We start from the raw sequence: 144,179 nt of genomic DNA, 5'->3' as shown, positions 1-144,179 counted from the left end.
TACCCTTCACTGATTCAGTGGTGCTTCTGCCTTAGGGAAGCACATAAATCTGTCAAATCTCTAAATCAGATCAACACATTAGATGGTGATACGGACACAATAGGGAGTTACTAGAGCATGCAGTCTTGAAACAAAGGTAGGTGAAAATTCTCTTCAAATATGTATGTGCAAACAGTGACTGAAGTGAACCAAGACACTGTGGTACTCCAGACATGCATCTGTAGCTTTTTCTTTCAGATACCTGTAATTAGGAATTAGCTAATAGGAAAATGCAAGAAGCCTTGGAGTATGTAATGCATAATCCTCAGAAGTCCCAGGATGAAGCCCCTCAGGTCTGAGCTTGATGGATGGAATTTTGTAGTCTTCCTATAGAGTTTGCTCTGTCTTAGTCATCATTTTAGTTCAGGTTAGTAATCCTAAAATTAAACCAGATCTCAGCTGCTGCCTGAGCTGCAGTGAGGTACAAAGAATTGCCAGGGACGCCGCCAATACCCTCATGTGCACCTGAAAACACTGAAATGTGTTTAAATTTATGTGGGAAATTACACAAACTGCTTCAGTCTTAGCAAAAGTGATCCAAGCACTGCAGTACCAGTGAAATACATTGAAATAAATAAAAATATCAAATGAGCTCAGTTTATGTCATATTGTCCGGGGACAACTTGTTTATTTGGGACTGGGAAGGGGGATCTTTCTGTTGATGAAGTAAAAAACTGTATTTGGTATTAATGCATATGGGGCTGTGAGAATGCAACTTAGTAAATATTTAAAGAAGAATCTAACAAATTGATTACAGATTTCATGAAGTCAGTTTCAAAAATGCGGGAGAAACAGCAGGAACAATTTTCACATTGTAGAAGAAACAATTCATCAGCACTCTAATAAAAGAAGTGTCCTGGCTGACTTGAGCTGCTGAAAGTCATTGTTTAGCTGGGAACCTGACAAATGCTCCTCATACACACAGAGTGGAAATATTAAAAAAAAAAAAAAAAAAAAAAAAAAAAAGCTGATAGGCTATTAATCTCTTATGCAAGTAAGGTAAGTCCGTGAGCATAAGAGAATGAAGTTGGGGAGAACTTTGTCACTAAATTCTTGGTAACTGAACTTTTAACACTCTGGTGAAGGGTTTATGCTTATGTGCATTTTATAGCCAGAGTTGAAAGAAGTACAATAAAAATTATTGGCTGGAATGAATATAATCTACCATCAAAGAAAGCCATAGTTTAAAGAAGAACCTTTCATTTAAAAGGAAATGACAGAATGACTCTCTCTAAGTTACAGAAGTTATAGCTGCATATGTGGTATATATGCAAACATTGGAGGTTGTGAGTGAAAAACAGAAAGACCATCTCTGCTCCAGAAACCATTTCTGCTCATACCCAGTAAGTTCCTCATTCCTGTAGGCATAGAGGTCAAACACCTTAGAATCTGGCTATGTGATGGACCAAGAGGCAGCAAGCTCACATGTTTGTCTACTCTCCAGGATCACCTCCCCTCAGGAAGGCCAGCTGGTTTTTACAAATGGTGAGAAAATGGACAGAAATACGTCTGATCAATTTTTAGCTACACATATCCACTATTTATTATTCTGAGATGTGGGGCCATAGTTGATACAAAGTAAAACACACATTTGTAGGCGATGAATATTTATGGACTTGGAATTTCACAGACATCAGGGGAAAAAATTAGGCTAACACTGAAAGCAACTAAAAGTATTTCTCTAATGGAAAGTAGCAGAACAAGTAGGCATCTTATTGTGTTTAATTGCTAGTTCAGTTATTAGTTTCTATTAATAATTTAAACAGTTTGGGAATCATCAGCCATTGACAGCACCCAGTTCTGTAACCACATTCAGTATAAACCAAGGCAGGCAGCCCACACTATTCCAACCAATTAAATTGGAATGCTCTTGGCCGCCAGAACGACATGTGTGAAAAGGCACACACACACAGCTGCGCTGACAAACTCTTAGCACCCAGAAGGCGATAGCTGATACAATATGTCCTTTAGTAACACCACGGAGACGCTGGAGCAGACTGGAAGTGCAAATGACCAGAGATGAAGGCATCCCTGGGGAAGTAGATTTGAGGAAAAGTAGATTCCAGCGCATGGGTACATTTTAGCTACTGCTTAGCGGCGTTTGGTAATTCAGATGTATTGCTACATTTGTAACTTGATGCCCAGTGTGTCACATACACACCCCTGTATGCAAATCTCAATACTTACTGTTGAACACGTCAAGAATTTTCTGTGCGAACTGCCCAGACTCCGGGAGAGGAAGAATTGCTCCTTTATCTAAACAGATACAAATTCATATAGTTCTAAATGTTGTTAACCTACTTCACTCTCACACCCAGATTTTCTTCTGTTCATTTTGTTTCACATTGGCATGAAACTAGGCTGCAGCCTTGGCATAGGTTTCTGCAATGGGATATAGCTGAAATCAGCAATATCCATAAAATGAGAAAAAGTGCAATGGCTGGTTACACAGGATCCTCAGCTAGTGAAAATGCAGAAAAAAAAAAAAAAAAAAAAAAAAAAAAAAAAAAAAAACTTTTCCCAGAACCTGATAAAATTAAATCCTGAAGGAATTTCTGGTCATTTAGCCTGGTCTTTTGCATGGTGCTGACTGTTCTGATTTTGCCAATTACCCCAACACTTATCCAAATAATTTTGATTTGTGGGCATTTGATCATTAAAAAAAAAAAAAAAAAAAAAAAAAAACAACAAAAAACTTTGAAAGTTTGTTCCAATACTCCACACTTTTTTTTGTTCCAGCCCATGCTCAACAACCAGTTTTAATTAGTCTCATTTTAACTTCAAATTCTAATTTACAGCAATTACGCATCTAATTTTTTTTTTTTTAATAGACAAAGAAGAGAGTGTTTAGCTTTAGAATATTCCACAGCTGGAAAATTAAAGGATTATGATAGCTTTTAGAATAATCATCTCTCCCAGTTTTGAATAGCCTTTTAAAATTTTGTGGTGCTTTATTTCACTATACTCATATTTCACTATGTCCATGAAGAGTCATATTCACCAGCAGCTTTGGAGGTATTTTTACATCTGTTCATAAGCATTTAGCAGCTTCTCCTGGTTTACTGCTGGATCATTAAACTACATACCCATTTTAAAAATAAAAATATTCCAAACCATCTTTCTTTTCAAGAAGAATCTGTATTTGGTATATTTTTAACCTTAACAATGGTTTTACCAGTCTTAATATATAATCACTTGCAATTTATATTCACACTAGCTGGATATGATAAATACGTATTTCATACACAACACTTCTCTGAATATTAAAAAAAAAATTATGTTCAGTAACTAATCTGCTTGGAAGAGGTTTTTGGGTCATCTGCAAACTACTGGCCATTTCAGGCAATTTGAAAACAGGTAGACTCAGGGCAAAGCCAAGGGTTTGGCTGCAGTCAGTCAATAATATTTTACACTGCCTCTTCCCATTTTCTTTCCGTGGTAATTTTAGTAGTTGTCATATATGGGTTTGCACCTTTTCTCCCACAATAAACCTTGTTTTGGTCAGAAGAGCTTCTTAGTTTTATTGCACATTATGTGCTACAAATATCTGTGACTACTCATTCCTACCTCATGCCACAGGGCATGACATCTCATTTGGTTTTCACAGCTTAGTAGAATCCACAGATTTAATCACTGACCCACTGAAATTTCCCAGTCTAAAAATGAATAAACAAGGAATAACATTTTGAGGTACACTTAATTTCCATGGCCCAGGGTGCAGCCCAGCTCATTCATTGTGGCTGGTGACAAATTGCAATGTAGAAATAAGAACATGCATCCTGTCCTGATTTTGGCTGGAATAGAGTTAATTTTCTTCCTTCTAACTGGTACAGTGCTGCATTCAGCGTGAGAATAAGGTTGATAACATACTGATGTTTTAGTTGTTGTTAATTTGTTCTTAGTCTAAATTAAGGACCTTTCAGTTTCCCATTCTCTGTCAACAGCAGGTGCACAAAATACTGGGAGCAACCACGGTCAGGAGACCTGATCCAAACTGGCCAAAGGGATGTTCCATAACATAGTCCATCATGCCCAGGATGTAAATTGAGGGAAGGTGGTTAGAAGGATGAGGAATGGGCTGGAAGCTGGTCAGCAGGGATTAAGATCTTGTATTGTGTGACAGTTGGTTCTCTTGGGTTTTATTCCTCTCTCTCAGTCTCCCTTTCTCTTTTTTCACAAGAGTAATTATTGTAACTGTATTGTTATTGTTATCATTACAATTAATATTACTATAGTAATGGCATTTTTCTTCACTTAAATTATCAAACTGTTCTTACTTCAACCCACAAATTTTACTTTTATTTTCCATTTTCCTCCCCACTGGAGGGGAGGCAGGCAGCAGGGGAGGAAGCAAGCAGCTGCATGGTACTCAGGTGTGGGTTAAGCCATGACACATGAGAGGAAGAGTTTTTTTATACCAGTCGGGATGTACTTGCAAACATAACTGCAACTAATGCATTAGTCCAGAGTTTCATGACACACTGAGTCTGCCTTTAGAGTTCCCAGTAGTAGGTCAAAATCAGTACCATCACATGACACAAAGCACTGAACCAGCACAAATTATTGGCAGCTTGAAATATTTTTACACCTTTTGATGGGCTGACTCTGTACCATAAGGCCAGTATTATCTGACCTCTTATATCTGGCTTTTGGCATAAAAGCTGTCATGAATTTCACAGTGTGCTTCAGCTAAAGTAATGTAAACACTGCCATCAACTGCATGCTTGATTTAAATCAATTTCTTATAAATGAGTGATTCAATAATGTGTTTTCTTAGTACTGATGGCTATGAAACTATGGTCTCACTCTAGAGATACCTTTTAAACAACAGTCATTAAAGAAATGTCAATGGTACAGTTATCTCACTATTTTTTAAACTCTGACACCTGATATAAATTTCCAGGAAAAGATGGTAAAATTTCCAATTATACAGAGTTTAGGAGGGAAGGGAGGCAATCGAGTCACATACCACCTTTTCTGCTATATACACATACATATATTTCAGTTCCACTACTTTTTCTACTCAAGTACAGATTTAGTACAATAAACTGGAATCTTTCTCTGATTTAGGGATAGTGTAAGCAGGACAATATTCTGTTCCACTCTTTCACCATTTCTTAGCAAAAGCTCAAATAGCAGATTCTTCATACCCTATCACAAGGAATTCTGTAATCTTTCCAGGAACTATTGTTCACATTATTTGCAAAGGAGCAGTCTAGCACCATGATGAGGGAAGATTTTTGTCCACACAGCTTTCCTGGTCTCAAATCTCTCTTTACAGTCCTCACAGGAAAAGCAGACCAGGGATTCTACTAATCCAATGTCTTACTATAAGGAAAGTACATAAGGTTCCCCCAGTATCTTGCTCCTTTAGTTCAGAAAACAAACACACAAAAAAATTACAGATAGAAATATTAAAAGGAGACTGCCATCCTTGTTTATTCTAATGAAAAGCTTTGGAGTCACACCTCATAGAACACCACTGCAGACTGTATTCTTCCATTTCACACCAAAATGGTAGGAGGTCAGACATGCCTGGGTCTCCACTGACTCATTTCCAAGAAAAAAACTAATGCAGCTGCACTGGGGGAGCACAAAAGGAGTCTGCAATACCAGACACAGTTGGGAAAAAGTTTCCAGTCCATTTCAGGAGCCCTTTTCCACAGAGAATATCCACAAAGGGAAAACAGATATCTTGTTTTGCTGTGATAAAATTATCTTCCATTTGTATAAACTGGTGTTGCCAGACAGCCTGATGGTGTGTTTATGTACCCTCCCTAGCAGTAACAATATGGACTGTTATGCAGAATAGGACATTAGCTGTTCTTTAAAATTTGCTTTTTTGCTGTCATCCTATAATAATGGACTCTATCCCTTCTGTTCACATCCCTTCACATTACATTAATATCTCCCCTCAGATTAATGAGTTCTGTGATTTTTCCCCACATACCTTATATATGCAGGGCCAGGAGTTGCTGTCAATTATCCTGATGGATCCCTTCCAACTCAGTATATTCTTTAATTCTGTAATTCTGTGATCATATAATGATATGTGATTATGCTTGTTTGCTTTTTCCTAGATGGTCACTACAGTTTATTTTATCTATCCAGCCTGGTTTGTTTTTCTGGTTTAAGTTAAAACAGCTTCTAATCAAGTCAGTTGCTCCATAAATAATGAGAGTCTTATTCAGGTATTCTTATAATTAAAGTATATACACATCTGTGTCTTGTTGTGGGGTTTAGTGCAGCAAATTCCACGATTACTCAGTTCTGCAAAGGTCACTGACTGCCAACAAACACATTTTTCTCAAATGTTTATATACTCATGCCATTAATTTAAAGAAAAACTAACCTTCAACAATACAATCTGTACAAATAAAAGTATTATTTCCATTTGTTTTTTGAATGTGATTCACAAAAGGAAACACAAGAATGTCCTTTGCAGTTTCAACTCTGCTATAATAAGAACATTTTGAATGCCAGTCCTCCCTTCTACCCTCCAGAACATTTAAAACCCTCAGTATTCCAGCAATATCTGCAGACTTTCTCAGTATGTTCTGTTTTCCACCATCCAGGACATTAACTAAAATCTTGAACAAAAGCATGCTATAGACAGACTTATGCAATACTGGAATAACTTCCCAGACAGAGAGCTACAATTAAGAAGGGTACAATATTTCCCCACTGGATGACCATTTCATATGGACCATCCTTCCTTAGTTTGCAAATAAGAATGTCAAGCAGGATGATTACTTACTAACACCAGTATCTCACACAATCTGTTATTCCCTTGTACAACCAAAAGCAGAATTACATTTGGTTCCACTATTTGGTATTGAGAAGTCTACTTTGGATAGTTAATTGACATTTATTCTCACAGACACTCACAAAAGTGGGTGTTTGAGAACTTAAAGTTTAAAGTTTTAAAGCTTTAAACCTAAAGTTTTAGAACTTAAACCAACTAACATTAGGCTGAAGAACTTAGAACTCTTCAAGTTCTTTCTTGCTGCTTTTCAAGTTATGCCCCATACATGTTTTATCTCTTCCGCATTTGAAGCAGTAATCTCAATCAGTTTCAAGACTGCTCAGGATTTTTTCAACAAGCAAAACTGAACTTCACCAGCCCTTGCAATCTGTAGTTGTACAGCATATCCACATATTTTATTTTTCTGTATATTATGGTCTGGTTATCATTGTAAAGAAAATTCATTAACCAAGTGGTAATAAACACCTCTTTGTCATCTGTTTTTTTCTTTTCCTGCATCTATGATTATTTAACTATCACTCCCCATTACAGAGCAAGATTCTGTTTCATTCTCTTACAAAATAATGCCTGACTCTCAATGGGAGTTTTTCGTTCTCAGTGGGGACCACTTATTCTCATTGAGCCTATTTAATTTTGACCTCATATGTCTGTTTTTTCTCATCCATTAAATAACAGCACACACAGCCATATTTCCCCCTTTTTGTTACTTTTTTTTCTCCACAGCAGGTCAGTTTGCCATCCTGATTTCAATAAAGTTTCGTTTATACTTATTTTCTCTTACATATTCCTTTAACTGATCATGCTGAGAGGCCCCTGACTAGCTCTTTGCATGCATTCAGATATTCTTTCAGGAACACAAGAACAGCTGAATTCTGTCTTATATCAAAGTAATCCCAATTTCTAGTGCAACTGCATTCTTACCTCTACATTCATGGTTATGACTACAAAATATAGGAATCTAAACAATTTCTGCTTGCTATATAGTAATTCCCCTTCCCTTAGGAATTTTTCTTTCCTTAGGTAATATTATTATTCCAATTGGTTCTCTGATATAACACATTTACAAACACCTCCTACTAGCAAACCGTTGTTGCCCAACTAGCTGATTCCTAATTATCTATTTGTTCCCCCTAGAAAAGACTCCAGCCACAAATTCAGAACAATATCAGATTTGTTCAGGATCACGTGTTGCAGTAAGAAATCTTAGAAAGAGAAGAAATTATGTTATCCATTATCTCAAGAAAATCCAGGTGATTCAAGCCAAAAGGTAATAGTTCTGCAGTTTGTGGGTTACTTATGTATTATGTTATATATTATAGGAACACTCACATGATTGGTAGGTAAGATGCTCTGGTGTGATATTCCACATAGGAAATATTCTCACTAATTTGGTAGGCTAAATTAAAACCATGCTGATTTGTGAGTGGTCAGGTGAATTTGCTTTAGAGCCAGCATTACTGTCAAGGAGCTAGGCAGGAAGGTTAGAGCAGAAAGGTGCTTGGTTTTGCTGTGGCATCATCTCACCACTGCCAAAGGGATCGAGTTGCTTGGGACTACTACACATTCCAGCTATATGGAGACACTAAATTAGGACTTTGCTCAGCAGCAGATTTGCTCAAAAATCCATCCGTATATATCTTCTGCTAGAGGAATCTGCGCATTAGCAACACCCAAGTTTTACCACACTTCCAGGGTAGGCCAGTTGGTGAAAACTTAAAACATTGCTTATCTGTCTCTGACTAATTCTGGGTTCTCCCAGTGCTAAGAGGACAAGTTTTTATAATTATGTGGTTTTTTCCTTATGCTATGTAAGTCATACATGCTCAGTGTAAAAGGGCAGAACAGACACATTTGTGCATTAATATTACAAAAGTAAATATATAATCTTAAGTACCTCATACACATAAGTCTGTACTACACAGAATTTATTTCTCTTCTTGTGGATGATCTTAACCTTTATTACCTATAAAGTTCTCCACTTTACAATTATACACAGCAAATGCTAAAATGCTGCAAATATCAGATGAAGTATTTTATGTTCCTTCTGCTTTGATGCATACCATACTGTGCATGCTAATAGTGACTTACTCTTTTAAGGGCCTAATCTCCATATAAAATATAGCCATAAAGAAGTTTCTATTTCACATTTCTTAAATGAGAATAGAAAAATGACACTCAGAGTTTGTAATTTGTGTGCCTAAAGGTGGTGACTCATTCTTGTTATGCAAAACTTAAAAGCTGTCAGCAATAACTTTCAGAGGCATCCAATCTTTTAGAAAATTCTCTGCAGTATTTACTGATTATAGAAATAATATACAGCTGCATGTCATGCATCATGTGTGGGGAAGGGTCTATTCTTTAACATAGGTTTATTCAGCCACTGTAAAATGGTTTATGCAGTGGAGCTCATCTTTAGTGATGAATTTGTTTCTACTGCATCTGAATGAAATCAATAAAATAATTGGTCAAGACTGAAATATTAGTCAAATAAACCTACTAGGTACAACACCAAAGATGTGTTAGTCTTGTTGTTTCTTGGTATTTTTCTGGCTGAACAAGATACCAGAAAGAATAAGGCAAGTACAGCTTCTCAGAATTATACAGACTTTATACAGCCAGAGATATGGCAACTAGACAGCCAGACACTCAACATTAAAGTAAAACTCTCTTTCCATTAGCAGTCCTCATGCTTGTTGCAAATAAATCTCATTAGCAGGGAAAGAGAAACCCCTTATGTTGTTCCCCTTTCCTTCTCAAAATGTGATCTGTAACATATTTTGACATCCTTCAAAATAGGGCAACCACTGTGTTTCTGTAAGCAGGATCTCAAAGATCATGCTGATGACATAGATGTATTGCCATTAGATCCCTCATAGGTGTTGCACCCAGATGTCTGGTAGGACTCATTCTCTCACAGGTTTTCACTTGTGTTATTAGCATTTTCCCAAGGCCTATTCTCATGTGCTCCAGGTAATCCAAATGGCAAACAATGGCAGTAGGAAGGAATCCTTCCTTTGTGATTAATGTTTGCCAGGTATAAATTCAGAAGGAATCTGTGAATTCTGACATATCTTTATGAGAAATCACAGAATCGCAGAATCACAGAATCACTAGGTTGGGAGAGACCTCCAACATTGTCGAGTTCAACCCATGCCCTAACATCTCAATTAGAACATGGCACCAAGTGTCATATCCAGTCATTTTTTAAAATGTATTCAGAGATAATGACCCCACCACTTCCCCAGGCAAAGCATGCAAATACTTTCTATTCTTTCCATAAAAACCTTTTTCCTAATTTCCAACCTATATTTCCCTTGGTGCAGATTGAGACTGTGTCCTCTTGTTCTGTCAGCTGCTGCCTGGTGAAAGAGACCAACCCCACCTGACTCCAGCCACCTTTCAGAGAGTTGTAGAGAGTGATAAAGTCACCTGTGAATCTCCTTTTCTCCAGGCTGAACAACCCCAGCTCCCTCAGTCCTTCCTCACAGGGCTTGTGTTCCAAGCCCCTCACCAGCCTTGTTGCCTCCTCTGGACATGCTCAAGTGTCTCAAGGTCCTTCCTAAACTGAGGGTCCAGAACTGGACACAGCACTCAAGGTGTGACCTCACCAGTACTGAGTATAAGGGAAATGCAGAGGGAAAAAATCTTGTTATCACAGGTGCTAAGCCTGTGGTTAATCAAACCAGTTAGAACTAAATTATTTAATCTGTGGGAAGATGCTTGCCACTTCTCCCCTGAGGTGCTCTGTTCTCTCATTCTTTTGCCTGTGTCTTTGATGCTGATATTTGCCACACTTGTATGGTGAATTTTATACAATTATAACTCATTAAATGTAATTGACATTGAAATCCCAAACATACTCTCCAGTTTTCTCTTCCATGGTGACCTACACAGGCATATTTGTGGCATAATATTCTAGGAATGAAGCTTTCAGTATTATCTGTGAGAAGTAATTTCATGTCTGCATGCCAATATTTTTCATGTGCTCATCCCCATGAGAATTTCAGGGTCTGCTTTCCCTTTAGTTAAGATAGTTCCTTCTCAATGTTTGCCACTGGATGTGGTGGATTCTGTGCCATCAGCAAATGTTAACAAGTATATTTTTATCCCATCAATACATAACAGTGCAAGGTTTTGCATGAAGATGGCCAGAGATTAAAGTGAAATATATGCAGGAAATATTTTCTCAAAAAAAAAATTTCTGAAAAAGCAGAAACACAGCAAAGGTCACTGAAAGTTGAAAAAATAGAAAATAAAATATTACAATGATGTTATTAAAATAAGCAGTTGCATCTTTTTTGTACACAGTTCACAGCAGTGAAAATAATTTCTTTCTTCCCAAAATAAGGCTTAGTTATAGCCCTAGGAATGAAAATATTGTATACTTTACACTTTTATCTGTATCCACAGTATGAAATTTTGTTCTCCTTTGATCACGTAAGAGTAAACTTTTGTATTAATACAGAATTCTCATATGCATTAACAGAAATGTGATTCTGCATATTTGTCCTTTATTTGATTAAAATTCATGGTGGATACACATTGATGTTTTCCTCACCTCTATTTTTACCAGAGTGATTTCTCCTCTGCGGTTCACTGGCATAGAGTCATAAAATTAGAGACCAAGATTAGGCTGTCCTTTGAAAACAGGTCTTTTGACTTCCCTCCAACTGTAGGAACTTTTCCCTGATGATTTTGTGGTATTTACCACAGTTTTGTTACCTTTAAAGTCCAGTCACCTTTTGATAACTGTCTTTTAAAAAAACCTAAACCAACTTATTCTCCCAAAGGTATTGTTTTATTTTTTTGGTCATAAAGCCTATTAACAAATATAATACAGCACTGATCTTAATGAAGTGGGGACTGGGGGGGTGGGGGGGGGAGGGGGGAATGGGGGTGTATCTTTAATTTGACTCTTTAAACCATTTAGAAAATGAAGAGTCCACGATGTTTTAAAAAAATTAAGTTTTCTGTTTTGGCTTAAGGAAAAATGAAACAAAAATCTGACCTTGGCTGGGTAAAAGCTTGGGTAAAGTTGCACAATCTTCTAGACCCAGCAGATTCTTATCTCATTATAAAAAACAGTTCTTCAATATCCAGGCATCTGTTATGATTCAGGATACCAGGAGTTGTTAAGGGTAACAGCAGCTCCCTGGGAAAGTCTATGGGATGCAATAGTGAAGAAAAGAAGGAAGAAATTAGAAAACCAGAGCGAAGGAATTGCACAAACCAGATATTATTTATACTCTAGAAATACATCCCTCCAAATTTATTATATTCAAATTATGGTACATTTTTTGATGACTGTGAAAAACTCAATCATTTTCTCATTAAGTTCTGTTGATATTTCCCCTTATAAATGTTACTTCAGAAAAAGTAAATAGTATCTGACATTAGGATAAGTCAATTTGACATAAAAATTTTAAAACCAGAAATTAGTCCTTGACAGCTGAATACTAACAAATCCTAGCAGAAAGTTCAGTGTCTCCCAGAGAACTGGGAAATAAAAGAACTCTATTATTGTAATGTTTTATTGTTTTCTTATACTTCAGGTTTCAAATGTACTAGAAAACAGGTTCTCAGTTTTAGACTTGTGAACAGATAATGGAGTATTAAGAGCACCTTTACCTTAATAGCTAGATAAAGATGATGAAACTCAGGAGCCAAGAATACTTGAGAACAAAGCTGTCCTTCCCCAAACCCGCCAAGGCAAGTGCTACGTGCTGACCATGGTAGAAGCCACCACTGGATGGTTGGAGACCTACCCTGTGCCTCATGCCACTGCCCGCAACACCATCCTGGGCCTGGAAAAACAAGTCCTTTGGAGACTTGGTACCCCTGAGAGAATTGAGTCAGACAATGGGACTCATTTCAAGAACAGCCTCATAAGCATCTGGGCCAGAGAATACGGCATCGAGGGGTGTACCACATTCCTTATCACGCACCAGCGGCTGGGAAAGTGGAACGGTGCAATGGGCTGCTTAAAACCACCTTGAAAGCACTGGGTGGGGGGACTTTCAAAAACAGGGAGATTAATCTACCAAAGGCCACATGGTTAGTGAACACCCGAGGTTCCACTAATCGAGCAGGCCCTGCCCAGTCTGAGCCCTTGAGAACACCAGATGGGGACAAGGTTCCAGTGGTGCACATGAGAGGTATGCTAGGAAAAACTGTTTGGGTGGACCCTGCCTCCAGCAAAGACAATCCAATTCGTGGGGTGGTTTTTGCTCAAGGGCCAGGTTGCACCTGGTGGGTGATGCAAAAGGATAGAGTGACCCGATGTGTACCTCAAGGAGACCTAATTTTAAGTGTGCAAGAACTGTGTGTAAGGTTTCATTCTGTATGTATATACATGTATATGTGTGTGTGTATATATATATATATATATATGTATATCTGTAAGAGTGTGTGATGGAGATGGTGATAGAATAAGGGGTGGATTATGTCCTAGATTACAGTCCAGGATGTGCCCAAAATCCATTCAGTCACCACCTTCATGAACTGTTAATGGGCCCATCAATGCCTTGCCATGACTCGTAGATAACTCCCTCCAGGAACTATCTCTGGTCATGGGCAATCAAGAACCTGCTGCAGGACTCACAGAATGATATCAGCCCATTGGGATGTGCTCTGCCCAGAGGGAGGAGCCAAGGATCCTCACCTGGATATAATGTGGGATTTGGGCCCTTACCCACTCGATTTTTCAGAGGACAAAGGCCACCAGACCTTCTTTACGAGATCACTGCTTCAACTAGACTGCTTCATCTGGACCGCTACCACCACCCTAACTAACAGGGTGTCAGGAGGAGTTCATCGTCACCACCGGGCCTGGTCCTGAGGAATCTGCCATCATCTCCTCGTGTTCCTCGGAGCTCCGAGCTGCCTCCTCCTGCCCTGCTGGAGCTGGGCCGGCGCTGTCCCACCGCCGCTGCTTCCTCGGCACTGCTTTGGGGCTTTTCACTACGCTGCGGCCCTGCACCCACCTGCCCGGCCAGGACATTCCTGCTTTTCCACCTGTCACCTACAGAGCTTCTCATCTCACCCACCAGCCCAGGATTTTCCACCGTTCCAGCTTGGTGCTCTCGGAGTTCCGCAGTGGAATGAGACTGTCCCAGGTTTTGTAAAGCAAAGTCCCTCAAGGCCCCTAGTTCTGTTTGCTTTTCATGCTGTAGTTATTATTGTTGTTTGTTTGTCTTGTTATACATATTAGTAAAGAACTGTTACTCCTATCCCCATACCTCTGCCTGAAAGCCCCTTTAATTTTCTAAATTATAATAATTTGGAGGGAGGGGATTCAAATTCTCCATTCCAAAGGGAGGCTCTGCCCTCTCTAGCAGACACCTGTCTTTCAAACCAAGACAAAAGCCCATGATAGGCCGATGAAAGCAGCACTAACACACCTTCCCTGGCCAAACTTTCAGAGATTTCGTGTCTCTATTTTATTCTACTTTAATATTTCCTTTTTATTTTTTATCCTGGAAAGTCCCATTCACAATCTATTGGTTAAGATACTTAACCAATAAAAAGGTATCAAAGGTAGTATCTCCCAAGGGAAAATCTATCTTACAGAAAAATTAATATGATAAAACTGTTTTACAGAAAGCTAGCTTTTACTGGAAGCAAATGTACTAGGTTTGCATGGCCAGGTTTTGGCAGTGGGTGGGCTACAGGGGTGGCTTCTGTGAGAAGCTGCCAGAAGCTTCCTCCATGCCTGACAGAGCCAGGACCAGCTGGGTCCAAATCACACCTACTGCAGGCCAAGGCCAAGCCCATCGGGATAATGTACTTTAGAAAGGAGGAGAAGAGCTTTGTGCAACTGCAGCCAGAGGAAAGGAGTGAGAATAAGTGATAGGAACAGCCCTGCAGCCACCCAGGTCAATGCAGAAGGAAGGGAAGGAGGCAATCCAAGTGCTGGAGCAGGAATTCTCCCACAGCATGTGGTGAAGAACATGGTAAGGCATCCAAGGCCCTGCAGTCCATGGATATCCAGAGGTGTCATGGTTTAGGAATGGCATTCCCCAGCTGAATCCCCCCCAGAAACAAGACCTCCCAAACCAGACGCTGCTTGTTTGCTCCCCCAACTCCTCTAGTGAGAGGGGAAAAAGGCAGTAGTAATGAGTAGAGATAAGAACAATTTACTGGAAACAGCAACTAGACAAATAAACAAACAGTAACAGAAGCAATACTGAAAAATACATAAAAAAGAGGGTGATTTACAAGCAAAACACTCTCTCCAGCTGATCCAGTGTGGATCCACCCTGAGGCAGTTAACCATGGTGGATGGACTCTCTGTCTCCATGCAAGAAATCCCTTTCCTCTGGCCCCAGGAGTGACATGAGGTGGTATAGAATAGCAACCTAGACATGCTCACACTGCTCCAGTCTCTGCCTTCTCAAGGCTACTGCCTTGGCCAAAAGCCAGGACAACAGGGAAGCAGAGTCTGTAAGAATAAGGAAAATATGTGATTTATATGATTTATTGAGTGCAGTCTATTATATCAGCACAGGGATATCTAAATTCTAACTAAACCACCAAATAAGAAGGACAGCATTTTTATTTTGAAAATGTTTTGCTTCTGTATACTTCTGCTAATTAGCCCTAATAAGATTGGATTTCAAAACCAAAGTACAAAACTTATTTACTGGACTTCCATTTTCTGAACCTCTGAAGATGAGAATTTTCACATTTTTATATACCAGTTGCCAAATTACAAAAAGGCCCTTAATGTAGAGACACTTAAATTAGTTGAATACTTTTTTACATCTGTTTTTCAAGAGTAACTTATAGACTCAAGTTAAATCAGACAAAATTACTTCATTTTTTTTAGGCCTTTGAATTGCTCCGTGTAAGCTTCAGTTTGCCCTACTGCAACATTTTGCAAATGCAGAAAACCCAAAAGGATCACAGTTTGTAAAGGCTGCCTGCTGTTCAGCACACAAGGACAAAATGAAGGACTTCTGTAATTGGAATCATCAATGTTGCTACAATTTGAGCTAAGAACTGGCTCAAACTGCAACAGTTTGAAGGGGTAGGCGCGAAGAGGAAACTCAAATATGTATGCAAGCATATAGACAAGCCAGCCAGACAAATATATTGCTATGGACTCTCCCATATGTGGAAAATCTCTAGGGTGCACCAAGCACAGCATTGCTGCAGAGTTGAGGAAGGTTATTTTCCCATTTTGCTCTCCACTGGTACTGGAGACTGACCTTAAGTGCCATCTGTAGTTTTGGGTGCCTCAGTAGAAGGAGGACATAAAGCTATTTAGAAGAGTGTCCAAAGGAGGGCGAAGAAGATGGTGTAGGGCCTTGAGGACAGACTGTTTGAAGAGCAGCTTGAGCAAGACAGCTTGGTCAGTTCAGCCTGGAGCAAAGTGATGAGATACCTCATCACAGTCTATAGCTACCTCAGGGAAGGAAGACAAGTGGCAGGTGCTGATTTCTCCCTGGTGACTAGCGATACAACAAAAGGGAACTGCATGAGGCAGTGTTGGGGTGGTTAGGTTGGCTATTAGAAGAAGTCTTTTCACCTGAAGGGTGGCTGGGCACTGAAACAGGCTCCCCAGGGAAGTGGTCACAGCACCAAGTCTGCCAGGGTTCAAGGAGCATTTAAAAATGTTCCAAGGCACATGGTGATTCTGTGATTCTTGGGGTGTCCTGTGCAGGGCTAGGAGCTGGACTCAATGATTCTTGGAGGTCCTTTCCAACTCAAAATATTCTATGATTCTAAGATTCTCTGACATTATAATAGTCAAGTATAATTTCATAATCATAAATCATAATAAATATTAATAGTATCATTATGTTTACTATAACTACAGACACTTAGTATTAAAATAGTACAAAATAGAAGAAACTGTGTGGTATCAAATTCTTAAGTTCAACTTGAATAAATCAATTATGTTCAAAGTCCAAAGGGCTGTCCACTTTATTGCCTATACCTCTTTACCAGGTGACCAGGTAAAAACTGAAAAAGCAAGAAAAGGAGAAAAACTCCTTTCTCCTGCTTTTCCTATGAGAAAATAATTTGCAATATATACAGAGAAACTTTATCATTTACTCTTTTACACAGAAAAACTATTGATAATTTCTCTTACTCAGACCATATTTAATGTTGGATAGTTGCCATTTTTAGCCAGTTACATCACCAAGAGATCATTCTTCAAATTATTTGTTCCATTCTACAGTGCTTTTTCAGTCCTTCACAGTTATTTTGTCAGAAATCAGCAACATTCATGGAACATTTGAGAAGTTTGAACTCCAGGCCCCACAGCTAATTTTTAAATGTAACAACAAAAAGAATACTTCAGTGTCACTGCAACTGTAAACAAAATGGTGGGAAGGAGTTTCTTTTTTACCTTTATGATTTCCCTTGTAAATTTGACCTTCAAATGAGTTGTTAGGCAAGATAGATAGTTCGGAGCCAAGGCTGCAATACTGATATATTGTTCCAAAAAGTGTCCTCATTAGTGCTCATCTTGTTTTGTGGCCATGATGCAGTGCTTTGTTTTAGTTACTTGAAGGGCTCACTTTAAAAATCAGAAATTGAAAAATAAAAATATCAAAATTCTCATACAAAGCCATAGCTTTGTATATAGTAAATTCAAGAGAGACATCAACATAATACAGTTTCTGCTCTTTATAAGAGCGAACTAACAATTCTTTGGATTCTGCACAGTTGTGTTTTCCAATTTAAAAGGCAAGCAAGAATGTTTACTTTTGTATTCATTAGACTTCTTAGATCACATACAAATTTTGACTCCCATGGATGTCGGTAATAAAAAAGCCATAATGTCAAAACTCAAATCTGTCAAGAGTTCAGTGAAAATTGTCAGTGAGACAAACTTGCCAGTCACTTTATTGTTATTCATAATCCATGTAGCCATATAAAGAAAAAAATATATTTTCCGTATGAAGAAAATAGCATTTGTAACTGTGTACTGACTACATACTGCATTTCCTTTCCTCGTCCATTGTCTTTTCCTTATGTTAATACTAATCTGTTAATACTAAGTTCCTAATCTGGATATTCTAATATTTCTTACTAGTGCTTTGAGCTACTGGTAATCAGTCAGTTTCCTGCTCATCTCTCCAGAGCTATACAAGATACTCCACATGAGAAGAAGAATCAAAAGGCCTCTCCTTATGTTCCAAATCTTTTCTATCTGTGAGTCCAACTACTTTTGCTTTTAGCTTCTCTTCAGGGTGCACTAGTCTGAGAATGATGAAAAGATAAAACTGAGGAGGGATTGCAGGAGCAATTGCATAACAGCACTGGCTGTGTACATTTTCTGAGGTGTTTATTATTTGTGGAATATATGACTTGCAGTCAGAAGAATTGCAATATTTTTGCCTCCCCTTCTGCCAAATTGAAAAGCAAGTAATTGTATTTCACAGGCCTTTCTAATACCTCATCCCTATGCAATTTTAACATGACTTTAATTATAAGGTGGAAGGATGGAAATACATTCAACTTTATTTTTATTTTTAAAAATACTATACAGATTAAAGGCTGATACAGATATTGTCATTGAACAGACACCACACTGATATGCAATCCTCATTCTAGTTTTGTCTATACTTTGTATTGATTACCTTTAGAAAGAAGGAAATAAAATTTTGAAAAAAGTTTGTTCAAATAAATTATCAAACAAATAATCCTTGAAATTACTAAAGTCTTCAAAACAGTTTTCCAGACAAGACAAAGAAATGCTGTTCAGAAATAGTCCCAGATGTTCCCACATTTACGGCAATAAGGTTCCAGCCATTCTTCATTACCTTCATTATTTGGCTCTTTGATTTTTTATTTTTTTTTTAGGTAGAAGCTGAAACACCACAAATGTAGTATATGCCAAGCAGAATACTATGCTATCCGGGAGGAAGAATGATTCTGCTTCAGGATGTAAGAAGGCATCAGGAAAAGGGATAAAGAATGCCTTAAGAATTAACAATTACAATATGAGACTGATGTCTTGAAAAAGGAATTCCACTACTATCATTGACAATGACATAAAATGTTTGAACTACTTATATCAGACTTTTGAAGAATTTATTTAACTTCACAGCTGTGATTAACTTGTAAAACTCTTGCCTTTTATGCTTTTAAGAGTTTCGACACCTTTATATTTAAACACGTAGGAAATTGCCCTTGAGAATATGAGTTAATTATTTTCATTCAGCTACATCACTGTATTACCAATTGGTTTTTAAGTAAAACTAATTCATGTCCCCTAAGTTCCTTGTCAGAGTAGTTTGCACTTTGAGCATCTTTAGTAGTTGACCTAAATTGGATGGGTATGCACAGAACAGGCAGGAACCTGTTTTCTAGCGATATTCAGAAACAGAGTTGGTAAAATGCCTGGTTTATGTCTTTGGGATTTCTCTCTTATACACTTAATGAACTTTCCCGCAATAGCCTATATTGTCTGTGATTTTTAGTGTACATTTGCAGTTGTAGGTTGTTGTTTTCTGCCTAGTTTGAGTGAGAAAAATGCACTAAGGGATGCAATTTAACAAGCAGGATCACTGCTTTCACACTAGTAAATCTTATGACTAAGAGCTGGTAACAAGTTTCTTGTGCCTAAATGAGCTGAGAGGTTTTTTTAAATGAGTATCATCACTTCTGGTTGAGATTTGAGGGAAGGACATAAGAAGATTCGTGTATCAGCTTGTCTTAGGGTGCTCAGACAGATAGCAGGGAGACAGGGTCATTCTGGCTGGCTACTCTGAAAAGAGGAATAAGTGAGCCTTACAAAGCGAAATTGTTACTAGCCCTTCATTATGCCAATGAAAAGAATTATGTAGTCTCTCTTGAGACATTTCATATACTGTAAGTTTAGTTAAATGTGCCTGAGTTATGGTTGCTGACACCAGCTAGGAGAGAACAGCTTACTTCCACACTCCTAAATAATTTTAGCCTATAAAGCATCTTGGGGACATGCAAACTGACAAGTAGAAATGATCCATAACATATCACAAACTGAACTTGGAAATTATTTGGAACAATACAATCTCATGTGGGACAAAAATATGCTAGTGACTTATGCTGTTTTTGGCTAGGGTAAAGTTAATTTTCTTCACAGTGTCTGGAATGGGGATGTGTTTTGGATTTGTGCTGAATGAAGAGTTAAGAATGTAGAGATTTTTTTTAGCACTGAATATCTCTCAAATAGCACCAAACCCTTTTCTGCTTTTCATACTGCCACACTGGTGGAGGATGTTGAGGGTGCCTGGGACATTGGAAGGAGACATGGCCAGGACAGGTAACCCCAACTGACCAAAAGGATATTCCAGACCATGTGACATGCTCAATATATAAAGTGGGCAGAAAAAAGGAGGAAGAGGGGAGACATTTGGAATTTGTCTTCCCAAGTCACTGCTACGTGTGACAAGGCCCTGCTCTCCTGGAGATTCTGAACACCTGCCTGCCCATAGGAAGCAGTGAATTAATTTCTTTGTTTTGCTATGTTTGTGTGCACTACTTTTGCTTTTCCTATTAAGCTTCCTTTATCTCAACCCACAAGTTTTCCAGCTTTTACACTTCCGATTCTGTCCCAGATCCTGCTGGTGTGGAAGTGAGCAGGCTGTGTGGTGCTTTGATTGCTGACTGCTGTTAAACCCCAACAGAACCACAGAAAAAATTTCACAGTACGAATTTCAGTTCTCTGGAGTGGTCCCTGGCACAGCTCAATTTACTGGAAGATTTCAAAAAGACAACTCATAACAGTGATGCCCATTATAACTGTTTTAGGTAAATATAACTATGAACATAATCTAGATAGTGATGCAAATGTCTCTGTGTATAAAGAGTAATGGCTACACTTCATTCCTGTAATAACAATCACTAAGACAAGGGGTGTGTTAGGTAGGTATCACACTGAAAGAGTGAATAACATTTTTGGTTTTTTTCTACAAGAAATTGATAGATAAAATTGCACCCTTGTATGAGCAATTCCCCAAAATTTCTGTGCAGTACCTGCTTACCTACGTGGTAAAGAGTCTCAAGAGTTTTTTTCTAACATTCCTGTTCACACCTGTGCAGAGTGACAGAGAACCAGACAGCCTCTGATGCAGTAACAGTTCTCCAGAATTTTCTCAAAATTTACAGAAGAAAGAAGGAGGGGAAGTCTAGCCTAAATCACCCTGAATTACCATTCTAAGTATTCTAAGCAATAGAAAAGGGCTGATATTAAAGAAGTTCAACTTTTAACTGACCTAAGCATGTCTTTATGATCCTTACCCTTGATGCTTATCAAAAAGTTCAAAGAGTTTGGGATATTACTGCTAAAGCTGCATTTAGAAGGAAAAAGTATCTTGAAGATGAAAAGAATATACTCAGAATGATTTTTTTTATTCCCATCCATTTTCTAGGCCATCTGCTATTTTCATATAAGCCTAAGAATTCCCAAATCAAGAAAAAGTAGAACTAATGAGCTTTGCAGCAGAAACCTTCAATGAGATAGAAAAAGAAATAAAATAATCTTACTTATGATGCTTTCATTAAAAAAATATTGTAAGAGAGATAAATGCCAAATTTTATGAAAATCCTGTTCAACCAAACAGATCGATGGTCCATCTCTTCATTTTTAGTATATCTTAGAATTCTACCTAGCACCTAAACATTCTGGCTTCCTCTTCTGTTATTCACTGGGGTTTTTTCTCCTTTTCTTTTCTTTTCTTTTCTTTTCTTTTCTTTTCTTTTCTTTTCTTTTCTTTTCTTTTCTTTTCTTTTCTTTTCTTTTCTTTTCTTTTCTTTTCTTTTCTTTTCTTTTCTTTTCTTAACTGAAGATGAAAAACTTCTCCATGTTTTCTGAATTTCAAATATTTGTATCAGGACTTCCTTAAATTTTGTGTGCTTAGCAGTCTTGCAGATCAGGCCTTTCAGACTCTATTTCCTCTACCTGCAACTGTGATTGTGGACTTGAAACCTTTGTGTGATCCAAATGACAATGCAGATCAGAGATGGGGAACAAAAGTTCCAAGAAAAGACTTCAAATGGCCCATTTATATCTGAGGTCTTAAGTCTGGAGTCAAATGTAGACATTTGAAATACCAGTACTGTAGATCATATTATATTCAGATGAGAAAAAATTAATCTGAAAGGACATTCTGGGGGGAATGACAAATAATTAGGCCTTGAGGGTGTTATGTCTCACTAAGAATACAATAACCAGCTCCAGAAGTAGAAGAAATGTAGACGTTATACTGGTGTGTTTGCCCAGCGCTGGGGAGTCCTGTCCTCTAGTTAATTATAACACTTAATAGAGGGTAGAAATTGAATAGTTATGTTTTGGATATACTGATTCAAATTTCTTCTACAGACACTGAGATTATGCCACTTGTTTTCAAGAGTTCTGACAGCTAACTCATGCTCATGGAGCAGGATTCTGTGAAAGGCAAGTAGCAAGCACTTCTGAAGAGGTGGAAAACCGCTTCCTTCTGGTCTTGCTCTGCTGTATGAACCTACCTCAAAAATAAGGAATTGTAACTGAAGGTTTGGACAGCACAAAGGACTGAATTGGTCTCTTGTTGCACAGAGGAAAATATTACCTATATGTAGAAGTAACTACATTATGTTGCTGGGCAGCATCTAGAACAAAAGGACCCTACTGAGCCATGATCCCAGTTTCAAAACATAGCCATGGCAAGGTGAAGTATAACCTAAACAAGACACCACTGGGCTCTCATTCCTGTATTTTCTAAATTGTAAATGTGTGTTTACAGCTGATTTCCCTTAATAGTAGATACTTTTGGCCACCCTCTCTTTCAGCACTAGGTGTTACAGTGACTTTTGAGTAACACATTTCCTTGTGGGAAGGGAGACTATTGTCTAGAATTAACACATTAAACTTCTTCCATCCACTGAGGAAGCTCAGTAAGCTCAGTTGAGCAAGTATGAGGCAAATTTCAGCCCAGCTAATTTTATAGCAAGACAGCAGAAAAATTCTTCTTGTCATAGGCTAATAGGGTGGTTAATCTGTTTGCCATCTAGTAAGCAAAAAGGGAGAGAGCAGGTGGTAGATTTATGCTATAGCCCATCCTCTTTTCAGGGGATTTATTACCATATGTGCTTCTTCAATTCTGCCATCCTTCTGTTTTGATTATTGATACTACTCTATTGAAATGCAAGAAAGGTTAGGTCTCAGTGTATTGAATCCAAGACAGGTTCCAAAAGAGCAATAAGCAGTGCACTGATCCCTAACATGAAGATGGTATCCAACCAAAAGTTAAAATTATATTTCAGAAATTATCAAATTGATTTAGTTTTCTAGTCTGTCACATGCTGTGCCCTGGGATTTGGAGTCTCCAAATAAGTGGGGAAAGGCCACCATAAGCTTTTAAAAATATTAATGTTAAATTAGCATTAATTAGCATTAATATTAGCATTTAGCTACACACTCAAATCCATAAAACAGCTGGCAACTTCAAGAAGCCTTCTTGGGTGTACTGTAAGACAAGTGTCTCCTCCGTGCCTCTTTCATTCCAAGGTGCAGTATTATTATTTCTACTCCTCAATGCCCTCATCCCCTTCTTGTTTGTGTTCTTCATTTAGGCAGTTATTTCTACAGGTGAGGGAGAAGCAACGAAAAGGCAAACTCATTCTGCCAAAGATGAAGACAAATATACCTTTATATCCATGAAAAAGTAAGGGCCTTTCATTAGGTTTCAGAATAAGAAAAATAATTGGAATGTCTTAGTGAAAGTCATAAATACTCTTGCAATAAAAGTAGCCTAGAAGAGCTCTGCAATTTCCATATCAATTTTAGAATTTTGAGAAGGGGCTGTATTTGACAACTTATGGCTCAGTGTTTTCCTGCATATCTTCAAAATGAGGAAAAGGATGGCCATTAAAAATCTAGCCCTTAAAAAGCAACTGTGGTTGTGGTGCTTCTTGTTTTGAGCTACGAAGTGCTTTAAGATGAGCTATAAAAACCATCACCCTTCCTGGTAGTCACTTGGTTTAGTTTCATTAAAGAAAAGGGGCACCCATCTTTAGTTTTTTCCCCTCAGCAATAGTCTGGAAGGAAAAAGGTTCATTGCACACTATTGATGTCTCATCATGGTCTTTTTCTATTCACAGAAAAATCTGTGACTTCTGGACAATATTAAAGGGCTAATAATCAAATAATTACATGTTGATTTGCTCTGTTTTTTTAGTGTGATGTAAATTCTAAAGTTATGGCAGACATGCTGAAGAAGTCAATCATAGTGCACCCAGATCCATATACACTTTAAACAGGAAAATAGTAAAATTAGTAAGTACACACATGGAGCATCCTGTACCAAGACACATTAGAGTTTGTACATAAAGAGTTTGTACACACTAGATATTTAGAGGTGTCCAAAGAAGAGTTATTCTTCAAGTTTTTTATGTGTTTGATGTCTAACCTTTGAAAGCACTTTTCATGACATAGGGTAAACTCTGACAATTAGTTGAAAATAGAGCCTCACTTGAATGCTGTAGATAAATTGAATGCGTTATTTCCTATCAATGCACTTTATAAATAATGATAGTTTTTAAACTAATTAAAATAAACATAAACCACAATTCAGAGTGGAATCCTACTGCAATGGTGCTTGGGAGCCCTCACGTATGCATGTCTGTGCATACTCATCACCATTCATCAGCAGTGCTTGCAACCATCATGACAAATTTAAAGAAACTGGCCCAGGAATTTTTGACAATCTACCAACAGTCACATAGCTCAGCAGAAAAATAATTTAACATGGCAAATACTGGTTCTCAACTTCATGCTACTTTGAGTGGATGGTTCTTGATTTTCAGGCCAGATTTGGTATTCCTCTATAGTTTAAGAGCCTGTAGAAAGAACCCCAGAATGACTAGGACAGAATACTTCCCTGAAAGATACTGTTAAAGAAGTAGGTTTTTTACATTAATGACAGCAAGTTTCCAGTCCTGAGGGAACATGGATGGTGAGGGCAAACCAGGCTTCAGGGGACCCAAATAATCAATTACCTCATTTATTTTCCTGAGGTCATGGAGAAGCCTCCACCTGTCTTTGCCAGGTTCCTTGAGGACAAAGACAGGGAAGTTCCAGGGGCTGTTGGTGCCCCTTCCAACAATCACCCTGTTGGTGATTTGCTCCTCAACAAGGGACTCCGGAGTGCACAACTTTTCTTTAGAAAGGGGCCACTTATCAACCCACAGTGGACAATCTTGTTTCCAGGTAAGTTGAGGGATGGTAGGACTGGCACTCTCTTCAGTGGCCCAAATTAAAAATTCCTGCTGGAGGTATGGATGGAAACTCCCTATTGATACAGGAAGTCTCTGCTCCAGAGCATAATGGGTGCCCTCACCACAAATGGTCTGAGCAGGATGGTTTGATGGTGAGACAATGATGGGAGTTAACATATATGATGAAAATGTCATTGATATATCTTACATTAAGAAAAGGTATTTCATTATACAACTATCAAAGTGTCACTTCTGGTGACTCTGCAGATGTTTTATGAGGATCAAAAATCAGTGAAAATTCATACAATTTGTTAAAATATCCCTGCAGATGAAGATGAAGTAAGTATAGATACATCTGAATAAAATCTCTGTCTTGATCTTGTCCTTGCATACACCTAAGCCATTTACATCATGGTATTGGAATGCTCTCCTCAGCCTGTTTATATATATTTTTATTTTTTTCAGAAGACCAGTGTTGTGAAAGACTGTTTATATTTTTTTTCTGATCTTATCATTTAGCCTAAGATAAGCTACCAAACCCTTCCTCAGAAACCTGTTCCCCCTCTCCCTCTAAAAAAAAAAATACTCTCAAATCTAAAAAATATCCTAAGAATGACACCTGCTGCCAAAACTCTCCCAAACACTCACTCTTGTCAGAAACAGTCCTTCATGTACCACTATCATAGTACGTCTTTTAAACCCCATATTTACATTAAGAAAAAGAATCAGAAGAATTGTTTTTCTTAGTTCTATATAAAAATAATTGCAGCAGGTAGAATCAAAAATAGCTAGTGGAGCACCCACCAGTGATCAGTCTGCCAGTATTCCAGTTTGCTCTTGTGAATGTTACATGCTGTCCAGACCCAATGGTATAATGCAGAAATCTTCGTGGTAATCATCGCATCCTTTTGAGAGTTCCAGTGCATACAGTCTTTGCCATCTTTTAGAACTTCAGTTTTATTGTTTTTCATTGCTAACAGCTTCAATATCCCTTATTTTTTGAAATTATGACTTTCTGTTTAGATCTAGATTATAGGTATCTTAATCAACAAAAGAAATTAAGGAAAACATTACCTAGTATCACGTCGCTTTCTGAGGAGAATAAAAATTTGTCTAATGTTATCAAACCACTAATTCAGAGCTTTATTTTCAGACTGCAAGAGACTGTGAAAATAAGTCACAGGTGTTCATCACTTGATATAATGTTTCTATTTTATTAGATGACAATATGTGTATTACTCACTGATGGTTCACAGTTTCAGATGAGATTTTTAAGAGAAACATTCTGTCTTGATGTGGAATGAAACACAATCTGCCTCCTTGCCTCAGCTGTGGCTTCTGTGAAATAACCACAATATTTTGCAAGTAATTACGGTGAGAAACATGCTTCTGTATTCTGCCTTTAAATTTTAATACCAGATATCCTTAAAGTAGCTCCTAATGACCAAAACCATGCTGACTTCCATGGTGGCAGGTGTTGAACAAAAACATAGCAAGTAAGTAGGCAAAGTTGATAATTTCCAGATAAATTTGCTGGGGGAGGGAGGGTTTCCATCTGCTTTGTGTTGAATTCCAGAAGTATTTCCAAGTATTAAATGCATAGTAGTTGTGCACACTTTATAATATGGTTTTGATAAATTGAGAAAATGCTATAAAAACAATGTAGTTCTTTCTCCAATGAGATAAAATATCCTTTTACTACCCTTCCCAGTAACAACAGTCTAGGTAAATATTACTTTGGCATTTTGCATGACCTAAAGATAAACAAGACTAAGCCTCCTTACTTTGTCCAAGTTTCAGTCAATTTATACATATTACAGAAAGGATTTTTACCCAGAACTCCACTAGGTGTGTTTTCTGTTGTGATTCAGTATTCCCTATTATTCCCTATTGTTAACAAATGCTTTTTGAAAATGGCATGCTGTTCTGTAATCTCCTTTATCTTGTGTTTTGATCTAATATGGCATCCTAGAACTTTGGCAATCCATATATTAAGATGTTATTTGAATCATTAACAAGTTCATATTTTTTCTAACATTTTTTGAATCTTGAAACTTACCTCTCCAAAATGTTTGAATAATTATTTTTTAGCTCATAATAACCAAGTTTCCAATCCAAGTTTTGTTTCCAATCTAGAGGTACTAAAGTACTGTTGCCCAGCAGCCTTATTTCTTACAGAACTGAAAATTAATTTCAGTAAATTATGGAAGGAAGGAAGGACATCAAACATAATCAAAAGCTGACTTGGGACAATTTAATTGCTGGGTTGCTTTCCAGGTCAATCCACTTTGTCTGTGTCTCATCTCTATTTACCCTTGTCTGCTTCCAGTAAAAGTTAAGAGAAAGCAATAGTTAAATACTTCAGTACAGTCAACACCTTTATTAATACTAATTACACCTAGAGATCAATGACTGCTTTCAAAATGTTGACAGCTCATGGATAAATCAACTTCACTTTTCCATTCATTCCCAGGAAGTTACCTCAGGAAAATCTTTGGAGTCATTAATAACAAACATTCTGCAAAACACTCAGAGATTTTTACCTTGTTACTTGGTCAGTACAAACTGATCAAATTGAGATTCAAAAAGTTCCAGGCACTACCAGCGAATTAATTTCTCATTACGTAAGTCAGTTTTGATGTTTGCTTTTATCATTTATTTACATGATTATCACAGTTAGTGATAAAATTTTTTTAACCAATAACTATTTAAACAAAAATAGATAGTATTTCAGTTTACATTTTAATGAACTGATATGATAAATTACATGTTCCAGTAATTAAATAAATTTCCCTATTACAGACTTAGTATCACTTAATCAATATTTGATTTGTGGCAATCACGAAGACAAATACCACCACTACTGGTTAAAAATATTTCTTGCGCAATATCTCACACTTCTAGTCAGCTGGGGTTTGGCTGGCATAGAATAATTTTCTTCTTAGTCAGTGATACAGTGTTTTGGATTCATGAGAGTAATGCTGGTAGCACATTGATGTTTTAGCTGTTGCTGAGCAGGGCTCACCCCCAGCCAAGCACCGTTCAGTGTCCCATTCCCCATCAGTGAACACATGCACAAGACACTTGGGGGGAGCGTGGCCAGGACAGCTCACCTTGAACAGGCCAAAGGGATGTTCCACACCACAGAACATCATGTCCAGGATGTAAACTGTGGGGAGCTGACTGCCAGGAGGGGCTGACTGCTGCTGGGGGGTGGGCTGGGCATTGGTCGCCAGCTGGTGAGACCTTGTGTGTTGTGTGCCACTTGGGTTTTATTCCTCTCTCTCTCTCTCTCTCTCTCTCCTTTTCATTATGATGATTATTAGTATTAGGAGGAATAGTAGTAGTAGTAGTAGTAGTAGTAGTAGTAGTAGTAGTAGAAGTGGAAGTAGTAGTAGTAGTGGTAGTAGTAGTAGCAGTAGCGGTAGCAGCAGCAGCAGCAGTAGTTGTAGTAGTTGCAGTGTAATAGTATTTTATTTTGTTTCAACTATTAAACTGTTCTTCTGCCATAAAACAAATTTAGCGGGTTTTTTTTGATTACTCTCATTTTCATCCTCACCAGGAGAAAGGGATACAAGGAGTGAGCAAGCAGCTGCACAGTACTTAGTTGTCCACTGGGGTTAGACCACCATGCCAGTTAATCATTATTTTTCAATCTTACCTCCTTAATTCTTCAACATTTTTTTACTAGTTAGGTAAAAATTATAGCTGTTCAAGACAGTTCTTTCTATCTGTTTAGGTAGTTTACACATCGTGCTTTAGGTCTCTCTTTGCCGCACATCTCACAAGCTTTACTCTCAAGCCTCTGCCGACACACGGCGATGCTCTCTCCCTGAGGCTGGAGTTAAGGCATCCCGGGCAGAGGGATATTGGCTGAGGAAATCACTCCCTCTGCTGGATATTTGAGCCTCTTGCTCTTACTGCAATCTCAATCCAGCATTTATCAAATGGACCTCAACTGAGGGTTTACATTTCCCTGTGTGTTGGTGGCCCGCTGAAACCACATGCAGTAGTCATTTCATATGTATTCCTATAATCAGCAGAAGATATGGTCTGCATGTTTCTGCTCAGCTCAGAAATTAAGAGAGAGAGAGAGAGAAGTCTAATGCAAAGAGAAGATACTTTGTAAATAAATGAAAGTAAAAAGCACTGCCAGATTAAAAGAAAAAATAAAAATTGAACATAAATAAGAAAAAGGTATGTAAAAATCAGATCAAAAGGATATTAACACCTTGCCAAAATAAGATATATGTGCAAGTGGAACAGAGAAAATGTTTTAAAACAGATACTACAGAAATCACATAAAAGCTAAGCAGGTATCAGAAGTGCCCAAAAATGCAATTAGGTGAAACAGAAAATTTTAAAAGAAAAAATTAAAAAATAAATTTAAAAAAATACACCAAATGCACATACCCACACTGGACAGCAGCAGACTTCCAGATTCTAGAGGGGCCTACAAGAAAGCTGGAGAGAGATTTTTTACATGGGCAAGTAGTGATAGGATAAGGATAATGGCTTCAAAGTGAAAAGAGAGTAGGCTTATGAATTTAGGATATTAAGAAGACATTATCTTCTGTGAGGGTGATGAGACACTGGAACCAGTCACCCAGAGAAATTGTCACTGTCCTGTACCTGGAAGTGTTCAAGGCAGAGTTGGATGTGTCTCTGATCAGCCAGGTCTAGTGGGAGGTATCCCTGTCCATGTTAGGGGGGTTGTAACTAGATGATCCTTGTGGACCCTTCCAGCCCAAATCATTCTGTGATTCTGTGGCTACCCCAAGCATGTGCTTTTTGCAAGGCAAGATGGGAAGTGCATCTTGCCTTGCAAATGAGACCCTGTGTAGTGCAGGATCCTAACTTACAGCTTAGATCTTAACTATCATTATATCAAGACTGTACTGCTCTCAGTCATTGACAATTCACCTTCTGGGAAGAATATGGATAGCTGAAAATACGATTTTCCTGACATCTCTACTTTATTTCAAAATTTTAATGTTAAAAATATGCTAAAGAATATATCTGATTTCCCAGCTTAGAAGATGTGCAAACATGGATATGGACACGAGTCAGACAATAAAACTACCTGATGCAGAAATAGCATCTTCAGCTCTTCTGGTCAGTAATGCTATATTTGAAGGCCTCAGCCCAGATGGGCTGCTTCAGAAGGTGCTGTGTTTCAGGATCTTTCAGAAGCATCCAGAGCAGAGTAAGGTGTGCTGCCCATACACAGTGACTACTCAGAAAGAGAAAACTTTAGAGCAAGCATGTGTCCAGGAGGGAGAACTCCCATCCACATATGTCTCCAGATGTTCTCCTAGAGTACTACAAACATTAATACACTCACTGCCAGCTTGACAAAGGTGGGGAATGTGATTCTTTGACACATCAGCAGTTTCAAATTGAAAGAAAACAGGTTTATATTAGATATTATGAAAAAATCATTTATTGTGAGGATGGTGAGCCACTAAAACGGTTGCTCAGAGGATACATGGCTGTCCCATCCCTGGAAGAGTTTAAGGTTTGATGCTCTGAGCAACCTGAGCTGGTAAAAGGTATCTGCCCACAGAAGGAGGCTTGGAATTAGATGATCTCTAAGGTCTGTTCAAACCCAGGTCATCCTGTGATTCTTTACTGTGAGGGTGAGAGAGGAGTGGAACAGGTTGCTTGAAGAGGCCAAGGAGTTTCCCTCCCTAGAAATATTCAAAATCTGACTGGAGGCAATACTGTGCAACATGTCTTAGGTAAACCTGCTTTAAAAGGGTGTTAGACTAGATGACGTCCAGAGGTCCCTTTCAACACCAGCCCTTCTGCATCTTTGTGACTCTGTGAAGACTCAGTTTCCCACCTATTATTTGTAGCAGGTACTTATGAATTTAGATACTTCTGAGGACATTTAGTCTGTCTAATATAATAGACTCATAGAATCATATGTTCCTGTGGGCCCACTTCTCAAGCTTGTCCAGGTCCCTCTGGATGACTTTCCATCACTCAGGTGAGTCAGCCACACCACCAACTTTGGTGCAAACTTGCTGAGGGTGCAGTTGGTCTCTTGGTCTATGCAAATGGTGAAGATATTAAAGAGTCCTGGTCCCAGTACAGACCCCTGGGGGTTATCAGTCACTATTGATCTCTGTACAGACAGTGAAACCTTGACCACTACCCTGTGGATGCAACCATACGACTAACTTCTTATCCACTGTCCATCCATCAAATCCAACCTGGGGAGAAGGATGCTGTTGGGTACCCTGTTAAAGGCTTTACAGAAACCCAGATAAATTACATCTGTAGCTCTTCCCTTGTCTACTGATCGAGTCACTCCATCATAGAAAGCCAGCAGGTTGATCAGGCAGGAGTTGCCCTTGATTGAGCCATGCTGGCTGTCTCAAACCACATCCTTGTTGTCCATGTGCCTTAGCACAGCTTCTAGAAGGATGCTTTATCATCTTCCCAGACACAGAAGTGATGCTGGCAGGTTAGTAGCTCCTTTCATCCTTTTTAAAAATAGGTTCCATGCTGGCCTTTTTTCCACACACCCAGGACATCACCTGACTGCCATGAATTCTCAAGTACCACAGAGAGAGGTTTGGCAACTACATTGGCCAATTCCATCAAGAGTCTGTGATGCACCTCATCAGGTCCCATAGACTAAAGTATGTTCAATTTCCTCAGGTGGTCTCAAACTTGACCTTCTCTTACAGCAGGTGTGACTTTGCCCCTGAAGATGCGGCTTTGAGTTCCATCCACTTGAGAGATGTGAAAAGAGAGTGTCAGTGAAGGTTGAGGCAAAAAGGCTGTTGAGTACCTCAATCTCCTCCTTGTCTACTGTTGCTGGATGTGTTAACACGTATTTTCCCAATGGATTTTTTTCTTGTGGTAGAAATCAATAAGGTCTTTGGACAGTTATTCTAAAAAGAAAAATCTATTTTAAATGTACAAATTTGTCATAAAAGAGGGTCTGAGTCTAAATATTTTTCCCAGCAGAAAATGTAGATTTGGAAGTCAACACTATTTTTTTCATAAGGAGCATGTCTCTGTTATTAAAACTTGAGAAATACAGTAATTAGTTAGGAATGCTAGAGTGTCTGGATGTTTGTCTTGTACCAAAGTTAATTTCTTTGGAGCAGTTCCCATATTTCAAAGTTCAACATTTTTCATCCTTTTTTGTCTACAAAACACATACAAGAGTATTTTATATGCCAGGATGTGAGAAAATGCTACCACATAAGAGATTTTAGGATTGGTTTTGTTTTTCATTTTTCCTTCACTTCCTTCTTCTCATTTTCCTTTGCCTTTTCCTTCTTTTCTATTTCTTCCTCCTTTCCATTTTTTAATCTATTTATTTTATGGTAATCATGATAATTAGGTCAAGTTTCAAACATAAAAAAATAGGAAAAAGTTTCTTGAAGTTCAGTCTGCTTTAGCTTTTCTGTCTCATATATTTTAAGATTCTGCTGCAATGTGTCAAATATTCATCACCTATCAGATCACTATAAATCCTGATATTTAACTCATATTTGGAAAGTTTTGTGTATAAAATATTGTGACTAACTCCTATGTATTTTTGGGCTCATTCAACAGTATCTGTGTCTTGAAACATGACAGGAAAACATATTTATATCAGAATGAAACGTATGGAGCATACAGCCAACTCTACTGGGCTAATGAGGCTGCTTAACTTCAGGTTGCTTAGTCTATTTCCATTCCGGGTTTGGCAAAGCAAGCAGCAGTCAGGGGAGTGAAAGCAGATGGAAATAAAACTTAACTGCAGACAACTGTTGTCTTGCAGGAGAACATTTTCATTATCTTCCCTGGAATGATTTTTATCTGCAGATTTTTTTCCCCCCACTATTAACAGCAGATTTTTCCCTGTGCCTTGTTACAAATTTTGACACTAAGCAAAATTCATAGTCTCAGCATAATAAGTTTCATGATAAAATAAATGGGCATATTTTTAATATATTCACAAAAGGGGAAAATTATCTGTGCTATCAAACTGCATTAGGAGTCCTGTATGATCTTTGCAATTGCTGGAATTTTCTCTGTGTATAAGAAAATGGCTACATGCCACCTACATTTCAAAACAGCAAGTCTTCCTATTTTATTCATCTAAAGGTGGATTTTTGACACCTTCTTTCAAAAATTACACAACAGTCAATAGCTCCAGTGAGTAGCACTGTGAGAACACAGTGTCCCCATGTTCTCACTTCTGATGAGAAGGCAGACAGGGATCTGGCTTTTGGGGGCTGACATAAGGGACAGACCACAAGATGGTATAGATCAAGTACCTAGGCTTTTACGAGCTGTGCATTTTTCCCCATCGTCAGGTCAGAGCAAGCTCCCAAGCATGGTATTTCTGGATGCAAGAATTGGTTTTGAAAAATAAGATGGAAACAACAGGTCTCCTACCCATAAAAGGCCACACAAACACCTGCAAATACTGGGGAGATGGGAAGAGAGTACAGGCTGATTGGAGATGCTGAGAGTTCCAATATATTCAGAAGATCTTGCCAGGCTCCTGGATAGAAAAGCTATCTTTTCTCACACCACCAAGTGCTTATACAGCAGAGTTCCACACCCCCAACTGCTTGCAAAGCAGCCAGAGTATGCTGGGAAGATGTTTACAGTGAAGAGCACCTTTGCTAAATCCAGAGCATCACCAAGGAACAGTTTAGTTTAAATCATTCCCATCTACTGCCCAGGAGATGAAAGCAAAAGGAACTATGCCTCTGCTATTCCCAGAATCTGACCCCCCACCCTGTGGGAGGATATTATGTAAGGACAGTGCTGAAAGCAATTGCCCTGATGAGTTAGAGCTGTACTAATTAGCAAAGAGTGGAAACGGTCTTGCCCACCCAACCAGGATGGGTGTTGTAAGAGAGTGGATTAATTGGTTGAGAACCAGCTGGAGTCTGCTGGTCATGCAGTGCAGAGTCATGCATGGGACAGACAGGGTTAGGCGGTCCTGTTAGGGACAGGATGGACTAAGCCAGTCATGCAGAAGGAAGAGAGGGGAGGGAAATAAGGAGTCATTGTAGTGCGGAGGTGCCTGTGAGAAAACAACAAAGAGAAGATATGAGGTGTTTTTAAGACAGTAAGGGGCAGACAATGGCATTAGTTACACCTCCACTGTCAACACCCTGCCTGCCTTCCACATGCCTGGGATGGAAAGGGGGATCCTGCACTCCCACCCCTTAGCCCCATAACACAGGACCAGACCACAGCCATTGCCAGCAGCAAGATGCAGGCTCTGCAGTCTGCTCAAGACCTCACAGTCAGACTGTTCAGGCATGTTCTGCCAGGGTGTGGTCCAGCCTGGAGATGGGCTGCCACCAGGCTGAGCTGCTACAACACTTTCCCTACTGACCAGGCAACTGTGGTGCTTCTGCTGTAGTCCTGCTCACCTCATCCGAGTACACTGGCAGCTCTACACAAAGACCAGCACACCTTGGTATGCAACCATACCAAGACTGTAGTGACTAGCCAAGGCTGGAGAAGAGCTTCAAGATGTCAGCACAGAGTGAGACATGGAGGAGGCCAGGTCCAGGCTCTTGAGCAATGAGGCAGAGGTTGGACCTTGGCCTGAAGGCCTCCTCATCCTGGGAAAGGAGTACACAGCTGTACCCCATTCCGCTGGACAGGCTCTATCAGTCACAGGCTGCTGCAGACACATGAGGACAAAGGTGTGCACAGCACCCAGAGAAAGAGGAGAAAGCTTCACAAGTGCAAATGGCAATACCAGCTGCACTATTTCAATGGGAGACCAAGTCTTTTCCTGCAGTTTTCATAGTTTTATATTCTGCTTTTACAAGTGCCTTCAGGTCCTCTTAGGGGCCAGCTGCCCCTGGTTTCACTGCCCTAGTGTTGCCAGAGGTATGACCTCCTGCAGGTGTCCTGGGGGCCACTGATCCTCCTCATTGGGGGGTACTTGCCTCCAGCAATATTGATGAGCTGACAAACAAAAATGACTGGTTTTGAAGAAAGGGCTGCAACTCCCAAACCAAGGTCTGCTCATCCAGAACCACAGATTTGGCCATTTATGTGGCCAAAGCCACGTCCTACCAGTGGCCCCATATAGCAACTGTTTCAGCCAGGGCAGCAGGGCCACAAGGATCTCTGAGCAGTCCCAGAAAATGCCTGCTGAGACATCAGGCTGGAAGATGTAAGGCCATGTATGTCCTGGGCTCTTGCTCCACACCACATGGTGATCGTGGTGGCTGACAATGGACAGATATGAGGGTGCTGTTGAGCCATCTCCAGAGATTGACTCCATGGAGTAAATGTGGGTGTTTACAGCCTGCCTGAAAAAGAGGAAACTCTGTTTTCCTCATTGTTCACCACACAATGCATCCCAGGCAGAACTGGTAAAGCAGGGAGTAACTTAAGCAAGATTCTATTGAACATTGCAGCAGATGGGCAGCTCCACTCGACCTCCATAATCATGTTTGCATTGTTGCAAGAGGCTAGAAAAACGTGAGGACAAGCAGCTGCTTCCCTTTGCCAGCACCACAACAGTAGCGTCACACAGTGCAGAACAGAAGAGACCATCTTAATTCACTGCTTCACGGAGGGGAGGAAGAAAAACCCAGGTCCCTCAGGAAGAACACTTATCTAGCTCCCCGTGGCCCAAGCACATCCCAAACACTCCCCACACAGACAGCTCCAGGCTCTGTCTATGGGACCTAATAAGTCCTGTTAGGAAGCTCAAAAACAAAGGCATAGTTTACACAGAAAATGCCCTGGATTAAGCAGAAACACAAATCTCACTTTCAGAGACTTGTAGAGGTGATCACTACTGGAAACTGATGCTGAAAAAGGCATTCTCTAATCTTGTTTTCCCAGTCATTAAAAACTGAAATATTTAGGCAAATAAGAGCAGTTACATTTTTAGGCATCTCAGATACACTTCAATGGAATATTAGGACTCTGTTCATCTGCCAGGCAATAAACTCATAAGAAATGCCTTCAGGTACAAAACCTGACCTCTAAGTGCTGCTTATGACAGCACATGACATCATATCTATCAACATCGTAAACAAGTGAGAATTTTAAGTAGCACCGAGGACATATGTGTGGGTATCTCAATCAAGCCTTGTATTAAAATTGCAAAATAGACTGAATACCAGAATTCATGGCCAAGCAGCTCCTAAATTGTCTGCAGTTTATAATGCCCACAATATAAACTGCAAGATTTTTTAAAGTATTTAAACCAAATGTCTTGCTCAGAGACTGTGGGCACATAGTTTTTTCCTTAAGCATTTGTCCTATGGCTTAAGCCTGAAGTGAGAGTGACTAAACCATGTCAAAGGGAATAAAAGCAATGTTAGTTTGTGGCAGTACTGGTTTTACTGGGAGTTCAGAGTCATAGCTACATGGTTGGTCATTCCACCTGGTAGCTTTGGCTGCATCCTGCTCAGTGCTGGAACAAAGAACATTTTAAGGAATCTTACTCTGCACTGACTCTGCAAGAAGCATAGGTAAAGCAGAGAGCTTCCTTTCAGCCCATCATTACTTAGTTTTGGCAATTGAAATGGTCACTTTAACAGGCATGTTTGTTGGGATAAAATCAAAGTTTCCATTCAAGGACTGGAGAAGGACTTCCATGGCAAAAGCAGTGACGAAACAATCAATTTAGAATCTGGTAACAGATAAATAACTGAAGTGAAAACACTATTTACTGTAGCATCATATGTCCTGGTTTACAATACAACATACATATTCTATTACCATCTGAGAAGGGTGATCATCCTTATCTCTGTGGGAAGTATCTTCTGTTAATGGGCCATTGAGTCCTACTGTATAACTGATAAGATTACATCATCCCATTGGGAGATGCTCCAGCCAGGAGGAGGAGCCAAGCCTTTCTTACCTAAATAAAAACTGAGGTTTAGAACGCCAAAGGCAGCCTTTTTCCACTGGATTCCAGAGGAAGAACCAGGTTTTTATCCACATCATCGCGGGACCCTTTGGAGGAAAACTGCACCAGCACCCTGATTGACAGGATATCAGGTTGTATTCTGACTCTGTCAGTGGTTTTATTTTTATTATTGCATGTATTTTGTTTTTGTCTCTTTTTTTCCTCTTCCCTATTAAAAATTGTATTACTGACTTGAAGTCTCACTGGTTTTGCTGTTCAAACCAGTACATCATATTATATTACATATTTTAGATTACTCTATGATAAGAATTTTGGATCACTATGAGATCTGTCAGGGGAATTCCTAGTCATCATGTTTCAATAATAATGAAAATATTATGCATAATCAGGGATGTGTGTAGGAGGTTCTTCTGACTACAACAGAAGAGTATTTGAACAGTCTCATGTTAGAAAGCTTCAAAGATCTCCATTTTGGATTTGTAATGCCATCAAATTGCAAATAGCAAGTGCAACATAGAATTATTTTTAACACAATGCTCAACTCAGAAACTGTGAAACATAAATAATATTTAAAAAATTGAAGCTATAAATTATCTGAAAATTCTTCATGTCCTCAACTGAAATTGGTATCTGAAAGAGGATATTGTCTTCTCAGTGTAAGACAAGTAAGTTTTTAATAATTAAATATTTTAATTACATAAGTGAAACTGGAACAAACACATAAGCAAGCTAATTCCAGAGTATACTGGAGATTAATTGATTGCCCATTGAGTTATTATGTTCCAAGATTTTTATCTGTTAAGTTCCAGCAATTTCACAGAATAAAGAGAGTTCAGGATATCATTAAGAGGAAATAAAAAGAGAATTTAATACAGCATAAAAATCTGTGGGAATCATTATTTCTACAAAAATACTTTGTTCACAGTATATATATCCACTCAAACAGGTCATATGAAATTAATATTCTGAGCTACTCTCAAGGATAATGTGATTCTTTAAACTGGAGTGTCTTCTAAAATCAAAAACGGATTACATTGTTTTCTTCAGCAGTCAGACAAATTAATGATTCTCTCTACTTGCTCTCTATTTGATATTTGTAAGGAGTGTCTTCTAAAATCAAAAACGGATTACGTTGTTTTCTTCAGCAGTCAGACAAATAAATAATTCTCTCTACTTGCTCTCTATTTAATATTTGTAAGGAATAACATTAAATATATTAGGCATACATAAAAGACAAACACTCCTTAAAAGCTAAACTCAGAACAATTTTCAGTTTAACAGGATAGAAACCAGGCAAGAAGCTGGACATGACCCAGCCATGGGCACTCCCAGCCCAGAGAGCCAAAGGTGTGCTGGGCTGCATCCAGAGCAGTGTGGGCAGCAGGGCAGGGAGGGGATTCTGCCCCTCTGCTCTGCTCTGCTCTGCTGAGACCCCACCTGCAGGGCTGCACCCAGCTCTGGGGTCCCAGCACAGGAAAGCTGTTCTGGTGGAATGAGTTCAGACCCAGGATAATTGAACTTCTGGAGTATCTCAGCTATGAAAAAAAGGCAGAGAGTTGAGGTTGTTCAGCTTGGAGAACAGAAGGCTCCAGGCAGACTTCACAGCATCTGCCAGTGTCTAAAGTGGTAGGCCTAAAAGAGAGCTGGAGAGGGACTTTTTACAAGAACAAGTAGCAATAGGACAAGGGTAACAATTTTAAAATGATAGAGAGCAGGTTTAGATTAGATATTAGGAAGACATTATTCACAATGAGTGTTGTGAGACACTGGGACAGGTTGCCCAGAGGCTTTGTGGATGTCCCACCCCTGGGAGTGTTAGAGGCCAGGATGGATGGATGGAGCTTTGAGCAAATCGGCCCAGTGGGAGATGTCTCTGCCCATGGCAGAATGGTCTGGAACCACATGATCTCTAAGGTCCATTTCAATCCAAACCATTCTATAGTCAATTTCTATGTATCTCAGCCTAATAACAAGCCTGGCACATGTAGGTACTAGCAGTAATGACTGAAAGAAATTTTCACTCTTTTCTATGCATTCCTATTGAATAGTTAAACTGATAATTCTAGAAAATAAGTGCATTTCAAACTGCTTGGTATAATGCTGCAATAAAAATATATTTACAAAGATTTAATTTAGAAGATGGTAAAACAGAGGAGGATGTTAGACTGTTATGGAAGTTTAAACTTCACCAAGTAGAAATTACTGTGCAGATATATTCAAAATGTTTGAGTGACAGCAACACTGAAAAAAAAACCTGAATTCCTTTATATTCCCTCTGAAAGATATAAGATATTTTTACACTACTTGGGAAATGCTATCTTTATATACATATTAAGCACTGACAAGGCAGTGCATCTCATGGGAAAGGAAATCAGGACTAAGAACATAGAGACAGAATCATCAGGTAGTAAATTACCAGGGATAATATTTTCAGATAAAGTGTAAAATTAAAAACAAAATGCCACCAGCGGCTTCAGTAAACTTAGTTGGTGTTTTTTTCCTCCAATATTTTTCTTAGGAAGTTTTTCTAATAATCTCCCTGGCAGTACAACTACAACATTTCAACAACTAAATTTCTTATTGGCCATTTTTTTATACATTTGTTAAGTTATATAAGGATGCAATAATATTTTTTCCCTCAGTGGTGATCTACAAGAAAGTTTTCACAGTATTTGTTTTGCTGAACTGAGTAAGTAAAACCGTTTCTGTTTTCCCATAAGCCTGGCTCTATCCATTTTTTTGTCACCTTAGTCTTTTTCTTTGTGTCTACTCTAGCACAAAGTATTTTTTTAAAATTATTATTATTATCACTATCTATATTATTTCAAATTAAAAACTACCACAGCATTGATTTTGACCTGCATGTACTGGAAATATATGCACAGAACAGGGCAGAATTAGTCTTTTCAGAGCTACATCACACAGTCAATGTACAGACACCCTGTGATCAATTAATATACTCTGATACTTAACCTCTTGATTGCTTCCAGTTGATGAGTCACCTGATAGCAGAAATTCTTGCCAGCAATCTCAAGAGTGCATAACCTTGTATATTATTAAACTGAATCTCATTCATTTTCCAATTCTCTAACAGCCAAGGTTATGAAATTAGTATTATTTCCGTGTTCTAATCTAGCTTCAATTTAAGTGATTTTAATTGCTATTCCACATTCTAAAAAAAATGTCATCTGCTGATCAGTATTTTTTGATTCTTTTCTATTCCTTGAAGGTCTGCTGAAAATACTGCTTCAAGTAACTACCCACTTCATTCTAACATTATTTCTGAAAGTATCATCCTTGCTTGGTTACAAATTCTTGGGTTTTTAAAGAAATTCAACTTCAGTTTCAGGTATCTTCCCCAAATTCCTGAGCAGTTCAGATTGGCTGCATTTTATTAGCTTACCTAAGATCATTTTATAAGTCAAGCACTGAAGTTTAAGACATACTTTTGTTTTTCTTTAATGAAAATTAAACTGAACCAACTTAATCAAAAGTCCTGATCAAAATTTACAATGACTGGTTTAATAGTATTATTAATGAAAACTAAATATAACATAGTACAAAAACCCCTTCAAAGGGTTGTTAGTGCAATTTTATGTCTGTTTAGTCAAAAACACCAAAGTTCTTTCTTGAAAATCCCTGACATTTCCTTTCTGATGTAAGCTCCACAATTCTTTGGGCAGAAACAGGTTTTTCTCCATACTGTATATTCCCACAGATCACAAATTCTTTGAAACCATGCCACCATGGAGAAAAATAACCCAGTGCTTTTATTTTCAGGGGGATAACTAGTATGTTCTCCCAGGTTAAGGGAAATGTGGGATAAATCTCTTTTCCGTATAAGTAGTTTCCCTTCTAGGAACTAGCTTTCAACAGTTGATAAGCAATAAAGTTCAGTGACTTACTACATTTGCAGTATACGTTTTTTTATGTTCTCTTTCGTCCTTTCTCAAGATAGCATGATTCCTTGACCAGCAGGACAATGAAGCATAGAAATGATCCCTACGTTTAACATAGATCTAGATTCCATTCCAGAGAATTAGCAACCACATACAAATAAAACTATTTTAAGAATTACTTTATTAGATCTAGTCCTATGTGACTTTAAAAATGTTTTCCCTAACTATAATCCAGCTTATCATCACAATTTTAGATGGATCTGATTATTTTTCAAAAAGAAGCAAAAGCAAAGCAAATGTTTTATTAATTGATGGACATTCTGTACAGAGTTCTGTCCTGGTTTGAAAAAGACAGGTGTGTGCTAGGGAAGAGCAGGGCCTTCCCTTGAAATGGAGCCAATAAGTCCTTCCCTCTGAATTAATACAAGTTTGGAATTAAGGAGCTCTCAGGCAAAGATATGAGAATAGGAATAACAGGTCTTTACTAGTACATATAGTATATGTATATATATATATAAAACAATGGCAGACAAAACAAGAAGTATGAAATTACCAACAAACAGAACAGGACCCCAGTGACAGTTCTCCTGGCTGTGCACACCTTTCCCCTGCGGTGCAGTTCCCATCCCACTGGCAGTCGGTGCCAGCAGCTCCCGGGGGCAGGGACAGATGCGGTGATCCCGGGGGCTGCGGGAGCGCTGGGGGCGATGGAGGCCGTGTCCCCATGGGAAGGGTGGAGGAGAGGCTCTGCTCACGGATCCCCGGGGCGGTGTCGGTCCCGGTGCTCCAGCAGGATGCTTGGAGGTGGCAGGGTGGAGAGGGAGGGGAGCGGGGTCCCGCAGCCGAGTAAAGGCAGCTCCCGGCGTTGGGATGGCAGGGAGAGGTTTTCCAGCGGCCGTCCTCCCCTGAGAACCAGATGAGTGCGAGAGAGAGCGACAGAGAGAGCGACAGAGAGAGAGCGAGAGAGAGCGAGAGAGAGCGAGAGAGAGCGAGAGACTTCTCCTTTACCTGCCCCTGATCTCACGGTGTTCCGCCTCCTCCGTCCCCCGCCAGGCGAGAGGAACTTCAAAACTGAACAGGGAGCCTCTCCCTATCAATAGCCATCTTAGCATGTCAATGGGAAAAAAAATTCCACAGACAGGGAGGAGAGGGAAAAAAACTCCCAACAACTTCACGTTTCTTATAGAGTATGACAGTATTTACAAATTAAATATAAATCTTTATCTTCAAGTAAAACGGTATGAGATGTCATTTTCTCATCATTTACCTTGTAATTACAGATATGCAGGTCTTGGAGCTGGCCTCACATAACAGAGCAGCTGTGTTGAAGAACCAGGGATTATAGACTGGATACTTGCCTTGGGTAGTCATTAGTGCACTAACAAATAGCTGCAGAAAATGTAACCTCTTGTATTGAAAGAAGTACTTTGGTACAGAAAGAAACTCTACAGGAATGACGATTAGGTCATCCCTTCCCCTAGGCAGTTATACCAACACAATTAGAATGGAAATGACATGTTCTTGGTGTGATTATTGGAATACATGACCATTTGCTAGAGGTTCTCGTAGAGTACCTGTGAGCTGGATGCATTCTGCATTGTCAAGGTCATGAAAATAGAATGTGCCACTGTGTATGTACCAATCACTACAGCCAGGCAGGGTGCTTCAGTGTTCAATGACCCACTGCACAGACCTTCAATGCAGTCTTCCTAAGATACAATCAGTGCCTCAGAACAGCAAAGACGCTCTCAGGTTTCTGACTTACTATGTTAGTTTGACAGAGATCTTTGAACTGCCATCATAGACTTAAGGGCTATCCCAGCAAAAGGCATTTCATACATAGTCTGCCTTGGAATTAACTGCTGCATCAACCTGTCATGAGTCCTAAAGCCACAGCATAATTCACCCTCTCCAGCTTTCAACAGCTGCCCTGTGACAGACAAACACTATCTATAAGATAATCAGTACAGTTAACCACACAGTACAGCTGAATGGCTCTGAATATAGTCTTGCAGCCAGCAGCAAAGTTTCGTATTTCCTCATTCCATTTGCTGTTGCTGTGATGTGAGCCATATAGTCCTTGTTTCTTACCCCCAGTGCCACCTTCATGACTATTTCCTCTTATCTGTGAGATTCAAATTAAATTCAAGTAGTCCAATCCTACATCCTACTTAAATTGAAGCAAATGAGATTAAAAAAAATAAAATATCTCTCTCCTAATATTTTCAACATTATTTTGTTATAAGTGTTTGTCACACACACTGACTCAGAGCCAATTGTACATCAAGCAATGGAATTTATTAAGCAAGCGGTAACAAGCAAAAGCAGCGCTGGGCGGCCGGGAGTTAGCGCTCCACCAACGGCGCGCACTTTCCTCTCTCAGTCCTTTGGGTTTTATACCCCTTGTTTCTGGTGTACGTGTCCCTTTTGCAGTCGGGTCTGCGCCGGCGCTGCCTGTTGATAGGGGTCGTACTTTGCCCTCCGGTGGTCGTTGGAATGAAGAAGACTCCTCTTCCCGGCAGAACCTCTGCCTTATCAGTAGATCCTTTTTACACGTTGAACAATGGATACTTAAGTATGGTTAATTAACTTAGCTCAAACTAATCAAGACATTCTTGTGGACTACGGGTGCATGACTTGTGCCCTCTCAGATCTGGTTCTATTCTTTGTTATTTTATTGAACTCTTGGTAGTCCTTCTATTTTAATGAACAATTTTTATGTTGTTTTTATTACAATTTTATGTCAGAAGTTGAGGCCTGAAATGTCTTAAGCTCGTTATTTTAATCTACATTTTATTTCTTCCATTTATGTATTTCATGTGTTGCTTTATAGCTTTATCAATTAAGTTTGCTAAAACATGTCTTATAACCTGCAATTCTTTATGACTGATAAATATTGCTTTTTCTAATAGCAATTTTAGTCTAAATTTGAGCATACTGTAGCACACTATAGATTATTTGAAAATAACAGTTTCTTCTACATGTAGTTGCTGTAATGTACATGGCAGAGTAAAACAGAATTAAGTTATTGGTAGCATCCTGCTTCAGATTTTCTTTAGCGGGTCTACACTATGACAGAAAAAGTAGCAATTAATATAACATCTCATGTTGTAATCTCATACAATGCACTTTGGTATCCATGAGAGCCCAGGTCTTACTTTGAGTCCGACATTATCCAAAACAGCTACCTGATAATATAATCGGGTCTTGACCTGCAGGGATTGTATATTGAAATATGAAAAAGATCACAGAAATGATATATCATAAATATAGGGGAATGCCTGGAACGGAGGCTTCAGTTTCCCAAATCACCTCCACAGGCAAAGAAGTAAACAGACTCTAATTTAATTTTCCTCAGCAGTCTTCCAGCCTTTCTTACTCTCACATTGCTTTAAAATTGTTCCCGTCCTGTGTTTGAAGATTGTCATTGGCATTAGCATCGCTAGCAGATTGTCAGCTGCGAGCGTGTATCAGCTCCCAGACAAGTCAGCGTCACTGCAAGAGGCAAATGCCCGCTGAGGTGCGGAAGGAGCCGCGCGGGTGAAGACGCCGGCTGGTTTCCCTCGGCCGCCGAGGCACAGACGCTCGCATTCCAGGGCCGCCGGGCCGCCCTTCCTTCCGTGAGCCCCGTGTGATGGGCAGCAATTTCCTGCAAGAATACACTGCTTCATAAGTGTACCTCATTCCCTCTCCCCATTTCGTTTAATGGTTTCCTGCTTTCTCTTGCAGCACACTAGGACCGTCGGGGGCTGCTGAGGACATCCAGCCGAGAAGGTGACGGCCGGCGGGCGCTCGCGGGTCCCTGCCATGTCCCTGGCCTCGCTCTATTAGTGCGATCTCTGGGTTTGGGTTTATTCCTCGGGCCTGAGGGAACGCAGTTTCTGTCCCAGCTCCCATCGAAAAGTTTTCGTTCATTCCCTCAACCTTAATTCCCTCCGCCCCTCTACTCCCTGGTCTCAGCTGGCCGCCGGGGCTGACCCCACCCCGCTCCATCATCTCTGCCAGTCAGGAGACGAGAGGAGCGCCGGCCTCAGGGCACGGCGTGGAGCGGGCTGGCTCGGGCATTGCCCTCGTCCCCGCGACAGCAGGGCTGGCCCAGCGCCGACGAGGCTCCCCCGCCGGCCGCAGCAGCCGCCTGGGCGGCCCGGGCAGGAGCCGTGTGCCCGCAGAGCGCAGGGGCCGCGCTGGCGGAGCGCTTTCCGCGCCGTTTGTCTCCCGTCTCTTGCCGTTCGAGGGAGCGGCTGCTGCTGCGCAACCCCTTCCCCGCCCGCCCGGTCGCTCCAGTGCCGTCGCCTCCTCCTCGCAGCCTCGCACGGCGCGGCCCGGTGAGCTGAGCGGGGCCGGGGCGGCGGGAGGCGCCGCAGCCGCCCGTGGGGCCGAGGCGGGCCCGGGCCGGGGGGCGCGGGGGGCGCGGGGTGAGCGCGGCGGGGCGGACACCGCCCGGAGCCGGGGATGCGGCCCGGCTGTCCGTCCCCGGGTGAGCGCGGAGCCCGCCTGAGGCAGCCAGCCCCCCGCCTTCCTGCCCGGCATTAACTCGGCGGGGCCGCCGGCCCTGAGCACCCTGCGCGCCCGGTGGGGCCTGGGCGGGCTCAGGGGTGGCAGTGCTCACTCAGCCTGTGCTGGGACAAGGGCACCCTATTCCTGCTTGTTTCGGCCTTTACTTTGTGCAACAGATAGTGCCTGTATGTGTAAGAGCATGAAACGGGCAGCTCTGATCTTGGGATCTCTTGGAAAAACGAGATTATACGCCGATCCGTGGTCTTCCAGCGACCCACCAGGGCTATTCCCTGTCAAAGCCATTTACACGCTTCATATCCCAACTGTGCCTGGAAGATCTTTTGATTTAAGCAGCGTGCCGTGCAATCGAGGGTTTAGCAAGTCAAGAAATAACGTTTCTAGTAACTTTTTTAAAACTTCTTTTTCATTACATGGGTTAGTGTTGCTACAAAAGAAAGTATCACACTGGCCACCCTCTGACATCAACTAGTTATCTCTGTTACAACTTCCGTGATAGGGAAGCTGATCACACAATGACTGAGCTGGTAGAAGAGTTCATAGACGAAAGTGAGATGCACAGAAGCAAATGATGCATCTTTCTGCTTCTCTTCTTTGGCAGCCTGGGGACAGTTGTTTAAGTTTTCTTTTGTCTAGTCATCTTAAGTGCAATTTCCTTGAGAAACTTGTTGAAGTAGGTTTTTTTAAAGTGTCTCTTTAATCAGAAACGCTTTAGAGATCAGAAACTAGCAAATTTTTAAGTGCACAGTAACGTCTTCTGTGATTGTTTCTCTTTCTGGTAAAGTATCAGTTCCTCCTTTTCTGGGAGCAGGAACTTGGGGCATGGACTCTTGTCGGTTGGGGAAGCTCATTTAGTTTTTCTCTATCTTCCTCCTACAAAGCTGACACTCATCTATTTTTTTCCAAGATTCTCAATAACTGTTGCTGAAGTTTCAGTGCCCTAGTTTCTTGCTGCAACCTAACTATTATTGTAATTTTCATGGCTGCAGTATTCTGGAGGGGTCACAGGTGATTTTTGAAGAAAAGACTGATAATTGCTTGTGCTGCTACACTTACTTTCTGATTTTTATGTATCTGTGAATGAAGGGCAAGTTAGTTGAAATTCTAGACCACATTTCAACAGAAATTTAGGGGATTGTGTTTAGTTGTTCACTGTGAACATATGAGAATTTTTAATTTGAGTTGTATGTCATGTTTTTTTAGAAATCTTTTTGAAGACAGAATGACCAAAATGTAATATTTTATAAAATTTGGATTTTTTTAATAATAAATTTAGATATAAATAGGCATTTTTTTTTTCTCCCTTGAAAATGTGTGTAATCTGTCTAGTCTCCTCAGCTGGTAAAACTTCAGTGAGTTCTGCATCCAGATCTTGCATTCAGCAAGAACAGCTGACCTATTTGAAGGAGTTTACAAAATAGCAGTGACAGCTAGAGATCAAGAAAGCATTATCTCTCAGGAAAAAGAGATTTATTTAGTTCAAAAAGAAGATTGAAAGGAATCTAATATCTATCAAGTGTTTAAAGTTGCAAAATGTCCTGCACGGAAGAAAAGGAGCAATTTTGTTCTCTGTATTCACATAATAAGGGATTATTAAAAGAAAAAATAAGGGAAATTACAAGAAAACTGAATTTAAGTATTGGGGAAAATGTTAATAATAAAAGATAAGGGACAATGAAATAGTTTGGGGGGACCATAAAATCTTCATCAAAGGTCTCCAAGAGAAGATTAGACCAATGATTTCCAAGAAAGGGAACTGAGACTGATTTGGAAGGATGTCTTAGGACTCTGCTACTGATTTTACTGGGGCTAAATAATAGAAAAGAGTTTGAAGGTCATCAGACAAAAGCCATGTAAGAATACAGGCTTTTTAACATTCTGGTATGTCTGCATGCTGTTTTGGAGGCAAACATGACCTCACACAAAGCAACCTGAAAGCAGTATAGCCACAACACACATCACCTAGTACTAAGAAGAAAAGGCCCACTTAGGGCTGGACACTATTTTTGGAGTTCCAAATGAAAAATTTTATCTTTATGTAGGCACTTTTTGCTGAAGGAGAAGATGCCTTTTAATAGTTTGACATGCAAACCAAGACAAATGAAAGTTAGGAAAATATATCCAAAACACTGAGGTTGAACTGCATTTAACAAAAAAAAACAAGAGAAATTTTAAAAACCTGGTTTTATATGCATTTATTTGAAATTATGTACAAAACAAAATAATGATACGATAAATAAGATAAATGAGAAACATGATGTGTGGAGAAATCTCTGTATTGTGCATCTGTAGAATTTCTTCTGTCCTTTGTAAGAACTGCAAAAGACACACACATGCAGATTTTTAATACACCTTCATGAATTTTTCTTTTTAAATATTCCTAGAGCAGAAAAACATTTCAGCCTGCTGTACCATAATATTAGTAAAGGTATCCACTTGTTTTGGATTTTTTCCATGTACTTCACTATCAGCACTCTTGGTTAAACAAAATACAACCCATGCTATGTGTGTTATTACACGTATACTATGCAGTCATTTCTCTTATGTAAGTGTAATTTTAAATAAAAGGTATATGCTGAACTAAGAAGAACCTTTCAAAGGGTATAACTAACTAAACAAAATAAATGAATAAAAGACCTTTTGCTTTGCAGTAAAGCTTGGAAGATGTTATATATTTGAGGAGGATGTTTACAGCAGCTCAAATGCCAGTGGTCCTTAGAGAGCCTTTGTTTGCATGACTTGAACCTTGTCTTAAATATAGCAAGTGCATTTATTCATCAGTCATTTATCTGATTGTTGAGAGGTCTATCACCAAGTGGTTTTTGTCCTTCTCCAGTCAACAGCTATAAATGAAGCAGCTGCTCAACAGATAGCAAGACATCCTCTTCTCTAAGAGGAACGGAATGTATATAGAGACTTAAATATATAATTTGGGTAAAAAAATACAGCATAAAAAGTGATGCAAGACATACATTACCTCATTTCAAGAACGTATTTGAGTAGATGAGGATATTGCTAAAAATAATGTCTGAGCTAGCTGCTTGCAATATGTCTTTCAGTCCAGCATGGCTGATCTTAGATTTGAGGCTCTCACAGAACTCTTGTAAAATGAAATTCATTATAGAAGTGTGTTATAATTTTTTGAAGAATAAATTAATTAGAACAGGTTTAAAGGGTTTGAGTGATATAAAGAAATTAATAAGTGGTAAAAATTTTCTAAATACCCTGTGGTGCCTAATGTTATAACAGCAAAGTGATATAAAGTACTTCTGAAAATTATCAGAGAATGAATTTGCTTTAAAACAATCATTTGTAGATAGCTTCATTATTTTACGCATTCCACTTTTGAAATATCTAGTAGAGAAAGTAGCAGCACTGACATATGTGGGTTAGGAAAACTAGGTTTAAGTAAAGTAAAAACTGAAGTTCTGCTTAAGTCAAAGCATTGGAATAATTCCATTTTTGTCAGGAATGAGACAGGTTACCAGTATAAATTCTCAGCTGTCATGTAAATGTCTCTTGCATGATCTTTTGCTTGGCTGTCTTAAGATTTGTTAATGGAGCCATAACAAAAATTCATTTTAATTGTGATATTGCAGGAAAATATTTAATGTTTGCCTTAATTTTGCTTTTTAACTGGGAGTGGATCTGGTTGTTAAAAACTGCATGTACACTACTGCTCAGAGTCTGATGTATGTACACACATTTCTGCTTGTCCTTGTCAAACTATATTTCAAACCTTTACTTTTGTAAAAAAGTAAAAATGCAATGAATGAAGACCTCATATGTAAATAAAAGATAATAAGTAACCTCTCTCTGTTTTTCATTGTCTTTGGTTAAATCAGAAAACAAAGCAGAAAAACAAAAGGTAGAAATGGGGAAAATGCAGAAGTCTGTATGTTTCAACAAGGCAAACTGCTCTTCAGACAGCCTGTAGTGAAGACCTCAAAGTTTCTTTAGTTAGTGAAAACTAAAAAAATTTAAGTGTTAAAATAGTTGCAAAATCAAATGTTTGGTCTCTGAAATCTGACACTGATTTTTATTTTTGTACTCCAGCATGCCTGTCAGTGAGCACTGTGCACTTTAGCACTCTGAGGAGGCCTTGAGTTGCCATGTAGATGAAAAAGATTTTCTTATTTTTTTTTTCATGTAGCTCACACAGGGGGTTAAAACATAAGTACTTTGAAAGAAGAATTGGAGGATCTTTGGAGAAAATGTGAAAAAAAGAGAAGACTTTGGAGGAAGCTAGAGAAGACCAGAGAGAGACAATCTGGACACAGCAAGACACAAAAAGAGAAAAATAGAATATTTGTTTTGTCCTTATGGTTGTCTTAATTTAGGTCCTGTTTCACAAGGAGGTTAATACAGGTCCATGAAAAATGATTGCACCAGTAGTTTTTTAGTATTCCCTAAAATAATTTAGGGAGCAAGCCTGCAGGGGCATGTTGAGAAAAAGTCTGTCATCTAACAGTTTTATGTTGGCATTCATTATTGCTATGTGGCATTATATATGTGTGTCTATTTATTGCTTAGGATAGCAATGACTTATACCTATAGACATGTTTTAGAAAAATTGAGCTCTTTTATATTTTTTCCAAATATTGGACAAGTTTTTTCTTTGGTTGATTGGTGAGTTTAGTTTTATTTTATTTTGGTTTTAGTTGTTTTGTTGTTGTTGCTTTCTAGTTCTATATGAAACCTGGAAATAAAACTATCTGTTTCACCTTCCTATTTAAAACATCTGGATGCTATACTATACAAGATCAGAGAATGTTTGTAAGTAAAGTATTAATTTCCTCTACAGTGGTGAGAATTTTATGGACTTTAAGGTCTCAAGAGAAAAGTGGTGTTCCAACAGGTGACCAAATTCTTTGTTTTCTGGTCTTTACAGGTCAACATACAGAGCTACAAAATCCCAAGCTGATATAATGAACAGCCAAGAGGCTGGTGTTCTTCGTTGCTGGAGATGTAGGAAATATATAGCAAATTCTGTTTTTCTTGCAAAATGTAATGGGAAAAAAACACCCAAAGTAAGTATAACTTCTTCTGAGGGAGTTTGTAAGTTCTTCTGGTGCCATCTATTTTAAATGAAGAAGTATTAGACTTAGCCTCCCTTTGTAATTAATCTCTTGTGGATGTGAGTAGTAAAGGACAAACAGTTCTATTGAGAGTGGTGTCGGAAGTAATTTTAGTGAGGCCAAGTGGGCAGTGATCACCTTGATGTTCTGCAACATGCAGGCTGGTGTTCATGGGCACTTGACAATAGGCTGTATGGACCATTAAATTTCTAATATAAAAATGGGGTTTGGTTTTGATGGTGGTTTTATAGAAGTAATTTTTTTTTGTTTTAATATCTCTTGATGGACAACTCTTGGTGTCTAAGGTGTATTTTAAAGGCTGATTCTAATTTCCACTGTGGTAGTTAACTGTCTGTAAAATATCCCTGCACCAGAAAATTTTACTCTCCCTTTTTTAAATATTGACCATAGTCTATGGACTGTTGCAATAATATGCAGATGGGGCTCAGTTTCTTCATGCAGGAAAAGCCAATTCTGTATTGACATAACTCATTTTATACAATTTTCACAGACACAGACCTTGTGTGCCACTCTGTTTGACTAGTAGTATTCTTGCCACCTAATTATTCATTGGTTAAAAGCTATTTTTGTGTGTACCTCAGGTGTTTACATTTTTCCTTCATAGATTCTCATGGGACAGATCTATTGTTTATACAGGTGCATACTTATTTTCCTTTCCAGAATAGATAGTTGTGCTAACTGATTTTTCATTCCTCTGATTCTTTCTTATGGGAACTTACTAGCTACTGCTACCTCAGCTAGAGTAGCAGGGCCTAAACCATATTTTAGAAGACCATTCTTTTATAGTATCTCTATCTGTCTTTGACGGTGCAAAAAAAAATAGTTCAGGAGATTAGTCTGCCCTGAGCAGGGATATGGCCTGCTCAGTAAATTATATTGTGTTAAAATAAACAGAAGGATAATTACACAGAATAAAGCCATGACAGAGTATTTCCTACTGCTTTATAATGGCAGCTACCAATCATAAAGAGCTAGGGTAATTCTAAATGTGCCAAAAAGGCTTACGGCCTCTTAAATCAAGTTTAAAAGCAAATAGAGGAAAGGGTGGTGATGTTTTTTATTAAGGCATTTGTAATGGAACAACATTCTCTTTTGAGAGGGGCACAGCTAACAGATATAGAAACAGACTTACTTTTAAAGATCATGATAGTATTATCAATAAACCTCATTTTAATCACTTTGTTTACAGAGCTTGAAGTTCTGGAATAATTTTTGTGCTTTATATTTGATGATTCTTTCATGCGTGGTTTGAAGAGAGTTTTAGGCAGGGGAATGTGGAAATTCCAACTCCTTCCATGGAAAAAATGTAGTGAAAAGAAAGAGGTATCTTTGTCCAAGCTCCCCATGGTAGAGCTTTAGCTGTGAGTGGTGATCCCCCCATCACTGCACACATGACTGAAGTAGCTTCTTCTCCAGTTATGTAGATAGCAAATAAATAAGTGTAATTTAACACTGTATCTAAAGAGGCTGGGAGGCAAAGACAGCACTATGATGAGAAGATTAATATTTTCAGCCTGTTTCAACAGATGAATTTTAGGCCTTCAGACAAAGACATAGCTGAATTATGAAAGAAAAAAATATAGAACAAATTTTAAAACAGATGTTGAAGTCACAAACAAGTATAAACACTAATAATTATATCCATATTGAAGTGCAGGTGGTCTCCAGAGATAGGACAGAAAGCCAGCATAGGCATAATAAATGGATCTATCTGTTTTCTGTCAATACTTGGAGAATTTTTAAAAGTTTCTCTCTTCTGTCTATAGCCCCACTTTTAATTTTCAGCAGAATGAAATTTTTATTCCAATAACTTCAATAACATAGGCACCCACAACTTTATATATTCATAAATTTTAACAATTGATTTTAGGACTTTCTCACCAGAGTTTCTTTATCATTTTATCCATCCCTGTAACTCTACTTTAGGTAGTTAATTGCTTTTATTTTAGTATCAATTAGTGAAATGCTACAGAGTTGTAGATTTTTTTTCTCTTCAGTGTATTGCATTATTGCAATAAAAACTGAAGTTTCTAAGATTACCTGGTTACTCTGTTAGTTATTCTAAGAAGTATTAGAAAATTAATTCTTCTTATTGCACTTTTGCATTGCTGATCATAGGCTTAATGTAAACTATAACTTATATTTTTCCGTCTTTACTGAAGAATTATGCCAGCTGTCAGTGGCTCTAAAATCAATTTCCAGATATTCTTTGAAGGCCTGCAACTGCATACTAACTGTGCTTTTAAACAAGACAAAACCACCTCCAGACACCTACATTTCCACAGTGAAGTTTGCCCAATGTTCTTAGATTCAAAAATAGAGAATTACTGTCAGTATCTACCTGATTTTTAGCTTAAAGGAGCATATCATATTTGAGGTTTATAATTTGTTAATGTTTACTGATTCTGGGAAGCTGCCTTCTGGCTATATTCAAAAGGGAAAAAAAGCTTACATTAATTTTGAGTATGAATACAATTGTTTTATTAACAGATATCACAATCTTCAGCTGCTGCTCAGAATTCTTGCAATGTATGGCATGTGAGCATAGAAACCATTCCAGAGTGGGTGAAATGTGTCATTGAAAAGGTAGATTTTTTTTTTCTTGCATTTTTATTATTCAACATAAAATAATTAAGGAGGACAAATTTTAAGGACACCTTTCTGGCAAGGCCCATGAATGTTACAGAGACCTTATAATTGAGGGAATTCTTTACAGGAACTGTCTTTACCATTTGCAGATTTCTTTTCCTCTTTGAAATGTTGTCTCATTTTGGTTTGTTTTTAATATATGCAGAAGTGCAAGAAAAATGTTTCCTCATAAAAGTGGACTGAAGATTTGTTAAAAGATCAGTTTTTGGAATATGATGTGTTTTATACTTAAGTCTTTTGTACTTAATGTGCTGTTATGTCTCATATGAGTAGAAAGTAGGTACCCTCCTGCAAATTCAAAGGTCTGATGACAAGCCAGTGTCACTGCTTTTGAGTTTTAACTGCCCATTTGAAATTATAAACCATCTCTTAAATTTCCAGTGATACTGACTGCTTCAGTTAGTATTTTCTTTAAGTTGTTTTAGATCTAGAAGTTTATGTTGTGGCATAGATACTAATAAGCAGAAGAAGTGCTTTTTTGCCACACAGATATTCTTTTATGAATTTTTGATTTTGATAAGTAAATTATATTTGCATTCCTTTCTCCTTACACTTCAGTGTAAAATTTTACTGTATTTTAAGTAATTCCTACCTTAAGCATAACCATACTGAAAATGATGCACAAAGAGAAAAAATTGTTATGACTATAGAACTAAGCATTCAAAAATTTAAAAAAACTTAGTCTTCCTTTATTGTATTGCTCTATGTGGGTTTTTTTTTGTTAAACATTAATTAAACTTTTTAAAATTAGTGATCTCTTCTACTACAGTGAATATAACAGAATAGTTGTGTTCAGAAACACTAATCTTGGAGGTATGTTTGAAAATTACAGCTTATGAGTTATTTCCTTATTTTACAATATCACCTAATCATGAATTATTATTAACAATAAGGAGGCAGTTTTTTACAGGGATTTTTTTGCTTCTTAAACTATAAACTATAAACTATAAACTAAACTATAAACTATAAACTATAAACTATAAACTATAAACTATAAACTATAAACTATAAACTATAAACTATAAACTATAAACTTCTTCAGTATAATTGGATTCAGTTCAATAGTAATATTACTCTTTCACCTTTAGCTCTTAAATTATTCTTTTGCACTTTTGGCTCCTGCATTTGAAAATCTGGAGGATCCATCTGGGGCCCGAGAAAATGCAAAACCCATAGACTGCTTGACATGTTTGCTTAAGGCTGCAGAGGAGCAGTTCTCCTCTGCTGAAGAAGGCAGACAATGCAATTTTTTGTGTACACCTTTGACATCTATGTATTCATTGTGTCATTTAATGTCCTCAGAACTCTTGCCTCATTCACTTTGTTTCCTCTGGCTAGATCCTGTGTTTTTATGGATAAATGCAGGGGGGCGGGGGTTGTTAAACAGTTCTGACTTATCTCCAGATCTTCCTGGGCTCTGAATAATTTTGTGATCATGTGTTATTTTCTCCTGTAAGACTCCTGAATCAAAGGCTAAATCATTTTACATAAGTGCAAAGTCTATTTGCAGGCTGTAAAAACCCACTGCTTCCCATCCGGTTCTTTTTTGCCATCTGTCCCTCTTCTTAACCAATCTCCTTGGATTTCATGTACATATTAGTGCATAGATAATCTTCAGTAATTACAAATATGCTGTTAGTGACCTTTATTGACCTGGATTTTCTTTTACCCATCACTTATCACTTGTTTTAGTTTCTTTTCCTAACCATTTCCATTTTTCCTCTTTTTGCAGTCCATCACTAAATCTGTACCCTCAGCTCCCTTTCAGATCTTGCTGATTTTCCCCCTACCACCTCCTCCACAAGTAGGCTGTTACTTTTACTGAGTCAGTGCTTCCACACTCCATTGCCAAACTCATGCTAAATCTGTCCCAGGCTCCTTCATACTGCACCTCATCTCCCAGTCTCTGTGTACATGGGACATAGAGATGTTCTTTTTCCTACATTCTATGCCTTGCATGTCCATTTGCTCCTGGCTTCTAGCCTTCTTAATTTTCGTGAATCACTCCACCTCTCCATTTGAAGATTCAGGATGCTATTCCATGCCAGAGAGACCCAATAAAGTCGCTAGAAAATGCTTTTCCCTTAATTTCAGTGTCTACCCCTTGACATCTGGGAAATGGAGTGTGGGAGACTTAAATCTCTGAACAAGCTTTGTTCTTCTTTGGGAATGGCTTGTGTACACATTAGTCAGCCTTATAAACTGAGGGTAATTGTGCATGTTTACAGAATTCTCAAGAATTTGACAGCCTTTGGTTATATGTATTTTTTTTTCTCCAAGTTAAAAACCTGTCCAGTTTTAAATAGGTTCTCATAGGTGTGATGAAAGATATATATTTGATATTTTGTGTAATTTTGAGGTTTTAACCCATGAGGCAGAAGAAAGTTTCTCAAATAAGTATTTCTAGAACTTCCAACATTGTGTGTGAAAAACAATTTTTTCCACACAAGTTGCTTTAGTTTTTTTCTGAAACTGTTAAATTGGTTTTTCTGACATTTTTTGTAGCTTTTAATAGGACAAGCATCAGTTATGGACATATTTTTCCAAACTGCCTGAAGAACATTTGCAACTGAAAGCAATGCTTAAACTAGAAATGTTGGGCAGCTTCTGTATTAATGGTTCTTTAGACACTCAAGTGAGTAAAGTGTGACTGGAGTTGATAATGTTGTCTCTTATCTGGGCTTTGATCCTAAAAACACTTGGATAACTTTACTCCTCAACAGTGCTGCTGATAGATGAATATAATTGCTGAAAATACTAATAGTTGTCTAAATATATAGGAGGGTTAATAGTTGTACTGTTATGTAGGCATTTATAGATCTTTAATATGTATTTCCTTTTGAAAAAGTGCCTTCAGGATTGAAAAGAAATTAATAGAATTCTAAATAATGAAACTAACTGTTTCCTTATATATATATTAAGGATTTGTCAAGGTATCTGCACAGAGATTATGTTGTAATGCTACATTCACCAAAATACAAATACCATTTTAAGCTTTTGTGGAGTAATCAAAGTAAAAATTCTTTTAGTAAAAAATCTCTTTCCACTTAGTACTTAGTATGCAAGAAATGTATTAGCTCTCAGAACACTCAACTGAGAAGCTGTTCTTGCCAATTCCAGATTAACATGGGAAATTGACTTCTCTGCTTTAAATATCTAATGTTTTCATTAGTATTGCAGCATTATTCTATCTGTGGACAAATTTTAAACATATTTCAGAGCACCTACATTTTACAATGTGTGTGTTTTAGTTTTTTTAGAATTAGTTATTACTCTAGCAAGCAGAGCTTTGACCAGAACATTATTTATGGTGGATTTTTTTTCTGCTGTGAAGTGTCTTCTATTGTATTTGAGAAACAAAAAGAAAATCCTCCTACTAAAGGAGAAAATAACTCCAGTAATTATTTCCTGCTCATTTATTTTCAGTGAACATGTTATGTGTTTTTTCTCTTTTTGTCAATAGGCACAATGGACAATTGGAAAACTGCACTGTCCATTCTGTGAGGCCTGCTTAGGGGGCTTTAACTTTGTTTGCAACAAAGAATGTTCCTGTGGCCTGTTAGTAAATAGACATTTCTGCAAAACTTGGACAGAACATCAGCCACCTTTCTCTGTTAAATTGTCAAAATCATCAGAAAAACATTTGCTTCTCAAAATTCAGTCTGGTTTTAACAAGGATACGTGCCATGAAGTGGTAACTGAAACATTAGAAATCAAAAATCATGGACTTTCCTGCACAGCTGGAAGTTATAATGGTGCTGGACGATTAACAGAAGCACTTTGTCTAGAAGTAAGAACTCCCAGATATGAGACAGGAAGTAAAAAACTTCCCTTAAAGGCATTAAATGAAAAAAGAAATCTCCCTTCTTCCTATCCTATAAAAGATTCATGCACTGTAAATCCTTTTCACAGAAGATCATGTAGCTTGGACTTAAATATCAGAGAAAGACTTGTTTTGTCACCTGTGTTACATGAAACTTGCAGCATGGGAGCACTTTACTGTGGCCAAAATGAAAATCCACCTGCTTACATACAAGGGAGCTTGCAACTAGAGTCCAATGGGAAAGATGGTAGTTCTTTTCAGGATCTGTATCGTTCCTGTCCTGACATATTACATAATCAATTTCTAGTTACTTCCATTACTGAATTGCCACAGAGAGAAACAGAAAGTGAGTGTGATTTTGAAGTTACTGGACAATCTTCTGGGAGTGTCATTGCTGATGAGTCACCGTTTGTGATTAATCTTTCCTCACCTACAAGGGCTGTAGAAGACAAACAGTACATCACACCTGGTGGTCTTGTGCACCCTAAGAGTATTTCCTTCAACCAAAAGCTGAGTAAGAGAGAAAGAAGCAAGTCGAAAAGCCTGAGGAGAAAACAAAGAAGGCGAGAGCAATGTCTACAGAAGCAAGTGAGTGTCTAAAAATAATTACACTACTTTTTTTTGGTAAAATTTGACTTGCTTTTAGAAATATTTTTTTTATGTTGTCTTCTAATACAGGTTTACTGTGGAACTGTGTAGAGTCAGGTATCAGGCAAGCAAAGATTTATGACCAACCCCTTCCTACATGTAGTTTTTTTCTAATTCCAACATATCAGATTTTTTTCTATACAAAATCAAAACATGATGGGTTTTCATTGGCCTTCTTCCTGTTTTGTGATGTAATAATAGATTTGAAGTGAGAAAAAACACAGTGAAATTTACTCAGTGGGATTAAAGGAAAACTAAACATTTGAATCTTCTAAATGGCAAAACCTACCATGTCAGTATTTTCTAACTTTAAACTAATGGCATTTTGAGTTAACTTTACAGTTAGGAATGTTTTAAATGTGTTTATTATTTGTTGTAAGACAAATATTTTTCTATGAGTAAAGAGTTGATTACTGCTATTTAAAATATTAGTCTTTAGTAGATAAATATTTTGTCTGTAAATCTAACACAAACTGTTACATATTCTTATCAACTGTACAGTAATAAACCATTTAAACTTCTTTAAACCATTTAAAGCACCTCAGAATTAAAGGCCATAGGCAGTCGCAACTTTTGGTGGAAGGCTGGAAAGAAAAGTCATAAAATTACTAACCCAGTTTTGGTTTGCTCTCAAATTTAGTAGAATGACTAATGGTAACTATGCCTTTGAAAGAAATTTTCGCATCATGCATTTCCTGCACTGTGGTAAGCAAGAGCAAACATACTAACTAATCATAGAAGTAGTAACTACTCAAGCAGTTATTCCTACTTTGGGTAGGTTTCTCACTGTGAATTCAAGACTTAAGATAGATACTTAAAGGGTGTCACTCTCAATTATACATGAGAACCATCTTGAAATTGTAATGAGTCTGGGAAATATGAATCCTTTCAGTATAGTATGCGTATATTCTTTCTTCTTTGGGAAGGATTTTTGTTTTGCTTTAAGACTTAAACTAGTATTGTGACCTTTTGAAAACTTATTCTTGTAAAATGCATCTCTAAAGCTGAGAGTCTTGATGTCTTAATATTGAATACTTGTTTTCTAATAACTTATAAATATTCTTAGCTGTCCAGATCCCTAAAGTGGCTTTACAAGTTCCAAATCTCATTGTTTTGGTAATTGAAATGATGATGCACAAGCACAGTGTATATGAGCATTTTCACTATAATGTCATCTACAGTCTCCCCAGACTTTAATCTTTAGATGTTATTTTCAAGAATAAAGCACTGTACAGATTTTCAGAATTTTTGATGGCTAGGAAAGAAAACTACTTTCAGATCTTTTTCTTGTTAAAACATGCTTAACCAATTCCTACATTATTTTAGTTACGTTTGTTAAGATCCAATTGTTGGAGAAATGCCTCTATCCAAATTAAGGTGCAAATGAGACCATATGCTGAAGGCAATAGTATGGATTTCATTTAACAGTAAATGGGAGGTAGAGAGAGATAGAAAGGAATAGAAAAAGAAAGGAGATGAGTGAAAAAGAGTAAAGAGTAAGTAAAAAGGTTTCACCACCCATTGTTCCAGACATCATCCCACTGGTCCTCTTCTGGTGTTCTCAGTAGTGGGAATCTGAGGTCACTCAAAACTTCTCCGCGTTTATACACTTTAGCAAACAATCCATGGATAGGAATCAGTGTTCATTAGGTACACAGTTCTCCTCTTCTCTTGATTAAATTATTTGCTTGCTTCCAATGCTGATTAGTGCCGTGCTCAGTCTTCCTCTCCTTTGAAGTCAGTGGGCCATGGCCCCCTCCTTCAGAGCTGGACCCGGTCAACTGAGCTGATTGTCAGCACAGTTGCTGAGCTGGCTTTCCTTATGGATTCTTTGTGTTCATTATCAGTGCTCCCCCAGCTTGATTACCTCTTCCTAGTCTGAGATAATCAGACAATATTACCACCTTTATCTTAGCTCTAGTTCCTGTCATGTGACTTAGATTACTGTCCATATTTCCAGGAATTCACAAAGGCATATTCAGGAGTGGCAGGGTGGGGGGCAGGGGGAAAAGTGGTCACCAATGAGCAGTTGCCTCTAGGTACAATTTGCCATAATGAGCAAAGTCCTTTGGTGATCTTAATGGTGTTTGAGGAAATTTTGGTTTTTAAGTCTTCTACGATGTTATATAGAAAATTACATACAGTTTATAAATATGTTAGTTCTCATCAGTAAACACACTGATGAGTTTACAAAATACAAAGATTTCAAAATTAGTGTGTAAATGAAAGGATCGGTTTCAAGTAGTAGATTTCAGAAGAAGATACTTTGGTTTGGATTGATTGTTTTATCCTTGGTGAGAGTTTGCAATCATGGCATGGAATATTTAAATGGGTCTACTACTGTGTCAAGCTGCACATGTGGCTATTGAAGCTGTGTTTCCCAGTGCTGAAGTGTCTTCCCAGGAAAATGTTAATGTAGAAAGTCACATCCTCTGTAGAGCCTATCATAAATGGGAACGGTCCTGTGCCACATACACCATTTCGTGGCTGATTGCCTCTCATGTCTGGTATCCTTATTTTCTTTTTTTTTTTTGCAAGTTTAACTTTTCATCCTTTTTTTCTTCAGTATTCTTATAATCCTCATTGTTAAAATGTAGATTTTTGTCACTCTGGTACTTCCAATAGAAAGCTGATCTATCGTACTTTGTAACCATGATTTCTAACATAATGTATATGCTTAAGCAATCAGTAAAACTTCACGAAGAAAAAACCATAAATCTCTGGCTGGATGGAGTGAAAGAGTTTTAATAAATGGCAGTAAGAAGCATATAATTTCGGTACTCTTAGAGTAAGAATTACTTCAGTGCAGCAGAACACTGATGTGAGGTAAATATTTTCAAAGATATCTCAAAAGTACTGAGCATATAATTTTTTATCTTTAATTAAAGCTTTTCTGGAGAACAGTCTGAGATAACAAACCTGTTTGGACTCTGGAATTTTTTGTAAATTCAAGGGTTTCTTTACCAAGTTTGTTTTGTAATGGCGTATCTGCCTGTCAAAAGTTTTCTTCTGCCTTGCAGAAGTGCAAGCAGAAGTGCAAGAAAAGCAGAGTGCAGCCATAAACATTGTGTGGTGGCAAAATGCACTTGTTTTTAAAATTGACGTATATGAAATTTAAATTGTAAATAGGACCGATTCTGTGAGCTCCTGACCTGCACCCTACAGAGGCTTGCAGACTGACGCAGATTCTGAGGTGTAGGTGCAGGATTGAACTAGCTAGCTAACAGTAGAGGGACCCAAGCTTCCTCTGTCGCTTCTGCAAAGGACAGCTCTTGTGCTTGTGCAGGGGATGCTTGCATTTTGTGTGTGTGTGTGTGCACATCTGTGCTTATGGGAGATTTTTAGGCTTCTATTAGGGTATGATTATATTTTTAGCAAATGTTAATTATGTGAATTGTTAGGGTATGATAGTAACTGCCTAAATCTAGGGATTGCCAATATTAGTAATGATTCTTGTTATGGTTGCTGCAGCTAAGTAGCATAACTAACCATAAGTATTTCTTTTATAAATTCCATTTTGTGTGCATCTTATATGTTTACATTGTTTGCTAATAAGGGAGGTTGTAATAGAGTTCTGGAAGATCTCAGAAAAATACCATTTGTGACTTCTTCAGCTATATTGCCTTTTTTCTCACAATCATTTTACATAGAGGAAGGCTCTGTAGTCAGCTTCAAAACTGCAGTATCCTCTGGGAAAGGATCCTGATTTCTAGGGAAAAATACCGGCAGTTTTGCTTCATTTCTTAATCATTTCTTAATTTCTAGTTCTTTTGTATCTTTTTGAAAACATCAGTGTTTTATCTGACAAAGATGGCTAATGGTCAGCTTCCAATAAGTCAGTTTGCTTTTATTGCTCCCAGTGATAGTGTGAACTCTGAATACAAGTGGGTGAGATACAGCCTTGTTTATCCACGCTGTCAGGTGCTGTTATCTTGTCCCACAGCCTTGAGTTTTCAAGTTCATGCTGATGATACCTTCTAGCAACTGACAGTCTTGTAGTGAAAGTCCTAGGCTTTCAAGCTTCAACTTGAGACCAAAGTTAGCTTCATCTATACAAGTCTCTTTTTCATGAACACATTGGTTTACAGTTCTTTTTCTTGCACTGTCATGTTTTCATTGAAACTGTAAATCCTTCATGTGCCTAGTTATGCATTTATGTACTCAGATTTAATTCATTCTTTCTGTGATAACTCATAACAAAATTTATTCTCAGATTGCTTATGGATCTCTTAGCTGACTGCTGGGGGGATGAAAATATTATTTAGTGTTGGCACCAAAGATAAGCAGGATGAGGAGGGAGTGAAATGAAATCACAGCTAGAAAAGGCAAGCAGTACTTATGAAGTTTCAATTAAGACCTTTTTTAGGGAAATATGGGGATGTGTAGAGGACAATTAAAATAAGGACAGAGGAAATACAGAACAAAAGGGGAAGCTCTTATGTTTAAAGTCCTTCAATGAGTATAAAATGAAGTTCATGTTGATGGCTTTTATTTACACCAGAATCTATTTGTGGTCATTTTTGTGTGTTCAGGAACATTTGTTTGTTTGTTTGCTCTCTCTTCCCTGAGCTGCAGCTTCATACCAAATCCGAAGTACTTTATGTGGTGCCTTTTATGTATGTAACATACAGTTACTGTGTTCTGATTGCTATGCTTAAAACCAGTTCTGTGCAGGGCTGAATTTGCATTTCTTTAACAGACCTCTGGGAAGTTTCTTATAGCTGTTCCAGTCTGCAGTGCCAACCCCAGTATGATCCCATGCATGAACTCCTCTGTATCATGTCTTGGGTCTCCATTTCTCAAGACCTCTGCTATTGTTAGCAGCCCTGCATTTCTTTACACTACATCATTATATTAGCAATTCCACTATCTCTTTATGCATGGAATAACTGCTGTTAGTTGTACCATAGAAATATAAGAAAAGCAAAACAAATTACTTGCAGACATCTGGTCAATTAGAGAAATTGCTGTCACAGCTAGACAAAGAAAAGCCAAGCAGCAAGAAGGACAAGCAGAGTCAGCCACAACAAGCTTGGCTGGCCTCAGCCCTGATGCCTGTCAAGTTCAGTACTCATGCAGTGGCTGTTTCTACATCAGCAATGCAGCAGTACAGGGCCTGGTGGGTACATGAAGCAGTGTCTTTTTTAACTTCCTGAAAAAGGGGAGAAATTTTGGGAGTGGGCTGCTGCTGAGCCAAAGTTTCTCTTTCCTTTTGCTCTGGTTGTAACTATAGTTACTACATGGTGACCTTTGTTATAAGCAAATTAATTCTGTCACTGATTATAACCTAACTGATAAGAAGGTATTAAGAATGATGGACTCATGCCCAAATGCATGACATACCTCTGTAAAACTGCAATTGTGATTTCTGTGGAAGTTGTATCTGAGTAAAATAGCATGTAAAAGCTACTGTTTTCTGAAGTGCACCTGAATCTCCTTGTTGAAAACATTTAAACATTAACATTTTAGAGCTTTAATTACTTTTAGCTGCAGACTTTTTATGCCAATATTTGTGATTACAGCTCTTGAGGGTATTTTCTGACCTGACATCTTCTACTGTTTGACATATCTTCTACACAATTTGGTGTTAATAATAACTAGTGGAATATATGGTTTTGCAAATTTGCAGGAAGAACCTTTTCTTGCTTTTGGTTATGAGTTGTGTTGTAAACAAATTCTATTGGAAAGGAGGGAAAATTACTTGGGATTCTACTGGATACAACCAGTATATCAGGATTGTCTGAGTGTATCTGTATGTACTTTAGTACATTTTATTGTGATCTTGAAGCTAGATTATTTAGACTAGAATATAGTGTAGCTGCACTGTGATAGTAACTCTAGTGAAGGCCAAAATAACTAGCTGTGAATTTATTCCTTCATTTAAATTAAACATATGTTATTAAGATGCTTGTATATAAAATGCTTTTAGGATATATAGATATTATAGAATGATCTCAGCAGAGTAGAATTCCATGAGCTCTTCACAGTATTCACAGAATCACTAGGCTGGAAGAGACCTTCAAAATTATCGAGTCCAACCCATGTCCAACACCTCAACTAAACCATGATACCGCGTGCCACATCCAATCTTTTTCTAAACACATCCAGAGATGGTGACTCCACCATCTGCCCAGGCAGACAATTCCAATATTTATCACTCTTTCCATAAAACCTTTTTCCTAATTTCCAACCTATATTTCCCTTGGTGCAGATTGAGACTGTGTCCTCTTGTTCTGTCAGCTGCTGCCTGGTGAAAGAGACCAACCCCACCTGACTACAGCCACCTTTCAGAGAGATGTAGAGAGTGATAAAGTCACCTGTGAATCTCCTTTTCTTCAGGCTGAACAACCCCAGCTCCCTCAGTCCTTCCTCACAGGGCTTGTGTTCCAAGCCCCTCACCAGCCTTGTTGCCTCCTCTGGACATGCTCAAGTGTCTCAATGTCCTCTGACACATTATGTGCCCATCTTGCAAAAGAGGGAGGGGATTGTCTGCTACTTGCTGTGCCAGGCCAGCATTGGTGGTTGGTATGCTAAGAAGAGGGAATAGTGTTCATTGACACACTTGTGCTTTTCTTGCAACCTTGGTAATGTGTAGTTTTGCTGAAGAGGGACACAGAAAGTCTCCAAACGTAGCCTGAAGTAGTAACATCCTCATAGTGCTACAGCCCAAAGGGTCAATGGCTGGGGTAATGTCCCATGCCACAAATAAGATCCTGATCCATCCTCAGAGGCACTGCATGTTGCTGAATTAACACAATAAAAGAAAGAAACAGCTCATTGAAATTAATTGCATATTGTATTGCTGACTGTCTGGGAAAAGCACACCAAAACAGTGTGGTTTTTTTTCAATAGATAACCATAGAATCTTTGCTGCTGTTCCAAGACTATATTGATTGTTATTCCAAGAAAATACTGATGACCAGCCTAGAACCATAGAAGTACTGTATGTTCTTTTTCTTTTATAAACTGTAAGGTTTAAAAACTATTCTTTGAATTTCTCTAGAAGCTCACAGACAGCTTAGATCATAAGAATTTATGAAATTTGCAGTCTCTCAGCTGAGAAAGACAATGACCTGCTCACAGAGGTAGGCTGCAGTATTGTGCAGTTAGGTGAATCCCGTAATTTCAGCAGGGATTCTTATTACATAGATAGAGTGAAGAGCACAGTAAATTGCTGTTACATAAGATGCTCTGTGGCAGATGAAAATCCAAGTTCAACAATGGTAAGAACAATAATACAAGAGTGCTTTCGTATTACGTCTTTTACTGTGTATAACCAGAAGAACAACGTCAAACACACTGTGAGGGAAGAATTTAAGATAGAATTTTACAAAAAACCTCCCCGAATTTTATGCTCCTAGTTCTGCCTTTCTAAGAATTGTTACTGACTCATTCTCAGTGACTAAGAGTTTGAGTAGGTTTTGTATTTCTGATTAGTTTTCAGGGTATTAAGTTCTCAGAATACATATAACTGAGGTAAATTAAATGTGGCTTGTATGGAGATTTGAGTGCAGGACTTGGTTCTTCAATTTATTTTCTTTTAATTTTTTTTAGGAAAAAATTTCCCAAGATCTGGGAGAATTACAGCTCTACTATTTCACAGAATCAAAATTATAAGATGGTTTGGATCAGAAGGGATTGTACAGATCATCTCATTTTCACCCTCTGCCCCTCTGTCTTCCAGTAGACCATGTTGCCCATACAACCTGGCCTTGAACACTTCCAGGGATGAGGAAACCACTGCTATTTCTGCATGCTTTGTAGCAGGCAATGTGTCTGTGAAAGTTTTTCATCCACAATCCCCCATTAGCTCTAATGGTATTCAACTCCAAAGTTTTTTTTTTTCTCATGTCTGCTTCTGGGAGAAAATAATGCTGTCCAAAAATAATCTTTTTCTTTACATTTCTTTCATTACACAGGCAATCACTGAGCAAAAGTCATTGTACACATCCAAAAAACATCACACAAGTAGAAGAGATAAGATTTCATAAAAACTGTTCCTGCAGTGGATAAACAATCAGTGTTTCCAGTAGGAAACAGCAAAGTTAAAGTAACAAATTAGTGAAAGGAATTTTTACATATAGTAATGCAAAATACTGAAGAGATGTTGTATGGTAACAGCATTTCAGAATTAAGGAAATAATTCAGAAGTAAGGAATGATAGCACCTACTGTTACAGCTGAAGAAGCTGGTAGTCTTTTGGGCATAAGATAGTCTTTGTAACATACAAAAAAGCAAGTTTATCCCAAAAAATTAGATTTAAAAAAAGTTTCCTATGCTATGATGTAATACCCTTATGTAAAGCTGTGACGTCATTTTTTAAAGCTAGCTGTTGCCAAGATTTTATTTGAAACACTGCTTTTACTGAAAACACATGATCCTCTAATATTTTATATCAACACCTAAATTATAATGATTACACATCAAAAGGGAGTGATTTCCTTTATATATGATTTCTCTAAACATGCTTCACATTTAATACAATTTAGAATTCTGGGGGATGGAATGTGGAGGGGTTTGTTTATCTTTTAATTTGCTTTCAGGGGTATGTCTGCTTAATGTGAGAATGCTAGAAATTTGCCAGTTCCCCTTATCAGCAATTTGTAATCAAGCTTGTATTTAAAGTTATTTTACCTTTCATTTGAGCATTAGGAGATAGGATGTATTGTTTCTAAAGGCTAGAGATGGGAGTGTGAGCAAGAAAACATTTGGACATATTGAAAAGGAAGATAATAAATATCCTGATTCATTAATGATCTTACTATTTTGAAAGTGCTACCAGTCTGAGGAAACTCATTCCTTAGACAAGGCTTTCTCCCTGTAGTCTTTATTAAAAACTCCAAAACTTTCATGAAAGGTTAATCAAATCTTAATATTTGGAGGTCAAAAAGTTAAAGAGACCTTACTTTTATATTTTGTATATCTCATTTTCTTCTATCTACAGTGTGAGGAGAGATTGCACTACTTAGACTAATCAATCTTGTATGATTAGTAGAACTATGTGCAATCAAATAATTATTTGACATTATGAACACTCAACTGAATAAATAATTTGATGCTTCTCCCAAATGTAATAGCATTATTTCTTTCATTTGTATTTTGTTCAATAGCTTTTAAAAGCTATTTTGAGTTTTGCTTTGTATTTAGACTTTTTTGCTAAAGTGCACTGCTAATACAGTGTCTGAAGCAAATTGAAAATAATTAGCTAGCAGCTTGGGAACTAAAATGGGATTTTACCTAAGGGGAACTGCGAGGAAGCAACTGGTGAAGAAAGATAATTCTCACTTTCATCCATAAATGCAAAAAAACTTAATTCATGTTTTGATAAAAGATGTACAGAAAATGGAGAAATTAAATAACCAAAAAAAAAAAACCCTACCAAATAAAAACAAGCACACACACACACACACACACACACTCCAAAAACATGTAAGAAACAAGAATTTTAGGGACTTTTAAAAAAGTAAAATTAGAAAATCAAAAATAGATGTAATCTAGAATATCTCAGTTTCCATTTTCTGATTAAAATCAGTATGTCTCAGGAAGAGGAGAACTAGAATTACAGTGCAATTCTGAAATGCTCTTTACTAGAAAAAACAGACTCCATCTGTCTGCTTATCCCACTGTTTTTCTTGTCATACTAGTTTTCAAGCCAAGCAATTTACAGATTAAGAAAATAAGTGATGGAAATTATTTAATTAATAAGAAACAGAGCAAGGAGCATTCATTAAAACATCAAAAAGGTCAGACATGGTGAAGGAATTAAAATACATTAAATAGTGAAAGAAGCCAGGCAATTTGGAGCGTTACACTGAGTGGGCTCACTGAACTGGAAAGAGTAGATGACTCTGGAGCATTCTGACTGTGTTCCACTTGGATGTAGCAAAATGTTTGTTTAAAAAAAGCAACAAACATGTATGAATAGCATGAAAAATTACGCTTCTGATTCTTGGAAGAAGGTAAAATCTGGGTGCCAGTCATTCTTTTGGAAAAAGCTAAAAGCTGAGCATTCATGTGTAAAAAAATTTACAATCTTCCTTTTTGTGTGTTTCCTCAATGTTTTCTGACCTCTTTTTTCATTCCAGCACATTTTATGATTTGGTAAATTTCATTCAGATAACTGCTAATATTTAGGAAATGTTTGGAAATTAGGTACACATGTTAGGAGACTCCTAAATGCTCTATGTGAAATGCTGTATAGGAGTTTTGTAATAAGGAATTGTAGAAGTCATAAGGCAAAAATCTCTAGAAAACAAGCCCCACTGCAGCCAACCAGTCAGCACTGGCACATCCCAAAGCAATGTGTCTTCCTGCATGGTATCTGTTGTTCTTCAGTTCGATCAGTTTGCTTTTAATCCTCTATTCTGGTGCAAACCAAATATGTGGTTTAGAGAACCAGTTGCTTGTTTTATTGACAATATTGGAAAATAGGATTCTAGAATAGCAAAGAGAAAAGGGCAGCATTGCATGTGGGCAATTGTATATGGCTTTTATAATTTGCATTTTTCTAGGGAAAAAAAACCAAAACTTTAAGTGGGTTTGGTGCTCCATCTCACTTTATGCAGGACAGACAACGTTGTAAAAAATAATGTGAAAATATTGTTTAAAGAGTAGACATGGACAGACCTGGTAGTTCCTCTTGGCTGCATAATGACACAGGTTGTACTGTTAAGTAGTGCTTTTTTTTTAAGTAGGTCCAAAATTCAGACTGAATTGAGTATGTTATTTCATCGCAAAGAGGAATACTGCTCTTGGTGTACTAGCTAACTGAATTTTGGGTTTATGTATTATAAAAACTGCTGAACAGAAAGAATTCTTCTAGATGATCAATTCTTATCAGGGAACCACTAAACTGAAAGGCAGAACACCATTTTTGTAGTTGCTGTGACAATCTGCTGCTGTTTCCATCTCCAGCACAGCACAACAGACTGATCTGGTTTCAAAAAGTAAGCTGTTTAAGGAGGATATAAGTAATGTATTAGAATTACTACTAGATTAATCTTTCTGGACTGAAATCTGTTAATCTATGGGATCCATATTTAGAGTGGTATTAACCACTGTGGGGATGTCTGTCTTTTGGATTCCTTTTGTTCTAAAAGTACCTAATCCCCTTTACCTTAAGTATAAATGTTACATTGACTAGTGCATGGAAACTGTTTTAGTACATATGTGTGAGCAGTACTGAATTTTTGGGATAAATGTGAAAAAGTACAGTATGTGACCAAACACAGTGGGGACAGAATGTTTTGAGGATCTCCTTGGCTTAACTTGAGCCACTATTAGTATAATGTAATCTTACTTTATGGAAAGATGAAGTAGAATGGAGCTGCTCAGCCAGAGTGCCAAGATGGGCTTCCAGTAGTTCTCTGCATTTTCTCTAGACTGAATTTATTAAAACTTATTTGGGGCAGCAGCAGTGAACATCTTATTGTCTCTTGCAGAACATTATACGATTCTCTGTTTATCTATCTATCTATCTATCTATCTATCTATCTATCTATCTATCTATCTATCTTTACCACTATTTCATCAGTTACAGCTACAAAAATACATTCTTGCTTGTTTATCTGTCCTAAGTTTCTCTACCTAATTCTCTATCTGTGTTCTTGGCAGCAGTTTGCCTTTTTTGCCCTTCTATGTATTGTACATGACACCATATCAAAAGACTTTGGATACTGCAGCCGATTTTTGAAACTCTCATGTGTTTTCTCATCTTATCTTCAATTTCTTATTTGGACTTCAAAATAAATTGGGGCATTTTTCAACTTGTCTTCCATCAATCTTTTGTAAGTTTTCAAGTATGGTTGTGCATGTGCTGTAGGAACTGACTTGTACTTTTGTATACAGTGTGCTTTTTATCATCATTCATTGTATGTAGCGTTCAATTGTTCAAGTAATTCTTCAGGAAAAACAGGCAGAAAATGGTATTTTGCACGTAGTTGAAGAAAACAATCCTTATACCCCAAAATAGATACCATAAAAAACATCATTATTTTCCAGCCATATACATGGTGTATGGAATGTGAACAGCTGCATTTTAGTGCCATAGTTATAGATACTCTTCATCAAAATCCCTCAGCTAGTGAACTATGGCCCAAACATAGCTTGCATGGCTGTCTGCCCTCCTTCATGTCCCATTGTAGTTTGTAAGCAGTCCTTTATGTGTGGAGAGGGAAGAGACCCGGCACAGACAGAGCTGATTGTAAGTTCATTGACAGATTGTGCCTCTAGAATCCAAGAATGAAACCATGTAGCCAAAGAAAATTAACTGAGGATTTTTTTCTTTAGCTGGCTCTTGTCATGCTCCTGCTATGATGCACAGGACTGCAGCTGAAGGGGGAAGAGCAAAAAAGGTAGCAGAGCTTGAGTGCAAATGCAAGTACCTTCCATGCTTCTCCTGTGCTTTGTTGTGAAGCTAGACTATTAAAAGAAAGGGGGAAAAATGGGATGAAACAGAGCAAGCTCACTGGAGGCTATCACTACTTGCACAAGTGAAATCTAAGAAGAAAACAGTGGTGCCCATCAACTTGCACTTATATTTGGATGTCGAAGTAATAGACCAGGATCCTGTGGGTGTATGTGGAACACACAGGATGGAGAGTATCTTTTATTCATTTAGCTCCTCTTACTTTTAAAAATAAATTAAGACATATTAGTAAAAAACAAAGTGCAGCCATTCCATAGTTTGTGCAAGAACTTCTCCTATTTTTTCATTTGACCTAAGGAATTTTTCTAAGGACACCACCTCCCTAATTTAGTGTAGAATGTTTATGTTTATTAAGATTTTGTGGTTAGTGTCAAATTTATGGATGGAAAAAAAGCAGTGTTTTGTTTAAATTTTGTTCCACAGAAAACTTGTGCTGAAGTTCAAACTTCTTATCAATGCCAGTAGTTTACCTTCCCTGATTTAGAGCATGTTGGTGCAAGATGCATCTTCCATGACACATTCTTGTGGAAGCTCACTAAGAGTTCAAGGTCCCTGCTACTTTACAGAATAGTCCTTTTGACAATTTATTAACCAAACTAGCTTTTTGGCACAAGAAAGAACAAAAAGTATGATGTTGTAGTATGCTACATTATGTTCTCTTCTGTGGGGTTCCTACTAGTGATTTTTTTTAGACTGTCTGAACAACACCAGCCTGTCAGAATGGTGGACGGGCACAGGGTGTTTGTAACTGAACCAGAAATTTCCAGGAATTATGTTTTGCTTTTGTCAAGCATGTACATCAATGAAAGGTGTATGACTCACCGTCTCACTGATATGCTATTGCAATTTAGTTTTGTGAATTATATTCTGGGAAACTTGCACAATTGTTTGTTCAAAATACCAGTACAGTCAGAACCACATGGCAATGCCAAAATATGCCAGTATCCGATTGCTCTTTTAGTTTAAATGATAGTGTGGGTAGGCAGTGTAGGTGGTGGTTTCGTGTTAAAGAGGACAAAAAGGAGCCCCCATACAATTCTAGCCGGAACTGTCTGCTTCTCTGTCTCATCTGACCTTGATTCAGAGAGGAATAAAAACTAAAACTAAATGCTTCTCTTATTGCTTTTTCTACTACGTCAGATCATATTTGGTTTACTAGTTTGCTATAGCCAGCATAAGAATGTAGTTGGAACTGTGTAATTGGAGGTAAACAAATGTTAGCTGGTAGATCAACTGAGCTAGAAGATGAAAATATGGCTTATACTTTTGATTTTTGCTACTAATTTGTTCCATAGTCTAAAAATCTTGATAGGAAATGTTCTTGTGTTGAAGTCTTGGTTGGTTGGAGTCATACTATTTCCTATCAACAAATCATCTTCACTTGATGGATGTTTGATGAAAGTTTCTTATGATAGCTATACAAATGTTATTATTCTCAGTGGAAGTGTATGAGACATTATCCATAATTGATTTGCTGTGAACAAAATTAAGTTGAGGGCTGGAGTATAATAATCATATATTGAAACCCTAACTATATAATGTGAATATGAAACTGATCCAGTTTCTGTCTCTCTAAATTTTGAAGATGGACTTTTGTATCTGCTTTTGAGCTTTTCTAGCCTCACATATTTAATGCATTTAACAATGCATGCTTAAATTATATAGCATATACAGTGATACATTGCTTTGCTGTGTGGTCAGGTAGTTTGTATTTTGCCTCTATGGCATTTTTATACTGTTATAGAAATGGTAGGGATTACTGGGTGGGGGTGGCGTTGAGGAGGACTACTTTTTCTGCAGCATTGTCTAAAACAATATTTAAAAAATTTAAAACTCTGGAAGTAAATTTCTTCCCATGTTATGTAGGAAATCTTAAAATACTGGGAGGTGCAGAGGAGGGACAGGGGGAGGGCTGGTATAGGGAGAACCAGTATTGTGAAAAGATATGTTGATTCTTATTTAATTAAGATCAGTTTAAGCGCCTTCAGAGTACCATTTAGGGAGGGAATTTATAAAATGTACTCATACAAGTATTTATTTTTTCACTTCTGAAAGGACACATCTGACACCCCCAGTTCCAGCTGTCTGTTCCACTTCTGTAATAAAAAGTATTTAACAGTGCTCTCTTTAGAGAGCACTTCTTAGGCACTAAAATAGCCTGCTCAACTAGTCATGCAATTGCCCTCTTTCCACAAGGCACAGAGCATATTTTTGGGTTAAAAAATGGTTATGGTAACACAGCAAAAATACAATGCAAACTATGTATCTGGTGAATTCAGTGTTTTCTAAGATATTAAAATATTTGGGAGGGATACAGTGAAATTTACACTCGATGCCGGAACAGTGAAAAGGAGCATCCTACCTAGCTGTTGAGTCTGGGTCACCTGCATGCTGATAATATTGGATAACCCTAAGACTGAACTTAGACCTCAGTTTATTCTAGGAAAGACAGTTTGTCACTCTTGGTTTTTGACTCCTTGCTTTGTACTATATTTGGTTTGAGTGGACTTGACTGTACATCATGAGCATATTAACTACAGAATAAACTACTCTCTACAAATATTTTTAAAACTGAACTGAAATTACAAAACTGACTATATTTTTAACATTTGATAGCAGAAAAAAGAGTCAGTGGCATTTTAATTTTCTCTCTGTAGAAAATTTTTAGTGTCTTGTCAGAATTTCAGAATATTGAAAATATTCTCTGAAAAAGAAATAAAGAATTTTCTGTTCTGGAAATCATAGAATCAGAATGGTTTGGTTTAGAAAAACCTTAAAAGCCATGTATTTCCAATCCCGCTGCCATTGGCAGGGCACTTTACATTAGACAAGGTTACTCAGAACCCCATCCAACCTGACCTTGAACTCTTCCAAGAATGGGATAGCTACATCTTTTCTGGGCAAGTGCCTCACTTCCCCCACAGTAAACAATTTCTGCCAAATATCTGATCTAAATCTGCCCTATTTTGTTTTAAAGCCATTCCTCCTCATCCAGTCACAGTATGATCTTGTAAAAAGTCCTTCCCCGTCTTTCTTGTAGTCCTTTCAGGTGCTGGAAAGTGCTATAAGGTTTCCCTGGAGCCTTCTCTTCTCCAGGCTGAACAGCTCCAGCTGTCTGAGACTCTCCTCAAAGGAGAGGTGCTCCAGCCCTCTGATCGTCTTAGTGGGTCTGCTCTGAAGACCAGTAGTTCAGTGAGATTACAGCTGGAGAAAATGTTTTAGAGACTGGCGTGAGAACAATGACGTGCTCTGGTGAGGCTGGTATGGTCTAATAGGGTATGCTAATTCAAATTTAAGTTTGAACTCATGCAAAACTAAGCATGTCACATTTTCCAGGCAGAACTTTCTTTGAGAATATTGAGTACCGTGCAAGTTTTAGGAATCCTGGTGTATTTCAAGGAACAAAAATGATGAAAAACCCAGACATTGATTGAATTATCATCTTACTCAATTGCAGGAATTCTCTTTTATATATATGTATATAAATATATGCCACAAACCATCTCCAATTTGAAAGATCACAATTTTATGTAGTATTTTTCTCACGTGCAGTAAAGATACTGTATTGATTGTGGTAATGTGGGGCAGTCTGAATTATTAATTTAGTTTCATTTTACAGGTAAAATAATTTTAACTGATTATTCTATAAATTATGATAGATGCTTTTGCAGAGTTATTATCTGCATTTGAAAGGTTTAAGTGAATATCTAATTTTGATATTCATAAATCAGTATGCTCAAAACCAGCTTAATCTAAAACTAAAAATAAATATTATCAGAAGTTCTTAAGAGGTTCTGACTCAGGTAATAGATTTTAAGAGATTAGTTGTTTGCTGGATTACTATTGCAAATCACTTTGGAATAAGTAATTATATTTAAAGCTTTAATTGGCAAATAACCTTTGTCAAGTGAGGAAAACAAATTCATACTTAACTGTCTAGAAGTATAGACAGTAGCTGGCTATAAGCATAGTTTCTGATGGTAGCATACATTTGTTTTGCTATACTGAAAGCTGAAGTTAAAACAGCTATACTCAAACCTGGAAGAGCCTATGTTCTCTGAAGGATTTTTCCTGGGTTCTTTATACCTTGTAAAAATCGTTGTACTTTTTAACTGAAATGAGTCATAGTTCTTCTAAGAATCTTGTCAACCTCTGTATGCTTATAAGAATTGCAGCTCTAGCACAAGGAACTATATCAGATAGCCATATGACCATTCTTATGATGCATACAGCTACACATTCTATGAAATAATATTTGAGGGTATTTTTTCCATTATAAAGTAACTTTTCCATTATAAAGAATTTTTTTCCATTATAAAGTAATCTCATTTGATACAAGTAGAGAGTTAAGGTGGTATGATGGTAAATGATGGTAAATGACGGTATCTGTTCTATAAATGAGTGTAAAGAGAAAAATGAGGCAGCAACATCTGTTTGTTGTTAGTCTGTATACCTTTTAAACTTCTGCAAGATTGTCCTTTTGAAATATAGACCAAGAAAACAGTATCATTTAGACTGACAGATCATGTGCTTTTGTAGTAAACACAGAAAATTAAATATTCTTTTTGTGAAAAATGAAAACAAAGTCATATTATTTGTCAAGGGCAATGTCTGAGGTCCTTTCTTTTCAAAGTGCCATTGCTACCAAGGCAGAGATGTATTGTTTACACGATTTGATTTGAGTTTTTGTTTGTACCACATTTAGGCACTCAGAAGGCCACTATTCACTGGAAATCTACAACACCTAGAGATAAGGCAGGCATAATATTCTGGCATGAATTTATCAGATTCTATGTTGTTGTTGTTATCTTTGCAGTCTCAGGAGTATCTTAGTGAGGAGATTTGGTCCCAGGAAGAACACAGGTTGAACTAGTGAAAGCAGGTATGTAGTACAGACCTAAGGACAAGTTCATAGTCTCCTTTCCAATGTTATCTGTCATTGATTTTCTTCCTTCCTTCCTTCCTCTTAGTTTGGGGGGCTTATGGTGACGGGTTTTATACAAATCACAGAAATGAGATTTTACTGGGTTTTATTATATTATAGAATCGGTTTGGGCTTTTGACAAGATCTTTTTACATAATGTTTTAAAGCACTTAATATTAATTGGTCTCTTCTGGAATTGAAAAAATTACTATTGAAACTCTAAGCTTACATACAGTAATGTAAGGAACAGTGTGAATGAACTGTGACTGAAGGCTGAAGAACTGTTGAAAACCTGTGTACATCATTTAAACTAGTGTTATAATGGTTTCTTATATTTTTATTATACAATTACTGTCCATTATTATGAAACAAGTGATTTGTTGGGAGTTTTTTGTTTTGGTTTGGTTTGCTTGCTTATTGTTTTGGGGGGTTTTGTTTTGATTTTTAATAAAATTATTTCTGTATGATAGGCTGAATAGCCAACAGCCAAACACTCACCCACTCAACCCCTTGCTCACTCATCTCTCTTGCAATTCAAACAGGGGGGCCGTTCTTGTGGGGGCAAACAGAGGGAAAGTGAGAACACTCAGGAATCAAGATAGTAACAATTTAACAGGGAAGGTATAAGTTCTGTGTGCAAGCAGAGCAAAAAGAGGAGTTCAATTATTCCTTTCTATCAGCAGTTAGATGTCCAACTACTTCCTGGGAATCAGGGCTTCAGCACATGTGATGGTTGTTTGCACAGAGAAATATAACCACAAACATTCACCAATTCCTCCTCATCTTCCCTGAGCACTTACTGCTGAGCATGGCACTCAGTGGTATGGGTCACCTGTCTAGACTATCAGTTCCCAACTTCAGTCCCAGTCCCAGCCTATTTTGAAATAGGAAAGGAAGCATTCCAAGGAATGAAGAAATAGTCAAAACACAGGTGTGCTATCAGTACTGTTTTGGCCACAAATACAAAGCACAGACATATATCTTTGCCATATATCTTTATTCTAAGTTTGAAGAAATTTTTAATTTCTGCATTTGGTAGTAGTTTTTTGACACGCCTTCCAGCTTTTCTCTGCATTTTCTTCTCAGCAGCCTCTCCAGTTCCCCAGTCTGCTTCATACACTGTATATCTACTAGATGATCATGGTTAAATGACTAAAGTTGACAGTGATGGACTTCAGAGCCAAGATTGCACTCAGGCTTAAGCAGGACACAGCTCACTTCACTGAGTTTTTCTTTCAGGTTGTCTCCATCAGTTAAATTTTATTACTTTTAAAGATTTATCTGTAGAATGAGGACTAAGATTTCTTTTTAGTAACAGAATATTAGGTGCTAGAAGATTTGTATTTGTCAGGCACTCTAAGAATTTGTCCTGGTTGTACCCTTCACTAAGGCTTTATGTTATATCTTCTGCTTGAAGGCTTTAGCTTGTGTCCTTTAAGATCCAAAATTAAGCGCTACTCTTGTGTTGAGTGCACTGTGGAAGTCATAAAATGAAAAATTTGTAGCTGAACAAGTTTTATTCTTTATAAGATTGGCAGGCTTTTGAACAATGTAAAACTGAGCTTACTTGCTCCAAACATGCCCTGTTTTTGCCTGGAGGACTGACATAAATAATACATCTAAAAATGCTCACAGTTTGCCAGTTTGCCAGCTACAAACTTACATTAAGGAGCCAACCAACCCAACACAATCAAATTAAATGGCATTAGTTTGCTTTGTGTGCTTCACTGTATTGGATCTTTTGTCTTTGCCTGTTATGTTTCCTCATTAGAAAAAACTCTCTCTGTTTTGCTAAACTAGGACATAGCATGCTGCCCACATTAAGGAGAAGAAAATTGTTAGCTAACAGCAGAAAGTTTTGAAGACCTCACTTGAGAGTCCTAGGATTTTGAGGGAGACTGTTGGGTGAGGTCCGTCCTCTTCCTCAGTCTACTAGGATTATTTTTATAGTAATTCAGTTTTTCCCCTCACTGTTATACTAGATGCAAAGTACAAAGTAATATCTTTGCTTAATGTCAGTATAGATAATTAAAAATGAAAATATCTTTAACTAATATGTTAATAGTAGTGGGCAGGGTTAGAAATTAAAATTTTTCAGAAAGGGGGTAGATATTCTAATATCAAACTATAGTACAGTACTTTGTCACAAAAATAAATTGCAATTTTAGTTTTGAAATAACGTTTCCTGGTGTTCTTTTCTTTCTTGAGTATATTTTGAATTGTTCTTCACATGGAAACAGTGTAAGCTGTGTGTTCTAGTTTCTTTATATTTCTAAAATTTTCAAACTCTTTTATATCTTCTTGATGTCAGTCTTGCAAGTATTTTTAGTATGTCAGCAGTGAAATTTTTAGAATGCCTTGTATTGTGATGATAATTATTTGGCTGTTGGCTATCACAGCCAGATCTAGGTATTCACTATGTCAGATATATATAAGTTGGGTCAAATATGCAAAATATTAGGGCAGTTCACTTCAGTAGTCCATGTATTTTGAGAATTTTAATGAATGCAGATGGCAATTTGTTGCACAAGCTGTTACGCTTGTTTAGATAAGGTTTACCAGTGCTAAGCTAAATCCAAAAGTTCAGATTCATTTTAGATATCACAAGATGACCATGATTATGGTGATTTTTTTTGGTCTACTTTTTGAAAATTTTTAACCCTCAAACAAGAATTTTGCCTTCATCTAAATCAAATCATATTTTGTGGTATCATTGTCATTGTTGAAAGTTGAGTAGTAACTGCTAAGATTCAATTTTCTGTTGGTGTGTTGCACCAACATTTGTAGTAGCATCCTGCTTTTTTATCCAGGCAGAGAAATGTGAAATAGTAGATATTCAGCTTGATTTTTCTGTTTCAGTATCCTGCAATTCCAATGAAAAGCTTTATACACTCTGATTATTTTTTTTTTCCTGGGAGGGTGGATTTTCATAATTACTTACTGGAAGACTGTGAGATGCTTCATCAGGAGAAAAATCTGCAATATTAAACTGTAGCAAAGAGAAAAGATTGAAATCTTCAGACCCCTCAAGGCTTTTGTAGGAAGGCTCATGAGAAAGGATGATACCCTAAAATTTAAAATTGCCTCACTGTCTTCATAAATAACATCTGAGGAAAAGGAAGTAGGGTGCAAGATCTTGCTTATGCAACAGAGAAAATTTATGCCTTGCATAAAATGAAGTGTCAGTATTTCAATAGCTGTTCAGGGAATGTAGTTTGCTCTGCATGAAATGAAGTGTTTACAGACACATATATGAAATTACTAATAATTACAGAAAGATGCACACATAAAATTTTTTTAACTTATACTATGAAATAAAAAAGTAAGCAATTATTTCTGCTCTGTTTATCAGACAGAAAAGATAACAGCAGTTTAATTTAAGATCTGGAAAGTGGATTTATTCAGGTATCGGAGTATTAACAGCTGACCCCTTAGAATCCATCCATGTTTAGCATTTCCAGATTGTGGCATCTAACAGTTACATTTGAGGAAAATAAGCTTTTGCCGAATTTGGATGACTTTGGATATAACCAAATAAAATACCAAGGAAGGAACATAATGCTTATTTCTGACTGTTTCAAGTACAGAACCATAGTTCACAATAATATTTCTGATAAACTTTCTGACAAAGTATCATAAAGATTAAGAGCTGAGGAGAGAAGGATTAATGAAACTGAACATCTAGATATTATTTGTCAGAAAAAAACAATATACATGACATTTGGGCTGCATTTTATTACTGCAGGTCCACCTGGATTATTTTTTTTCTACAGCTCAGGATCAAATTTCAGTGTCAGTCTCCAAAGGTTGCATGAAAAGAAGAAACAAAAGGAACATTTTTTTTCTATTACTGCATGAGGATATCTGAAACACTTTTGTATTTTGATTGTTTATTGTTTTAATTTAGCATTGCAATGTCTACTATAGATGGATTACAAGCTACAAGTTTTACTGAGTCAGATAATTATGTTATGAAAATAGAGATAAAGGCTTTGTTGCTGATGGCTCTTAGAGTCTTAACCTTAAATAATTTTTTACTTTTAAAAATGTAATTTATAAGTTTGAGAAAATCTCCAGAAAAGCAATACAGCTTCTGTAGGAGATCAAACAGATTTGTGCTTCATGTAAGTTTGTAGTAATGGAAAATATAATGTAATTTTCCTGATTTTTTTTTTTTTTAAGTAGAAACAGATACTTGTGTATTTTGGTGATTGTTAGTTTGCATTTTAAGGGAAAACTGTATATGAATTTTTCAAGTCACCCTGAACTGCATAAGAATTGAATTAAAATATGTGATTCTGATGGAGCTAGGATTATTCCATAGTCATCTTAGTAAGCAAAAAAAATTAAGCATCAGTGATGCAATCTGATTTCCTTTACCTAAGCTTCTCAGATATATTCTTTTTTGAAAACCATTGTCTTAATTTTGATTCAGAGCAATTGAATCCTGAACTCTAAACATTGTTTAATGATAGAGTCCCTTTAAGTATTCAATTTTTAAACTGATTTAAAAAAAAACTTAGCCAACAGACTTTAAGTAGGTGTCCTGATTGTTCTAAGGAAGATGATCACTCAGTTGCTCCAGCCAGATAAGAAAATTTTTGAAAACTGGGACAGTCTTTGAATTGTCTAAATATAACTTTAGGTTCCTAATTGTAGGGCAATTTATTTTAAAGCAATTCATGTCATTAGGTGAATCTTTCTTTTAATGTGAATCTCACAAACTATAGCTCAGTTGTGGAAACAGAGAATACTTGCAGATTCATAACTCTTGATTTTGGGGTGAATGGTGAGATCAATCTAAGGCACACAGTTGTCACCCACCCCAGAAAGAGGGATGTCACATTCCACAGGTGTCCAAAAGAAGGGTCAGAGTTGGTCAAGCCATAATGCACATCCTAGTGAATAAAGATAAAAGCAGAGTTAGTTTATCTGGGTTGAATACCTCCTGTGGTCATAGGTTTTTATGAATTCTAAATAAATTCTCTTCTATCTGATGAATAAAAGGCAAGAATTTTGTGACTTTTAACTCAGCCTGTGTTGGAAACATGTTATTACTGTATTAATAAATTCCAGTGATCATGTAACCACCACAGCTGATAACTGAAAGGATGGTCATAGCTACATAATAATACTGAGGTATTTGTTTAATAATCATTTGAAGACATTTTTGAAAAAAACATTCTGAAAGTTCAGTTCAGCAAACTTACCTTTCTGTCCCAAATTGTAAGAAGTCTTCTGTATCTAGCAGCCAAAAACTGTGTAACTTTCTTTATGTTGATCTTTTGCTGATTGCTAGCAGACAAAACTTTGTAGTTACTGTAGACTTTCTACTTTATGAGTAGAAAGAATTTTACCTTGGAGCAGGCAACTGCCAGAGCAGTGACACTAAAAAGAAACTAAAACTCTGTACATTTAATATTATTATTTTGGAAACCAGCGTTCCACAAGTGGAGTGACGTTGAGTAATAAACTGTTTATAAATGTTGTTCAGAACAGGAGTGAACCTCCACATCTGACCAACACCCTTCCATGTTGCCTACTCCACTTCCATGTTGCTGTATAGTGCTGGATTAGAGACCTTTGTAAATGATAAGTCTGTATTCTTCACTAAGTGTCTGTTGTATGCTGCTACCTCAGATTGTTTCATGCATCACTGTAATTTGCCTTAAATTTGTACTGCATGACAAGAAGCATTGCAGATACATTGTTTCCTGTACTATACTTATGTAAACCTGCCAAAATGTAGCAGCACTGTTTAAGATATTAATTTACAGACTTTTGTTATGAGCATTTTCCTTAAAAGTGTTAGCATATACTTTCAAGCAAATCCTAGAAAAAGAATTAAAAAATAAGTGCTTGTCTGTTATTTCAGTGCTGCAAATCTTTTTGCTAAAATTAATAAAAACCAGTTTTAGCAGGTATAAAATTAATATTAAGGCGAAAATATTTATTTGCTTCTTCATCTCAGTGTGTGTGACAGGACTCTATCTTTCCAGGAACAAGAACTACAAGTTTGTACTAGAGAGGAGTTGCACTCTCACTGTACTACAGAATCACAGAATCACTAGGTTGGAAGAGACCTTCAAGATCATCAAGTCCAACCCATGCCCTAACACCTCAACTAAACCATGGCAACGAGTGCCACATCCAATCTTTTTCTAAACATATCCAGAGATGGTGACTCCACCATCTGTCCAGGCAGACAATTCCAGTATTTATCACTCTTTCCATAAAACCTTTTTCCTAATTTCCAACCTATATTTCCCTTGGTGCAGATTGAGACTGTGTCCTCTTGTTCTGTCAGCTGCTGCCTGGTGAAAGAGACCAACCCCACCTGACTCCAGCCACCTTTCAGAGAGTTGTAGAGAGTGATAAAGTCACCTGTGAATCTCCTTTTCTCCAGGCTGAACAACCCCAGCTCCCTCAGTCCTTCCTCACAGGGCTTGTGTTCCAAGCCCCTCACCAGCCTTGTTGCCTCCTCTGGACATGCTCAAGTGTCTTAAGGTCCTTCCTAAACTGAGGGGCCAGAACTGGACACAGCACTCAGGGTGTGACCTCACCAGTGTTGAGTACAGGGGAAGAATGACCTCCCTGCTCCTGCTGGCCACACTGTTCCTGACACAGGCCAGGGACTGTTTGCCTTCTTGCCCACCAGGGCACACTGCTGGCTCATGTTCAGTCAGCTGTTGACCAGAAGCCCCAGGTCCCTTCCTGCCTGGGCACTGTCCAGCCACACCATCCCCAGCCTCTAGCATTGCAGGGGGTTATTGTGGCCAAAATGCAGGACTTGGCACTTGGATTTATTAAACTTTATCCCATTGGAGTCTACCCATCCATCCAACCATTCCAGGTCACTCTGCAGAGCCCTCCTCCCTTCCAACAGATCAACACACACTCCCAGCTCACTGTCATCTTCCAGTTTACTAATGAAAAACTCAATACTCTCATCCACATCATCAATAAAAACATTGAACAGAACTGGCCCCAGCACAGACCCCTGAGGAACACCGCTGGTGACTGATCCCCAGCTGCATGCAGCACTGTTCACCACCACTCTCTGGGCCTGGCCACCCAGCCAGTTCTTAACCCAGCACAGAGTGCTCCTGTCCAAGCCATGGGCTGCAGCTTTTCCAGGAGTGTGCTGTGGCAGACAGTGTCAAAGGCCTTGCTGGAGTCCAAATAGACAACACCCACAGCCCTTCCTGCATCCACCAGGCGGGTCACCTACTCATGAAAGGAGACCAGGTTGGTCAAACACAACCTACCCCTCCTAAACCCACGCTGGCTGGGTCTGATCCCCTGGCCATCCTGTAAGGGCTGTGTGATGACACTCGGTATAAACTGTTCCATTACCTCACCCACTACTGAGGTCAGGCTAACTGGTCTGTAATTGTCAGGATCCTCCTTCCTACCCTTTTTGTGAATGGGTGTCACAGTGGCCAGCTTCCAGTCATCTGGAACTTCCCCAGTGAGCCAGGACTGTTGGTAAATGATGGAGAATGGCTTTGCAAGCTCATCTGCCAGCTCCTTCATCACCCTGGGATGGATCCCATCCGGTCACATAGATTTATGACTATCCTAAATGGCAGTTCTGTGACTGTCTCCTCCTGGATAACAGGGGGACCATTCTGCTCCCTGACACCATCTGCCATCCCAGTAGAACAGCTGTTCAGAGGACAAACCATCTTCCTACTAAAGACTGAGGCAAAGAAGGGGTTAGGCACTTCTGCCTTCTCCTCTTCTGCAGTTACTAAGTCCTCTCCCACATCCAATAGAGAACAAAAGTTGGTCTTACCCTTCCTTTTACTATTAATGTATTTGTAAAATAATTTTTATTATCCTTTACAAAAATTGCCAAATTAGGTTTGAATTGAGCTTTGGCCTCTGTAATTTTTTCCTACATGCCCTAGTAACCCCCCTAAATACTTCCTGAGAGAGCTGACCCTCCTTCCAAAGATGATACGTCCTCTTTTTATTTCTAAATTCCTTCAAAAGCTCGTTGCCCATCCAGGCAATGGACATTTGCCTCCTCAACTCCTCTTTGGCGCACAGGGACAGTCTGTTCCTGTGCCCTCAGGATCTCTGTTTTGACACACGCTCACCTTTTCTGAACTCCTTTGTTTTTAAGTGCTGCTTCCCAAGGAACTCTCTGAATCAGTCTCCTAAATAAGCCAAAGTCTGCCTTCTGGAAGTCCAGTGTAAAAGCCTTATTGATGTTCCTCCTGATTTCACCAAATACCAAGAACTCTATAATTTCATGATCACTGTGCCCCAAGTAACCTCCAGCCACCACGTCTCCCACCAGCCCATCTCTATTTGCAATCAACAGATCTAACATAGTCCCTCCCCTGGTGGGCTCACTCACCAGCTGCAACAAAAAGTGTGTGTGTTATCCTCCACACACTCTAAAAACTTCCTGGATTGCCTCTTTTCTGCTGTATTCAGTAGCCAGCAGGTTGAGGTCACTTACAAGAACAAAGGCTGGTGATCCTGAAACATTCTCCAGCTACTTCTAGAATAAGTTGTCCACTTCTTCTTCCTGGTTGTGTGGATGATAACAGACTCCCAGTAGGATGTCAGCCTTGTTGGCCTTCCCCTTAATTCTTATCTGTAGGCATTCAGCTTCATCATCACTGGTTTCAATACCCATGGCATCAAAAGCCTCCCTAATACAAAGGGCCACCCCTCCACCTCTTCTCCCTTTCCTGTCTCTCCTGAAGAGATTGAAGCCATCCAGTGCAGCACTCCAGCTGTGTGAGCTGTCCCACCACGTTGCTGTGATGGTGACTACACCACAACTTTGCTGTTGCACCACAGCCTCCAGCTCTTCATGTTTGTTACCCATGCTGTGTGCATTGGTAGCAAATCCACCTCAGCTGGGCTACTGATTTCACTCCTAGCCATCCCTGGGACTGCTTCCAGACAGCCCAGCTGTATCCCCTTCCTCTTCAACCCTATTTTAAAGCCCTCTCAATGAGTTCTGCCCGTTCATGAGCTAAAATCCTTCTACCATTAACAGAGAATGGAGCCCATCCAGTTCCAGCAGGCCAGGTGAGAGGGGACTTCAGTTGTAGATAGCAACTGCTTTGCTCTAACAAAAAACCACAATTCATTTGCTTCTTTAGGACTCTAATGTGATATTCCAATTCCAATATGTTAGAGAACTGAGCAGAATGTTAAGCACTCATGATAGTGCCAATCTGTATAATTTCAGTTTCCAAAATGCAAAGGAGATATGTAATACCAAAAGGAGGAAGAAGAATCTCATTTTCTTCCCTACTACTTCTGTTAAAAAAGAAAAGAAGTTGTTAAAAAAAGTTTTCTCTGCATGGAATTCATACCAGAAGGGCCAACAGATCATTTTATCTATCACTGAGGAATCATATCAAGTTCCACCTGAGGAAGAAATTCTTCTCTGTGCAGGGGAGCAGCCACTGAAGCAGGTTGTCTGGAGAGGTTGTGTATCTCCCTCACTGGAGATACTCAAGAACTGTCTGGTCACAATTCTGTGCCATGTGCTCTGGGATGAACCTGCTGGAGTAGGGAGGTTGATTGAAATGAACCACTGTGGTGCCTCCCGACCTGGCTCATCCTGTGGCTCTGTGATTCTGAACAGAGGACATGGCAATAAGTAGCTCCACAGAGCTGCTTAGGCAACTTGTCTCTGCTTTGAATTTTTTTGGCTTGCCTTTGAGTTTTTCTGAAATGTTGTATGGGGAGAAATTTAGAATGCAGGGAATTTAGACTCAGTTAATGATTTATAAAGATGTTTAAGCCACATGCATTGATTTCTTCACCCTATTATGATTTTTATGTTTCAAGCTTAATTTTGCCAAACAACTGAAAATATGTCCTTTTATATTCATTATACCAGTCAACTGAAACAGATCTTTCAAAGGCATACAAACCCTGGTGTACCTGATTTGGAAGAACTTCTGTTAGTATTGCTAGCAATATTTTTGATAGGATTTTTCTACATTTTAATATTGGATTTTTTTTTCTGAGTTTATTTTTGAAATACCATTAAAAGTCACTAATTTATTCTACAGAAATGAGACTAGATAAATTCTGTTTGAAGCAACAGAACTCTTAAAGATTTTCCCACAACAATGACAGTCATTTCAGTCCCTGTACCTAATATACCTGTAAATTTTAAGAAATTTTCAGGAAGCAATGTACCTGATGTAATAAGCCTTGTGCAGATTTACTTGCAATTGACTAGGGGATTCAAAAGCTGTTGTGGGACAATGTAAATCTATTGATACTTTTGTCCAGCAACAACCAAGAGGCATTTATTTCTTCTTGTATAAAACAATATCAATATTCATTCTTTCTCACTTTTTCAGACATGAGGTGTATGATTCCAATTCTGCATTATAATTGAAGACTTAAAGTCTGGTTTAGAACTGCAAATCATTCTAGAGGCAGTTTTCTTTGCAAGATAATCATGTATTAGAACTGTTTTTCCTCATGATTCCTTTCAACTGTGGACATTTTTGAGTTTATAAAGCATTCTCAATAGGTCGGTTTAAAATGAAGGATTTAGCAAGTTGTTTTTTCTTCATAATGTGGTACTTTGTTCATACTTTAATCCTGTAAGAAAACCATTCTGTTTTATGCTTGTAAAGTTTTCATACACTAAAGCCCTGGCTCTAGTAATATATATAAGTACCACTTAATTGCAAACCAAAAAAATAATGACTGTTTAAATTGTTGTGCATGAGCTTCTTGCATAAGGAAGTTGCTCTGGTTTTAGCTTTGCAGTACTGAATAATGCCATGTGCCTACAAAGGTCTTTTGAAAAGGGGCAAAAAGCTGTAGAGAAGACTTCTCTCCCACTAAGAAAATTACTCCTAACAAGATCTTCTTTGCACATGAGAATAATTTTGATTTTTCTAATTGCAATTTGTTCTGAGACACCTCTGTCTATGCATCTTACCATGATTACAAACTTTTCTCAGAACCAGCCATTACCCATGAGTCCTCAGCAGTTTTGCCTCTATCTCTCTTAGTTAACTTAATTGCCCTTAACTTAATATGAAATACATTCATCTTGAAGTCAGCTCCTCTGGGACTCATGGTATATTTTCTTTACAAGCAGTGCCCATCAAAACCAGTTAGCAAAAGCTTTCTGTTCCATGTATTTTGTTTTTGTGCTAGATTTTAGTTATGATTTTGACATTACATAGGATCATAAAGTCATTTAGGTTGGAAAAGACCTTCAAGATCAAGTGCAAACACTGCCAAGCCCATGTGCCACAGTCAGAAGGAGCTGTTACTTTCAGGATGTAATAATCTTTCTTGATTTCTGCTGAAATCATAGGTCATGCAATTACCTGAGAATACTTTCCAAATTATTTTCCATTTTTTCCAAAGACATGATATTTTGGAGCTTGACACTCACCACTGTCTTGATATGCTCCTAGCTTGGTTTTCCATCGTGGATCTCTCGGTTATTGGACTATATTGGGTTCTGTGAGCTGTGAAAGAGAAAACCAGAAACAGAAACAAAGGAGATTGATAGAAGATGTAGAACACAATAAATTTCTCCTGTGTGTCTCCCATAAAGTTGAAAAATTTGGTTGCTTCTGTAAGCCAATATCCTAATTCCAATCAGGATAAGGTTAACTTCTGCAGTAGCCAGGAGAGGGCATGGCTAAGACCTAGGATGCTTGTTCTGTTACACCTCATGTCATTGCTGGAATCAGGGGAAGGGAGTCTCTTCCAAAGAGAAGGGTTTCCTTCCCATTTGGTAAGTGTGGTGTGATTCTGAGCTGGAGGGAGCAGCTGGATATCTTTGGTTCCAAGCTGGGGCCAGTCAGGTAATACTGGTTGAAAGCCAAAGGGAGCAGTGGGGTATTATATGTTGTCAGGGATTTCTACAGTGAATAACAGGTTTTTTCTTATACTCTCTGCCTTTAGTATTTTTGCTATTACTGCTTGTTTTCTTATCTCATTGCCATTCCCAGTAAATTGTTCTTGTCTCAACTGTGATCTTTACCTTTTTTGCCTCCAATTCTCCTCTCTAGCCCTTTGCAGAGGGGAGGGGAGAACAAGTGAGTGGCACATGGTTTGAAGAATCTCAGTGGGAGCACTAAACTGAGGAGTACCATTCCTAAATCATGACAGAAAAAAACCTGGGATGCCATTAATACCATATCTTCAGATTACTTCAAAAGGTTTATTCATTTTATAAGTGCAAAGCAGGAGCATGGCAATATACACAAGTTGTTACATTCATAAGGGATGGGCATCATTTTGGAAGTCCAGCTATGTCTTCCTGGAAATATAGCAGTGTAAGGAAATTTGAAGCACATGTGCTGACAAAATCAAGCAGTTACCAAATATGGTAGGAGTTCCTAGACTTTCTACTCTAAGGCTTTTATTATGCTTTGTAGCAATAAAGTTGTGGCTTGTTTTGAACTCATTTTTGTTGGAACATGCCCTTCACAAATTACTTTTCAAAGGCAGAACAATCTGCAGTTTATGTTTAGAGATTTTTATTTTGTTTTGCTCTTCTTGGCAAAGTAAAGGTATATTCATATATGAGGGATGGGATGCCATCCAGAGGAGAGTGGATAAGCTCAAAAAGTGGGTGTATAGGAATATCATGAGGGTTTAATGAGACCAAGCAGAATGTGCTATGCCTGGTTGGAGGAAGACCTGGTATCAGTACAGGCTGAGGCATGAAGGACTCAAGAGCAGCCCTGCCCAGAAGGACTTGGGGGTGCTGGTGGGTGAGAGGCTGGACATGACCCAGCCATGGGCACTCCCAGCCCAGAGAGCCAAAGGTGTGCTGGGCTGCATCCAGAGCAGTGTGGGCAGCAGGGCAGGGAGGGGATTCTGCCCCTCTGCTCTGCTCTGCTCTGCTGAGACCCCACCTGCAGTGCTGCACCCAGCTCTGGGGTCCCAGCACAGCAAGGACACAGACCTGCTGGAGGAGGTTCAGACAAGGGCCAGGAAAATAATCAGAGGGATGGAGTACCTCTCCTATGAGGAAAGGCTGAGTATTTGTTTTGTTCAAAATTTGTTGTGCTTTGAGTATTTGGTTTGAATAGAGAAGGCTTAAGGGTGACATAATTTTGGCCTTTCAGTACCTGAAGGGAGACTACAAGAAAGATGGAGAGAGACTATTTACAAGGGCATGTAGTGACAGAACAGGGAGGGGATGACTACAGACTGCAGTAGGATAAGTTTAGGTTTGATATTAGGTTAAAATTCTTTACTGTGAGGGTGGTGAGACACTGGAACAGGTTGCCCAGAGAAGGTGTGGGTGTGCCATTTTTGGAGATGTTCAAGGCCAGCTTGGATGGAGCTCTGATCAGCCTGGTATAGTGAAAGGTACATGGCACGAAGTTAGGAACTAGATGATCTTTAAGGTCACACATTACACATTTGTAATGCAGGTACATATAACATATAAATACAATACATGTAAATCGTTAAAATTCAGTTTAAAAGATGAAACTGATCATAATACAGTTTTAACCAGCCTTTTTGGTTTTGTTACTTCCTTCTTTTACTGTCTTGGGATTTTTTGTCTTACCCACAGAGGACTTTTTCTGACATTCCTGTTGTATATTTTATCATCTTGTTAAAAGTAACCTGTATTAAATTTAAGAATATCACCTGTGTGTACTATCTTCTTAAGCATTACTTAAAATGACCTTCCAGACAATTGGTTTATCAAAAAAGAGTTATGAGCTAAATGTGAAAATATGTTCTCTTTTTCTTCTTGCAGCCTGCAGATGATAATGTGCATACAGATGATGAACATGATCTCAGAGGAGATAAAGAAAGCTATCTCTGTGCTGTGTGTCTGGATGTTTATTTCAATCCTTACATGTGCTATCCATGCCACCATATCTTTTGTGAGCCTTGCTTAAGGATGCTTGCCAAAGACAATCCAACCAGCACTCCATGTCCACTGTGTCGCACTACAATTGCCAGAGTCTTTTTCCAAACAGGTATAAAAATGAAAGTTTTTACATATAGAAAAATATTTGTACTTTTCCTTCCTCTGTGCATTCAGAACAAATTTTGGTAATGTTAATCCACTGTGAGATTTTCTTTCCATTTAACTCCTCCTCAGAACATTCCGTCCAGGTTCTCTTCAATGTCAAGAAGCTATCTGGGACATGTACTTATAAGCTTTTTGTTTTACAAGTGAGATTCTGATAGTTTTCTTTTCTGGAAAAATTCTGGTAGATTTATTTTGTTTCTTCTTCCTGAATAATAAAAAAATTCCAGCTATAATAAACATTTATCAAACTATCCTATTAGAAAAATATTTTTTAAGTTGTTCATTTAATGACGCTTGAAAATAAAGCTCTTTTCATTTATGACATTAAATTTTGACACAAGTGAAAATAAAGGCTGGCAGAACCCTTGATAATCTTCTTAAATTCTCCCATCCTGACCTCTTATACCCTCATCTCTAGTGTTCCTTACTCTTAACAGTAGGAAAAATATGGTGAGTAGGGGCTGTTTGGTGTCAGATTGGGTATAGAAATAGAAGAGGGTAAGTAGTCCTGCAGTAAGTATCTGGAACAGCATGAGTCAGTCTTTTATGTCTAAGGCTTATATGGTAGATTCAAGTAGCATTGATAAAATTGCACTATGGTATGTGGAGTTAGGTCATTTACAGCACTTAAAACTGCACAGACAGATCACAAAGTAATGGAAATGACTCAGCCATGCAGGAGTGTTTGTTTCATTTTAGATGCTACAGAGATCTTTCAGAGGTCCTCTTAAGCTGTTGTGAGTGCTGTGATGATGACAGGTTAGGAATGCAGGCTGAAGTGTGATTTCACATTGATCAGCAGAGATGCCCACCTTGTTTCTGGTTGTGCACAGACTCTGTCTCTGTACAGGCATAACTTTATATGATTTGATGGCAGGTCAGTTTGAGGAACTGACTGGGATAAATAAGAACTCCTTTAGGTGGGCAGGAGGCATTTTTCAGATGAACCTATTGCCCCAAGATGATTCACTGAGCAGCTGCTGGTGGTCAGGGATATAGACTGGCTATCCCTGCATTGACTGCACTGCAGCAGAGAAAATGGATGGAAAGCTGCAGCCCAAGAACTCTCATCCCCTGCCTGTCTGGTGTATAGAGATTTCAAGCTGCTTTTGGTTCATTTCCCTAATGTTTGATGCCCCCTTCAATTTGATGTACAGATGAAGTGTGTTTCACTGATAGAGAGTTGGGTTTTTCTAGGGCTATTTAAATTTTAAAAAAGCAATTCAGCAGTTGTGCTGCAGAAAATTTACTGCTGGGAGAGCACAAAAGAAGAATAGAGATGCCTCCTAAAATGTATTTGCTAAAGTTTTCTTCATGTTAGTTTTCTAAGTCAAATATTACCAGGATTATTTGTAGCTTTTAAGTACTTAACATACAAATGTGTATAAATGCCTGGTGGGAGGGAATGAAGAAGGAGCCAGATCCGTCTGAATAGTGCTCACTGCAGCAGAAGAGGCATTCGGCACAAATTGAAATGCATGAGATCCCATCTGAACACAAGAAACCATGTTTTTTCATGTGAGGTGCCAAACAGGCTGGTCAGAGAGGCTGTGGAATACCCACCAAAATCGAGCCAGACATGGTTCTGGGCATCTGTGCAGCTGACCCTGCTTGAGCAGGTTGGACTGGCTGTTCTCAAGACATCCCTTCAACCTTATCCACTCTGTTAAATACTAAATAGGTATGTGGCTTTTTTGAGGGAAAGGATTTATGTGACTAAGGTGTCATAGATAAGTAAATAGAATCCACTATAAATAGTAGACCATAACAGTATATGTTTTGTATTAAGAACTTCAGATGAGAGAAAGTTGCAGCTATTTGTATATTGTCATTCAATATGTAGCAATATGTGCTTGACTTAGCAATATAATTCAAAATAAGTGTGTTAATGTAGCTTTGTTTTATATATATATATATATATATATATATATATATATTTCTTTTCATTTTCCAGTGTATAACATACCAAGCAACTTTTAAATGAACTAAGGGGTATTTATGATGATGTCATATCCTTAGAGATATTAGTAAAATCAGCACATTAAGAAGTTGGATGGTACCAGAATAATGTAAAGCATAGTAATTTTTTTTCACTGAGAAGAGTTATTAAGCCTTTTAAAAGTTATGCTAAGGTCACTGCTGCTATAGGTTTGTGCAGGCAGCAAAGCAAAGTTGCTTGTAATCTTAATATACTTCTCTGTTGCTGCAGCTGGGATGTTTTATTTCCCTCACTGAATTAGTCTGGATGCTTTCTGCCCCTTTCCACTTGTATATGTTCATTTATTTTACAAATATATGTCAAAAAGAAAAACAATTAAGGATATATTCAGAAGTTCACTTTTTAGCTTGAAGCTTGAAAGCTTCACTTTCAGACTGAACAGAACTGCAACAGAAGGATGCATGTAACATGGTAAAAAAAAAGTCTAAGAGGTCAATTATCAATCAATTATGGAGAAAAACAATGTTTAACTGAGAGCTACAAAGCCATATTTGACTCATGAAAGTAATTGCTCTGACCAGTTGCGTTGATCAACTGAGCCTTTTTTACAGGATCCCTTAAGCATGAGTTCCAGTCCAGATAGGTTGCTCTGATGGTGTTTACTATGCATTCCCATCTTTCTTAAAGGCTTTCTTAGAAACCCTTCCCCCATCAGAATTAACTCACATCTGATTAGATGATAGCATGCCCAGGATACACCTAAGAAAACAGCTTTTGAGCTGATTCCATCAAGTAACTTTCTAAGTTACCAGGTATCTTTTAAATGCTTCACTTACCTGAAAAGTGACCTTCTACACTTCCATTCATAAAGTTTCATTTATGTTGTTTGCAAGAAGGGCCAGATCTGACATGCATGTGCAATAAATTCACCACTTTGGAGAAATGCAGATTGAGGGTAGTGGTTGTGCAAGGGAGATCCAGGCACGTGGCAGAGAAAGAGGGTCTTGTACATACAACAGGACAGGTGATCTGGCCAACCTGAGGGGATCTTTCATTGCAAGCCTAGCCAAGCACTCTTCAAGAAGCCAGTGAGACTTGTCGCCACTGCCTTTTCTGAAAAACAGGAATTAGATGCCTCACCAGATGTTCCAGTATTTAGATTTGAATAAAATTGAAAGAACTGTGTTGATTTCTATGGTCTGTAGCAGGAAATTAAAATGTTCTCTGTCTATTCTCTGAGAGGCAAGTAGAGTCTTATCAGAAGCCTGAATCTGAATAGTACTTAATCCAAAAATGCTCAGTGGCATATAAAGCTCTTTCACAAAAATTTAAAAAACACTGCTGGTGAAAAATACACAGTTTGTTCATTTTACTTTTAGGAGAGAAAAAGACCTTTTTTTCCTTCAGTGATATCAGTTTATATGAGCAGTAGTTCTATTTTCACATAACGAGATAGAGGATTTGAAGATTCTGTGCTCTTCATGTATCGTGTAGTCTCATTCCACCTGCATTGTAATATGGTGAAATAAAGGATAATTTTTAGAATCAGACCAGCATGGGGGTTTTACTTCAAATCTGCTAATGTCTTCATCTTACACAGAAAAAACTACTGGAAGCCAAGGAATTTTTTCTTCTTTTTGGAGTCTGCTCACAAGAAGCTTGGCTTTCTTAAATTTACCAGAGAAAAAGATTTTATCCTTCCATCAAATATTTGTAATTAGATTAGTGCGTTCCATTACATTGGACCACATAAAGTACTAAAACAGAAGCCTTCCCAAAAAAACTGTGAATGTCTTTTTTTCACTTTGAAGGTACAGAAAGAATTATGGTATGAGCTACTCTTAATATTTGTCAGGAGCCAGCTTGGTTTGGAAGCACAAATTGAGCAGAGGTTTGATGGCCAGGAGTTGGAATTTTTTTTGTTAACTACTAGCTTAGAAACCCTGTTTGTTATCAGCAGATCAATTCTATGGTAGTAAAATATTGTTGTTTTTAAATTGTTTTCCATTGCACTGCTATGGATAGATTAGTTTAGTGATTTTGAGTTGCAATCAGGAGATTTGTACATAATGCTGGCTCCTCCAATGTGTCATCAATCATCCTACAAATGTTTTCTTAGTTCCTGTTAATCCAAAGTATTTTTTAAAATATCAAAGAAATAGTTCAGGCTCTTCCCCTTCCTTTGCATTCCTTTGTCTGTTACTGAGTGGTGAGGTTAAACAAAAAGCCATATGAACTGAGCATTAGTGACACAGTCATTTTTATGGATATAATTTTTATTCATAGAGGTCATTATAGTTTTGTAAGTTCCAAATAGCTAGATTTCTTAAATACATTATTTTGCCAGAACTTGAGATCATATTTTGTAATTTTTTTCCCAAAGTAACAGATTGTTTAAGACTTGCTCTTACTATATGGAAATGCTTGGGTAAATGTGATTTTAAAAAATGAGATGTTATCATCAGAAGAAGGCTATATGAAGATGTTATCATCAGTAGATACGGCTTTTTTATTTTGTATAAATTTATGTAAATTGTCGCTTTATTTAGAGCATTGATGCATGTATTCTTTCCCCTTAATTATTGTAGATCTGAATAACTCTACCAGATCTTTTTTCCCTATGGAATATTTGAATCTAAAGGAAAATTTTCAGAAATCCAATTCTGCTAAATGGCCTCTACCAAGCTGCAAGAAAGCATTCAGAGTTTTTGAAGGTAAGATTTTAAATTTTTGTCGAAATATCATTAAATCTCTAGTGTAATATTTGAAAATAAGACTCTGATTAATACATGCCATTGGCAAACAGTTGGATGATTCTTGAAGTAGAGTTGAGTCTAATTCTTGTGGGTGATTTATACACAATGTTATGAATCTAAAGATAAATTTCAAACTGTAAAAAGACAATTGTGTATGTACCTTTTCATTTATTTTTTTAATCTTTAATTCTGTGCACATTATCAGGATAATTGTATGTAGCTTCTTCCTTAGAAAAATTTCTGTCTGCATAGTGGAATAAAGAAAATTACTCTAGGAAAAAAGTTACTGGTTCTGAGTATGGTCAATAAAGACCTCTCAAAAAAAATCAGAATCAGTCTTTTATGAAAGAAGTGAGAGAAAAAGTTTTGAATAATATATATTATTCTATACATAATATATATGAAATAGAGTAATGGGTATGGGTGTTTTAGTTTCATTTTCTCTTTATTGCATGAAGAAAGTTTGGTCCTCTTGTTTCTACTTTAACACTTACACATTTTCATTATTAACTGAACAGCATTTAAGTTAGACCACCTAAAAGCAGGAATCACTGTTTACCCATATTTCCCTGTTTTCAATCTAATGGTATTTCTTCACCAGGCCTCATGTACATTTATTTATATAGTTACTTGTAAATACTTTTCATAGTTGTCCTAGTTTGAAAGACAACTATTTGCTAAGAAAGGCAGAAGCCTCCCTTTGAACTGAAAAATGTGATCCCTCCTCTCTACAAATTATTTTAATTTCGGAATTATAAGGGAGCTCTCAGGCAAAGATGTGGGGATAGGAATAACAGTTCTTTACTAGCATATCTAACAAGACAAACAAGAACACCAACAGCTATGAAATTACCCACAAACAGAACAGTAACTCAGTCCCAGTCCCTTTCTGGCTGCAGGCACCTTTTCCCTGAGCTGCAGTTCCCGGTGCTGGGGGCGGGCGGGTCCCACAGAGCCGCAGGAGGGCTGGGGGTGATGGCAGAGCTGTCCCAGGGGGAGAGAGAGAGATGGAGAGAGAGCCCTCCACTCACGGTGTGGGTCCTGGTGCTCAGCAGAGTGCTGGATGGTGGCAGGTTACAGTGAGAAGGCAGCAGGGCAGGGTCTGACAGCAGTGAGGATGGCTCCCGGAGCTGGGATGGCAGGGATGGGGCTGAGGCACCGATCGTCCTTCTTGTCCGAACTCCACGGGGGAAATGGGCTGAGCCAGAGCCTTCTGTCTGCTCTTCTGGATGTTTGGATATCGAGGGGTTTCCCTCTTCTCTCCCCTCCCCCCTTGCCACCAGGGCCCAGTCAACAGGTATCTTAGCATGACAATGGGGAAAATTCCACAGAGGGAAAAGGGAAAGAACCAATCCCCAACAATAGTGATGATGATGAGTCTTGCTAGCAGATAAAATTTTCCTGTTTGTAAGACTAGGGTCTTTCTAAAAGTATGTGGAAAAAATAAAACAAGACTTCTATTTTATATTCCTTTATAAGTCTACCCAGGCCTTTGTAAAGGTGAAATTTGATAAATTTTGGTACTCCACTTATAAAATCATATCACATAAGGTCACAATTTGATACTGAAAATATCAAGAAATGTTCCTGGCTATCAAAAATAGCAGACTTGAGAAGTTTGAGGACAGGTAGATTATCTTTGGTACTACTTAGAGAAGAAAATGTTGGCAGCACAAACTAAGAGGACTATTTATTTTCTCTAACAGGAGTTCATATAGTATGTGTGTTAATGCTGGGTTAATTTTAATATATATTATGTATGTGACATAGTTCTTTTATGTTTTGTAGTGTTGTATGAATTATGCCTTTCATAAATATATTTCACAATGCTAACCATTGTACAAAGCATAAATAATTAGAAATAAAAGAAAGATCTGGAGAGGTCATGCAGTTTCAGTATTGTACCACCTGAAAATCTGACATATTGTTCAACAAAGGTAATTTTCAATGCTGGAATTATGTGTCTCCAAAGGGTAGCCTAAAAGTCCCACACGAAATGGGAACATGGTTAGATCAAATTAATAAGACACACAAACCAGAAAGCTATCCAAACCTTTGTCTTTGCATTCCTAAATAAAATTATTGCTGCCATGTCTCTCTTCTGACTTTTTATTTCAGTAAAAATTGCTGTAAGTTTGTGTGCTTTCAAAATGCAAATATATAGTATTTTCTTCCTGGACTGTTTATTTGGGCTTATATATAAATTGTGTTTGACAACACCTACAGGTCCATATTTGGTTTTCACCATTGTTTGTGTTCTCTGGCTCGGGAGGCTGCTAGGAACTAAACCAGCAAAGAACACTGAGAACAGTGGCAGCAAAAGTCTTCTGACACCATATCAGATTCCATTGCAAATGCAAACCCTGATATCACTGAGATCTGAAGGGATAAAGATGGTACTTAATTTTCTTCTAATTGAGAATCTAATAGACTAATAAGATGTTAGAATTTCAGAAGTCAAATATAAAGAATGGGAAGAGGAATAGGGTGGGTGCATCAGTAGAGTGAAAATGGATATGATTACAGTGCTTAGAAAGCAATGAAATCTTGCAAATTTGAATGTGAAAATAACCACCTCTGTATAGGAGTGCACTGTCTAATACTGCAATACAATATTGCATTGTCAAAGAACAAATTCTGTCACCATGTTAGAAATGGATATGCTCTTTCACCTTCTTATCCAGCAGGTCCAGTGTTCATTGAGAATCTTGAAGCTCTTTTTGTATGATTTCAGCTTTCATTGTGACAAATCCTCTTCCACAATATCATTTTAATACAACAGATATAAAATAGTAAACCTTACCCAGTAAATCACCCTCTGCTAGATAAAATCAGATTTCAGAACTAGATTGGGATATGAGAAGAGAAAGACGGCTGTTAGGAAGTCTAGATTATATACAAAATTTATCAAGTTAACTAATTTGGACTTTCAGAACATTGCAGGTCTGCTAGATAAAATCAAGCACTTCCTCTTTTTCCTTACTTTTTTTTTCCTGAAGTGATTCACTAAGGCAGATATATTTGGTAATCTACATGTGAGTCTTCTTTCACATGAGATTTTCCCTGAGGAATGTAGAATTTTCTTTAAAAATGCAACCAACCATAGCTTTTCTGTTCTTATGCAAAAAGAAACCTCAGCACTGCAGCACTTTTGGGCTTTAATCAGCTGAAAATTGCTCCAGATTAGTTTGCCCTTCTATTGCACTGTATTTTTTTCTAATAAAATAATCAGCAGAATTTCCATTTGTTTCATAAACAATACTTATGGCATAAGTAATGCTTATACTTGTTCTCTATATGGTATGCTGTGTTTTGTCAAGGATAAGTTAATGATAAAATGGAAACCCTATCCAAGAAGAAAATCAATTCTTCTTTTCCCATTCAGATTTTTAATACATAGAAAAGTTAACAAGCCAATTTTAAATATTTTTCTAAAGTATCTGTTTCATATGAGATAAACAAAGATAGTATATTAGATTTTTTTTTGGAATATTGACAACTTTAAAAAACATAATTGCACAATAGAAATAACATCTCAATTACTGGTTTCCTTAAATAGATTTTAAAACAGATAAATAGTGTAGTTTGAACAGGAGAGTTAAATAGCAAATACACTCAATTTGATCCTATTATCATATATTCATAGTTGAATAACTTAAGTGTGGCCTTCGTATGCCATTAAGGTGGAATTGCATTCCGTAAGTGCTGTACAGTCATAGGAAGTTCACTGACTAAGGGTAAGTCTCCAAAAGTAATGTGGGCTAAAATGAGTGATTAGAATAATTTAAATTGCAAATATGATATTTAAATTGACAGTTATTTTGGTGTAATCAAGTTCAGAAATTAGAAATTACTGAGACATTTAGTACACTGAGCCTAAAAGTGTTTTTTCAAAAGCTTTTTCTGAGATAGAAATACATTGAAGAGATAGAGGATAAAGCAGTCAGGAGAATGATGGTAGCATTGTAGGTGGATGCTGGCTGCTTTCACATAGAGTAAGGTTGTAGACATGGCCTAAGAAAAGTAGAGGCAAGTGTTCAGAACAGGAGAAAGGATTATGAAACCTCTGAGTTACAGCCCTTGGTGGCTATTTGAAATCATAATTATTCCTAGGCTAATAGGAATCCTGTCCAACTGTTACTGTTGCTGATGTTTTTATTTAAAATATGGCAATTAAATTGAAAGTCTGGTTAAAAATAGAATATTTATTTCTATATTTTCAAATATTTAATCTAGAAAACATCCCCTCAGTGTTGTATACTATGGAATCTGTGCAGATTCTTTCTTGATCTCGTGTCTTTAGGTACTTAATAAAAAGACTGACTTCTGCATCAGTCTGGGATTGCAGAATAGAGTGTTTTCCAAGCCCACTAAACCCTTGTGGAAATTGCCACCACCTCAGTAGGTCACATCTTCCATGTCCTTTTATGTAATCATTCTCTAAAGAAAATGGTGAGCAATTTCCTTTAGAGAAAGCTTTTAATAATACCTGTTGGTATTTTTTTATATCTCTGTTGTTAAAATAGGGGTATAATACTAAAATTTGCTTTCTTGATTCGAGATTCTTGTTTGTGGTTTCAGTTTGATAGGCAAAAAAGGCAGGATGTTAAAAACAGAAAATTAACAGGGTTTAAGTTCATAATTCTTTGTTTAAAAGAACCAAAAAAGTGATACTAGTTTTCAAGTTCAGATACTGTGATCTACTGAAAGGAAACAAGACAAACATTACTGAAAATAGAAGGCACAGCATTTAATTTTTGCTATAAAAAGTAATGCTGGCAGAAATCTCCCAGAACAATCCTCATTTTGGACTATTTTTCTCAAGTTCTACTGTTCTATCCCATCAGCATTACCCAGAGCAGGTGACGCAGGAACTCATCCAGGTGGGTTTTGAATGTCTCTGGAGAGGGTGACTGACTCTACAGCCTCCCTGGGCAGCCTGCTCCAGTGCTCTGCCACCCCCAGCATGAAGTTCTTCCTCATGCTGAAGTGGAACTTCTTGTGTTTTATTTTATGGCCATTGCCCCTTTCCCAGGCTCTGGACACCACTGAACAGTCTGGCATCATCCTCTTGGCACCCACCTTTGAGATATTTATATGTATTGATGAGATCCCCTCTGACTCTGCTGTAGACTAAACAGGCCCAGCTCCCTCAGCCTCTCCTCATAAGATGCTTCAGTAGAGTTTGTGAAATCACAAAAAGTTAATTTGTACACATCTATTTCTCACCAAATGCATTTGCAGTCTGCAGTCTTCACAGAATGTGTATTTTCTGCCTAAAAAACACACTTCACTGGAAAGTGTTATCTCAGAGTATCTGTTATGCTTATAGTACACTAATACAGAAAAGGCAGAATCCAAGCCTGCTGGTTAAGTGTCTTAGATCAGCTCCACTGATGGCAACTTTGTCATTTTGCTGATTTGTCAGCACTTGGACCTTAACTCTTGCACCCATTTTCCTTGCCCACAAGCTATTTCAGCTCCTGTTGGTAAAACATGCAAGACAGATTTCTTGATTCCAGAGTCCCCCTTGGGTCCCATGGAGCAGCTGTGCTTTAACTTGCCTTCATGCCTCTCTTTTTGTACCTCACCAAGTAGAATCTGAATCTGAAAGGAAAAGATAATGGAAGAGGAAGTTTGAAATAAAAAGGTCATTGCCACAGAGATATCTCGAGCTTCAGCTTCAGGGCTGCTGCTTCCTTCCCTCTTATTTTGCCAACACTGTTAGTACAAAACATTGCATGTCAATAGCCTTGTTTATCTTTTAAGCTGTTTTGCAGAAGCTGTTCTTTAGGGACTACTCCAGAGCCACATTCTCATTGAAAATAATGTTCTGTAACCTTTTTCCAGTCCTGAAGATTGCCTCCAGTGCTGGCTTGTGTAGGAGAGTAATTTACTGCTCATAAATTATGGTTACTGATTTCTCACTATTGGTTCATCAGTGCACTGAAGGAAAAGAAATTCTGTTTTATTTGTATGTGTCAGGATTTCTTTTTTCCTTTTAACCATGATACTGTAAGACTGGTGTACCAGGATTATTGATAGCTGCAATTACACAACACCAAGGATTGTGATAGAATGGCCATGGCAAAAAAAGAATACTGTAGCCTTTCCCCATTTGACATGTCCCTGAATGGATATTAGATTGGCATCTTCAGTTACGCTTAGGCAACCAAGTGTTCATACTGGTTAGTGAGACAAACTAAGAACATCTTGGATCTCCTCTGAAGACATGATCCCACAGCTGTACCACAGATACCCAAATGAACTTGTAGGGGAGTTAGAGGTGTCTCAGTTTTGACTCTGCAGCTTACTGTTCCTAAAAGCTTTTAAGAAGGTCCTTTTCTAAAGATGCTTGAAAAAATATAGCTGTGTCCGGGATAAGAAGGAAAGTCCTTTGGAGCATTCATAGCTAGTTAAAGGATACCAAATAAAGAATATAAATATATTATAAACTTTTCTCACTAAAGAGATATGATATGGGTTCTATATGGGTCTATATTACAGTTTGTATTATCCAGTATATTTTTTACAAGATGTAACATTTGCTTATATCAATGCTTATATTGTTATATCTTTTACAAAAATGTAACATTTGGTTAAAGTACTGAAATATTTTTTTGTATAATAAAAATTAAAACCAAGTGTAACCAGTAGCAGGAGACTGTCTTGAAGAACCTAGTGTTCTTCACCAATGTTTACACTGTTTTCCTTCCCTCACAAAACATGGTAGTTAGAGGGAAGGGTACAGACAAGAGAAAAGAGAAAGTCAGTTTTAAATTGTTTCCTGATGAAGAATATGTAAATAGACTAGAATGCTTCACACAAAGAAAGAGATTACTAAAAGAGGGGGGATGATTGCGGTAATTAAGATCATGAAAGGCTGACAGAAGTGTATGTGCTGCTGTTAGTCACTGTCTCGTAATAAAAGAACTAGAACTCTGCAAAAGAACTAAAAGACATTAAATAAAATTATCATTACCCTAGAGCATGGGTTCAAATAGTTACAGATTCTTGTTTCTGTTAAACTCAAAGATACCACATTTGTCTGGAGAGGTCCTGGAAATGCCATTCCCTGGAACTGAGAGGGAAAAGTATTGCAATATACTTGCCTTGTTGTTATTTTTTTAAAATCCCAGCCAATTCCTCATAGTTTGACTTGTCAGAGAAAGAATGATGGGGTAGGAAGGCCTTTAGACTACTCAGTATGCCTGTATTACAAGACACTGTTCTACAATTCGATAAAACAGTGTCTTCCATTACAATTTTATTTAAGTCATCATAAAAGGGTTTTATTTTATTTATTTAATAAGATCACATAAATATTTGCTATTTGCACTCTAGAGACAACTGAAAACAATACTTAATCTTAGTTTAACCACATTAGGTAAACTTTGAATTACTAGTGTTTTGCAGTGGTAGTCTTTCATTCCAGAATTCGTTCAGAGTATAAAATAGCTCTTGTTTTTAATATTTATGGTTTCTATAAAATTCTGCTGTGATTAGTTCAGCTTCGGTTTGGTCTCTGTGAACAAGTGGAAGAAAAGATGCCTTTTTTCTTTACCAATGACAAGAATTAGCAAGTGTTTTTCCTGTGTTTTAGTGGAAGTGGGGAATAATCCTTGCCAACTATGCCATGATGAATAGGGAATAGGGGGGGAATGGTTATATTATATTCTTAATTAGCTGTTAGCTGTTAACTATTATACTTAGTAAATTTTATGTTGTGCATTCTTCCCCAGCACTGAAATGCACTGCTTAGGAGAGCAGTTCGTCCTCATGCAGCCACTAAAGAGTTTCAAAGCTGCTGGTGTAAATACATATTTACTGAAGAGCTAAGTTTGCCTGGTGTTCAGTCTATTGATTTGGTACCTCACAGAAACTCTGTTTACTATAAAAATAATAATTTTTGATTGATAATAAATGGTAGATATATCAGTTGGCTTAATCACTGTCCATGAGTTGATAGGGAAGAAAGCAGGACAACCATGTACAGTGTTTTTCCTGCCTAACATGCTTGTTATTACTGCTTCATACATCTGTACCAGTGACAGATAGCTCTGTGCCCATTCCAAATTTGGACATAAAGACAAGTTCACTTTGATCCTGAAGCATTTATTGGACAGAAACCTGACAAGGATTTTGGAAGAATAAGGTGCTTGCACAGCACAATTGCGAGAACTTAGGCAACATTTTTTAGGTGATATAGAGTTGTGGAGACCCTTTAAAGTGAAAACAAAAGATAACAAAAGAGGAACCATGAAAGCACTCAAGGTAATATGTGAGAATAACAGGCAAGGAAAGGTAATCATATTTTAATTAGTTCAGAGCCAGACGAGGCATACATTCTCAAAAAAAGCCAGAGATGTGCAAACAGCAGAGTAAATTCAGGATTTTTGGTGAATAATACTCACTAAGTAGATAAAGTTCAATGTTTGAAATGGCATCAGAAAAAAATCAGAGATTAAAACCATTACACATCAAGGATTAAAGGAAGGAATTTTTAACAGTTCATAATAATTTTATTTTTATTTCAAATAACTTCTTCCTTGTTAACTTTTTAATAACCCTGCTTTATGAAAATTTATTTTTAATTTTCTGTTGAACATCTCTGAAGGCTTTTTAGACAGAAATCTTGGCTAACTTCCTAAAAACTGGGTAAGTACTGCCAGCATCAGAAAACTTTCAGTTCAGACAAACTGTGCCAGCTTTCTAAATATATAATCTTGTACTTTGGATTTTTCATTATCTGGAGGAATATTTCTTTTGTTTGCTTAGGTGGGAAATAGGAATCTTGGGCATTGACATTAGCTAAAGCTGAACATGCCTTTTTTAAAAGACAGTGGCATGGCTCCAAGATAGATCATTCACCAGTCTCTGCAGAGAAATTAAGGCAGTCATGTTGCCAGATTTGCAAATAAACTAAATGTTTTGTGTAAATGCACAGAACCTTGTCTTACAGAGGGGTGTGGTGAGGCATGCGTATTATATGTATTCCCTCTGATCTCTGCTGTCACAGTGTCCTTGTCTTAAGAGAAGTAGGGCAAGTTCATTAATTTATTTTTAAGGAAGTATTTGCATTACTATTGTCTTCTGTTATCACTAACATTTGCTTGAAATATTAAACCCTGAAGCACTGAAAGGGTTGTAACAGTAGTTACAAAACTCTGCAAAGTTTTTGTTAAATCGTCGTTAGCATTAAATATTAAGTTTTGATAAAATACAGCTATCGTGCAGGTCACAAGAAAGAATCTAGAGAGAATTAAACAGCATGCCAATGAGCATTCACAGTAAAGACAAGAAACTATGACATATTTTTTCCCAATGTTATTGTATACTTTTTCGGTCATCTCTTATTATATAATAAGACTGCCTATAAATAGTGTTTGCCTGTCTATATATTGTGAGGTAGTAGTCTGTAAAAACAGAGCCTAAAGAGATTTAAGTAGTAGGGAGGGAAGAATGAAACTAGAGGGAGCAGATGCCATTACAGCAATGTGACACAAAACAGATGCAGAGTTTTGTGATGATAATTTAGCAAGAGCTGCTGGCAGCTGAAATACAGTATTTGGTCATCTGGGAAGATGATGTACAGAAATGTTTAGTGATAAAATGTAGGAACAATAGGAGAGAGATGAATTGTGTTGATGATGAGTAAGCAATTAGATGAAGAGAGAGTGGAAGATAAACAGAAAGTAAATTAGAAATAAGACGAAAACTCATTGATTTAAAATATTATGAATACTTTTAAATTTTTTTCATATAGATTATTGATGCACATAGCACAGAAAATTAAATACCTCAAGCTGCTGTTTGAAATTCCCTGGTTTGCACTGTCTGCATTGTCATGGCAAAGAGAGAAGTTGTCCCCAAGTTAAATTTGCTGTTAAGATACTTTTAAGGAAATGTGAACAAAAGTGATTTCAACACCCTGTCTTAAAGCCAAATGTATGAAATTACCAGAACTGTAATTTGTGTGTCATCAATATACATGTATAAGTCTTACCTTTAAAATCAAAGGAAGACATTTTATGGTCTAGAAAGTATGCAACCTATGCATTCAGATCTCTGACATGCATAAGACCATGCAGCTTCATTCCTTGGTATCAGTCCTCAGCTGTTATGTAATAACCTGACTGTTTGATACTTTTTGTGTTATGGTTTAGGGGAAGAAAGAAAAAGCAAAAAAAAAGCAAACAGGTAATTCACTTAGTTACTTAAAAAAAAAATCTGCTCGCTGAGTGTCTTCCAAAATTCCTTCGACTCTTCCAAAGCCAAGTGACTTTTACACTGTTACTTGTGCATTAATTACTCCAATTTTAGTATGCATCCTAGCAGTTAAGCTAGCTAAGTGGCTTCTATTTGTGAGTATTGATAATTATAGAATAATCACTGATGATTATGTTTTCTGTGATAATAATCATATACTGAGCTTGTTTTTTAAGGTCATTATGCTTTCCCATAGTCCTCTCATTTCTTGATTCCTTTATTCTCAGGAAAATAAGCAGCCCAAGACAAAAATTATGAGTTTTTCTACTTTTTTCTTTGAATTTGTGAGAGGGACCAGACATAGTTGTTATTGAATAATTCTCCTAAATTAGGTAAACATTTCTTATTTAATAAATGAGTGAGATTTTTAGTTATGCAGAATAGCCAATGTAAAATGTGTATGTGTGCATTTAAATGTGGCTGTATGGATTTTGGCATTAATTTTTAAACTTCCTCATTTTCTTTTCCAACAATCTGCTTATTTGCCACAATATACAAGCTAACTTCATGGGTTCATATTTTAATTGGTAAAAGCTGAATTATTAGCTATAAAATAGCAAAAGGTAACTGCCTTCAGACTTCTTATTTCTTTACTTGCTTAGTATTCTGAACATCATTGTTAGCTGGTAAAGAGATATTTTCTCTTAGAATTCAAACTAATAGTAGGAATGTGCAAAAAAATTCACTTACAAATAATTCTCACTGAAATCTGTCAAGTTGTATTTGAGTTGAAAAAGATCTTTTATTTATTTCCAATCCAGAGTAAAACTGTCAAATCTCTTTATCAAGTGAAAATAATTGTAATTGTCATGCAATGCAATTTCAGTATTTCACAGAGGAAAAACTTCAAATTACAAGCTGCCTGCACTCTGTCCTAAAGGCCTGAGAGATGTTAATTTAAGGGATTAACCATAAATAATCCAAAGAAATCCTAAATTCAAGTATGGCTTTTATGTATTGATTTGTATTTAATAATGTTAAATTCTGGGTTTATTTTGTTTACACATCTTTGTAGAAAAACTCTGAGATTAGCTACCAAAAAAATATTGTACTTATAAATTTGAACATAATATGGTAAATTAGAGCAGTATGAAATAAATATTTTTAAGAACTGTCATTGTTACAGGAACTTCTATTAATTTTTTTGGTTTGGGTTTTTCTATCCTTTCCATTTTGTTTATGTCTGGTTCATTTTGGTATATTCTCTTCCCAGATCCATGTAGGATTTATAAAGTTTCAGGACAGGGGAGGCTATTCTTAGATATAAATGCAATAGTTTTGCTTATAGCAGACAGCAAGAAGCACTGCTTGCTTGATGCTTGATTCTGTAGGACTGAAGTTTTTACAAGCTTTTTGTTTAGACAAATGAAACATACGTTAGTGACAGTTCCACATTTTAGGATTTCTGCATAGTTTTGTCTGTAGCATGTTGTTCTTCTTTTAATGTTAAATGCCTTATGAAAGTCACAAAAAAACAGACATCTAGCTGTAACAGTGATTCCCAGCTCTCCCTTGTGTAATGAAGTCTTGTGTCCCATATGAAAGGCTTCAGGACATGGCTTTTTCAGATTTTCACAGTAACCCGTTGCTCATCTATACTCTTTTAGACAGGGTTCTTTGGCACCTTTAAAGAGCAGTTACTCTGTGTTCCTCACTGAATTGCCTGCGTGCAACTGATGTGTTCATGTGCAGAGGGCATCTCTATCATATGCACAGTGAGTTTAAGAAGTCACATTTTTAAGCATGCACAAATTACATCTTAAACATGATTTACCTCTCTGAGACTGTGATAGAATTCAATACTTAAACCAAAACCCCAGCAAAAGTCTGTAACAGGTAAGAAGACAACATAGTGAATGTAAAAATTATTTCAGGGAAGGAAAGTACATTTTTACATTAAGTACATTTTACATCCAGGTTTTCTAAAGCCAAACAGCATCAGAAAGTACGACCTGGATTTTGGGGATGGAAAAGAAATGAAGAGATGTTTCAGCTATCATGTAAGTTTAGTCATGAATATAAGGTGCTGGCAGCCAGTGAGAGCCCACAGGTGAAATCAGAAGGGCAAGAGCAGAGAAATATGCAAAGTTTGCAGAGAGAAAGCGAGAGGAAGGCAAGAGCAGGATAGTGAGGTAGGTTTGGAAAGATCATTTTTCTGTGGAAAAGGCCTTGGAAAGTGATAGCAGAAGGTTTAACATAGGAAAGCTGAAGGTTCTGGTGTGAATCCTGGAGAAATAAGAGTTTGTAATTTGGTATGTCTCTCTCTGGAAAAAAAATCTTCTGAGACAACAGGTGTGTGGAACTGAAATACTGAGCCAAGAGGATGGTGAGGTTCAAGCTTTTCATACAGAAGAAGTGGATCTCTGATCTGAGAAAGATGGTGGTTGCATTGAATGGCCTTGGCTTGGGGAAGGACTGGATACTTTGGGAACTTGAGTTTCAGTGGAGTGCTTGAGGCTGCGTTAGAGCTTGGAGCACAAGATGAGAAATCAATGGGACATGCCTGCAGTCAGTCACACAGGATAAGTGCTATGCTATCATAAACCTCTCTGCAATATCTGATTCAGCTATTACGTTAGTATGACCAGAATATAATGCCTCTTGATGTGCTTACGGGAGAAAGCAGGCATTTGTGAAGAAGTTTGGGATGATACCTCATTTGTGAAAGCATGAAAACAACCTGTATACTTGAAAAAATATAGAATACTTGGAAATTTTGTTCTTTCTTCCATGCTGTCATCAAGTCTGCAGGTGACAACAAATTGGTAGACTCAGTGGTGGGGCTGCTATTCAGGAGAACAAGAAGTTGGAGAAATGCAGATGCTTCATCAGACAAAGACCCTTTTGCCAGGTACCTAAAAAGAAAAACAGACCCAAGTAGGAGATGGAAAATATAGTGTAAAGAGCATGTAGCAAGCCAAATTGAGACCTTGTCAGAATGCCAAAGTGGTCTGCGTAGCTCAGAACATTCATATGTGATTTGGGAAAGTGATACATATACAGTTGGTAAAATTTATAGTGATATTAAAGTATTCACTTCACTGATGATAGTAAATATGAATTTGACAGCTAAGAATTCATCAGGCCTGCAGAGAACAACAAAGTTAAGGACAGATTGATAGACTCGGCACAGGGCTACCATTCAGAGATAAGCTTAGACAAGCTGTAGAAACGTTCTGGAAGGACTCTGAAGTTCAATAAGGACAAGTGCTGAGACCTGGACCTGGGAAGGAAGAGCCCCTGGCAATGAGAAAGGTTGGACACTGAAAGCCTCGGGACAGATCTCTGGAAAGAGCCTGGGCACCCTGATGGAGAACAAGCTGTGTGTGAGCTGGAAGTGTGCCCTGGCAGTGGAGAAGGCTAGCAGCATCCTGGGCATTGTGAACAGGGGCATGATGTATGACAACCTGTAGATTAAGCTTTTATCCCTAGTGCTCAACACACCACATCTAAAATCCTGCAGTTCTACCTTCCTCTCCCATACAGGGAAGATGGCAGTAGACTGGAGCAGGTTTATCAGAGCGACCCAGGTTTCGCTGGGATGCTCAGAGGCCTGGAAGGGGAGGCTGTGGGAACTGACTTCTTCAGTCTGGGGAAGGATAGCCTTTGGGGAGGATCTCCAGCCAGCCTTATCATACCTACATGGAGACCACTAAGAGGACAGACCAGCTGTTCACAGCGATGCATGGCAAGAGGATGAACATTAAGCGATATGAAAAGTTCAGACTGCAAGTAAGGAAAACACTTTCACTATGAGTACAGTCAGGAGCTGGAGCAGGTGCCCACTAAGGAATTATGCATCTCCGTAATGCATGATATTCACACTGTGATGTGCTGTAAATTAGATATTGCCATTTAAAAAAAGACATTTGGATAATACTGGGATTAATTTACTAAAAACATTTAATGCACAGGCACAATAAAAAAGTAAGCAGGAATTATTAAAATTATAACAAAATGGAAAACATTATGTCATTTTGTAGATTTGTGGTGGTCCCACAACTCAGATTTTGCATATAATTTTAGATTACATCATCTCAGAGAAAGATAAAGCAGGGAGAAGCATAATGTGGAAAGGATAGTCTGAAGTATAGAAGCTTTTTCCATACAAAGGAAACTCAAAATTTCTTTTGTTTGGAAAGCATATGAGAGAAGACAGATACAGGAGATCTGTAAAATTATGAATGGCATAAAGATGTTTTAGGAAAGATTAGTCACTATCTCTCAGAGGCATTCTTGTGTTAGCAATAATATCAAACATAATAGAGCACAAAAATTGATGCTGTGAGGTCAGATGTCCACATTTGTATGTGAGGCAACTTGCAGTCCCAAGGGCTAAATGCCCATTAGTGGTTGAAGCATGTTACTGGAACACTTTTGAGCTCTAAGAGCTCATCTTCTGTTTCTAGTTTAACCTGAAAGGAAAACAATTTATTTACTTCAAAACTACATCATCAAGGGTCACAAAATGCAGTAAATTGAGTCAATGTGAGATCTGGTTCAAAAGCATGCGGACATATATGTAATGCAGTTTTAACACATTGTTCTGAAAACAGGTTCCAAAGATCTGGCGCACTAAGCTGCCAGGTGCTGCGAGGGCACATATGGGAAGGTCTGAGTCTGTACTTACATTTTTTCTCACAGTCTTTCAATAACTCTATTTTTTCTACTGCAGAAAGAAGAGATTTTGCCAAAATTATGTACTTTGGTACGTCTGATAACCTCAGAACACTTGTTCATATGTAATTTAATTTTCATGAGCACGTATAATGTAAATGGTTATTGTAGCTTACACATTATTCATTTGGGGGCAGTTTTAGAGTAAAATTTTCTATCTGATGCCTTGTATTTTCAAGTTTTAAAAAATTAGGTCAATTTATAAAATTGGGAGACTTTTAATTTTTTGTAGTTTTGTTTTGTGTTTTGCTTCAACAGAAGGTTGCAAAGTACTTCAACAGAAGGTTGAAAAGTGCAATTGATGTGTCTACTGATGCTGTAGTGAAAATCTTTCTTGGTTTCCACTCTTTGGTGCATATAAAAGTGTGATTTGCACACAACATTGTTTTTGTTATCTAGTAACAGGTTCCCACTAACAGTCTGCCAGACTCTTCTAGCACTGTGCATGCATATTCATGTGATTTGAGTAGACGTTCTTGTTTGGCATATAGCAACACAGACATGTGCAAGAAAGTTAAATAAAATTCATTTTTTTCACAAATACAAGCCCATGTACAAATTATTTAGGGACTGTATTATTTGGTGACTGAAATCATGTATTGTAGGATTTTTTTTAAGAAGTAGAAAATATATTAGAAGTCATTAGATGCTCCCTTGGGTCTTCTGTTTCATAATTCAAACCCCTACTCCATCTTGCTGTTTAGTTTTTAGGAACTCTACAGTTCTCAGCTTTTATCTACAGATGGCGAAGGAATGTGGTTTATTTCTACTCTAGCTGGAGATAGACATCTGAAGGTATTTTTCTTGTCAGAATTTATTAAAGAATACAAAATGCATCATAAAAATTGCTCACTACATGAAAAGAGAGCAAAATCCAGAGTGCAACTGTCCTTTATCAGAACAGAATAGATTTTCTGCCTTTGCACCACAGGTCCCAGGCTCTTTCTAGTGCCACAGTCTACTGTCTGACACAGCTGCACAGACTCTTCTCTAATCTCACATCTTGACACAGGGAAGACCTATGCTTCTACAGTACCTCTCTTGCTACATGGAGAAGTATGGGGAACAATGAAGAGGACAGACCTTTTGGCAGGACCCCACATTCAGACCGTTTTGTAGTCACAGGATTTTTACTTCCACTTGACTTGTTTGCATCTGCCTACATATTTTTAAGGTGTTATCAGCATACAAGAAATGATTTAAAAATTTAATTTTAACCTGGTATGCATTATATTAAACATAATGAACATCATATTAAAGCGAACACAATTTATTTGGAAGACAGTTTTGAAAAAGAATCTCAGATTCTAGAAATAGGAATTCAAAAACAATTCAGCTGTTGAATTATGTATGTACAAATCTGGATATGTTTTGATTACCGAAGAATTCAGATGAGTAGACCTAGGGAAGCCAGCCTAACTAATTACTGAATAGATTAATTACAGTATGTGGAGCTTTTCACTTCTAGATCACTGAGTCAAACTCAGTGAAAAAAGGCACCAAAAGTAAGGTGTTCATACATGTGGATAACATAAGACAGCATTACTTTATTATGGTAGAGAATTCCAGATCCAAATAAACAAACAAACATTTTCTTTTCTGGAGATGGAACACAGAGTTACTTTATAAGTAACAGAGTGTTACTCTTTAAATGTTACAAAATCAATTCCACAGATAGCTTCTTGTTGGACAAAGTGATGAAATAGCAGTGAGGTGTGAGATTTCCTGCTTCTATTTGTCTTTTTGATAACCGGAGGAAGGAGTGTTAACATTTTTTTTTTTTTTGCTAGTCAGTCTGTTTCCTTTTAAAAAGATTTTTATATCCTAGTCTGTTTTTCAGCAGGTTTTCGAAGGCACTCAAACACTGCAACAAGGAGGCATTTTCCACATGCTGCTCACAGGATGGACTATATGGACTTCGAGGATGATAGCCGTGGATGGCGGTTTGATATGGATATGGTCATCATCTACATTTATTCAGTCAACTGGATAATAGGATTTATTGTTTTATGTTTCCTTTGTTATTTCTTTTTCCCTCTTTAGGCTGTAGAAATAACAGTTAAAGAACATGGCAGTCATGTGAACCAAAAAATTATTAATAGATAAATATTGAAAAAGGTAAGATGTTTGATACTGCATTTTTATCATTCAGAATTAGAATAGACTGCATCAAGCACGTTGTGAAGCTGTTTGATACTTCTGCTATACATGACAAAGTACTTGAGCTTGGTTACAAATATAATGTGAAATCCACATCATACTTCATTCAGTGGGAGTTTTGCCTTTGGGAGATTTTGATGGGAAAAGAATTTACCCCTAATTTATAAAATTATTGATCTGTAGAAGTACTCTGAGTTTTTAGGGGAGGTCTGTGTACTAAAAAAGAATGTCATGCATAGAGTAACTTAGGGGCTTGACTCTGTGTTGACACACTTTGATCACTCATTGGTGCTTGAATTCCTCATACTTAAAAGCACTAAAGATGCTTTCCATTTTTACTGAGACCTGTTGGGAGCAGAAGCAGTGCTATATCATGCATTATATAGACATTCATCAGAGCTATTTCAGTGGCATGATCCAAATCCTGGAAAATTTTGACAACTGATAGACCTGTCAGCATTCCACTGTGGATAGTTTGAGCCTATTAACCACAAAGAAAAATTATACTGCAGTGTGCTGCCAGTTCATCTTTTCAGCAGATAGCAATCAAAAAGAATCAACTAACAACCACCGGTTCTGCACAATAAGAGGACCGCTTTTTGTGCAGATTCCCAGAGTAGCACTGTACCTTTTTTACCCATTCACATGAGTGCATTTGGATCCAGCAAGACAACTAATGGAGGGCAAGCAGCAGGCCTGCCAGCTATGATGCTGTGAGACACTGACCAAATGAATACTGGACACAGAAGTATTCTCCAGTGTAAGAAATCGGTATCATTATTAAATTGCTGTAATAATTGAGGATACTTTTAAATGTGGGCTCTCCAGGACTTTAGGTCTCGTGGGAGAGTACATAAGCGGGCACAGTATTTATTTGCACCTTTCTTATGAAATGATTCTAAAGCACTTTATGGTTATTCTATATATAGATTGATGAGTTACCATACCAAACTGTTTCCAGACTTGTTCAACAATCATTCCAGACTTGCTGCTTTTCACGATATTTTAAAGTGAAAGAGCATCTATTAAATTATAGTAAAAGATACTAGAAACAAATGTGGGAATCAGGTGGTGAAGAATGGAACAAGGTAGTTTAGGGCTTTACTTTTCAGGACCCTACAAATAAATTTTTATTTCTAGTGGCATGACTCTCCAAAGTACACTGTATTTTCATCTAGAAAAGCATGTGAGTGTAGTTACATTGTCCCTCTAGTATCAGAATTTGTGTGGGAGACCTGTGGTTTTTCAGTAGGTGGTGTACTCCCCTGTTCTAGCAGAGAACAAGGAGAAAAGTTGTGGAAGATGCCATCTGCCAAATGTGATGGAATGAAATCAGAGTTTTATTAGGCATGAGCTTATATTCCTTTACTGGAGCAGCTCCAGCATGGTCAGCATCTTACAGGCTATGAAGGGATCAGGACCAGGAACTTTCACCAAATCTGAAAACCAGCAGTAAATCAACTACTAATATTAAGTTTTCTGACTGGCTGCATAAAACAATCTTCTCAAGAACATATGAGTAGGATTAAAAATTATGAGTATAACTACATTGATTAGTCCAATTAATCTCTGCATTTTTTAATATATGCAAATTTAAAGAGGTGTAAGAACTGAAATTCTCCATCACCACATAGTCGTGGTTTTGACAAAAATGCATTTGTGTAATGATAATAATCTACTTTGTCTCTGCCTAAAAGTGACTAGCTCTATTATTAGTGGCATTAAGCATAATGCTTTAAAAGCTTTAAGGCTGTAATAAAACATTTGATGGAAGTATTTTAAAAGCTAGGGGGTGTAAGTCATAGGTTCCTGTTTGGCTACATGCAGATGTGTGGGTGTGTATGCTAAAATATTATCCGTTAAACAGTTCTCTCATATATACCAGGACTGGCATTCTAACTATGATTTTTGTTTGCCTCTCTAAACTTATGAAATTACTGCTTATATGTCAGAAAAGGGAGGGACCAGCTCACCTCTTGAGACAAAATTGCTTATATCTCAAAAAACCTAAAATAAAAAAATGTCATGAAAAATTATTGACATAGTCTGAAATTTAATTAATAATGTCAGTTCTTCTATTAGTTATGTCAGTTATATTTTTTAAACCAGGATGTCTGATAAAGCAATATCTTTCAGTAAATATTCAAAAATATATTGAGACACAAGTAATATAGATGCTAACTAGTTATATAAGAAAAAGTTACATCATTTTTAACAGCATGTTACCATGGTTTTATTTGAAAAAGGGCCACAAATAAGAGTAAAACTCCAATCATATATTGGCCTCTTTGTGCATTTTCGACAACGATTGATAGCTGAGAGTGGCTACATTTGTCTAAAGTTGGTAGGTCTCACAATTCTGCAGGACATTTCCAATTATTTGCCTTTCTTCAAGGCCTAAACTGTTTCTTAAACAATATTGTTTAACTGTATTGTTTATAGTTGTTATTAATTCCCAAGGAAGATTATTTTTAAATTATTAAAAATGTACATAATGAAGACTACTCCAAAACATCTAAAAAGCTATAGAGTGGAAATGCACATTTTTTGTCATATATTGGGTTTTTTTGAGATACATACTTTTGTAAAAATGCAGTAACAAATCAGAGGCTCAAATTTGGTTTTCCTTGAAGTCTGCTGTAAATGCAGTTAATATCTCTTGGAGCAAGAGCAGGTCCTTTGTAGGATAGTTTCTGGTTAAACTGATCCTGATCAGCAAGCGTGTATTTCTTAACTATCATAGTGTTAAAATGTTTACAATAAAATTTGAGTTGATTTTAATATTTTGCAGTCATTTCACAAGTTTTTGCTTGGTGTAATTATTTTTTTTTCACTCACTGTCTTCTGTGATATCTCTTTTGTTTCTGCTTTGGGTGCAGCAAAGGTTGGCTGAATATTTCACTAGAGGGATTAACTCTTCTTGTATTAGCAGCCTTTTATTTGTTTCAGTACTTTCCAGGCAGCTGTTGTCAGAAATCATCTTGGGGTATGGTCCAGATCTTAACACATTCTGATAATGAAGAATTCTCAGTAGTGGTGCTGTTAGTCAAGACCTTTAAGCTGTTGGAGACAGGAATCCAGGATAAGACTTAGGTTTCACTTTTACAGGAAAAGGAATTTCATGCCTACTCAGAAGTGTGTGAGGTTTTTTTTTGTCCAGCAGTGGGTATTAGCTCCCCTGCTTGCCAAAGATTCAGTCATCTTGCTTATCTCATGAGACAATTCTTTAAAACAACCTCCCAAACAATAGCTGGTCAGGGATCAGCTGCTATGAAGCATAAGTCATGTCTTTTGCCTGCCTACAGAAACTCAGATACAAGTTAAGCTTTTTCCAGTATTCTACATACACACCTCATGTTTTTGTCACATGTCAACAACAGCCTCAGTGATACTGAGATGGAAAAGAAGGAAGAACAGGGTTTAGGTACATTTTGTCATTTTTAGAGAAAATTATTGCTGATAACATGAAAGTCTGGGAGTAAGATTAGCTATTGTAGCTATTATCTGACAAGTAACTGTCTTCATGGTGTGTAGTGTTGCTTTTGTGGATGTGTTTTCAGCATCTTTTGTTCTTTGCAATCATGACACCATTATAACTATGAGATGCACACTCTCCTCTGGGTAATTCCAGGTCACAGATTAACAGAATAGAAAGGCAGGACATCAAGAGCATCTGCTGGTGTTCACCCCCATACACAGGCAAAGGCTATGAGGAAGGATGTTTTGGATTGCTCTGGATCTGGAGCAAGACACCAAGCTTTCCTTAGAGATGCTTTTCATTTGGCTGAAAGTTCTAAGACAGACAGTAATAGCATAAGGACATAAAGATCACAGTTTTCTGTCTCAAACACAGTTACCAGTGAAAGACTTTGCCATAAGCATAAGAATGATAAGCATAGAATGGAGTGACAGGATGGCCTAACTCCAAGCCTGCAAGGTCTAGTTAGCACATCCTGGGTAATCCAGACAGAAATTCTCACCATGACAATGTGTGTCAAGAGGCTGCTGTTCCTATGTTTATCAGTGTTCAAACAAAGATCCTGATCAGCAGGTTATGGGAGAACTGGCATCTGCAACCACCAGAGCCCCCCTCCCCTAGGTAGGGATACCTGAAACTTGTACTGTGAATTAAGACACCATGAGGAATACTTGAAACAAGAAAAAGGTGGTACTATTGTTTGAGTGTTATCTCAGGCCTAGGGAGAGGTAAACAAAGCTGGAGAAGACAAATGTATAAGTGGTAATGGCTGAATTTATGGGCCACAAGGAAAGCCAACTCACCAACAGTGCTGACGTCAGCTCAGTGAAAAGTAATTCTGGCAGGCAGAGATTGCAGCCACCAACTCACAACCCAGAGGATGACTGAATGTGGGACTAATCAGCATTAGAAATGAGGGAATCATTTAACCAATAGAATAAGAGAACTGTGTAGCCTATAACCATTCATTCCTTTGCTTACAAAAATGTATAAATACTGAAAACTTGAATTACCTCAGAACCCCTACCACCAAGACCCCCTGGGTAAAGCAGGACCAAAAGGACACTGCTGGATCCATGGGTGGTAACTATCTTCTGTTCTCTCTCTTGCTCTCTCTTTTTCTTCTCACTTTCTCTCTCCCCCGCTCTCTTTCACTCTCATATTTTTGTTAAATAAAATCCGTACCATTGACTTTGGTCTCATTTGCACCTTAGTTCCGGCCAAGGCTTCTCTCAGTAATAGGATCCTTAACAAACTGTGAGGTGGATTTAAAACTGGCTGAACTGTCAAGATCGTAGTGCTGTGATTAGTGGCACAAAGTCTACCTGGAGGCAAGTAGCTATTGGTGTACCCTAGAGAACAAGCTTGGGTCCTATCTTGTTCATCATCTTCATTAATGACCTGGACTTTGGGGCAGAGCATACCCTCAGCAAGCTACAGAGGACAAAATAGGAAGATGTGAATACACCAGAGGATTGTGCTGCTGTCCAGTAGAACTTTGACTGGCTGGTGAAATGGACTGACAGGAACATCATGCTGTTCAACAAGAGCAGCCTTGCACCTTGGAACAGCTTCAATATATGCAGGAGGTCACCCAGTTAGAAGGCAGCTCTACAGAAGTGAACCTGAGGGTCCCGGTAGATTTCAAATTGAATATGATCCAGCAATGCTTCCTTGTATTAGCTTAATAAAATTAAGCTTAAATTAAAGTTAAAAATAACTTAATACTAATCTATTTAATTTTCTCCATAATTTTCAAGATTTTCAAACATTTTCTTTGGTTGAAATATTTCTACATTTCTGGTGAGGCACTAAAATGTAGACCTATTTGAAAGTACTTTCTGCCATTACACTCTGGAAGTTTAACCATAAAATGTAATGGATAATTGAGGACATTTAACTTTTCACTTGATTACTTGTATTTTTACACTTTTTTTTACTGTTTAAAAAAGTTCCTAAAAGAAGTCTGAGGGTATGTATAATCCCATATTTTGGTTTCACTACAATTATTTTATTACAGACAAATCGTACATGACAAACTTCATCTCTGATGAACACTGCAGAAAATGTACTGAATAAGCCGACAAATTTGATCAGAGGAGCACTTCTGGACAAGTCTGACACTGGAAAAAAGTCTTAGGGCTTGTTTCTCAAGGAAAGACTCTCATCAGGACAAAGTTATATAGGAGACCAAATGCATTTGTCCTTTGAGTGCTGTGCAGGGCACTTTCTAGTCTCCCCTGGCACTTTGGGGTGCTCAATTGAGCAGGTGTCTTAAAACAAGTCCTCAGGAGTTATACAGGGCATCTGATGACACACATTGATTTTGCTTTTCTGCTTCATTAAAAGATACCCCAACATTCCCAGGTGTCTTAAGGTATTTTGGTTTACCTATGACTGCTGGAATCTATCCAAAGAAGGCAAGATGATGTGCTGTTCTTTTTCATTGCTATTTGCCCTCTGAGGCTGCTCTTCTATTTCAATCTGTTGGTTTTGCTAAGGCATGACATACCCCTATTCCCATAGGTGGGAATCTGTAACCTGGCTTACTCTACAGCCTTTAATGAAAGTTGTGCCATACATTAATGGAAGGAAAATATATAGGCATGAAAAAGAGGAGCAAAATACCTTGTTGTACTGGATATAAATAAAACCTCAAGATCTTTTCAGAGGGACTATGTCCCTGTAAAAAAGATACCAGGAGCCAGAGTATGGTTGGTTCTTGCAAGAAAGCAACCTTGAAGGTGTAAAATAGCAGATAAGCAAAGGACATCAAAGCAACTGCTTCCGGGGAGGTACTGAATAGCAGTGCTGGGTTGCAGTGCCAGGTACTGGATGCATGCCCTTCAGCCTGGCTTAATAAAAGCAGATCAGTGTTAACAGCACAAGATTATTTTACTGACCACTGCCTAGAAAACAACTGACTGTTCCCTCAGTTCTGTTTGAGGCTGGTAGGAACAGAAGAATGGCTTATGAACCTGTTTGCTTGTTGTTTCTGTGAAGATGAAATCCTTCAAGGTCTTGGCTCAGCCTGTCTAGACCTGATCTTCTTAAGGGCTCTTTACACATTGAACCTTGGTCAGGAAGGTATGCTGCTTCATTCAGGATAGTTCATGATACATGGAAATGTTACTGAAAAGGCCCCACAGGATTGTTTGAAATTTAAAATATATCTGTTAGCGCTTCTTGTAATACTGTAGCAGCAATGTCTAAGTGTGCGCTTATCTAACTAGTTTCTGAGTTTAAAAAATATTCTGGAACCCAATACTACAGATACTTCTCTGGTACTCAACAGCAATGCTGCCTTAGCCACATTTTTTACTGTCCACTCTACTTTACAAAATATGGAAAGACTCCTTTGGCTTCATGCCCTTGACATGTCAATATAAATTTAAAAATTAAGTAAATTTGCTCCCAGGATTTCTAGATTGATGTTACACAAGTGATACAAATCATTATGCTACTGTATTAGTGATGGCTTAAATTTGCATTTTGGTTTTAGGATGAGAAAACTGCAGTAATTATATTCTGAATTTTCAGTAGATACCATTTTAATTTATTAATAATCTATTTCATTTTCCATCAACAATTTTCAACATTTAGTTGAAGTATTTCTATACTTCCATTAAATCATTAAAATGTAATCCGGCAATCACTTAAAAATACTCTATATGTAATATTTTACCCTCAAACAAGACAATGAAGAAGAGAATGTAAATGCCACCAATAAAAGGATCATGGTAAGTCATTTGATACTGATGAAAACATTAAAAATTAATTATTTCAAATCCTTTTTACTCTGTCATCAAAAAAAAGAGTATTAAAATGTTAATCATGTAATATATTCCACTGTTTCTGAGCTGGAGAATGAAATTCAGACTGTGAAGATAGGAAATCTCATGAAGCTTTACTGTATTACCTGTGTAAAGTGAAGAATATTAGATATTCACAGAAAAATGTAGCTGAAAGTCCTGGTAAATTAAAATGTAAACATAATACTTCAAAAAAATCTTATGTAATACCAATCTACCTAAAGTAATACCTAGTTTGGGGGTAGTAATTCTTCATATAATCAAGCTGCTACCCAAGAAATATTGTTCAGACTTACAATCAAAGTGTGAAAAATAACTGAAATTCACAAAATCTGTCCATAATCCATGCATTATAAATCCTTGTGGGGATGCATGATTCCAGAATTCATTACCGGTCAGAGCATGGTATCTAATGGTGCCTGAAAGACAACACGTTCCAATTAGAAACATATAAGGTAAGACTGTGTTTGCTTTGCAGATGGCTCTAGACAGCTAATGTATGCATTTCAGCTGTCAAAATAATTTGAATTAAACTTCAGGGGAGTAAGAATATGCTAATTTTCTTTTACATCTTATCAAGCAGAGAATATGAGCAAGAAGTTAATGTTACAGTCAAATTACAGCCCTCTCTGGTTCCATCTTAGAGAATTGGACTCCACTTTTTATCTTTTTTTAAACTCAGGAATTAAAAGAACATGTAAGTTAATAAATAGCTCTATGATCACAGATTTTTCCAATGCATATACGACAATTTTACATGAACAACAATTGCAAGACCTACAAAATCATCTGATAGTTTTCTATTATACACACCTAGGAATCAAGCCTCACAAATTAATTTTTATTTTTCCTGTAGATTATGATTTAAATTCTAAACTACAAAAATGATATAATGGTATTAAACTTTCAAGCCGTACTACTACTGCCTAAGACAAGAATATAATATAATGAAGACAATAGTGTAAATCAAGATACCCTTCTCTTTCCCTGACTTTTATTCCTAAAGTGTTTTATTTTCAGAGTAATTTGCAGGTCAAATTCTCATTATTTTTAATCTCTAAAAACAAGTTGTTCAGAACCTCCATTTTTCGTGTAGTCTAGTAGAATGTTCAATGTGCAAATCACTTGAGGCTTCTCAAGTTAAAGGCACTCTGACAAACACTGGGAAATATGCAAATGCAAGTATTACAGTGTTAATATAACAGGTTAACACAATTTTTGGCAACAGTAACTAAATTATCATAATACCATTATTTAAATCAAAGGACAGCCAAATTATATATACATTACTTGTATGTGTACTAACTAAATTCTTTATTTACTTTAAAAAACCCACAACACACCACTACCCCTGGTGTAGCATTTATTGGTTTACTGGAAGTTTAACATTAAAAGGCTTTCAGGAATGTCTATGATCCACTGGCTGGAAGGACATTTCTGGAAGATTCCTACTAGCTTCCACATACTGCTTAGCTAAGTACCCTCTTCAGGAAAAGGAGAAAATGTCTAAACCCTTAAATAGAGCACAGAGCAAATTGCTTCAGGCAGCAAAATATCAATGTTATTTAGTAACAATGTTATTTAGAAAACATTATTTCTGGCTTTTGCACCAATTGAGAAGAACGTTGAGTTTATTTCACACCTCAGCTTTTTAACAAATACAAGTAAAACAATCCAAGAGTTATTGCACAAATCCCAGTCAAGAAATATTTCCATTGTTAGCATCATGGTAGCAAATAGCATCACTGGATCAGCAATGAGATCATAGCAATCATACTTTTTTATTCAAAAGGATGTTAGTAAAGATTGTGGATTGTCTCTTTGAAAAACGCTATCAAACAGCATTATATCAGAAAAATATTATAATTGTTATATAAGATGACTACAAAAATTATATTTTAAATTTTATTGGAATTATTTGGGTCTTAAACATTAGTAATGGGTATGTTTCATTATCATGTAACATTATCAGGTAACATTAATTAAAATTTAATGAATAGTGTTAATTTTTTTTAATCTTCAAAATGCAACAACAGCTGTGGGTAATTTTCTTCCTGAAAGGCAAAGCAATGAGTTGAATGACTGCACAGTAACCAAATAAAAGTACGAAATCAAGGAATTCAAAGAGAAAAAATATCAAGTCCTAGAAAAGAGTCTTCAAAACAGATAAGGATGAAGTCCTGATTCAGCAATGAACGTTGCCCATCAGCCCCTTCTTTTTAACCTTCTGTGACAGACAAATTAGTCTCTCACTAGGCCATTTTATGTACTGCTGCAACAGTCATACTGCACCAGAAATTGCTCTGCTTTTACCACCTTTTGGTGCAGGAATCCTCACGTGGACTAGAGCCAGCATAGCTGGCTGTGTGCTGTACAACTTGGCATTAGGAAATCATACAGATGGCAGGCAGCATGGTCAGGTGACAATGCAAACTGCTCATGGTCTGCCAGAATAGGCTCCAACTGCCTGCTTTAAAAGTGGGTATTGAGTGTCTGCACTTATCCAAATATTTTTTGTTTACTCCCAGGAATGAACAGTAATATAAAATGAATTTGGGCTGTACTTTACAAAGGTCCTTGGCACCTAACCGCTCTTAGAATAGCAGTATCTGTGATTAATAATAATGCATGTGATAATCACAGATAACAATAATCTTTTTCTGCAGTTTTTAGGCAAGAGCACTTCAGGAAAAGGGTTTAAACGTGTCCTCCTATGATCAAAATTTTCCTTGTCCACAGGAAATGCTCTAAGCAAACATGTAGGTATGTCAGGGAGGAACAAAACTTTCTTTCAGTGTCAAATGAAAGAAATGTTTTGTATTTGGAATTATAGGCCCTAAGCATTTTTTCATCCTCAATAATACTATTTGAATTTAAATACTTTATTAAGTGCAGAAGATGGAGTTTCTAAATTCCAGTTTCACTGAAATTTATTCTGTGGAGAGAGAAGGGGAAGAGAGGCAAATGCTTCTTTTGGATATGCCTTTCACATTCTAGGGGCTGTTCCCCCAGGTCATCAGATGACTATCATGAATGCCATTCACTGGACTCTCATTTCTTTCTTCTAGATTAAGTGAATTTTAGGTAAGCCCATTTTGAATGTCAGTTTCCTTGAAAAACTGGAGGATCTGAGTGCGTTTTTTAAGATCTGAGTACTTTTTAAAATCATGATCTTTTATTAACTCAGCTCCTAGACAACAACTTTTGTTTGTACTTCTTTGAAAAAACTTTACATTGTTTGAAACACAGCAACAGCTTATAAGACTACTTTCAGTACATTCTGTGAGATCCTTTAAAATTAAATAAATACAGCTAAAACCACTGTCTATTTAAACCTCTTAATATTTAATTAATGCAGTAGTATATATGAATGTGCTTACTAGGTCTTTTTATAGTTGCTGTATGTATTGGCAAAAGTTATAATTATAGTACTAAAAATATCAAAACCAGACTATATCAAATTAAAACCCTGCAGATACTTCTCTATTAAAATGTCTTAAGGAAAAGTATTGGTGAGATGAGTGGATTGAGAGCAGCCCTGCCCAGAAGGACTTGGGGGTGCTGGTGGGTGAGAGGCTGGACATGACCCAGCCATGGGCACTCCCAGCCCAGAGAGCCAAAGGTGTGCTGGGCTGCATCCAGAGCAGTGTGGGCAGCAGGGCAGGGAGGGGATTCTGCCCCTCTGCTCTGCTCTGCTCTGCTGAGACCCCACCTGCAGTGCTGCACCCAGCTCTGGGGTCCCAGCACAGCAAGGACATGGACCTGCTGGAGGGAGTCCAGAGGAGGGCAACAAGATGATCAGAGAGATGGAGCACCTCTTCTATCAGGAAAAGCTGAGACAGCTGGGCTGTTCAGACTGGAGAAGAGAAAGCTCTAGGGACATCTTACTGTGGCCTTTCAGTAGGACCATCTGAAAAAGATAGTGACAACTGTAGGACCATCTGAAAAAGATAGTGACAAACTGTTAAGCAGGGCCTGTTGTAACAGGAAAAGGGGTAATAGTTTTAAATGGGGTAACACCATGTGGGGGACACCAATGGGGGATATCAATGGGGGAACACCACAACAGGTGGTGACATTTCCTCCTGTGGAGGCACAGGAACACATTGCCCAGAGAAACTGAGGATGCCCGATCCCTGGAGTGTTCAAGACTAGGTTGGATGGAGCTCTGAGCAACTTGGTCTAATGGAAGGTGTCCCTGCCCATGGTAGGGAGTTGGAACAAGATAATCTTTGAGGTTGCTTCCAGCCCAACATTCTAAAATTATATAACTCTATGAGTTTTAGCTAAAAGTTAATCTTCACTTTAATTACTATGGTTTTCTCTAGGCATTTGTTACATGTCAGGTACACACAGCCCTCTTTGAAGATTTTGGGTCTCAAATGCACAGCTTGAAAGAAGATACTTCAGAAATACCATTATTATATCATGTAGTGAGTGCTCTAGAGATCTATGTACATGCTGAGTCTAATGTGTAGGGTGGACATGAACATTTACTGCCCAGGAGCTTTTCAAAGTTCAAAAACTGCTGACACACAGACTCAAAACAGTGCATGTATTGTGCAAAGTGAATATGATGATCAATTAATTCATAGAGAAAAGTGAAATGGAAAAGTATGACAAACAAAAGGAGAGAGAGAAAATTGTGAAAAAGAGAAATTTAATTTTCACTGTCAGGAAAAGGAGTTTAAATATAATATGGTGATAAGGAGGAAGCCAGTATGGAATTCAGAGAGGGACAAGATTGCTTGTCCTGTATGCATGTATCATGAAGCCCGTTAGAGAGCCCCAGACCACTGTTCTCATGAGCTATTTAAAGTAATGCGTGGATTATGTTAGCTTTGGCCAGGCTGTGAATAGAATGACTTGCTGCAAGAGGATCAATAAGGAAAAGAAGGCCACTTTTATTATCAACCAAAAGATGTTGCACTAGGAGTAGGTACAGCAGGGAAAAAAAGAAATGAGAATTGAGGCATGCACACAACAGTACAGAGATGAAGGGGCACAGCCAATGAACCTAAGGGAAGAAATGAAGAATGAATCTAAGCAATAGGAAAGGTTTAGAAGGAAAATGAGGAGCTTCTCTTTCCCACTGAACCTTGAGACATCTACTTTAATCAGCAATTAATTCATTATTACATTATCTAGAGCTCTCAATTGCAAAATCCTAATAGTGTTTCCAGGTTTTTTGGAGCTTTGACCTGATTTTCTTCATCCTTTCTCAAAGTCATCTACTGCCAAAAGAAGTTCTGAAACATTTACAGATATGGAGTAAAAATTGCTTGACCAAAATTACAAATAGAAAATTTTAGCTTATATGAATGCCTTGAGACAGACCTTTTTGGTGTTTTCAAGCCCCATTCATAGGAGCATGTGACTTGACTTACATAATTTAGACCTGTGAAAATGGTTTCAGCTGTCTTTGCTTTTCACACCCTTCTTTGGAACAAAACGTGTATGTAACACATACTTATCACAGAATTTCAGGTTGACTTTAGATTTCCCATCCTGTTCTGGAAGAGATTAAAACACACCTGGTATTGCTTCTACTACTAAGTGATTTCTCTGTGTACAGTATATAGTACGTTTTAAAACCATGCACTCTATTCTGCATTTCCTCTCTAGGAAGCAAAGCAATATCCTAAGTCAGAGGCATCATTACAGATTTGCAGAGTGAGACACAGCACTTTATACATACTCTTCTGGGTACAGGGAAAATTGATCAAGGCACAAGGTACCAATATTAGAACATGACATATAAACTGTTCATTTAAGTTAAAAATGTAGATTATAAGGAATAATGCCTCATTTCTTGAAAAGTTTGTCTGTTGATACTGAAATCAGCCAGATAGAAACTTTTTTACATAGTTTTAAGTATTAGAAAGCAGCCATTCTTTTCTGCAGCCTGGTCACTCAGAAGATCCTTACTGTAATTGAGTGTGACAAGAATCAGGTGAAGAGCATTTACACACTGATTACTAATTCCTCAGCTATCCCTGCTTACTTGATGTGTCTGTATCACTTTATTTTACATAATTGCACCTCGTAGCAGAATTCCTGGTATAGTTCTTTGAGGTCTGTCTTCATGTCTGGTGTTCTTTGCAGGTGGCTCTTCCTCAACCCCCACTTCTAAGTAAGCACAATATAATCGTTTTATAAAACTTGTGCTTTGTCAGTCTTGCAGAGCTGAGCTGACATCCTGCTTGCATTTTCCATGGGTTTGCCTGAGTTACATATTTTATCTGTTTCTCCACAGCTGTGCTGTTCTTTCTACTGTCCTTATCAGAATAAAATGCAGGTCTATTGTCCTTATAATTGTCTTTGACTAAACTTATGACTTACGTGACTTATGGACAATTGAAAGGATTTCATTCATTGCTTTAAAGTGCCTGTATCTAAATTCCAATTTTTAGCTTTTTCTTTTGCATGTCAAACTTGGGACAAAGGCATAGTTAATTGGTATGAAAATAAGAAGAATGTATTTAACTCTGTAAGATTTATGAATAGGTGGCAGAAGTCTCTTACGAAGACCTCTAAGTGTTGCAGTCATCTAAAGGACTTCTTAAATCAACATCAATCCCTGCTTGTAGGTAAACAGTGCTTGGAAAAAAAACAGCTTCATTCAACCATTAATAAGAAATTTTAAAAGCCCTTTAGAGATTTTTTGTATTTTTTAGAATATTTATGACTGTAAAGAATGAAATTGTAGGTGGGATTTTTTAGACCTCCCCAAGTGAGTTGGGCCTTAAAATCCACATATCCCACCTTAGTCTCATGTATATCAAAGATGAAGGTGTTTTTTAAGAAACAGGTCATAGCTCCCTTTGAAACCTTTTTTGGCACAGAAGTTATTTTAAATTAATTCTAACTTTTGCGACCATGGAAAACACAGTGCAACAAAACTTCTGCCATTGGTGCCTGGAAGAGATAGAGCAGTAAATCTTTGCTCCAAGAAGATATTTATGGATTTTTATTTAATTTTTTTAAGAGGCTAAGAAAAGAATGGAGATAGATGGTGACAGTGACAGAATGTATCAGCAGACATTCATCCTGCAAAAAATTTCTGCCACAGATTCTTTCTGAGGGTAAAGAGGCAAAATTGTAAGAAAGGTTTTGTGATGAATCCAAAACCTCTGTATGTCCAATTCATGCCCCTGCGAGGGGACTAGGATTTCAAAACAGGGTTTAACCTCCTTAAGTCTTTTCTACCTCCTCCATTTCCATACCTATTCGAACACATCTCTACACGCCTGCAGGAGTGGTTGGCCCAAAATGATCAGCTGTGAAAAGTCTGTGAAGCAGATTTTATCTGAGGAATTATTACCATATTCATAAAGTAGCAGCTCTTTGGACTTCAAGAGTTGAGTACTCAAAGGCTGTCACAGATATTTTCTGCCTTTTCTCAGCTACAATCTGAAAAAGTATGTGAAGTTCCCATAGACTGGTGCCCAAATATTTTCTATTTTCTGCGTTACATAGCTTTATTTGCTTTATTAAAATTCCCAGTACATTGGATGATTCAAAGATGACCATAATACCCAAGTCTTTGAGAGGAATTAACAGTCATACTCATATATGAGAGTTGTGTAAAACTACACATTTAAATGCTTATTTCCAAATTACTTTCTAATAATATGGTTCTAAAAGCATTCGTAACAAAAGTAAAACTTCAGTTTTTGGATTACTGTATTTTTTTTTTTTATTCATTTGAAAAGTGAGTTGAAATTGCTTGGAGCTACCTTCTTAAATAATTTCCAGATTGAACATGTGCATTTTGCCTGCAAATGAGATGGAGAGACTTTGACTACAAATAGCTATGCTTTATTTGAATATGCAAATATAGTATTTGCATGTGTAAACTTTACTAGAATCAAGTAGGAGAGTTTCAAAAACAAGTTTATGGTTTTTAATCTTCTGCAGGATGACAGGAATATTTATCAAACTAAAGCCACACATAGGACCATCACAAAATCAACAAATTTTAAAACTGATGGAGAAAAAAGGAAAATATCAAATTATAATTCAATATACTGTCATAATTTAGAACTCAATCATGTTTTACTTGCTTCACAGGCATAAATAATAAATATATCAAAACTTACATTAGCCAAATATTTCTTAGTAATAAGTTGGTAGACATTATTCTCCTTCAGCTACAGTCCCTGAACTTTTACTGAGTCTCCTACAGTTCAGTGTCCAGATTCTGCATCTGGATGGAACTGAAATTCTATTCCTGCTACCTGAGGAAATCTGGAAGTTAAGAAGACAAATACTGGATCGGAAAAAGGAATAAGTCAAATTAATTAACCATTCAGAACAATTGAGTAAGAGCCAGACTCAGACCAAAAAAGGCATTGCTCTTAAAATAAGATTAATGGTCATACTTGCACCAAATATTCAATATTATAAGGTTATTTGAAGCAACAGCTGTTGCCTTTCTACAGTTTGTACACAGTCTGTAATTGATTATCTATGTTAAGACACCACCAAATGAAAGGTAGTTTTTATTTTTATATCTCTATAATTTAGTAATAATGTTATAAATGTTTATTATAGAGAAGTAATAATCATACTTTGCAAAACTGTAGCACAGGTTTTGTGATACCATTATCAGCATTAAATTAAACTGTACAAAATATTTTAAGTATCTAAGAGAACTAATTTTTATATACACAGGTAGAACAGACTGCATGATCACTTACAGACTTTTCATCAAGAGTTCAATATCTGTAAAACACTTTTTAAAAAACTTCCAATGGTTTTCTTCACTGGATTTCCAACTCCTAGCAGGGGATCTAAAAGAGCAAAGATAGCAAAAAGAACATACACTGTAAAATCTTTGGCAGGTTATATTCAGTTTAAACAAAGCACGCATACAAAACCAAACCAAAATTATGAAATTTGTAGTAAGATTTATCTTCCATAAATATTTGGCTAAATAATACATTATCCTGTTGAAAGATATGAAGTTAGCTGTAGTTTTAGGTTGCCCCCAAATGAGAGGCAATGTGTATTAAAAAGCTGCTTAATTCACAGTGATGTAGGAATCAATACCACAAAGGTGTATACACATATTTATGTCAATAAAATGCCTCAGAAAATTAGGCAAGCATCTTGAGTTAATGATTTTATATTTAAAAGTGTTTTGTTTGATTTGGTAAAATGTTGCACACCTGGGAAAACAGAGAAGCAAAATCTCAATCATAATTCCACAATAAAAATGGTATAAAGAGAGCAATTAGCTAAGAAGAAGAGGTAATCAGAGATAGCAATACCATTGAAAAAATTATTGTATATGAAGATTTGTTGATAATTTCAGTTTTAAATAGTTTGGTAACATTTTGATTTCAAGCATGTTTGGCAATTACAATTGTTCTGCAGATTCAGTTCAAGCATATAAAAATGTGGGAAATTTATTCTCCAACTGCTTCTTATTTGATTGAGTAATGGAACTAATTGTGAAAATCTGTCTTTCAAGAGCAAACCTAGGATTTTACCAAGTTTTTTGTCTCATTACATTACTACTGTACTTTAACCTAGCATAATTCTTCACTCTAACCATATTTGTTGTACAGAGACCATGTGCTTGATTTCTGTCTTGTATGTGGTAAAATTTTAAAATGAAAAAAAAAAAAGAAAACAAAAAACCAACATAGAGACTGTATATAAAACTAGATATTTAATTTATGCGGCTCACCCATACACTATAACCTATATATACCAATTTTAAAATTATTTATTCTAAAACTATGTGTTCATTTATGTGCCAATTTTTGTTGTACTTCAATAACAACCTGTAGCAGTTAGTGCATGCAATTAGTTCATGTGTTAATACGCTGATATTTTCAGTATGTATATTGATAGATAAAACATTAATATTTATTTTTAGTGGTTTTTTGCTAATTTTAAATTCCTAATTTCTTCAGAGATTTCTTTTAATAGAACTATATTTTACTGTTTCCTGTTGTGTTGCAATTACCTGACTTGTGGATTTGCTCTTACTCAGATATTTTTTAAGAACTACTCCAAACTAAATAATTAAGACACATTTCTAAAAGTTAAATATGAATATATTCAGAAGATTTTAGATATCAAAAAATGTTTTAAATTATGACTTGAAGTAGTTACTGTTATATCAGCATAAGTACCTTCTAGTATGATGTTGGCTAGAGAATTTCCCGGATTGCTTGCTGCTCTCTCACAGTATTTATACAACCACCTAGTTCTCTATCAGCTGAGCAAACAACTACTTCTAAAAGATAATGAATAATAAGAGTTTGAATATACTTATTTAAAACAAACACTCCTTAATTATAAAAAAACTAAAATTACTTTGTATATTTCATCAGAAGAGCAAAACCATGAAAAATACGTATCATCTCTTTAGTCCCATAAATATGAATAAAAATATAAAGCATCAATACTTTTGACCTTAATTAGGGCCAACGCTTCTGGAGCCACCTAGCTTATGCTCATGCTTTTGAGAAATTTAGCAACACCAACAAAGCCACAAAATACATCATTAAAGTTTATCTAAGCAAGGGGAATTCCAGTCTAGGATTTCTTTTATTGTATCCCATACACATTATTTGCAGATAAAAACAGTAAACAGTAGAAGTGATGAAAACCTGCTGTAAGATGGTAAACCCAAAGCATTTCTGCAAGAGAAAAAATAAAGTTTTGTCCATTGTTGTACTTAGGAAGAAAGATTGATTGGAGGGCTGAGGCAACTTTGAAGATGAATGAACTGAGGGAGTTTGTTCTCATGCAGGGAATCACTTCTGACCTGCAAAGGGTATCTGGGATTTTACTTTTGAACTTTGAAAAGTCAAAATCACCCTTTTTATTTGTTGCTGTTTCATTCTGCTTCTTCAAAAGGAAGTAAAAGGATTTTCATTATGCTAATAACTCCTATAGAGATGACTGAAGAATTTAGACAGAACTTGAGAATATATGAAAACAGCTCATAGTCATGTACATCAAATTAAGAGATTGTAGCTTGGTGCTTAAATCCATTCTTGGAATCATCCTCACCCACAGACAAATTCCTGACCAATTTTCTTAATTATTCTCCCAGTTAAAGGTTCAAAACAAATTCACCTGTGGTAAACAACAGAAACACTTCTGCAAGTTTAAGATCAGGGACTGCTCACAACTTCACAGTCAGTCTAACAAAGTTTTGCTGTAATGCTTTCTGTTTTTTAGCATCCCTTGTGAGTACCAATGATCTAATTTAAATCGTCTTGCAGAGCATTTGACTTGCTACTACAGTATGTTTTAGCCTTATAGGAATGTACTTGTGGTTGGCTGTGAATGGTATGAGTGCTGCATATCAGAGAAATATTTTAAAGTATTATTTTGTAATAAGTAGTTCATTCACAGTAAGAATAAACCATGAAATTCAAGCACAATAACCACATAGGTAATTCAAGTATAAAGATCTCTGGACTGGAATATGTACTACTAATACGTAATTATAATAAAAATAATCCTTATAAATGTTAATCTTTCAATTAGAAAGTCCCAACATTCATAAAACAGAATGTTGTTGGATGCTGCATTCTTTCACTCCGCCAAATAACAGTCTCCACCTATTTGATGAGTAGCTGTCAAGAATAAATGTCATCCTATTAATTAATATACTATTCATATAACTTCTATGTCATATAATTCATATCCTCTTATCAAGAAATTCTCTCAAGAAGTCAGCAAGTAGCAGATAAGGTACTGTTTTTTTACTATCTGCTTTTATATATTATGCAGATAAAGTAATATTTTAGAATCAAACTGCATAAATTGCAAGATTTCTAAATCCCATTTTCATAACTGAGTTTAAGACTAAGTTAGATGATGTGATGTTGGCTGGGCAATCACAAACCATATGAAGTTTATCATCTGAATGGACCAGGTTCTGCACTTGGGATGGGACAACCCTGGATGTACAGACAGAAGGGAATGAGAGGCTGGAGAGCAGTGCCATGGAAAGGACCTGGGGTTCTGGTCCGTGGCAGGTTGAACATGAGCCAGCAGTGCCCTGGCAGCCAGGAGGGCCAAGCGTGTCCTGGGGGCAAGGGAGGGGATTGTCAGTGCTGCAGTGCAAGAAGGACAGTGCTAGAGAGTGTCCAGTGGAGGGCATGAAGATGGTGAAGGGCCTTGAGGGGAAGCCGTGTGAGGAGTGGCTGAGGTCACTTGGTCTGTTCAGCCTGGAGGAGACTGAGGGGAGACCCCATCACAACCACAACTTCCTCGTGAGGGGAAGAGCAGGGGCAGGCAGTGGTCTCTTGTCTCTGGTGAACAGTGACAGGACTGAGAGAATGGCCTGAAGCTGTGTCAGAGGAGGTTTAGGATGGATATGAGGAAAAGGTTCTTCAACCAGAGGATGGCTGGGCACTGGAACACACTTCTCAGGGAAGTGGTCACAGCACCAAACCTGCCAGAGCTTAAGAAGCTTTTGGACAAGGCTCTCGGGCATGATCACACACGGTGTGATTTTTGGTGTTGTTTTGTGCAGGGTTGGAAACTGGACTCCGTGATCATTGTGAGATCTTATGGGCCCCTTCCAGCTCAAGATATTCTATGATTCTCTATGGTTTTTATCAATTCATAGATCCACTAGAGCAACGTTCCATTAAGAATTAAACTGAAACAAATACATAAAAAATAGACTACATTCCTCTGTGGCCTAAGTTTACTGAAGTAAGTCAAGTTGTATTAGGACAAAATATAAATCTAATTCCAAGATAGAAAGGTAAATTAATTCAAAAATTCCTGCTAAAAATAAATGTAAACTGTATTTAAGAAAAGGCAGGAGAATACCGGGACTACAATGATGACACAGTATAGTTAATTGCAACTAGAATAACACAGAATATAGGAGAGAGTACTTACAGCTTCCCACCACCTAAATTCATGCTCAGATGTGAAGTTACAATGCAGATCTTGCACAACTCTACATCGAAGAATATGGAGTTGCTTTCTGGCCCAGTATTCATAGAATCAGAGAACATGCCAAGTTGGAAGCGATCCATCAGGATAACCAAGTCCAACTCCTGGCCCTGCACAGTATATACCTCAAGAGTCACGCCTATACGACCACTTCCTTGGGGAGCCTGTCCTGGTATTATTGATATGGACATTGAAAACAGCTGATTAAAACAAAACAAAAAACAAAGCAGAACCCTAAACATTATTTGCTGTTCATTCTTTTTAAAAACAAATCATTACAAAAACCATACCCACATGAAGTTTCAGAGTATGCTCAGTGATCACTGAATTTATATAAAAATCTTTTTTTGCATTTACCAGAATCCTAGTTCTTTGGAAATCAAACTTATGGAATGAACAAAAGCTGGGAGGTTGTGGGGGGTTCTTTTCTTCTAGAAATTTCTGAACACAGATTTTTTTCCATAATGCCTGCTCCATTAATCTTTTTGACACTTGTGTCATAAATTGTGATAAGCTCTGCCCTTTCTATTTTAAGTTTCGAAGATGTCTTTGCTATCTTCTGTATAGTTGAGGTTAATTTGCTTATACTAGCAACCGTATCTAGCCTGTTAACCTGGTTTCTATACTGTTCCATATAATTTTGGGGTTTGTGGCATTTTTTTGTGACTGCTCTGTGGCTTAATGGCTCCAAAGTAAATCTGGCACACACATTGTGGAGGAAGCCTGGAAAACTATACATTCTTCCGGAATACCCAATGCTAAAATCAAATTAATGGTTTCCTAAACTTAAGTTCAGAAATTAACTTTTTAAAGTTAATACAAATTACTGCATTTCAGACAGTGCTTCTTTTATACATGTCTTGATTTGAAAGATAGATGTCTGCCAAGAGAGGTGAGAATGTCCCTTGGACTGGAAAATATGACCTCCCCCCCTTCCCTCTGAGTTATTCTACCTCTGAAATTAAGGGGCTTTCAGGCAAAGAGATGAGAAAAGGAGTAACAGTTCTTTACGCGTGTGTGTGTGTGACAAGGCAGACGAACAACCACAGCGGCGTCACCGACGGACAGAGCCACAGGCCCAGCTCCGGCCTGCTCTGGGCCCCGGCGCTTCCCCTTGGCTGCGCTTCCGCTCACGGCCGGCAGGGGCGCTGCCGGCTCCCGGCCGGGCGGGGCTGCCATGACTCCCCCGGGCTGCAGGGGGCGCTGTGCCGCGGGCCCGGCCCGCTCCCTCACGCCGCGATGGCGGACGCAGCCGGCGGCAGGGATGGGGAGGGGCTTCCTTCACAAAGCCCCGGTGGCCCAAGGTCCCGGTGCCCCTCCGGATAGCGAGAAGAGCCGCGGGAGAATGTCAGAGCGGCGGCTGGAACGGCAGGGCGGGCTCACCCCGGGCAGCGAGCGAGAGGCAGCCGAAACTCCGAGGCTTAGCTGGAACCACAGGGCATCCCGGCAGGCAAGGGGTCCGTGGCTCCCGTGTGGTGAAAAGCCCGGAGCGCCGGCGGGGGAACTGGACGGAGGCAGCCCGGCTCTGAACACTGCAGGGAGAGGCTCCCTGGCAGGGGAAAGGAGCTCGAGGATCCCGGGATTTGCCCTGAGGCACCGCAGCAGATGGTGAAGGATCCTTGTGTTGTAGTTCGGCAGGATGCAAAGGCTCACCCACAGCACAAGAAGCGGGGCGGGGCTGGGCTCCCGTGAGTTCCCCCCGAGGCAGCAACTCGGCCGTCCCTGTCTGAGGCCAAGGGAGGAGGGAGCGAGAGATCGATCTAGGAGCTGTGCCTAGCCCTGTTTTCCCCAGCCTAATTCCCACCTTAACTCTGCCCCTCCATGAGAAACTCCTCAGCTAAGAGAGTAGCCAGCCACACCCTTCCCACGGAAACTTCATTTGTCTCTGCTAAATATTTGTCATTATGGTTTCTTAGCGACAGGTGAGACAAAATGCCGTAAGAGAAAGAAATAGAAGGAAAAATCCTAAATCCCAACAATGTATCATTTACCACGAACTACAGATTGAGAAAACATACGTTTCACCTGGTCCTTAATATAAATGCAATTGGGAAGTTTAGCCAATATATCTGTTAAAACAAGAAAAGTTGAATCAATTTAATTTGTTTTTGAAGCTATGCTAGATACACAACTGTAAGGGACACTTGTACATCTATTTCAGTTCATAACATATGGAAGTTAAAACAATTTTAAATCATCTTTACAGGAGCTTTATTTTTTTTAAAGAAAAAAAGCTTTAATGTTCAGCCAGAAGACCAAGGTAAAAAAGTCATCTTAGTAAGACACTACATTCTGCACCAAGCAGTAAATAATATGGAGGAAAAAGTAATTCTCAGCAACCTACATGAAACAGCACAACAGTAGGCATAAGAAATAAGAGCCACAGTATTCTCAAATCTATGTATGTTACAGAAGCCTCCATAAAGTAGCATTAAGTGGCTTTTTGGATCAGTTACTGGAACCCTGGTGTAGTATCTGAAAAGGCCAATTTCAGTGTATTATACTGGAAGGTTCTGGATGCTAAGCTGCTTCAGAAGATATAATTGCTAAGGACAGAAACCCAACATACTAACTAAACTTTAAACAATACTAATATTAACAGAATCACTATTTACTGTGAAAATGAACCGCAAGTGCACAGGCAGATTTTTACAGATACAACCACTTCCAGTACCTTTCTTTGAAAAATACACTGTTTTCACATGTGATACTTTGGAGTATATGTAAAACAAGAACAGGAAACAAAATTTATAGTAAGGAATTAGATTTGCTTCCCAAAAATTAACTAGCCCCTGAGCTTTGCAAAAGAATAAGCAAAAATAGTAGGAACTGAAAAATTACTAAATGTCGTCCTTACACCCAACTAAATCCACATCTGCCCGGAAACACAAAGCAAAACAAAGAAAAAATCCAGTAAGATAAATCCTTGATGTATTTTTGCTTTCCCTTTTTCGCTCTTCAGAAGTCTTTTGTGTTTAGCAACGCTAAATGGCTTTTGGTTTACTTATATATATCGTTGTCAAACACACTGATTTGTGTTTTATCATTTCCTGAGTTACTGCACTGCTGTTCTCAACAGCCAGTTCTGTTGGTTACTAACTGTCACAATCTCATTTGGGAATCTGAACACTTTCAGCCTACAATAAAATCTGTTTCAACTAAGACTTAATTACTCTGTTTATTAGAAAGTATTTCTTCACAAAAGCACATTTTATATGGTTTGCTTGTTAATTTCAAAGATTGTAGGCCAAATCAAAAGTCTTACATGGATTAAAATGGTCTTGGATTTTCATCTTCCCTGAAGTAATTTTTTCTGAGGACTGGAACAAAAATACTGCTACTGTACAAATTGTATGCTTGTCCTGCTGTGACAAGGACTATTTTGAGAGGCTCCTAGTTAAAAACAGTATTTTTCTACCCATCACATGAAGTATTTAGGCTGTATTGACAAAGAAATTACCACAGGCTGCATTAAGGGTAAGAATGTAGGGTTATGTTTGAGACAACTTATAATGATGAAGCCACACACCTGGAATAAACCAACACACCACAGGTATTATGAAATTCAACTCAGGATTTCCTTACTAAAGACAATGAATGGGAAGTACATTTGCAGGAATCGTACTATTGCTACACATAGAGCTGATGAATTTGAGCAATCTCCTTTAAAACTAATAAGTGCATTCAGGGAATCTAAAAATCAGTAAGTGAATTCAGGGAATCAAACTTTTTTATCTATGTGTATCTATTGCAAATCTACAAGAAAAACAAAACCAAAAAATCACCAGGGCCATTTGTCACACTCTTCAGGCTGCATATCTATACTTGAAGCCTCATTTTGATTGAGGTTTTGATAAAGATTTCATTTGGCATTTCCTCAAAATAACTGAAAATATTTACAAACAAAACAGATGAACAATGTTTAGAACTCCACACTCTCTTTTCTTTTTTTTGACTCACTATGTCAATTGCAGGTGTTCTATGAATAGAAAAGGAAGGAAAAATAGAAAAAGACTACAGGCAAAATATGAATTTGCTCTTTTTCTGCAGGGCTTTACCTACCCCCACGTTGGATAATTTCTACCAAAGTACAGTAACTTACACATTTCCTTACAAGATTTCACAACTTTTTAGAAGATGGTATCTCCAGTTTGTCAGGATTGCAATGAATTCTCGGATGAGTTCCAGCAGCTGTCCTTTCACATTTGTGTCATCTAAATTCATTAGTATATTCCCAATACCACCATCTGGGGAGCATGGAAAACACTGAACACTGAGAGGTGGACTCTCAGAATGTATCTGCTGAATTCCATTTACATTAGCTTCATGTTAAGAGTAACCCACTAATTACATATGGAGCTGTTATTTGAAGTATTTTTTCCTCCCTTAACTGTAGCTCTTTCCAGAGACAAGGGGAAGAAATAACACATAGGCAAATATTAATCTATATGATATATTTCCTACATATATGTAGCATATATTTCACAGATTTCTCCAGTCCTCTGTGGTTACCTATGGTGAAAAAAGACAGGACTAGGGTTCTGGCCCTGTAAGTCTATTGTAGTGTAGTCTGGGTCTATTTTTAATGTATTTTTTAATGTTAATTTGTATAATAAATCTTCCGCTGCAATAATAAATTTTAGCCTATGTGGGGCAAACTTTGAATTTTGCTCATATTTGGAGGTCTGACATGCTAACCTCAAAATTATAGTTTCATTTGTTTTTTTAGAAGGACAAAACATAAAGCTGTTTTTTGATCACACAGAAAAATATGAGTAGGGACAACATATAAATGTGTGAGAAAGAAAACCAGAAAAATAAGTACAAAACATTGAATAGAAGGATAATGTGAGACTACAAGAAAAAGCAGAAGAAAATTGGTCAATTAAAAATATATGACATAAACTGTGAAGAACATAAAGCAAAGAAACAATAGGACAAAGTTAAAAAGAACAGGGGACAATAAGAAAAATAAAGAAAATGCAAGTGCATAAAATAACATTGGAACCAAGCACTTAATTCTTTGCTTCTATAGAGTAATTCAGCCCTACATTTTTAGGAGAATAGTCATACAGTCTCAGATCTTAGCTCTTTACTGACAGCACAACATTCAGAATTTTAAAAGTATATTTCAAGAAAAGCATGTGCTATATCTTTCTGAATCCGTTCAGGTCTTCCCACATGCTATGTACTATGTATTTCTCAATCTAAGGAAGATTCATTAAGATGCTTTGCTTTTTCTTTTTTCTTCTTGGAAATACATTGTCAGAAACATGGGTCTTAGAGAGTATGTCTCCCTAAACTCTACGTCTTCTGAATTTATACTTGGGCTTAATATTTTTTTTTTATTCTTAAGGGATATTTAATTAATTTAATTCATTATACAAAGCTCAAGAAAGAATTCTTAGAAAGGGTTCTTCTTGTTTCCATCATCTGCAAAGAAGAAAGGAGGAAGGATTAGAGAAGAAGGAAGTTGCCAGGCAGAGCCTTCATCCACATGTTTCTCAGGTTCCAAGCAACACACCTGCCACCACAAGCAGAAGGACACTTTTCTTATTATGAATTTCTCCACACCTCAATAACCACCAACAAGGTAAATCTGGAAGCCTGCACACCTCAATAACCACCAACAAGGTAAATCTGGAAGCCTGCACCAGCAAACCAGCACATCACAATAATAATTGCCATCCTTTCTACACAGGTAAAGAGATAATATTCAAGCAATCTTCAACTGAGTAAAGTTTGCAGAATTATAATGAAGCAACAAAACTGGAAATTCTGGAGAGTACTTCCTGAGTAGCTACCATTCCACCATATAAATATAATGTGTAGGGGGGCATACAGGGACTCTTTCATTTGCTTTCACATGGATGATATGTATGGTTTAGGTTGTTTTGTATATTTTGGACTGGGTGGGCTTTTTTTGTTGCTGTTGGTTTGGGGGATTTTGGTTGTTTGGCTGGACTTGGGGTTTTTTATTTTATTTTCATATTCTATTTTTCTGAAATTCCCTAGTTTATTAAATTCTAGTTTTCCTTAAAAAGTTTGCTTAGGTTTCCCTGCTTCGAGGGAATGTCATTGGAGTAACACCAGGCAATACTTTCACTGTCTCTTTTAACTTTTGCTAGATTTTTGAAAGAATAATGAAATACTTAAAAGTTAGGCAAACAAAAAAGAAAGGTCCTCATTACTGTCCTTGTCTGTCACAATGCACAGCCAGATTCTCAGAAATGCACAGCATTCATCAAGGACAATTACAGGTTTTGTTCTGTCTGTTGAAAATTTTACCCATGAATTAAAAAAGTCAGTTCTGTAGGTTGATGATCTTAATGAAAGAAGGTTGATGACTGATTATGGACAAGTACAACAAAGGTATTTGACAATATGTATTCCTATCAAGAATGTCTTGATTACAGTGCAGTTACTTAGAGCAACAAGGCCAAAAATCTTGTAAGGCAGAGTAAAAGCTCAGCTTTCCCCCCTGGAATCCCCACCGATCATTTGATTCAATCCAAACTGCTTTTTCATGTAAAAATGAACTATGCTGTACTTACCATGTACCAAAAGCAGATTTAAGTCATGGTGGTGTGCTGTAATGACACTTACATGGAAACAACATCACTTCCCATGAGATCTAATCTTTCATTTAAAGAAATTACAAAAATGTGGTTAAAATAAAGGATAATAAAATAAATATTTCAAATGGGTATTTAACCTGCAATGTAAAAGACCACGATAGTTCTTAACAGGATATGATCATTTCTGTTGATTTCAATAACACATTAATTCTAAAGTTGAGTAATGATCATTTCAAAAACCTCTTCCAACCAGGTAACATACATGACATGAACTGAAATTGATGTAAAAAAGTAGTCTGTAGGGCTACAAGATGTAGCTTATGTAGGAGTTTAACATGTAGCTAATGAATGGTTATCAGGAAGGCAGAGGAGTAGAGATACCAACTGGACAGTAAAGGCTGTTTCAAAAGGCCAAATTCAGATGGCAAGTAGGAGAGATTTCAGAGCACTGCTGCTTCCAATGAGTTCACTATTTTGAATAGTATTCTCATCTTCTTATTATATAAATAGAAATCTGTCAAAATTCCTAAGCCTGAGTTCCCAGTCTGATTTAGTGTCCAGACTTCCATTAGCTCACATGCTCTGAGACATACATTTGGATTATTCCTTATAACAGCACAATTATTGTGCTATATTTACATTAGAAACAGTAGCAAAGTTTTACTAGCTTTGACTTGCCTTTGTTATCTGAAAATATTTGTGCTTTTTTAAATGTTATTTGAGTCTTGCTTTTAAAAATCTTGAATGAGAACAGTAAAACTTTTATAAAAACACTATTTCTTTTAAAAATATAAACATGTAGCCTATCAGCAAGATTCCTTTTGTTGGCATAGTTTATGCTGTGTGCTGTTCCATTCCTGAACACTGAGACTGCATGACCAGGAGGCAGTACAGACAGTGGCAAAACAATTTCTTATATTAAATAAACCAGAGATTTTGTATAGGCCTTTTATTTCCAGTAACCACTACAGAACAGTCATGGACATGACAATGAGCATGAATTTTGCCATCTCTTCCACTTTTATAAAGTACAGGACTTTTTCTAATGTTTCTGAAGAGGCAGTAGAGGGCTTCTATATTGATCCAGGCTTTGTTTCTGTAGACATAAGCAAGATGAAGAGTACTTGTGTTAGTATTTATGCATTACTCTCAGATTCTCAAAAGACCATAATTGTTTATTTGAATTAAGTATACGTCCCCTGAATGCATAAATTACTGCAGTTAATACATTTAATATAAAAACACAAACCCAGCATATTTCTCTGATGCATCCACCAAGCACTCTCTAAACCACTATATGCCAAACATTGCATTTTCTAAGTAGCAGAGCACTGATACATCCAAAAGCTTTAATTACTTAAACATCCATTTGGCTAAAGTTCTGTTCTCTTAGTCCTCTAACAGCTCCTCAAAAATCCATGGCATTTTCTTTTTCATAGGACTTCCTATTCTTCTTTAATAATAGCAATCTTTTACTTTGTGTTTAATCTTCACCAGTCAATTATTAATGTACAGATTCATTGTAAGACTTTATTAAAATATTTAATTCTGCAGTCTTTTATTAAATTTGTCATGAGAGTTGTGACTCATAAGGAATTTTAATAATATCATAAACCTTAGCTTTTAATTGTTAGTTCATATACATATTTTTTAATAATTTTGGGCTTTGTGTTTTATGACACTAAAGGTATTTTTTCTTGGCTCTTTTACAGACTTTTACAGGAAGATTTATCAGTGGTCTCTTTTATCTTCCATTTCTTAGGTGGCTTTGTTTTATGTCAGATTTTCTATGATAATATAATAATAGGTAATAGTAAGGAAAAATTGTATTAATTTATTGCACTGTCTACACTATTTATAGTCATTTTCTATTGCATTGACTACATTAGAGCTAAAAGTAAATTATTTGCTTTTATAACAAGAAACTCATCTTAACCTTGCTGATTTCAGAAATAATCCTTCATTTCTGCAGTTTGAAGATTTTCTGTGCTAATGATTGGGTTTTTAAAGAAGGCTTTTTTTCTGGCTCTTAATAACAGAAGTGCTGACAGCTTTAACATTATGTTAATAATGATACTATGTTTTTTAAAAAAATATAGAGGTGAAAGCAAAAGGTATCTGAGTCTATGGGCCATTTTCTTAGATTTCCTTGTCATCAAATCCTATATTATGTTGGGCAAATCCAGATAAATTTGAAAAAATAAGTTGGCTAGTTTCCTGAGTGTTCCCACACAGATTTCTGTGTAAGTTTATGTTGGAATTACATACTTAAATATATGTGATAAAGAACTAGAGAAGGTGGGAGCATATCCTGGATTATCTGATTTAGAATTTCATTCTCTGGCTTAAAGAACACAATAGTTAAGTGCGAAATATCTTACCATAATGATTTCTAGAATCCTCAAGGCATGTCTTAGATATTACAAACAATCTTTTGCAGCACTTACAGAGAAGGCAAGTAAAGCAGACTTAGCCATTTTTACATTTTTGCTAGCTTAAGCATGTTGTTTCATGCATTCCTAACCAAGAGCAACATGCCTGTACTGGGCTGACAGCTACAGTTTCCCTAGTGATTACATTTTTAAAAAATTATTTGACAGCAAGCAAAGTTTTGCTCTTCCTCAGCAACTCCACTGCTAATACACTGCATGGACATTAGCTTCCTAAGTGAACTTGGAAATTATTGAGACTTTTAAGACAACAGAACTTAGAAAAGTGTTCATGTCTTCTTTACAAGTTTAACTTGTAAACTTGTAAAGACTGCCTGTGTTTGTGGAATTGACTGACTAAATTTCTCAGCACAGATAGGCTTCTTTGATTTGAAGGGTATCTATGTAAATTGTTTTTAGATTCAAATGTAACTGTAGTCAAAAATACTGACTTCTAAAGAAACTGAATATTATATTTTTCTGTATCTTGGTATTATACTGATACATACTGAAAATACACTAATGTATGTAATCTTTGCTACAAAATAATTTGACTTGGTAAGCCTTGCACTGAGCAGAGGCTGAAGAGAAAGGGTGCTGAGAGCTGTCTCTGCTGGAGGATCTCTGAAGTCGGGAAGACTGACATCTTGGATACATAAAAGACTTTATGTAATCAGTATGGAATAGTATCTTGTGGCATTCCTTTCCCTAACTTCCCAGTCTTATGAAATCATTTATGAAAAAGAAATGGCCATTAAACTTGTGATTTTCAAAAGCATTATTACATTGTTATTCATGATAGTTAAACAGCTTTACTCCACAGGAAGCCTGGTACAAAAATCAAGTGCTTTATCTCCAGACACTGATCTCACCCCGCATTTTCAGGGTATAAATCTGTTCTCTGTTTAAAATGCACTGCACTTACTTAGACAGTCAGTTCAATTTCTTTTAAAATACATATTTTATAGAAATGTTGAAAAGTCTGTGGGTTTTTTTTGTTTCCATTTCCAATTTAACATTTAATCTTATAGATTATTTTTTTGTTTTACAAAGATCATGCTGCAATACTTTCCTTTTTTTCTTCAGTACCTGCTTCTTGGTTTCCTCTTCTCTCTATGTATCTGTATCTAGAGAAATGGCCTTTTTTCCTCCTAAATTTTACATATCTCTTTCCCCTTTTTTTGCCTACATCTCTTCACATTTCACAGAAAATAAGTCTCTTTCATAACTTATCTAGTCCATGACATTCTACACACCCTTGATAAATATCATCAGAAGCCAACAACCAGAGCAATCAATGGATCAGACAAAGATTAAAACAAAATGGAAAAAGAAAAGCTCACAACTTAAAAATCAGTTGATTTTTTGGGATTTTGGAATTAGGCTAGGCAGTGGAAAGCCCACATATATACTTTTGGTTCATTATGAGTTATAGAACTGCAAAGAATTTGACTGCAATGGGCCATGTGCTTTCTGAAATTATCTCAAGGTCACCTGCCTGTGGTCTTGAGATGATGCCATGTGAGGGAGCAACAAGATCCTGCTTCCTGCAATCCATTAAACATCAGGAGATTAAGCTAGACTAAGGAAATGTTGACAGAAACACTAGTTAAACAAGAAGAAAGAATCATGTCTCTCTCATCATGAAGGTTTTCAACATATATAAGCCTCTGCTTTCGAGAGCATTTTGTTTCCTTGTGATACATATTTTCAAACTGAGTCTTGTTGCTTCCACTGCCCAATCTGCAACAGCCTTTGGTGATTTAGCTTGGAGGTCTTTCCCCCATCCCCATTTCTGGGATGCCTACAAAAATCATTGTTTCTTATGCATCCCAGACTGAGTTGATACCCGCCACTCCATGTACCTGTCACTCACACGTTTCTCCAACATAACCCTGGGTTATACTGATGAAGTGCCATCAAATTCCATTATGATTTCAGAGATCAGACAGAACAATTATGAAAACATGGAGTCTTACAAATTACAGAAAGAACCCCCATATCCACTTCCCAATGTGGATATATTGAATATAGCATGTGAAGTGAAGTAAGTCACTAGAACTTCAAAGCTGTTCCAGATTCTGGCTGATGGACAAAACTCAGCTGTGACTCAGCTTTATACAGGGCAGATATATCACCAGGAACTAAATTATAATCTTTCTTAAAAGCCAGTGGGACTTTGGTGTTGATTTCAAGGGACCAGAGCTTAAGCCAAGGCTGGTAATGTAAAAGCAAACATGCTGCACTTTTTGATAGATTTATTGTTATTGTTGTTTAGTTTAATATTAGCAGTATTTCATTACTGCTATTGCAGTAGCTCTTAACAAGACTAGAAATAGACTGAAAAAGGACTACGACATTTGACTAAAAATGATCCTTAAGCAACAATATAAAAAAAACCCGCTAGCACTGTTATGGCATAGTTTTATATTTAATTTCCCTTTACAAATACATTTTTCTTACCTATATAGATGTGAGGAGAGGATGTGTTCATCTTGATTTTTACCATTATTAAAAATATTTTTCTTGTCATTAGGAAATGTCTTTTTTCTATATTGTCACAGTATGATGTCCTGGCTCAAAGCATAATATCATGCATTTACTTCCTATAAAAGAATTAGATTAACTTTGGAAAAAAAAGTGCTGTCCTTAACACAGGACTAGTAAACCATGAATTTTTCTGTACTGAATGCTGAAAATCTAGTACGTTTACAAAGGTAAAGTTACAATTACAAGATCAGTTTAGTTTTAACTGATGTGATGACAGCATTTGCAAGCGCTGAAAATCCATCAATACAACAAACATCCAGTAGCTTACATTTTTGTGAAAATAGCAGGAAAAGTCTAAAAAGAGTTTCAAAGTAGATTCATAGGCCATATCCAGATTAAAGTGGATATTGGGTTGTCTGTGTTACAGTAATGTTCAGAGCTTGAAAAGATTGCCAAGTTCCATTGTTGGCACATTCAAGTTCCCTGGCAAGACCAGGTTACTCTGTGTGATGTGTTTGATGTTGCTTTGCATTCAAGAACACTACCAAAACACAAAAATGCTCTTATTCCGTGGCTTGAATAAATACAATTATTGCAGAATCAAGCTAAATAGTCATAGATCCTTGGGTACAGAGAGGAATTGGACCAGCAGAACCTGAAGCTGGCTCAGGCCATAGCTTGTGCTGGGGCAGTGGAGTCCCCCAAGAGCCACTGGGGAAGGGAGGTACAGACACAGAACAGGCCCAGACCCACAGCTCTCTGCATTGGAGGAGAGGTGCCCAGCACCTGGGAGCACAGTGAACATCAGCCTGGTGAGCTGCAACTGCACTGTGGTACCAGTGCACAGAAGAGTGTGCACCGCTCAATCAGCATTTAATCTTTCCTGCAATTAACAAATACAATCTTGTTGTATCACACACCCCAAACATTTTGTTAGAGCCCCAAAATATGAAGTTTCTCAGAGACATAGTATCATAGAATATGCTGAGTTGGAGGAGATCTCTCAGGACCGCTGAATCTTCTCCTGGCCCTGTGCAGGACACCCCAAGATGAATGGGAGTATTGTCCAATTCTTAAACTCTGTCAGGCTTGGTGCTGTGACAACCCTCTGGGTTAAAAATTTTGTGATGTGTAACTAAAACTTCCTCTGACTCAGCTTCATGCCATTTCCTCAAGTCCTGGTACTGCTTGTGAAAGTGACAGGATCGGCACCTGCCCATTTGCTTCGCCTCTCAAGGATGTTGAAGACCACAACGAGGTCTCTCTCCAGTTTCTTCTTCTCCAGGCTGAACAAACCAGCAACCTCAACTGTACCTCGTAAGGCTTCCCCCCAAGACCCTCCACCATCCTCGTGCCTCTCGCTGGGACGCTCTCGAACATTTGACTAAACCTGATAAACCTTGAGAAGCGAACCAAGTCTTTTTTTAAAAATAAAAGCGATGCCTTATCACGACCGGTACGAGCTTCGGCAAACGCGGGGCGGGCGGTGCCCTACGGTCCCCGGGCGTGCCGGGGCGGCTCCCAGCAGGGCGGCGGCTGCCACGCCGGCGGCCGTCCGGGTTCGGCCCGGCGGGGCCCGGCCGGGCGCTGATTGACCCGGCCCCCTGACGGCGCGGCGGGCTCGGGGCGCGGCGCTCCCGCCCCGCGGGGGCGGTGCTGCTGACGGCGCCAGCCCCTCCGGACCTCCCGCACCGCCCCCGGCGGGCGCCCGGCCACACGCGGCGGGTCGGGCTTTCCCGCCGGGTTCTGCACGGGAGTACT

The 144,179-nt window shown here is 37.6% G+C and overlaps 1 protein-coding gene across 1 annotated transcript; it reads left to right on the top strand.

The window, feature by feature from the left end:
* Window positions 1-50,202: 50,202 nt before the first annotated feature.
* Window positions 50,203-110,569, top strand: RNF180 (ring finger protein 180). The gene is made up of 6 exons (XM_062513679.1): window positions 50,203-50,319; window positions 52,879-52,974; window positions 56,501-57,448; window positions 88,604-88,829; window positions 93,413-93,538; window positions 110,367-110,569. Exons 1-6 carry the CDS (start codon window positions 50,218-50,220, stop codon window positions 110,567-110,569), a joined length of 1,701 nt encoding a protein of 566 aa, XP_062369663.1. The 5' UTR covers window positions 50,203-50,217.
* Window positions 110,570-144,179: the final 33,610 nt, after the last annotated feature.

This window comes from Cinclus cinclus, chromosome Z, assembly GCF_963662255.1.
Source record: "Cinclus cinclus chromosome Z, bCinCin1.1, whole genome shotgun sequence".
NCBI lineage: Eukaryota > Metazoa > Chordata > Aves > Passeriformes > Cinclidae > Cinclus > Cinclus cinclus.
The sequence above is the reverse complement of the archived record's forward strand: the minus strand, read 5'-3'. Positions and strand labels throughout refer to the sequence as shown.

Excerpts from the sequence above, each read along its gene's own strand:
- RNF180 (XM_062513679.1), top strand. The coding sequence starts at position 50,218 with ATGAACAGCCAAGAGGCTGGTGTTCTTCGTTGCTGGAGATGTAGGAAA. Across the intron at positions 52,975-56,500 it reads TGAAATGTGTCATTGAAAAG|GCACAATGGACAATTGGAAA; the intron begins GTAGATTTTTTT and ends TTTTGTCAATAG. Across the intron at positions 88,830-93,412 it reads CAGAGTCTTTTTCCAAACAG|ATCTGAATAACTCTACCAGA; the intron begins GTATAAAAATGA and ends TAATTATTGTAG.